The 115447-nt window shown below is 40.8% G+C and overlaps 1 protein-coding gene across 7 annotated transcripts; it reads left to right on the top strand.

Moving 5' to 3' along the window:
* Positions 1–20112: 20112 nt before the first annotated feature.
* Positions 20113–110984, top strand: emsy (EMSY transcriptional repressor, BRCA2 interacting). Of its 7 annotated transcripts, none has more exons than XM_087988424.1 (22): positions 20113–20352; positions 32406–32509; positions 32837–32936; positions 34575–34649; positions 36335–36510; positions 41579–41731; positions 43189–43448; positions 43581–43842; positions 45140–45340; positions 51133–51276; positions 52036–52212; positions 54949–55094; positions 63631–63804; positions 64618–64831; positions 66901–66951; positions 76469–76630; positions 85233–85388; positions 92799–92965; positions 97689–98126; positions 100685–101158; positions 107816–107843; positions 109034–109153. In XM_087988424.1, the coding sequence occupies exons 2-21, from the start codon at positions 32440–32442 to the stop codon at positions 107840–107842; spliced, it is 3627 nt and encodes a 1208-aa protein (XP_087844550.1). In that variant the 5' UTR covers positions 20113–20352; positions 32406–32439; the 3' UTR covers position 107843; positions 109034–109153. The 7 variants fall into 7 exon arrangements, with proteins under 7 accessions (XP_087844550.1, XP_087844553.1, XP_087844548.1 ...); XM_087988422.1 differs by lacking the exon at positions 107816–107843 and adding an exon at positions 28677–28759 and having other exon boundaries at positions 20114–20352; positions 109034–110984; XM_087988427.1 differs by lacking the exon at positions 100685–101158 and having other exon boundaries at positions 109034–109150.
* Positions 110985–115447: the final 4463 nt, after the last annotated feature.

The raw sequence follows: 115447 nt of genomic DNA, 5'->3' as shown, positions 1-115447 counted from the left end.
TGGGGTGGTAGGTGAGGACCAGTGGGGTTCTGTCCTGGTGGCGGTTGGAGGAGCGGGGCTCAAGGGCGGAGGAGCGGGAAGTGGAAGAGATGCGGTGGAGGGCATCGTCGACCACGTTGGGGGGGAAATTGCGGTCCTTGAAGAAGGAGGCCATCTGGGTTGTGCATTTTTGGAACTGGTCCTCCTGGGAGCAGATGCAGCGGAGTCGAAGGAATTGGGAGAATGGGATGGCATTTTTACAGGGGGCAGGATGGGAGGAGGTGTAGTCCAGGTAGCTATGGGAGTCGGTCGGTTTGTAGTAGATGTCCATGTTGATTCGGTCGCCTGAGATAGAAATAGAAAGGTCGAGGAAGGGGAGGGAGGAATCTGAGACTGTCCAGGTGAATTTGAGGTCGGGTTGGAAGGTGTTGGTGAAGTGGATGAACTGTTCAACCTCCTCGTGGGAGCACGAGGCGGCGCCGATACAGTCATCGATGTAGCGGAGGAAAAGGTGGGGGGGTGGGGCCAGTGTAGTTGCGGAAGATGGATTGTTCCACATATCCTACGAAGTGGCAGGCATAGCTGGGGCCCATGCGGGTGCCCATGGCTACTCCTTTTGTTTGGAGGAAGTGGGAGGATTGGAAAGAGAAGTTGTTCAGGGTGAGGACCAGTTCAGTCAGTCGAAGGAGGGTGTCAGTGGAAGGGTACTGGTCGGTACGGCGGGAAAGAAAGAAGCAGAGGGCTTTGAGTCCTTCGTGATGGGGGATGGAGGTGTACAGGGACTGGATGTCCATGGTGAAAATAAGGCGCTGGGGACCGGGGAAGCGAAAATCATGGAGCAGGTGGAGGGCATGGGTGGTGTCCCGAACGTAGGTGGGGAGTTCTTGGACTAAGGGGGACAGGACGGTGTCAAGGTATGCGGAGATGAGTTCGGTGGGGCAGGAGCAGGCGGAGACAATGGGTCGGCCGGGGCAGTCAGGTTTGTGGATTTTGGGCAGGAGGTAGAAGCGGGCGGTGCGGGGTTGTGGGACTATGAGGTTGGAGGCGGTGGATGGGAGATCCCCCGAGGTGATGAGGTTATGGACGGTCTGGGAGATGATGGTTTGGTGGTGGGGGGTGGGGTCATGGTCAAGGGGGCAGTAGGAGGAGGTATCTGCGAGCTGGCGTTTGGCCTCAGCGGTGTAGAGGTCGGTGCGCCAAACTACTACCGCGCCTCCCTTGTCTGCTGGTTTGATAGTAAGGTTGGGGTTGCAACGGAGTGAGTGGAGGGCTGCGCGTTCCGAGGGTGAGAGGTTGGAGTGGGTGAGAGGAATTCCATCACCGATACTCAACAGCAGCAGGATGTACTTTTTATAAGATGCACTGCAGAAATTCACCAAAGATCTTTAGACCGCAGCTTCCAAAGCCATGACTGCTCCCATCTGGAAGAATGCACACACATGGGAATATCTTCAAGGTATTCACCATCCTGACTTGGAAATATATGAACATTCCTTCATTGTTGTTGGGTCAAAATCCTGGAGTTCCTTCCCTACAGGCATTGTGCATCAACCTACAACATGTGGACTGCAGTGGTTCAAGAAGGCATTTCACCAACACCTTCTTAAGGGCAACTAGGAATGGGCAATAAATGCTGGCTAGCTGGCAATGCCCACATCCTATGAGTGAATAAAAAAAGTCAGCAGGTCTCACAGCATCTGTAGAGAGAAAGTAGAGTTAACATTTCAAGTTAATTGACCCTTCTTCAGAACATGTATCAGGACAGTTAGATAGTAGTGGTTAAGAAGGAATGTGGTATACTTGCTTTTATTATTCAAGACATTAAATGGTGAAGCACGAAGGTTGTGCTAAAATGTAAAAGATGTTGGTTAGGCCAATGAAAGATTATTGTATAGAGTTCTGGTATCCACATTATAGGAGGGATGTGATAACACTGGAGAGAGAGGGTGCAGAAGAGATTTACCAGGATGTTGCCTGGGCTGAAGATGTTTCAGTTATGAAGAGAGATTGGACATACTGAGGTTGTTTTGCTCAGAGCAGAGGAGATTGAGAGGAGCCATGATTGAGATGGATAAAATTGTAGGGGATAGGTAGGGTAAACAGGAAGAGACTTTTCCCTCTGTTGGAGAGATCAATGATTGGAGCATAGTTTCATGTAAGGAACAGCAGGTTTAGAGAAGATGTGAGGAAAACGTTTGGCATGCATAGATTGGTGTGAATCTGGTACTTACCGCCTGTAAGGGTGGTAGAGGTAGAAACCCCCATAATATTTAAGAATTATTTAGATGTGTACTCGCAATGCCAAGCTTGTAAGGCTATGGCCAAGGCTATGGAAAATAGGATTAGAATAGTTAGGTGGTTGTTTTAACTGATATGACTGTGTTATGGACGAGACCAGAGCATTCAAAACATTCTTAAGCAGGCAGCCCAGACTATAACTTTGCAATTTGTTTCAGTAAGTGGACAGTGAGAATTACATGGAATATTGCAGAGCCGTTGGCAATGATCTTTTCGTCTTCACTGTCAACAGGGGTGGTACCAGGGGACTGGAGAGTGGCGAATGTTGTGCCCCTGTTCCAAAAAGGGAATAGGGATAACCCCGGGAATTACAGGCCAGTTAGTCTTACTTCGGTGGTAAGCAAAGTAATGGAAAGGGTACTGAGGGATAGGATTTATGAATATCTGGAAAGACACTGCTTGATTAGGGACAGCCAGCACGGATTTGTGAAGGGTAGGTCTTGCCTTACAAGTCTTATTGAGTTCTTTGAGGAGGTGACCAAGCATGTGGATGAGGGTAGAGCAGTGGATGTCGTATACATGGATTTTAGTAAGGCATTTGATAAGGTTCCCCATGGTAGGCTTATGCGGAAAGTCAGGAGGCATGGGATAGTGGGAAATTTGGCCAGTTGGATAGAAAACTGGCTAACCGGTCGAAGTCAGAGAGTGGTGGTAGATGGTAAATAATCAGCCTGGAGCCCAGTTACAAGTGGAGTTCCGCAGGGATCAGTTCTGGGTCCTCTGCTGTTTGTAATTTTTATTAATGACTTGGAAGAGGGAGTCGAAGGGTGGGTCAGTAAATTTGCAGATGATACGAAGATTGGTGGAGTTGTGGATAGTGAGGAGGGCTGTTGTCGGCTGCAAAGGGACTTAGATATGATGCAGAGCTGGGCTGAGGAGTGGCAGATGGAGTTCAACCCTGTCAAGTGTGAGGTTGTCCATTTTGGAAGGACAAATAAGAATGCGGAATACAGGGTTAATGGTAGGGTTCTTAGTAAGGTGGAGGAGCAGAGGGATCTTGGGGTCTATGTTCATAGATCTTTGAAAGTTGCCACTCAGGTGGATAGAGCTTGTAAGAAGGCCTATGGTGTATTAGCGTTCATTAGCAGAGGGATTGAATTCAAGAGTCGTGAAGTGATGTTATAGCTGTACAGGACTTTGGTTAGGCCACATTTGGAGTACTGTGTGCAGTTCTGGTCGCCTCACTTTAGGAAAGATGTGGAAGCTTTGGAGAGGGTGCAGAGAAGATTTACCAGGATGTTGCCTGGAATGGAGAATAGGTCATACGAGGATAGGTTGAGTGTGCTAGGCCTTTTCTCATTGGAACGGAGAAGGATGAGGGGTGACTTGATAAAGATGTATAAGATGATCAGAGGAATAGATAGAGTAGACAATCAGAAACATTTTCCCCGGGTACAACAGAGTGTTACAAGGGGACATAGATTTAAGGTGAAGGGTGGAAGGTATAGGGGGGATGTCAGGGGTAGGTTCTTTACCCAGAGAGTGGTGGGGGCATGGAATGCGCTGCCTGTGGGAGTGGCAGAGTCAGAATCATTGGCGAACTTTAAGTGGCAATTGGATAGGTACATGGATGGGTGCTTAAGCTAGGACAAACGTTCGGCACAACATCATGGGCCGAAGGGCCTGTTCTGTGCTGTATTGTTCTATGTTCTATGTTCTATATCCTTGAGAAAAGGAACAGCTTTTAGAAAAAAAGGACCAGCTTTGTGACAGATGCAATAGGCCAAAGACCTTTCCAGTGCTGTATATCTCTATGACGCTATGATTCAAAACATTAACATGGCTTTCTCTCCAGAACTGTGAGTTTCTCCAGCAATTTCTGTTTTTGGTGAGAAAGTATCTATATTCAGGGCTGAGATAGATCAGATTTTAAGTAAGTGAAGGAATCAACGTTTATGGAGACAAGGAAGGAAAATGGAGTAGAGGATTATTGGATAAGCCATGATCTTATTGAATGGAGGAGCTGACTTGGGTCAAACTGCATACTCCTGCCCCTACATTTTATGATCATAGAGTCCACACCCACAAAATAAATACAGCCTTTGAACAGACCAGAATATATATAAGCACAAATCACTTGGATCTTCTGAATTACAACCACAGAGAACATTGGGGAAACTTAGCAGGTCTAGCAGCATCTGTGGAGAGATCATTATCCAATGCAGTTAAGCAGTTAATTGTGTTTTTTTATGAGTTGAATGAGGGAGCTTGTTGTGTTGAAACTGATGCTGTGTTTTCTGAAGCAGAATGCTCACTACAGCAATAACACTTTGTATTCTGGCAGTAGCTTTGTCGATTTTGTTCATTCATGGAATGTGGGCTCCATTGGCAGCATTAGTATTTATTGCGCATATCTAATTGCCCAGAGGGTATTTAAAAGTCTACCATATGCAGATTTCCAAAAGGACACTAGTGAACCAGTTGTGTTTTTATGACAATGGACAGTAGTTACATGTTTGCTATAAGACTAGATTTTAATTCCAGCTTTTTTTATTGAATTCAAATTTCACTATAGAACATTAGCCTGGGGTTCTGAATTACTAGTTCTCACTATGTCACCATTTTCCCAGAATGGGATAATCATTCCTTGTGGAAGTCTGTACAACTTGAGAGGAGTTGAGATGTTGCCCTTCCTCCTGTTGTTATGTCTCAATAGCATTTTATTAACATCTAGACCACATAACTCTTATCATGTTTTTTTTAAATCCTTTCATGACTGACAGGAACATATATTAAAATCATATACTGAGAACAATGGGCTGAACGGTCTCCTATGTTATAAGTTTCACTCTCCTTCACTGTGTGCTGAGCTTTACAGAAGTAGATTATTTTCCAGATGTTACATTCTTGTTACCTCACTCAAAATATGCTGACCAGCACACAGGAAGTTGTGGTGAATGTAATATGCATGTGTGTGCATTTAAAGAAAACAGTACATTTCACTGGAAATTATGACAATTGATGAAGTACATTTAGATTTGCCTTCCTAATTATGTGAATGAAAGAAACCTGAAAGAAGGTTTCTTAGTCAGTGATCTTTTAAAAAATAAATACAAGTTACAATAATCAAATTCAAAATTCTGTTCATTCACCTGGGATTTGGATATTTTGGCAAGGCCAACATTTATTGCCCATTCATAATTGGGCATCTAAGAATCAACAATTTTGCTGTGGGCCAGAAGTCATATGTAGGCCTGACAGGAAAAGATGGCAGATTTTCTTCCCCACGTGAACCAAAAAGATTTTTTTAACAACAATTAATATTGGTCACCATTAGACTAGCTTTTTATTGCAGACACTTTGACTTAATTCAAATTTCACTGGCTGCCATAAGTTTTGCTAGCCCTTCTGTGGGATCTGAATCATGCCCACAGAACATTGGTGTGTAATTCTGGATTAGTAGGCAAGTAACAATACCACGAAGCCACCACCTCCCCATAACGTGTCAAAACTTTGAAAGCAAAATCAAAAGCATAGCAGAAGTCCATTTGGCTCATTATGCCATTGCTGGACCTTTTGCAGTAGAGAACTCTACCATTAATGGCACTGCACTGTTCTTTACCCAACTGGACTGTAACCTAACTTGGAACAGATCCTTATTTTAGCTGCTGACTTCATTTTCTGATTTTCCTCTCTTTGCATGTCAGCCTGAATGGTAAATGATGGAGGACTGTGTCATTTCAGTCACAGCCAACACAAGGCTAGGCTGATCCTTTTATTGCCTGGCACCCATCCACACACGTGGATATGATGGCATAATGGTCATGTCATCGGACAAGTAATCCAGAGGCCCAGCATCAGCTCAAACATGAGCACAAAAGCCTCCTGGTGATTGCCAGCAACTTCAATTACCACCACCCCCACCCACCCCCCCACCCCCACCAAATCCTGAAGGTGTGAGATTTCAATGTCCACCACCAAGAGTGGCTTAGTAGCACCATTGCTGACAGAGCTGGACAAGCCCTACAAAACAGGGGTGAAAGATCGGGTTGCAACAGATGTTGAGGAAACCAGTAAGATAGAAAACCTAGCTGACTTCACCTTGGAGAAGTGTAGTACTGGAAAAGCACAGCCGGTCAGGCAGCATCCGAGAAGGAGGAGAGTCAACCTTTTGAGCACCAGCTCTTCATCACTCCTGCCCCTCAAAAGTCCTCACTTTCTCCTGATTTCATCCTGACCAATCTACTTGTCACAGATGCAATTTGCATTTAGAGTTGTAGAGATGTACAGTATGGAAACAGACCCTTCGGTCCAACCTGTCCATGCCAACCAGATATCCCAACCCAATCTAGTCCCACCTGCCAGCAACCGGCCTATATCCCTCCCAACCCTTCCTATTCATATACCCATCCAAATGTCTCTTAAATGTTGCAATTGTACCAGCTTCCACCACTTCCTCTGGCAGCTAATTCCATACACATACCACCCTCTGTGTGAAAAAGTTGCCCGTAGGTATCTTTTATATCTTTCCCCTCTCACCCTAAACCTGTGCCCTCTAGTTCTGAACTCCCCAACCCCAGGGAAAAGACTTTGCCTATTTACCCTATCCATGCCCCTCATAATTTTGTAAACCTCTATAAGGTCACCCCTCAGTCTCTGACGCTCCAGGGAAAACAACCCCAGCCTGTTCAGCCTCTCCCTATAGTTCAAATCCTCCAACCCTGGCAACATCCTTGTAAATCATTTCTGAACCCTTTCAGGTTTCACAACATCTTTCCGATAAGAAAGAGACCAGAATTGCACGCAATATTCCAACAGTAGCCTAACCAATGTCCTATACAGCCACAACATGACCTCCCAAATCCTGTACTCAATATTCTGACCAATAAAGGAAAGCATACCAAACGCCTTCTTCACTATCCTATCTACCTGCGACTCCACTTTCAAGGAGCTATGAATCTGCACTCCAAAGTCTCTTTGTTCAGCAACACTCCCTAGGACCTTACCATTAAGTGTATAAGTCCTGCTAAGATTTTCTTTCCCAAAATGCAGCATCTCGCATTTATCTGAATTAAACTCCATCTGCCACTTCTCAGCCCATTGGCCCATCTGGTCAAGATCCTGTTGTAATCTGGGGTAACCCTCTCTGCTGTCCACTAACACCTCCAATTTTGGTGTCGTCTGCAAACTTACTAACTGTACCCCTTATGCTCGCATCCAAATCATTTATGTAAATGACAAAAAGTAGAGGACCCAGCACCGATCCTTGTGGCACTCCACTGGTCACAGGCCTCCAGTCTGAAAAACAACTCTTCACCACCACCCTCTGTCTTCTACCTTTGAGCCAGTTCTCTATCCAAATGGCTAGTTTTAATTGCTAATTCAAGATGACAGTGGAGTAGGAGCATACCTGTGGGTTCCTGCCAGGAGCTCACCTGCTCCATCTGCTCGTCCGTTTTTTTCCTTCTTTCTCTGCTCTTTTTTTCTTGTGGATCAGTGGTGCTGGAAGAGCACAGCAATTCAGGCAGCATCCGAGGACAGGCCTGTCCTCGGATGCTGCCTGAATTGCTGTGCTCTTCCAGCACCACTGATCCAGAATCTGGTTTCCAGCATCTGCAGTCATTGTTTTTATCTCTTTTTTTCTTGTGTTAATCGACTTACCTTCTATAGAGAGCGGGTTTTTGCAAGGTGGAGGAGATCAAGCTAGCGTGGCAATGAGAGAGGTCCCCCAGCAACTGCAACTGCAGCGGTGGCGTGAGCAGGCAGCCCGAGGATTTCCAGCATCTTCAGCAACATCAAGCATGGCGGGGTCAGGATTGGGCCATTGCAGGGAGAGGGAGCCCATTGTGGTCAAGGAGCCATACAGTCATAGAGTCATAGAGATGTATAGCATGGAAACAGACCCTTCGGTCCAACCTGTCCATGCTGACCAGATATTCCAACCCAATCTAGTCCCACCTGCCAGCACCCGGCCCATATCCCTCCAAACCCTTCCTATTCATATACCCATCCAAATGCCTCTTAAATGTTGCAATTGTACCAGCCTCCACCACATCCTCTGGCAGCTCCCCAGCGTGCAGGAGATCGAGGCCTTGTGGAGATTGCGAGACCACATGGCCAAGCACTTAAGAAGAACTGTAATGTTGAACTTGGAACTTTATTTCCTTATTTTTGTACTTTGTACCTCAAATATTGTACCTAGGTTGGTGCCAGGAATGGCAACTTTGTAAACTTTTCATTGCAGTCACGTATCCCTGTACTTGTGTATACATGACAATAAACATAATTCTAATTCTAAGATGCACCTGTCCCTGACAGTATTGGCAGGAATGACAACTGCACAGTCCTTGTAGAGATGATATCCTATTTTCATGTTGAGGATATCCTTCATCATTCTGCTAAAAAGGATAGATTTCAAACATATTAGGCAATTCAATACTAAGCACTCAGGAAGCATGAGGGCCATCTGTATAATTGTATTCAAACTCAGTCTGTAACATAGGAACAGGTCATTCAGACCATAGAGCCTGTCCTATGATTCTAAAACATAGTTGATCATCACCTCAATGTCACTGTTCCACACTATCTCCATTTCCCATAATGTCATTGCTGTCTAGAAAACTATGGGTTTCTGTCTTGAAGTTGCTCAATGATTGAGCTACCACAGTCTTCTGGCGTAGAAGGGGATCAAGGGTTACAGGAAGAGAGCAGGAGACTAGGGTTGAGAAACTTATCAGCCATGACTGAGCTGATTTGATGGGCTGGATTGCCTAATTTCTGCTTATGGTCTTATAGAGAATGTAAAGAATCAACACTCTTGGACTGGTTAAATTCCTCTCATCTCAGTCTGTAATGGCCTGTCCCTTATTTATGCACTGGATTGGTTCTAGAGTCACCAGCTAGGGAAACATCCCATCTATACCCACCTTACATGCCATGTAAGAACTTTATGGGTTTTATAAGTTGAAGGTCTCGCATTCTTCCACTACTATTCATCCAGCAGAGCAGCATTATTTAAACAAAGACTGCAGGAGGGCTTCCAGGACCACCACCCCCTAACAATAGGAGAACAAGCCACTAAAATCCCCATTCACAATGACAGGGAAGCTCTGTACACCAATGCAAAAGACAAGGCTGAAGCATTTGCAACAATTTTCAACCAGAAATGCTGAATTGATGATCCAAATGGGCCTCCACCTGAGGTTCTGAGCAATACAGATGCCAGTCTTCAGCCAATTTAGTTCACTCTACATGATATCAAGAAATGGCTGAAGGTACTGGATACTGCAAAGTCTACAGACTTTGAAAATATTTGGGCAATAAGACTGAAGACTCATGCTTCAGAACTTGACATGCTCATAGCCAAGCTATTCCAGTACAACTGTAACACTGGCATCTCCCAGTAAACATTTACAATTACCTAGGTATGTCCTGTATAAAATAAGCAAGACACACCAACAAGGCCAGCAACTGCTCTGACTATCTACTCTTCATCATCAAGAGGGTGTCAGTGGCAATGCTATAAGACATTATTTAGTTTGCAATAACTTGCTTACTGTCTGCTCATCTCCTGACCTCAGTATAGCCTTCGTTCAAATATGGACAGAAAAAATTGAACTTCAGAGGTGTAGTGAGAGGGGACATCAATGTATCAGGAACTCCACCAAACTCTGGTCAATGAGAACCAAAAGGATAACTCTTTGCTGTTTGGAATGATTTACAATATATAGGAACACAGCTCAGGTTATGAGACGTCAATCATCTCAGTCTCTGGACAGCATTGCAGGGGTCCTTCAGGATAGACAGACATTGTCTAAGCAAACTGTTCAGAGATGTAATGCATACTTGGAACAGATGAACTTGATCCTGAGCCTCTTGGCTCAGAGGTAGGGACACTACCACTGTGCTTCAAGTGCCTGTTCCTCCCATGTTTTTTTTTGTTTAACCTACTTTTCTAATCAACCTGCTCAGCGATATTATTGCGTATCTCTGGAGCAGGTGAGACTTAAACCCAGTTCTCCCAGATAAGGTGTAAGGACACCATCTTTGCACCATAAGAGGGTCCCTCTTGTTCCTCAGGTGCCCTAGGTTTAACTGTCTTCAGCTGCTTCATCAATGATCTTTCCATCATCAGAAGTAGGGATATTCACTGATGATGCATAACCTTCAGCACCACTTACGACTCAAATATTCAAGCAGCCCAGGTCCATAGGCAGCAAGGCCTGGACAACGTTTTGGTGTCGGTTGATAAGTGATAAGCAAGATTCATACCATGCAAATGCAGGCAACGACCATCTCCAACAACTCTGTAATGTTCAATGGCATTACCATCACTGAAGCCCTGTCTATCAAAATTCAGGATTTATCGTTGACCAAACCTGAATTGCACCAGTCATAAATATTGTGCCTATAAAAGTAGATACTATGAAATAGACCATAAGACAGAGGAGTGGAAGTAGGCCATTTGGCCAATTGAGTCCACTCTGTTTTTCAATGAGATCAGGGCACATCTGATGATCCACTTTTCTGCCTTATCCCCATGACCCTCAATTCCATTACTGATTAGAAATGTATCTATGTCTGCTTTGAATATATTTAATGAGCCAAGTTCAACCATCCCCTGCAATAACAAATTTCACATATTCACTACCCTCTGAGAAAAAAAATAATTTCTGTCAATAAATGGGTAACTCCTTACTCTGAGATTATGTCCTCTGGTCCCACAAGGGGACTCAACCTCTCCACATCTACTTTGTCAAGTCCCCTACAAATCTTATATGTTTCAACAAAATTTCATCTCATTCACCTGAACTCCAACGAGTGCAATCCCAACCTCTGCTCATATGACAGTCTCTCCATGCATGCTGGAAAAGCGCAGCAGGCCAGGCAGCATCCGAGGAGCAGGAGAATCAACATTTCGGGCAACAGCCCTTCTTCAGGAATGAGGCTGGTGTGCCAAGCGGTTTGAGATAAAAGGTAGGTGGTTGGGGGGGAGGGGCGCTGGGAATATGATAGGTGGAAGGAGGTGAGGGTGAGGGTGATATGCCGGAGAGGGGGTGGAGGGGAGAGGTCAGGAAGAAGATTGCAGGTCAAGAGGGCAGTGCTGAATCCGGGGGTTGGGACTGAGATAAGGTGGGGGGAGGGGAAATGAGGAAGCTGGAGAAATCTACATTCATCCCTTGTGTTGGAGGGTTCCTAGGCAGAAGATGAGGCGCTCTTCCTTCAGGCGTCGTGTGGCCAGGGTCTGGCGATGGAGGAGGCCAAGGACCTGCAGATTTCTCCAGCTTCCTCATTTACCCTCCCCCCACCTTATCTCTGCCAAACCCTTGGATTCAGCACCACCCTCTTGACCTGCAATCTTCTTCCGGACCTCTCCGCCCCCACCCCCTCTCCGGCCTATCACCCTCACCCTCACCTCCTTCCACCTATCATATTCCCAGTGCCCCTCTCCCAAATTCCCCCCCCCCCCCCCCCCACACTTTTTATCTCAGCCCGCTCGGCACACCAGCCTCATTCCTGAAGAAGGGCTTATGCCCGAAACGTCGATTCTCCTGCTCCTTAGATGCTGCCTGGCCTGCTGCGCTTTTCCAGTACCACACTTTTCAACTCTGGTCTCCAGCATCTGCAGTCCTCACTTTCTCCTAGTCCCTCCATGCATGCCTGGTATCAACCTCATGAACATTCTTTGGACTGTCTTCTATGCCGGTATATCTTAGATAAAGGGCCTACAACTATTCACAGTATTTTGGCTATGGTCTGATTAGTACCTTGTTTAGTTTTGGTAAAAGCGGTCTACTTTCATATTCCATTCACCGTGAAATGAAGGCCATTGTACAATTTTCCTTCCCTATTACCCACTGATTCATGGTTGAGAATTTTAAATCCCTCTGTTCTGTCACTTTCTGCAGTTATTTGTCATTTAAATAATATTCAATCCTTTATTCTTCCTACATGGGTGAAGGGACAGCAAATAATTTTGAGGAAGCAGAAAGGCTGCAGAAGGACTTGGGAGTGTCTGCAAGGCTCCAAGAAGGGCAAAGAAGTTGCAGATGGAATACAACAGGGGAGAGTGAGGTTATGCACTTTGCAGAAAGAATACACGTGTAGACTATTTTATAAATTGGAAAAATCTTTAGAAATCTGAAGTACAAAATGACTTAGGAATCCTCATTTGGAAATCTCTTAAGGTTAACATGTAGGTTCAGTTGGCAGTTAGGAAGGCAAATGCAATGTCAACATTCATTTCAAGAGGGGTAGATTACAAGAGCAGAGATGCACTACTGAAGCTGCATAAAAGTCGAAAAGTGTGGCGCTGGAAAAACACAGCAGGTCAGGCAGCATCCAAGGAGCAGGAGAATCGACATTTCGGGCCTAAGCCATTCCTGATGAAGGGCTTAGGCCCAAAACTTCGACCCGCCTGCTCCTCCGATGCTGCCTCATCTGTTGTGCTTTTCCAGTGCCACACTTTTCGACTCTGATCGCCAGCATCTGCAGTCCTCTCTTTCTCCTGAGGCTGTATAAGACTCTGGTCAGACCACATTTGGAATATTGTGAGCAGTTTTGAGCCCCACATCTAAGGAAGGATGAGCTGGCCTCGGAAGGGGTCTAGAGGAGTTCACGATAATGATCCTGGGGATGATGAGCTCGTCATATGATGAATGGTTGAGAACTCTGGATCTGTCTTCGATGGAGTTTAAAAGTGTGAGCAGGCAATCTGATTGAAACTTACAGAATACTGAGAGGGCTGCGAACGTTGAGATGTTTCCACTAGTGGGAGAGACTAGGATCCAAGGGCACAGCCTCAGTGTGAAGGGATGACCCTTTAGAACTGAGATGAGGAGGAATTTCTTCAGCCAGAGGGTGGTGAATCTGGGGAACTCATTGCCTCATTGATTAGTAAGGGGATCAAGGGTTAAGAGGAGAAGGTAGGAGAAAGGGGTTAGGAAACATATCAACCAAGATAGAATGGCAGAGCAGGCTTGGTGGACTGAATGGCCTAATTCTGCTCCTATTTCTTATAGTCTTATAATGTCACATTTATATTCTCCCTAATAAGTTTTTGCCAATGCACGTACTTATTTGTATCCCTCTGCAAACTCTTTATGTCATTTAATAATTTTGGAATGCTATTAGTGTCTTTTACTATGAAGACTGATGGCACTTCTTTCGCCCCCATTATTATTTCCCCAGCCTCATCCTCGAAAGGACCTATGCTCATTTTAGCTTTTCTCTGCCTTTTGCTGTCTGGCTTGATATATTTGCAATTAGACCCGCAAGAGTTTATTTCTCCCTCTTGACTTTTTAAATGATCTTTTTCTGGTTAATAAAACTTTCTCAAACCTCTAGCTTACCATGAATCTTTGCCATATCCTAATTTTGTTATTTTAATCTGATGCCATCCTTAACTGAAATAAAATACAGAACTGAGGATCCTGTACAATCTGAAACAAAAAACAGAAATTGCTGGAGAAACCTGACAAATATGGTAGTATCCGTGGAGAGAAAGTAGAGTTAATGATTTGAGTCCAGTGACCCTGGATGTAGGTTTGCTCGCTGAGCTGTAATGTTCATTTCCAGACATTTCGTCATCCTACTAGGTAACATCTTCAGTGGGCCTCCGGGCGAAGCACTGCTGCTGATTCCTGCTTTCTAATTATATGTTTGCGTTTCTTTGAATTGGTGATGTCATTTCCTGTGGTGATGTCATTTCCTGTGCCTTTTCTCAGGCGATGGTAGATGGGGTCTAACTTGCTGTGTTTGTTGCTAGAATTACGGTTGGAATACCATGCTTCTAGGAATTCTCATGTGTGTCTTTGTTTGGCTTGTCCTAGGGTGGATGTGTTGTCCCAGTCAAAGTGATGTCCTTCCTTATCTGTATGTAAGGATCCTAGTGAGAGAGGGTCATTGTCGTACTGTGGCTAGTTGATGTGCATGTATCCTGGTGGCTAGTTTTCTGCCTGTTTGTCCAATGCAGTGTTTGTTACAGTCCTTGCAAGGTATTTTGTAAATGACATCAATTTTGATTGTTGTCTGTATAGGATCTTTCAAGTTCATTAGCTGCTGTTTTAGTGTGTTGGAGGGTTTGTGGGCTAACCTGATGCCAAGTGGTTGGAGTCGTCTGGCAGTTATTTCCGAGATATGTTTGATGAAGGGGAGAGTAGCGAGCGTTTCTGGGCATGTTTTGTCTGCTTGTTGGGGGTTGTTGCTGAGAAATCGGCAGACTGTATTCATTGGGTACCCATTCTTTTTGAACACACGGTATAGGTGATTTTCCTCTGCTCTGCATAGTTCCTCTGTGCCACAGTATGTAGTGGCTCATTGAAATAATGTTCTGATGCAGCTACGTTTGTGGGTGTTGGGATGATTTGCTTCTGTAGTTCAATATTTGGTCCATATGTATTGTTTTCCTGTAGACCTGATTTAAAGTTCCCCATTAGCTGTTCGCTCTACTGTGACATCTAGGAATGGCAGTTTGTTGTTGTTCTTTAGTGAATTTTGTGCCAGTAAGGGTATTATTGATGGTCTTGAATGTTTTCTCTAATTTGTTTCATTTAGTGCTGAAAAAGGTGTGATTCACATAGTGGACCCAAAGTTTGGGTTGGATGGTTGGCAGAGCTGTTTGTTCGAGTGTCTGCATTACTGTCTCTGCTAAGAACCCTGATATCGGAGATCCAATGGGTGTTCTGTTGGTTTGTCTGTAGGCTTTGTTGTTGAAGGTGCAATGTATGTTAAAGCATAGGTCCACTAGCTTGACAGCACTGTCCTTGCTGATGAAGTTAGTGGTGTTTGGTGTATGTGTCTTTGGATCTTGTAATAACATAGTCAGTGTTTCCTTGGCCAGGTTAATGTTGATTGATGTAAACAGGGCTGATACATCGAAGGAGACCGTTATTTCATCCTCTTCTATCTTGGTGTCTTTGATGGTCTTCAGGAATTCTTGGGTGAAGTGAATGGAGTGGTGTGAGTCTTCTACTAAGTGTTTTAGTCTTTGGTGTAGCTCCCTGGCCAATCTGTAAGTTGGTGTTCTGGGTAATGAGTCTATGGGGCTGGGGGGGGGTGCACCTGGTTTGTGAATTTTGGGCAATCCATAGAATGGTGGTGTGTTGGATCCATCTAGTTTCATTTTTTTGGAAGTCCATCTTATTTATTTCTCGAGATTTCTAAAGTTTTTGAGTAGGGCTGTGATTCGGTTCTCTAGTTGTGGGATTGTGTCTATTGCCACTTGTTGGTAAGTATTGGTATGTGTAAGTTGTGTGTTTGCTTTTTCAATGTAGTCTCTTCGATTTAGAATGACTATCAAGTGTTCTTTGTCTGCAGGTAGGATAACAAGGTTTTTATCTTTTTATTGGTCTTTCCAGTGCTTTCCTTTCTTGTGTATTGAGTGCGCTTCCTTCCTTTTTTTTTGCTTAATGTTTGTGTGACTGCCCTGTCTGAGATTTTGCTGGGTTTCTTCTGTGAGTTGGTTGTCTTTTAGTTTTATGTTGGATGCAGGTTTGCTCGCTGAGCTAAAAGGTTCATTTCCAGACGTTTTGTTACCCTACTAGGTAACATCTTCAGTGGGCCTCATGCAAGGCAATGCTGAAAATTCCTGCTTTCTATTTATATATTTGGGTTGGTGATGTCATTTCCTGTGGTGATGTTATTTCCTCTGGTGAAGTCACTTCCTGTTCCTTTTCTCAGGGAGTGGTAGATGGGGTCTAACCAGAACTCTATCAACAAACACATCGAGTTGGTATTCACCAACATTCACTACAACCTGAACAAAATGTTCGAACTCCTGTACTCAATGGTCTGAGCAATGAAGGCAAGCGTGCTTAACACCTTCTATACCATCCTGTCTACCTGTGATGCAATTTTAACAGAATTGTGTAATTGAACTCCTAGGTCTCTCTATTCTACAACAGTACCCAGGGCCCTACCTGTGGTTAGCACTGCTGCCTCACAGCACCAGGGTCCCAGGTTCGATTCCAGTCTTGGGCGACTGTCTGTGTGGAGTTTACACATTCTCCCCATGCCTCCGGGTGCTCCAGTTTCCTCCCACACTCCAAAGATGTGCAGGTTAAGTGAATTGGCCGTGCTAAATTGCCCGTAGTGTTAGGTCCATTAGTCAGGGGTAAATGTAGGGGAATGGATCTGGGTGGGTTGCTCTTCGGAGGATCAGTGTGGACTTGTTGGGCCAAAGGGTTTGCTTCCACACTGTAGGGGAATCTAATCTAATCATTAACTGCCCTTGTTTGTTTTACCAAGGTGTAATACCTTGCATGTATTCAAATTAAACTCCATCTGCCATCCCTTAGTCCATAGGGCCAATTAGAGTCTTTGAGTCTTAGAGATGCACAGCACAGAAACAGACCCTTTGGTCCAACTCGTTCATGCCGATCGTCCCCAGGACCTTACCATTATGTGTATAAATCCTGCCCTGATTTGCCTTTCTAAAATGCAGCACCTCACATTTATCTGAATTAAACTCATCTGCCACTCCTTGACCCACTGGCCCATCTGATCAAGATCCCATTGTACTCTGAGGTAACCTTCTTCTTAGTTGAAACTTTATTGCTGGAACAGCACAGCAGGTCAGGCAGCATCCAGGGAACAGGAGATTCGACGTTTCGGGCACAGGCCCTTCTTCAGGAAGGGCCTGAAGAAGGGCCTGTGCCCGAAACGTCGAATCTCCTGTTCCCTGGATGCTGCCTGACCTGCTGTGCTGTTCCAGCAATAAAGTTTCAACTTTGATCTCCAGCATCTGCAGACCTCACTTTCTCCTCGTAGCCTTCTTCTTAGTCCACTACACCTTCAATTGATCAAGATCCCTTTGTAATCTTAGATAACCTTCTTTACTGTCAACTTTCCTACCAATTTTGCTGTCATCTGCAAACTTACGCACCACGCCTCCTAAAGTCTCATCCAAATTGTTTATATAAATGACAAACAAAAGTGGACCTTGATCCCTGTGGAACGTCAGTGGTCACAGGCCTCCAGTCTGAAAAACAACCCTCCACCACTACCACCCTTTGTCTCCTACCATCAAGCCAATTTTGTATTGAATTGGCAAGTATACAAAAATTTACTGAGAGGACTGTGGGGACCAAGTTACTGGAAGTATTTAAAGAGAAGACAAATGGATTTATGAAATATTGGATAGTGGAGGGACAATAAACAATAGACAATAGGTGCAGGAGTAGGCCACTCAGCCTGTCGAGTCTGCACCACCATTCAACATGATCATGGCTGATCATTCCTAATCAGTATCCTGTTCCTGCCTTATCTCCATAACCCTTGATTCCACTATCCTTGAGAGCTCTATCCAACTCTTTCTTAAATGAATCCAGAGACTGGGCCTCCACTGCCCTCTGGGGCAGTGCATTCCACACAGCCACCACTCTCTGGATGAAGAAGTTTCTCCTCATCTCTGTCCTAAATGGTCTACCCTGTATTTTTAAGCTGTGTCCTCTGGTTCGGCACTCACCCATCAGCGGAAACATGTTTCCTGCTGCCAGAGTGTCCAATCCTTTTATAATCTTATACGTCTCAATCAGATCCCCTCTCAGTCTTCTAAACTCAAGGGTATATAAGCCCAGTTGCTTCAGTCTTTCAGTGTAAGGTAATCCGCCATTCCAGGAATTGACCTCGTGAACCTACGCTGCACTCCCTCAATAGCCAGAATGTCTTTCCTCAAATTTGGAGACCAGAACTGCATGCAGTACTCCAGATGTGGTCTCACCAGGGCCCTGTACAGCTGCAGAAGTACCTCTTTGCTTCTATACTCAATTCCTCTTGTTATGAAGGCCAGCATGCTATTAGCCTTTTTCACTACCTGCTGTACCTGCATGCTTGCCTTCATTGACTGGTGTACAAGAACACCCAGATCTTTCTGTACTGTCCCTTTACCTAAACTGATTCCGTTGAGATAGTAATCTGCCTTCCTGTTCTTGCCATCAAAGTGGATAACCATACATTTATCCACATTAAACTGCATCTGCCATGCATCTGCCCACTCACCTAACTTGTGCAGGTCACCCTGTAATCTCCTAACATCCTCATCACATTTCACCCTGCCACCCAGCTTTGTATCATCAGCAAATTTGCTAATGTTATTGCTGATACCATCTTCTATATCATTAACATATATTGTAAAAAGCTGCGGTCCCAGCACAGATCCCTGCGGACATATGAACTTTCATAAGATGAGATGAGGCCTGGAGCATATCAAACTCAGTTTTGTTGAATGGCAGAATAGACTTGAATTGAGTATTCCTGCTCCGGTTTATGTTCTTATTTTTACCCAGTCTGTCTTATATGTCCCACGCTACGTAATTGTCAACTGTTCTCTTAAACTGTCAGTCGCGTTAAGAACATAAGAAGGAAGGGACAGCATTGTCCATGCAATGTATCAGAGCTGCCCCACCATTTAATAAGATTATGGCTGATCTAATTCTGACTGTAACTTTGTTTTCTTGTCTGATTTTCTTCCCACAGATCCTGTCAGACCTGCTGTTTTTCACCAGTAATTTCTGTTTTTGCTTCTGGTCTCCAGCATCTGCAGTTTTTTTGTTGTATTTCAGGCCTCAAGTCTGCTCTGCCATTCAACAAGGTCAAGTTTGATCTGCTCCCAGCCTCAACTCCTCTTTGTTTAAGTACACAATTTATTTCTTTTTATTCACTCACAGGATGAAGGCATCGCTGGCTAAACCAGCATTTATTGCTCATCTCTAATTGTCCAGAGAATTGCTGTAGGTCTGGAATCACATGTAGGCTAGACCAGGTAAGGATGGCAAATTTCCTTCGGTAAAGGACATTAGTGAGGCAGATGGGCTTTTTCTGATAATTAGGTAATGGATTCATGGTCATCATTGGACTCATAATTGCGGAATTTCAAAACCTGAATTCAAATTCACCATCTGCCATGGCAAGATTCAGGTCCAGGTTTCCAGAATATTACTTGGGTCTCTGGATTAACACTCCAGTTTTAATGCCACTGACCATTGTCCCCGCTATTTCACTCATACAATCACACAGAAGAGGCACTTTAGCGCAGAGTCTGCACTGCTAAAAATATACTACTATCTACACTAGTCCCACTTTCCTGCACTAGGGCCATCGCCTTGAACTTTATGATACTTAACTGCTCATCCAAATACCTTTCCAAAGGTTGTGAGGTTTCCTGCCACAGGGGTGGCACAGTGGTTAGCACTGCTTCCTCATAACGCCAGGGACCCAGGTTTGATTCCAGCCTCAGGTGACTGTCTGCATGGTGTTTGCACATTCTCCCCTGTGTCTGCGTGGTTCCCCCTGGGTGCTCTGGTTTCCTCCCACAGTCAAAAGATGTGCAGGTCAGGTGAATTGGCCATGCTAAATTGCCCATGGTGTTACGTGCATTAGTCAGGGGGAAATGGGCCTGAATGGGTTACTCTTCAGAGGGTTGATTTGGACTTGTTGGGCCAAATGGCCTGTTTCCACACTGTAGGGATCCTAATCTAATACTCTCCCAGGCAATACATTCCAGATTTCTACCACCATCTGGTGTAAAAATAAAGGTTCCTCAAAACTTTTAAATCATGCACCCTTGTTATTAACATGTTGAACATGGGCATGAATGCTTGGCCAGCATTTATTGTCATCCCTAGTTGCCCTTGAGAAGATCACCGGTGGTGAGCTGCTTTCTTGAATGGCTGCAGTTCACATGCTGGAAGGTAGATCCACAATGCCCTGCACTACCCAATATTTCAATAATTTATCTACCTTCTCTTTAAATACCCCTTTACCCTCTCTTTGCAAAATACTGTGCCCTTCAGTATATGAGTTTAAATGGGAAGGGGGGGGGGAGGAGAAGGGCCGGCCCCGCCCCTTTGGGAGTAGGCGCGGTGCTGGTCGGGATACTGGAGGACCTGACCAGTTGTTGGCGGTCGTTGTTGGCAATGCCGGCCTTGAACCGGACCGTCGAAAGGTGGCGGTTCGGGCGCTTCGTGATTTGTTTTCAAATATAAATAGATTTTCTTTAAAAAAAAACCTACACTCTTCCTCCTGTATCCCCGGGGGGATAATCAAGGTGAAGAAGTGAAGGATGCCAAGTTTCGGCAGGACTGCGGAATCGCGGCGAGATCAGCGCCGAGCTCCGTTGCCCAGAGACGCCGAGAGGTGAGGCGGCTCTTTTTTTTTTGTGGTTTGCAGGTCTTTCTTTTCTCACAGGAGACTCTTCATAGAATGTTGTATACACTGAGAATATGACCACTGCTTCTCTTGGTGACAGATGGAAGCCGTTGTTAACATTTAACCGTCGCTCGGTCCTCGGGCCGCTCTGTGGAGGTAAACATTGGTTGCTGCGCATGCGCGTCACCCTTGGTGGTGGTGGGGGTGCACGGCAGCACCATTGAATGGAAATCCGCTTATTCTCAGTTTGCTCAGAGTCCACCGTATTGTATCATAGAATCCTTACAGTGTAGAAACAAGCCCTACAGCCCAACATGTCTACACTGAAACTCCGAACAGTAACCCACTCAGACCCACTCCCCTTCCCCATTTTCCTGTTGTGGTTCTGTTCGCCGAGTTGGAAATTTTTATTGCAAACGTTTCGTCCACTGTCTAGGTGACATCCTCAGTGCTTGGGAGCCTCCTGTGAAGCGCTTCTGTGGTGTTTCCTCCGGCATTTCCAGCTCGGCGAACAGAACCACAACAACGAGCACCCGAGCTACAAATCTTCTCCCAAACTTTGAACACCTATTATCCTCTATTTAGTCCTGAACAATGCACCTGACCTAGACATCCCTGAACACTATGGGCAATTTAGCAGAGACATTTACGATCTTTGGACTGAGGGAGGGAACCAGAGCACCCAGTGGAAAATCACACAGACATGGGGTGAACTGTGCAAACTCCACACAGCTCTAAATGAGCTCCCTTGGCTGGATGGCTAGTTTGCATTGTAATGATGCAGTGGGCTCAATACCCTCACCTCCTGGTTACCATCAAGGATGCTCCCTTTCAGCTTGTCCCTCCCCTGAGTCATAGTCACCCGCAGGTTAAACTGACACCAGTTGTACCTCTGATGGGAGAGCAAACCTGTGGTCTGGTAGACGTATGGTGACTTTACCTACTTAGGGAACCTGGAGAAGGTGGTGCTGTGCATTCTTGCATTTAGTCTAGGTGTTCCAAAGAAAGGTCATATTGGACTCAAGGTCCTCGATGTCGTTTGGGAGAGAGCTCCAGGCTGAGTCCAGGCAATAGTGAAGAAATGACAGTACGGTTCCTAGTCAGGATGGTGGTGATTGATCTAGTAGGACACGTTTGGGCAGTGGGAGTCCAGTATTTCTGCTGTCCTTCTCCACGTAGGTGCTAGAGGTTGTGGGTTTGCTGTTGAAGAATCTTTTGAGAATTTTCTTTTGATAATACATGCTATTGCTACTGTGAGCTTCAGGGGGAGGGTCTTAGCTACTGACCTCCTCTATAAATGTATAGCAACTTGATGATAGACCCAGGACATTGTTGGCATTAGGTAGAATTTAAACATTCAGAAAATAAAACAAAATTTAATAGATTTGTAGCCAGTCCATCCCCATTTACTAGTATTATATATTTTTAACTTTGGGCTTCTGTGCATTATGTCACAACTGGTTGTTAATTTTAATTCTATCATGGGATTTGGTGTTGCAGGCAAAACCACATTTGCCAATTTTTAATCGCTGTTGAACTAAGTGGCTTTCTATGCCATTTCAGATAGCCGAGCACATTGCTGTGTTCTCAGAGTATTAATGCTGGTACTCATACAATATCATTGCCACTTTTCTATTCCTATAGCTATTCCTATCTGTAATCTAATTGGCTTGACAGTAGGTGACAGAGAGTGGTGTTGACTGTGTGTTGCTGGAAAAGCACAGCAGGTCAGGCCGCATCCCAGAAGCAGAAAAATCGACATTTCGGGGTGGTAGAGGGTTGTTTTTCAGGCTGAAGTTCTGTGATTTGATTTGTTCTGTGGGAATCACTGCTGGGTCCACTGTTGTTTGTCATTTACATAAGCAATTTGGATGCGAATATAGGAAGCATGGTTAGTAAGTTTGCAGATGACAGCAAAATTGGTGGTACGGTAGACAGTGAGGAAAGTTATCGAAGATTACAAAGGGATCTTGATCAATTGGGCCTGTAGGTGAAGGAGTGACAGATGGAATTTAATTTAGATAAATGTGAAGGTGTTACGTTTTGGGAAGGTGAACAAGGGCAAGACTTACACAGTTAATGGTAGGGCCCCTGGGAAGTGTTGTAGAACAGAGTCTCAGGAGTTCAGGTACATAGTTCATTGAAAGTTGCATGACAGATAGACTAGATGATAAAGCATTTGAACCTTAGTTGCTCAGACCATTGAGTATAAGAGTTCGGACATCATGTTGCGGCTGTACAGGATGTTGGTGAGGCTACTTTTGGAGTATTGTGCACAATTTTGGTCACCCTGTTGTATGAAGGACATTATTAAATTGGAGAGGGTGTGGAAAAATCTTATAAAGATGTTGCTCAGACTGGAGAATTTTGAGTTATATTGAAAAGTAGGATAAACTGGCTTTTTTTTTTACACTAGAAAGGTGACCTTAGAAGTTTACAAAATCCTGGGCACAGATAGAGTGAATTGCAAATGTCTTTTCCCTAGTTGCGGAGCTCAAAACTAGAGAGCGTAATTTTAAGGTAAGAGAAAAAAGATTGAAAAGGGACGCGAGGAACAACTTTTTTTTTACACAGAGGGTGGGTCATGTATGGAAGGAACTGCCAGAGAAAGTGGTAAATGCAAGTACAGTTACAACATTTAAAAGTGATTTGGACAGGTATGTGAATAGGAAATGTCCAGAGGAATATGGGCCAAATGCATGCAAATGGGACTAGGTTGTTTTGGGAAACTTGGTTGACATGGACAAGTTGGACAGAACGATCTGTTTCCATACTGTATGACTCTGTGACTCTGAAGTAGCACTAATATTTGACAGTATCTACTGTACTGTTTAGAAATAATTACAATTTTGTGATTGGTTTGCATTTGGATTATTTATGGGGTAGACGTCTACCTCTTTTATGTTATTCGTGATATTTTTCTCCCAGCGATTTACCTGTGTCTAAAGATTTTAAATAGCTGAATAGTTGGAATGGAAATCTAGGTCAAAATTCAACACGTTTTAAGTTTTCTTTACCTTTGTGGGAAAGCATTAAGAAAATATCAAATCATTTTTCAGAGCCAAGTCTTTTCCTTCCTGTTTCTTCCCTTCCCTGTATGAAGGAAACAAAACTTTTCAGCGATACATAGACTCTAGATGTTCATTTTGAATCGTATTAGTGGATGTTGATAGGATATCCACCATTACAGTTATAACAGCAAAGGCTGATTGTAGCCATCATCTGCTATTGATGTGTCTATTTGGTAGGATTTTCTGCATAGTAATTAAGAATGAGAATCCAAATGCCCTACCTGGAATCCACAAACTGATCACTAATATCAAAAAATACCTCACAAAGGTATACTTAGTTCTTGCATGACTGCAAATATCTGAGACAATTATGACTGTTGAGATCAAAGTTGAAAACTAAATATTCAAGGTCATTTGACTTTTCAAAGAGATAGGTAGGAAGGAAGGAAGGAGTGGTGGGGTAGCTTTGGGAGTACCGGATGGATTAAGAACAATAGCAAGAAATGATCTTGAATCGGGAGATGTAGAATCCATACGTGTGGCAATAAGAAAACATTTGTCAGAGTCATCTGCAGATGTCTTAACAATAGCGATACATTGAACAGAGAATAGATCAAGACATAATGAGGGGATTTGAAAAAGGCAGGACATTAACCATGGATCATGTTAATCTTACGTAGATTGGGAAAGTCAAATTGACGGAACTAGCCATGAGGAAGAGTTCATAGTCTTTTTGGCTTCCTCGGACAATATTTGGAGATGCCGGTGTTGGACTGGGGTGTACAAAGTTAAAAATCACACAACACCAGGTTATAGTCCAACAGGTTTAATTGGAAGCACTAGCTTTTGGAGCGCCGCTCCTCTACCTGATGATTAAACCTGTAGGACAATATGTTGTGGATCCAACCAGGGATCAGGATATTTTGGATCTGATGATGTGTAATGTGGAAGGTTTTGGATTAGATTAGATTAGATTCCCTACAGTATGGAAACAGGCCCTTCCGCCCAACAAGTCCACACCAACCCTCCGAAGAGCAACCCACCCAGACTCATTCCTGTACATTACCTCTGACTAATGCACCTAACACTATGGGCAATTTAACATGGCCATTTTACCTGACCTGCGCATCTTTAGAAACCGGAGGAACCCCACGCAGGCATGGGGAGAGTGTGCAAACACCACACAGACAGTTGCCTGAGGCAAGAATTGAACCCAGGTCCCTGGCGCTGTGAGGCAGCAGTGCTAACCACTGTACCGCCCCCAAAATTTCTCCATCTGCTGTGGTGGAATTTGAATCACACCCCTCGAAGTTTGCTAACCCAGTGCTATTACCACTGTGTCACCCACCACCTCTCCAAATAATAAATAAACAAACATACAAAATAATAGACCCCTGAGAAAACAGTTCTCATAACATGATAGAATTTAGCATTCAGGTGTGAAAGGGAGCAACTTAGATTGAATGTAGCTCTGCTGCTCTCAAAGGGTTATTATGAAGAGGTGAGTGTAGCATGCTGGAATGGACTGGGAAAGGAGTTCAGCAGCAAAGATGTTCAAGAAAATAGTTTGTAACTCACACCAAAGATATATCCCAATGAAAGAGAATGATTCTTGGAAGGAGGTAACCATAGTTTACCATTGGAAAATAATATTAGCATCACGTTGAAAGAGAAAAAGCATACGTACAAAAAAATGAGCAAAAAAGGTAAATGGGAGAAGGTAAACTTACAAGGTAAGCACTTAAGTAATAGCAGTAGCCATCAATGAACTTATTTAAATATATAAAAATGAAGAGGAGTGCCAAAATGTACAGAGGCTTCTTAAAGAACAAGGCCCAGGAAGTAACAATGGGAAAAGTGGAAATGGCAGAGGAGTTGAATAAATATTTTGCAAGAGTTTTCAGAGTAAGGACTACAGCATTCTAAAAAATACTATATAATCAAGCAGGAAAAGGGAGAGAGGAAGTAAATGCAATATGCATCACTGCTCCAGTACTTGAATCTGATTGTTATATAGGGCAACATACCATTTGCTTTTTTTCATATTGATTCAGGGGATGTGGGCATGCTGGCTAGGGCAGCATTTATTGTTCAGAGGGTAATTAAGAATCAACCACGTTACTGTTGGTCTGGAGTCACATGTAGGCAAAATGAAGTAGGGATGGCAATTTCCTCAGCTTTATCCACTTTGTACTGCTTGTTCAAATCACACTGAAGCATCTCTGCATTCTCCCCACAGCTCACTCTCCCACCTACCCTTGTGTCACTTGCAGATTTGGAAATACTTTAGTTAGTTCCCTCACTCAAATCATTATATACGTATATTGTGAATAACTAAGATCCAAGAAGTGGAATTTGCACGTTCTCCCCAGGCCAAAGGGCCTGTTTCCACACTGTAGGGAATCTAATCTTTAAAAAAAAGTGATTACCTGTGATATACCACTAATCACTGCCTGCCATTTATAAAAAAATGTTTATTCTTACTGATTCCTGTCTACCAGTCAGTTTTCTATCCTCTACAATACGCTACCCAAATCCCATCTGCTTTCATTTTATACACTAATCTCTTGTGGGATGTTTTTGAAAGCATCTGAAAGTCCAAATAAACCACATTCGCTGGCTCTCCTTCATCAACTCTACTAGGTACATTCTCAAAGAATTCCAGTAGATTTGTTAAGCATGATTTCCCTTTCGTAAATTCATGCTGAGTGCATGTGATCCTGCCACCGTTTACCAAATGCTCAGCTGTTAATTCTTTTATGATGGGCACTAGCATTTTTCTGCACTAGCAATGTCAAGCTGACTGGTCTATAATTCCCAGTTTTCTCTCCGCTTCCCCTCTTAAATAGAAAGGTTATGTTAGCTATTCTTCAATCTGTGCAAACTGTTCCAAAGTCTTTAGGTTTTCGGATGATGTCCAGCAATGTAACCACTATTCTAGGGCCACTTCCTTAAGTACTCTGGGATGTTGATTAACAGGCCCTAGAGATTTATAAAAAGAGAAAACTTTCGCAGCGGGTCACATGGCGCTGCAGTTTAAGCCACCCCTTTTAATTGCATCAATTTCCCAAACATCATTTCCCTACTAATACTGATTTCCTTCCGTTGCTCACTCTCACTAAACCCAGTCTTTCCCCAATATTTCTGGTGCCTTATTTATGTCCTTCTTAGTGAATACAGAACCAAATTATGTAATGAATTGGAGAAACTGAGGACTGCAGACTCTGGAGATCAGCGTCGAGAGTGTGGTGCTGGTAAAGCACAGCAGGTCAGGCTAGCATCCAAGGAGCAGGAGAATCGACGTTTTGGGCAAAAGTCCTTCATCAGGAATGAAGCCCTTCAGCTTGTCTGTACAACCAAACGTTTTATCTTCGTAAAATGGTAGAAACCTTGACAGTCAGTTTTTATGTTCCCTGAAAGCTTGCTATTGTACTGAGATGTTGAAGGGTTAATTTGGGGGGAGTGGGGGGTGATATGTTTCTCTGTCTTACATAGCCATCTCTTGCAATTCAGAATCAATTTACACAGCCATCTCCTGCAGTTAAGAAAGAATAAGAACACTGAAGTTAAGAATCTAACCACACCCTGATGTTAAGAAATAATTTAAATCAGATCCTGCAGTTAAGGAATGATCCAATCACATTGTTTCTGGAAATAATCAAATCACTATATTGTGTTTTTGGCAGCATGGGAATACTGCTGGTAAGCCTTGTTTAAGTGATCAGGAAAGTAGATTACTCGAAATTAAACTTTATTACAGCTAAACATAAAGTCAGTAGTAACAGAAGTTAAAGAAAAAAGTTGGAAATCAGGAATTTCAACAAAGAAAAACATCTAAACAAAACTTGGTACTTCTTAAAGTTACCACCTTTATTCCCCACACCACCTCTTCGAAGTACTTTTAGGACAACATGGCGTTACCGGGAAAAGGGGGAGAAAGTGGATCCAGTCTGCTCAGATCCCAACAGTAAAGTACATTAACTACTAGGGAAACTTTGTCCACGATTTTGTTGTGAGCGTCTCAGTTTCTGAGCTGTAAACTTGACTCGGCAAATCTTTCTTCTGGCGAAAGGGGTGGCTTAAACTGCAGCGCCATGTGACCCGCTGCGAAAGTTTTCTCTTTTTATAAGTGTAATTTCATTGAGAGGATGCGACTGATCTTTCTTTCCTTTGCAGCCTTGTCTGGTGATGGAATAACATTCCTCACTCTGGTTTCCACCGAAGCGAAGATGTTTTAATAATCTGTGTGTGTGTGTGTGTGTGTGTGTGTGTGTGTGTGCGCGCGCGCGCGCCAGTCGCTGTAGGGTTCATAGAGCTTTAAGAATCTTGGACCAATGCTTATGTTTTTTCTGTGCCGTAATGGTTGATTAAGGATCTGTGGACGTGATTTGTTTTTATCCGACTCTGGTATAAATCTTTTGAAACGACCTCTTCCATCTTTTTGACTCCTCGATTTCCATTCATGGATCATCACTGAGTGAACTGAGGAAGGTCTCTAATGTGCCATGTTTCTTCCTGCCATATTAAAATGAGAAAAATTCTGACCAGAGGCTCTTCAAAAAAAAAAGAGAAATGCTGAAATTAAGGTTGTACAAATACTTGGATCAAGAAAGGAAGTTTCAGTATAAATTGTGCCATACTGAAAGTGTTTGATATTTAAATATTTTGGTTTTTAAAATACTGGTTCAGAAAATATCCAAGTAACTGCTTTAGTAACATTCTAAAGGAGAACTGTTAATATTTGCTTTGGTATAAAGAAGGTATCTTCTAAAGAAGTTTGCCAAGAGCTTTTGCTCTGGATCAGTTTCATGTGATCTGTTTTAATAATCTGTTGTAGATGGATGTGACAGGTACTCTTAGACATGACTGAAATGCCCTGTGTGGATGAGCATATTTTGATAAAGGTTAGGTTCTTTTTCTTGAGCTTCTTACACACTTGATGCAATTGCAATGCGCCAACTTCTGTGAACAGCCAAAATTTATGAAGCGAGTACAAGCTTGAGGAGGAACCCTTAACACTCTTCCGGGGCTTGCGGAGCCGTGTCAAGAGACCTCTCTGAACAAGGTAACAGTCCTCCTTTATACAGGATTTTACAGCACAGTCACATGCCACCAAAGACACAATGTAGTGATTTGATTAATTCCGGAAACAATGTGATTAGATCATTCCTTAACTACAAGATCTGATTTAAATTGTTTCTTAACTGCAGGGTGTGGTTTGATTCTTAACTGCAGGAGATGGCTGTATAAATTGATTCTGAATTCCAAGTGATGTCTATGTAAATTGATTCTGAATTGCAGGAGATGACTAGTAAATCTTTAAATTCTGCCTGCAAGACAGAGAAACACACCACCCTCCCCCCAGGACATCCAATTTCTTACAGGTCAGCAGAACAAATTAACCCTTTAACACCTCTGTACTTTACCTTCCCTTACTTAATCAATTCCTTTGTCCTCCTTTGCTAAATTCTAAGCCACTCCTCACGTTTTTTTTGGCCAATTTGTATGCATCTTGCTTGGATCTAATACTGTCGGTAATTTCCCTTGTAAACCACGGTTTGGCCACCTTTCTTGTTCTACTTTTGCATCGGGCAGGAATGAACAATTTTTGGAGTTTGCCCATGTGCTTTTTGAATGTTTCCCATTACCATTCCATTGTCATTTCTTTACGTGACGGTCTCCAATCTATTATGATCATCTCCCAGCTCATACCATCATATCTTCCTCTATTTAGATTCAGGACCCTGGTTGCAGAATCAACTACATCACCCTTCATCTTGATGAAGAATTCCATCATATTATGGTTGCTAACCCCCAGAGGGATTCCCGCAACTAGATCCATAAATTATTCCTTTCTCATTACATAATACCTAGTCTAGGATGGCCTGTTTTCTGATGGGATGCATCCTGGGGTATTAAAGAAGTAGCTATAGAGACAGACATTGTTAGTAATTTGCAAGATTTCTTTATATTCTAGAAAACTGCCAGTGTAACGCATTTATTTAGAAAGAGGAGGAGGCAAAACAAAGGTAACCGGATCAGTTAATGTAATGTGTGTTTTTGGTAAATTATTAGAAACTATCAATAAATGGTGTCATAGCAGCACATTTAAAAATACACAATACAATCAAACTGAGTCAGCATGGCTTCTTAAGATCATGTCTGTCAAATCTAGTCGAATTCTTTTGAGGAGAGGAGTAGACAGGACAGATAAAAACGAAGCAGTAGATGTATTTGGGCTTTTAGTGTTTGATGTCAGATGACTTAATAAAATGGTAGCATCAAGTTGAAAGAGCAAGCTTATAATGTGGCTGCCATATGTTAGGCTACTTAATACGATAAGAGTCCATGTTATTAATGAGAATGTGTTAACATGGGTAAAGGATTAGCTAACTAATAGAAAACAGAGTGGGATAAGGGGGTTATTTTCAGGATGGTGATCTGTAACTAGTGGAGTGCCACAGGGATCAGTACTGGGGCTGCAATTATTTAAAATATATATTAATGACTTGGATGAGGGAAGTGAAAATACTAATGCCAAGTTTACTGATGACACCAAAATAAATAAGAAGGCATATTGTGAGGATGACAGTGTCTACAGGGAAATAAGGGATTTGAATGAGAGGGCAAAACATGGCAGGTGGAATATAATGTAAGGATATGCACTTTGGCAGGAGGAAGAGAGGAGCTGACTATTATTTAAATGGAGAAAGACTACAGAAGGATAGAGTGCAGAGGGATTTGGGAGTCGTTGCACATAAGTCACAAAAAAGCTAGCATCCAAGTTCAGCAGGTAATAGAGATGGCAAATCGAATATTGTCCTTTATTCAAGTGAGAGGGATATAAATATACAGCAGTCTTGCTAAAACTATAGTCAGCTGAAATACAGTTTTGGGTCCCTTATCTAAGGAAAGATACTGGTATTGGAGGTGGTGCAGGGAAGGTTGACCCTGGATATGAAAGGACCTATGAGGAGAGGTTGAGCCAATATTCATTGGAGTTTAGAAGAATAATATACAACTTTATTGAATTATAAGTTTCATCGGGAATTTCACAGGGTAGATGCTTTCTTCTCTTAGAAGGCAGTGAATCTGTGGAATTCTTTACTGCAGAGTGTTGCAGAAGATGGGTCATTAAGGATATTCAAGAATGAGGTAGACAGACCTTTAAACAGGAAGGGCATTGAGGTTTATGGGGAAAAGGCAGGAAAGTGAAGTTGAGGATTATTAGATCAGCCATGATCTAATAGAGTACTGGAGCAGATCTGATGGGCTGAATGGCCTACTTCTGCTCCTAAGCCTATTACAATACTAGCAATGTTCTCTCACTCTCTCTGTCACTCACACGCGTGTGCGACACACACATATACACACACACACAGTTTAGGTATGTTTCTGGAAAGACTGACTAACATCTCTATGATGTAGTTGTTTTTAAATAAGGTCAACACCCATAAAAACCCAAACTCTATTAATCAGAATCCTTTCACTACACTGGTCTTCTGGAATTTGTACTGATACTGTTAAGTCAGAAGTGTCAGGATTATGGCCCAGACATGGAGAAGCATTAGTGGTATCAGATCCAGATCGTATTCCTATAACTTTGCTGCGTGTGTCATGGCCAAAATATTTTTTTTTGTCTGAATGGAGAAACCCAGGTAAAGAACTGGGACCTATGGAGCAAGAGATGGTGAGTAAATGCTGACCTAGCCAACTACACTCTTATCCCATGAATGATTTAAAAAATAACAATCAGACTTGAAATGTTCAATAAAGAAGTGGACAGTATCCACCTTGGGTTGAAAGCTCCCTTCCTCTTGGATAGTTTAGTTGACTTGGCAAATGGTACGACAATGTGTATTGAAATATTAATTTAAAATATATATTAATGACTTGGATGAGGGAAAAGTGAATATACTAATGCCAAGTTTACCAATGACACCAAACTAAATAAGAAGGCATATAGTTAATGTGCAGCACCATGTGGGATGGCGTTCTTGAAGCACAGTAGAGTTAGAGAAATATCAGAGCAGAAACAGCCACAAATATTGATTAAATTAAGCTAAAGTTTGTGCCAGAAGTGGATGTTAAAGGCTAGAGGTGTAGGGAGAACATCTCTGGAACTGAGCATTAAAGTGATCTAAAAAAGCCCAAGGATTCAAATGGTTGAATGGAGGAAGACAAAGAAGGAGAAAACATGGGAATATTTTGAACAAGGAGAAAGTATGCATTCCAAGACTATATACTCACTCCATTGATTTTGCAGTGAGGAATAAATCTCACCTATAAGTTTGATTCAAGTTTCAGGAATGGTGCTATAGGCATTGAAGTGACAAAATAAGACATGATTATCTCAGTGTTGCAGCCCTTGCATGATGTTGGAAAAGCTACAGTAATTCTGAAAAACAATTAAACATTTTTATAATTTTTGCAAATTTTCAAAGCACTCCTAAATAAATTTCAAACCTTTTGAAGTCTGACATTTTTGTACAGTTGTTAAACTGGCTTTTGAATGCATTGTTTATTTAGTAAATTTGCACTTTGAAGCACAGGAATGCTAGGTCTGGGTGGGTTGCTCTTCGGAGGGTCGGTGTGGACTTGTTGGGCCGAAGGGCCTGTTTCCCCACTGTAAGTAATCTAATCTAATCTAATTTTTGAGTGGCATTTCATCCTCGTTCAAACCTTTCTTGCTGCAACCCACATTGTATGAGGTAGTCTCTTGTTGCATTGCTGGTGATTTTATTCATCATTCTCCAGGCTTAGTGTGAAACGTCTACACATGCATTATTCATTTTTAGTGAGTTCTTGATAATACTGGATACAATTAAGTTTTGTTTTAAATGATTTGCAGTTTCTGCATCATTTGAAATATCGTTCAAAATAAACAGCCTTGTAACAGTTAAATTGGGACGATTTACAATTTTTTCATTGTTACAAAGTTATGCCACTTTTATTTCATTCATCAGTTAATTTTTTTAGATTGTTGCTTCTGACAGGAATTACATTTCATTTTTTACAATTTAATTGCAGGGTTAGGCTGACGCTGTAGGACATTGCCACCACTATGCCTGCTGTTTGGCCGAGTCTTCTGGATCTCAGCAGGGATGAATGCAAGAGAATACTTCGCAAACTTGGTAGAACACTGGTTTATATCCTCTTTTCCTGCTACAATAAGATACTGTTTTGTGAATTACTGACTTTTTTCCAGGTTTATTCTGTTCTAAGTTAATTGATCTTTATTGAGGGCATAGTGACAAATTGGGGTGATGTACCCAAAGTTTACAGTACTTTATTTGGGCACAAGTTGAGCAAATTCTTGTGAAAAAAAACAAAAATCCTTTTTCTAATTGGAAAATAAATGGATAAACAAACCTGAAGGAGTAAAATATTAATCTTTTCTTGGAACAATTTGGAAATGTGCAGGTTAGAAATGTATTTTACTTTTTTCTCTTGCTTCTTAGAACTTGAAGCTTATGCTGGTGCTATTAGTGCTCTTCGTGCACAAGGTGACCTTACAAAAGAAAAGAAAGACCTCCTGGGAGAATTGGCCAAGGTTCTTAGGTAAATCTTGTATGGAGATTAAAATCTGAATTGCTATGTTTTGGTTTCATGTGCATGATTTTTAATACATTATTCCATCCAACTCCAACTTTGTCTTTCCGATTGCAGTTTTGAAATGATTGGAGGATGTTGTTCTCAGTAATTTTCCAGTGACTGCCTTAATATTCATGTGATTTTTGTTTGCTTCATTTTCTCTGTGGAGAAGTCTTTAGCCCTTGGTTGTTATGCTCCTTATCTTGTAATTATGTTGCATCTATATCCTACGAAAATGCGCACACATAATTGTAAAATTGTAAAATATATTAAGTGAAGATTTCTCTAGTTCTGTCAAAAGGAAGAACATCAGTTGCACTGGAATGGATCCTCTCCGTGCTTTCTGGTAAATTGAAGCAAGAGTGACTTTTTGAGAGAATTGTTTGATGGGAGGTGGTCATTCTTTATGATTGTGCTTGAACTGAGTGGATTTCTAAGCCGTTTCGGAGGGCAGTAAAGAATCACTGACATTGTTGTGGATCTGGGAACATACGTAGGCCAGACTGGATAAGGAAGAGAACCATGTGGACTTTTGCAACAATTGACAATAGATTCGTGGTCACCGTTACTGAGATTATTTTTCAGTTTCAGATGATATTAATCAAACTTAAATTCCACAAGCTACTATGATGGGATTTGAGCCAAATTGTCCAGTGACATTACCACTACACCACCATCTCCTTCCATTAATATGCATGCCCTATACATGTTCCTGTGGCAAGGCTACTTGGAAGCAAATAGCACAAAGACAAGAACTATGCCTATATTTATGTTCATTGCCCTGAGCATAACATAGAGTCATAGAGATATGCAGCATGGAAACAGACCCTTTGGTCCAAGTTGTCCTTGCCGACCTGATATCCTAAATTAATCTAGTCTCATTTGCCTGCATTGGGCTCATATCCCCTAAACCCTTCCTGTTCATATACCCATCCAGTTGCCATTCAAATGTATTTATACCAGCCTCCACCTCTTCTCCAGGCAGCTCATTTCACACATTCACCACCCTCTGCATGTTGCTCCTTAAATCCCTTTTAAATATTTTCCAACATCCTAAATTATATTATGTCACAGTGTTATTAATCAAAAGTTTACACTGGGTCACAAATGGAGTTATGGAGTCAGGGGCCCAGAAGCTTCTCCCAAGTGGTAGATTTTAAGATTGTTATAAAACATGAGTATTTGTGTTGGAGTGGTTTGGGGTGAAAATTCCAGATTAGGCCCTCGGCAGCTGAAGGCATGGTAGCCAGTAGGGGAGCAGTTGATGAGGCGTAAATCGCCAGAATTAGAGATTTACAGAGATCTCAAATATTTGTTGAGCTTGAGAAGGGCTGAAATAAATAGGAAGACACAAGCCTCTGGCGGGATTTGGGAATGAAGACCAGAATTTTCAAATTAGACTTTGCATGGAACCCAGTGTAGTTCAGTGAGTGTGGGCATAATGACTGAACAGAATTTGGTGAGTTCAGATATGGGCAGCCGAGCTTTGAATGAGCACACGTTTATGAAGGGTGCAAAATGAGAGGCCAGGCTGAATAGCATTTATATAGGCAAAAACTGTATTGTAGATTAATATTTTGAAGATTTTCTTTTCTTCCATTATAGCATTTCAACAGAGCGACACCGTGCAGAGGTTCGTCGAGCAGTTAATGATGAAAGATTGATGACTATTGCACATCAGTAAGTTTCCTTGTGAGGGGTCAGTTTTTTTCTGACCAATTTTCTATTGAAGACTTTAAAAGCTGAAGTCACTTCTGCTGTTTAGCACAAATTAATAGCCTCCCTGCAGGATCTCAACTTGGTATTGGCATATGTACAACAAAATCAAATTATTCCTTAATTTCCAGTCCTCACTGTGCAGAAGTTGACATTTTCTTTATTCACATCAGTTACCAATTGATGTGAACTCATTAGATACCCAACTGAGACAGATGTTTTACATCCATATGTACATTTGGAGGCTGAGACTGAGGTACCTGCTGATCAACAGTAGGATGTTATTTTATAGAAACTGCATGCTGTCTGTGTTTCACTTAAGTGGTCTGCAGTACTACAGTGCACACAGACTTTGGAAGAATGCCAGCAGGATTGAAAAGGGTGGATATTCGAGGTGCAGAGACTAGTTGTAGTTCCTTATCACCAACTGAGATTACAGAGAGAGAATTTTTGTGTATGTACATAAAACTCTTTTTGTGGACCTCTGGATATTTCAAAGTATTTTGCAGCTAACTGATCTAGATCCATGGTAGTTGTCGTTGTAATGTAGGAAACATGATAATCAATATGCATGCATGAGGGATAAATATTTGCTGGAATACCACGAATTACTTCCCCACCTTCAGAATAATGCGATAGGACATTCTTTTACATCACCGTGCAAACACATGGTGCCTTGGTTTAACATCTCATCAAAAGATGACACCTCCAGCAGTGCATAAATCCCTTGGTACTGCACTGGAGTGTGAACCTTGGTTTGTGTGCTCAAGACTGAGTGTGCAACTTGAACCCTGAACATTGTGACTCAGAAACAAGATTTCTCCCAACTGAGCCAAGGTTGACATTAGTTAACTTCACAGACTGGGATTCAAATTTAGATACATTGGTCAGACATACTGAATTAAAAACTACCTATCGTTTGCACATTGTTTCCTTGCAGCATGCACTGCTTGGCTTGAAAAGAAAGTTACTGGGGTAATTTTAGAGTGTAACTAATGTTGTCATGTAAACAGGCAGGTGACTGAATCTTGCATAGTAATTTCTTGATGGGGTGTTATTAGGAAGAAGCGTCTTACATGTTATGATTGGGCAATAGTAAAATGAAAAAAAATGCAACTTTCAGCTCTTGAAGACAGAGGAAGAAGTAATTCACCAACGACCTAATTGGATTCCACTCCTGACAAATAAAAGTCTATAAGAGTGATGCATTTAGGGCGGCACAGTGGTTAGCACTGCTGCCTCACAGCGCCAGAGACCTGGGTTCAATTCCCGCCCCAGGCGACTGACTGTGTGGAGTTTGCACGTTCTCCCCGTGTCTGCGTGGGTTTCCTCCAGGTGCTCCGGTTTCCTCCCACAGTCCAAAGATGTGCAGGTTAGGTGAATTGGCCATGCTAAATTGCCCGTAGTGTTAGGTGAAGGGTTAAATGCAAGGGAATGGGTCTGGGTGGGTGGCGCTTCGGCGGGGCGGTGTGGACTTGTTGGGCCGAAGGGCCTGTTTCCACACTAAGTAATCTAATCTAATCTAATCTAATTTCATTTTCTAGAAGTTTGTAAAAAGATGCTAATTTAAATTTGTCCCTTTTGATGAGCAGTATAAACAATAAAGTAGCTTTGTGTTGAACAAATATATATTTTTCTGTTTTCTGCAGTATGTCTGGACCTAACAGCTCAGCTGAATGGTCCATTGAAGGTCGTCGGCTTGTCCCTCTCATGCCCAGACTAGTTCCTCAGACAGCATTCACAGTTACAGCGAATGCAGTAGCTAATGTAGCAGCTCTGCATAATGCCACTCTTCCTTCACCAGCTGAAACTGGTAACAAAGAAGGTGAGTTTTTTAAAAACCGTTTATCGAGGGCTAGTTTTCTTTCATACAATTTCTTGTTTTACAACCGAGAAGGTGTACACGATGTCTCGTTAGTTCTTTTGGTTCACAACATAAGTTTAAATGGTTTGCATTAATAACAAATTAAATAAATTATGTATATTTGAGTTAGAAAATGTTTTAAAACGTTTCTTTAATAAAGACAAGAATTATTAATTTAGTATGTAATGAAAATTCACTATACATACTATTTGGGGACTGGGGTTCTGAGGTGGGCAAAGCCATGTATAGATGAACCTCGGTTATCTGAATGTTGATTATCAGAATTTTGGATTATCTGAACAAGATCGCAAGGTCACGATACTTGGCTAAACTGTATTATCCGAGCTTTTGATTATCTGAACAAAATACTCCCTGCCCGTTTAGATTGGATAATTGAGGTTCCTCTGTGTAACTTTATGTAATACTTGTCTTTCTGTATTGTGTGCTCAGAAGAGGTGAGAGACTTTTAGGGTCATTATTCTGGTGTGTGTTGGTTTGTCTCAAAAATTGTTTACATGTGTTTAACTAAGCTTTTAAATCAAAGCTAGTTGAGTGCTTAAATATTGAAATAGTAGAAAAGAAATTGAAAGGGTTATTGCATAGTACCCTGTGACACTGCACGACAGAGACGTTCTTTGAGGAAGACCGAATCGTCTGGAGGTTTAGTCGAATGCAAGTTTCTTAGAGAGGGAGAGAGAGAGAGAGAGAGAAGCAGGTAACCTTGAGGGAAAAGGCCTATAATATAATATTCACCGTCTCCAAAACAACTGGGACAAAATGTCCTAAATAACATCAGGCATTAGGAAGAAAAAAGCTGCAGAGACAGCTTTAAGATGTCAGAAAGAAAGACAGCCTATAGGCTATTTAATGCATGAATTTAAGGAACACGTGTTAAGCTTTAAATGAGCTCTGTTAGTAGTTTTTATAATGGTCTTGTGAAGAGACAATGGATGGACAAGGTAGCCTCGAGTGAATACAGAAATTTACCACAAAGCAACCAAGCCATACCAACTAAACAGGATCTTTAAAACAGAAACACTGTGATCCACGGGAGGGGTCTCTCGGTTCCGTGATTGGTCAATAAACACTAGCAATTTGGTCTGGTTCTGTAAGATTTCTGTTATGTTTACTAAGGAAGTGGAATCCCTGGTCAAGAAGAAGAAGACTTATGTTAGGACAAAATGTGAAAACTCAGTTAGGGCGCTTGGGGGGTTACAAGGAAGTCAGGAAAGACCTAAAGAGAGAGCTCAGGAGAGCCAGGAGGGGACATGAGAAGGTGTTGGCGGATAGGATCAGGGTTAAGCCTAAGGCTTTCCATAGGTATGTCAGGAATAGGAAGAATGACGAGAGTTAAATTAGGGCCAATCAAGGATATTAGTGGGAAGTTGTGTGTGGAGTCAGAGGAGATAGGGGAAGCACTAAATAAATATTTTTCAATAGTGCTCACTATAGAAAATGAAAATGTTGGCGAGGAAGATACAGAGATACTTGCATCTAGACTAGAAGAGATTGAGGTTCACAAGGAAGAGGTATTAGAAATACTGCAGAGTGTGAAAATAGACAAGTCCCCTGGGCCGGATGGGATCTATCCTAGGATCCTCTGGGAAGCAAGGGAAGAGATTGCCGAGCCTTTGGCATTGATCTTCAAATCATCATTGTCTACAGGAATAGTGCCTGAGGACTGGAGGATAGCAAATGTGGTTCCCTTGTTCAAAAAGGGTAGTAGAGACAACCCTGGTAATTACAGACCAGTGAGTATCACTTCAGTTGTTGGTAAAGTGTTGGAAAAGGTTATAAGAGATAGGATTTATAACCATCTAGAAAAGAATAATCTGATCAGGGACAGTCAGCACGGTTTTGTGGAAGGTAGGTCGTGCCTAACGACTCTTATTGACTTTTTTGACAAAGTGACCAAACAGGTAGGTGAGAGTAAACTGGTTGATGTGTATATGGATTTCAGCAAGGCGTTCGATAAGGTTCCCCACAGTAGGCTATTATACAAAATGTGGAGGAATGGGATTGTGGGAGACATAGCAGTTTGGATCAATAATTGGCTTGCTGAAATAAAACAGAGGGTTGTAGTTGATGGAACATGTTCATCTTGGTGTCCAGTTACTAGCAGCGTACCGCAAGGGTCGGTGTTGGGTCCACTATTGTTCGTCATTTTTATAAATGACCTGGATGAGGGCTTAGAAGGGTGGGTTAGTAAATTTGCAGACAACACCTAAGGTTGGTGGAGTTGTGGATAGTAACAAAGGATGTAGTAGGTTGCAGAGAGACATAGATAGGATGCAGAGCTGGGCTGAGAGGTGGCAAATGGAGTTTAATGTGGACAAGTGTGAGGTGATACACTTTGGACGGAGTAATCGGAATGCAAAGTACTGGGCTAATGGTAGGATTCTTGGGAATGCAGATGAGCAGAGAGATCTTGTTGTCCATGTACACAGATCCCTGAAAGTTGCCACCCAGATTGACTGGGTTGTTAAGAAGGCATATACAGTGTTTTAGCTTTTATGAATACAGGGATCGAGTTCCAGAACCATGAGGTTATGCTGCAGCTGTACAAAACTCTGGTACGGCCACACTTGGAGTATTGTGTACAGTTCTGGTCACTACATTATAAGAAGGATGTGGAAGCTTTGGAAAGGGTGCAGAGGAGATTTACTAAGATGTTGCCTGGTATGGAGGGAAGGTCTTACGAGGAAAGGCTGAGGGCCTTGAGGCTGTTCTCATTAGAGAGAAGAAGGTTGAGAGGTGACTTAATACAGACATACAAGATAATCAGAGGGTTAGATAGGGTGGACAGAGAGAGCCTTTTTCCAAGTATGGAAACAGCAAACGCGAGGGGACACAACTTTAAAGTGAGGGGAGATAGGTATAAGACAGATGTCAGAGGTAGTTTCTTTACTCAGAGTAGTAAGGGTATGGGATGCTTTGCCTGCAACAGTAGTAGATTTGCCAAGTTTAAGTGCGTTTAAGTCATCATTGGACAGGCATATGAATGTACATGGAATAGTGTAGGTGGGATGGGCTTCAGATTAGTATGACAGGGCGGCGCAACATTGAGGGCCGAAGGGCCTGTACTGCGCTGTAATGTTCTATGTTCTAATTACAGCCGGTCACAGGTTGTCCAGCAACACAGAGGTTAAACACTTCTGTGTCCCTAGGAGAAGCTGTGCACATGGCTTAAGACAAAGACATTTTTATACATTTTTTGAGGGAAGTACAGGGCATCATTCCAGAGCACATTCAGACAATTACCAATCAATTATAATAAAATGACTATTGACAGCAACTTAGCCCAATGATATTTCCTGAGAACCAACCTTACTTTCGATATTCAAGCATTCTTATCTCGCGAAACTATCCTTTGAATCTGCACTTGCAAGGTCAATTAGGATGGCTAGTAATGTCTTATCTAGTCTGGTTATTTCTATACTATAAGGGAAGCATTGTCTGCTAATCTTTGTTGAGGCCCATTATGGTTAGTTCAGGAATGCAGTGTTTAGCAGCTTTTGAGCAGAATTGTCAATTTGCAGCCTAGAAGCCATTTTGTTACGTTATTTGTATTACGAAGACATTTTAGTTCTCCCCAGCCATTCTTCCTTGTGCAGACCGCATTTCACAACATCCTGATCTTTCGATATTTGCTTTTCTCAAGTTGATATTTTCAGCCCTCTACATCAAGATTTTCCAAATTGTCATGACTCTAAGATTTGGTAAAAATATGCAAGATTCCCCAACTTGCCTGTCTTTTTAGACTCAGTTTGATGGAAACGATGGACCAGATTTCTCTAAAAGAATTACTTGTTAGTACAAATGAATAGTTAGCTTCAGATAAAATATTTTGAATTGTCAATATATAAATCTACTAATTAAAACTCTGCCTACACACACGCACACATAATCACAGAATTGTTACAGTGCAGAAAGTGTCCATTCAGTTCATGATGTCTACTCAGGTTCTATTAACTACAGATAGACACAAAAAGAAAAACATGAGGAGGAAAGACTGGGAAGGCAATTCAATGAGTCCTGTGCACAGGGTTTGTTGAGAGTTTTCAAAAAAGTCCTTGACTTGTCAGGTCCTGCTGGTCCTCAACCTTGCTTCCTTGTAAGGGGACTGGTTCATACCAATAAAGTTTCTGATTTTTTAGTTTAAAAAAAACACAGCTTAATCGCAACTGATGAGGAGAAATAAATTATTTTTCTTCAAGCTGGATTTTTTTTGCTGCATTGAGAAAGATAGTTTCAGAGATCTAATAGCTGTGACCAAACAGTAAAACCCATCAGCTGTTCAGCAACCTGACAGTCACTCTCACAGCTAAAGACCCTTTGTCATTGAGAAGTGGCCACTTTTCCACAGACCAATCAAGTACATGTTGCTGGCTTAATTTCCCCCACTCTGCCACCTCCACCACACGTGTGGTAACACCCCTCACTGCCTGAACAAATAACAGTGGAAGCAACACTTCAAATGAATGCAGTAATCCTTGCTTTTTAAAACAGTCCTTTTCCCATTTCAGTCCTCAGTTAAATATACAGAAGAAAAAAGTACTGTTTTTACAAAATTACCCTAGTCTCTCCACTACCAAGTGAAGATTCACATCAGTTGGATGTTGTAATGGAAAGACAGTTGATTATTGTGGAAGAAAGTCGGTTTATGACCAAAGGGCAGTCACTAGTTATGGAACTTATTCAGACTCTGATTTACCTGTTACTGTTTTGGCTACAGATGAAAATCTGTATTATGGAAAATATTATGCTTTCTACTCTATTGATAATTAATTTGCATTGCCGGTCTTTTTCAGTGATTTGAGGCCCATGTGTTGCTAAATTGAATTTCGTTTTTATAACGTAGTAATGTGCTGGCCGCATTGCAAACGTCAACCACATGGTGGCAACAAATGAAAACCTTTACTCTGACAGACTTCACTAAAATTGACAAGATACAATTTTGTAATGGTTATGACTTCCAGCAAAGATTTTGTTTGAAATAAAAGAAAACGCATGATGTTTTTGTTTCTAGTGATCGTCTGTTACTCCTACACAAGTACCACTCCTACTCCAGCTTCAACCACAGTACCTGGTGGAAGTGTAGCAACGGTCAAATCTCCCAGACCTGCCAGTCCAGCTTCCAATGTAGTTGTACTGCCAAGTGGTAGCACGGTATATGTCAAAAGTAAGTGCCATTTGTTTTGTTCGAAGTTATTATATGAAACTAGTACTTGTGCTCATTTCTTAACTATTGTGTTCTGGGTTTGAGGTTGCACAATAGCAAGTGCTCTGTTCATGCTTGTTCTTTAGTTCCCTTGCTGTGAGAATTTGTTGCTTTCCATGCTGAAGGCAACAAATGCTGAAAAAGGCATGGGAACCCATTTCCCTCCAGGGAATGCTGAAGTAAAACTGTTTCCAGAAATACATGGGCAAACAAAAGGAAATTGACAGGCTTCTGCTTTGGGATAGAGCTCAATTCTTTATCAGTATCAGTAAAGTCCAGTTTGTTCAAACTTTGCAGAAATCGTGTGCACTTTGGTCACAATATCTGGAGAGTTACGTGATAGTCATATGTGCATTTATTTAATATGAGTTACATTACATACATGTAGTGTTTAAATTTGTATAATTAGTTTTCTTTCGTCATTGCTTATGGTAGTTTGGCTAGTGTAGTACTTTCAATGGCATCTAATGCTGTACTTTTTGCTGATAGGTTATATCTTTGCTTATCCAGACTAGTTTCTTCAAGATTGAAAAATCAAGTTGCTTCTGGAAGTTGTGCACACTTTATATCGCAGCCTGCATTTCTTTATATTTTTAATAATAAAATTATGGAGTCAGATATTTTGGCATTATGTCATCTTTGCTAGGGAGCTTTTCTGTACATTGCAGGTGACTATATTTTAAGGAGTGTGATATTGAAAGTTGAGTATAAGGAGTAAAAATCTCTGGCAATCCTTACCTAATAGCACTGTGGGAGTAGCTTCACCTCAAATTGCAGTAATTTAAGAAGTTCACATGTCCATACTCCTATTGGTGGGACTGTTGAATTGTTAAAGAAACATAATTTGGATGAAACATTAAGTGGCTGAGGTCCACTGCACTGTTCAAAACAAAGTCTACCAGATGTCCTGACTAGGTTTTGCTCATGGAGAATATGATTCAGTGGGATTAATGTATGGTAATTTCGCAATGAGGAAAACTTGGCTGAAGTTTTAGTGAATAAATGTGATGTGTGTTGTGGCAGACAGTGACACAGGTTTGATCCTTGAATTATGTTGAGGTTAGCTGATCTCCACTAGGCCATCTGTTTAAACAGCAGAATTAGCTTCAGTGGCTCATGACTAAAGCTTGGGAAGGGAAATGGGTTCCCAGTCCTTTCTCCTATTCATGGATATCTGCTTAGGAAGAAACTGTTGTTCGTGGATATTGGGTGAGAGCAGGATCACACCTGGAATTGAATGCTTTATGGTTGAAAGCTTTGTTGGCACTTGCCTATCAGGTTCTCAAATGAAGAAAACACATTCGCACAAAGAAGTGAGGGAAGTGATAGACATGGGATGGGTAAATGATTAAATCTTCCAATAAAAGTATATTGTTTCTTCTGCATCTCATTAATGATGACACTTCCTTTTAAACTAGGTGTTAGCTGTGCTGATGAAGATGACAAACCTCGCAAGCGCAGGCGTACAAATTCATCAAGTTCTTCCCCTGTGGTGCTTAAAGAAGTTCCCAAGGCAGTCACACCAGTTGCCAAGTCAATTGCAGTTCCTGTCGGCAGCAGCCCAAAAGTAAGCAACATCATGCAGAGCATCGCAAACTCCATTCCCTCACATATGTCACCAGTGAAAATTACTTTTACCAAGCCTACAACCCAAACAACAAACACAGCTACACAGAAGGTGAGTTAGGATGTGGTTTCTGTTGGCTGAATAAGTCCTATCTGATTATGAATTTTATTGCAGTGACATTGTTCTGACAGCAGTTGTGCTTAATCCTGTAAAGATTCTCATTTTGTGTTTATTCAAAAATAGGTGATAATAGTAACCACGTCACCAAGTTCAACGTTTGTACCTAATATTTTGTCCAAGTCTCACAATTACGCAGCTGTCACCAAGCTTGTGCCAACATCTGTCATCACCACTGCCACTCAGAGACAGCCAGTGGTCATTACTGCCACTCAGCCTCCTTTTACTGCTGGCAGTACCCCCTCCCCTTCATCCACGTCTACCACCGCTGCTGCCACATCAATGATTTCGTCAACATCTTCTGTTGTGATGTCAACAATAGCTCAAGGTAATGGAATAAATGCACTGGTTTAATAAATTTATGATCACCATGGTGTTTCCTTTCTAAAACAATTCACCCCATTTTTAGATCAAATATTGAAATATGTGAAGATTATATAAAGGAACTATAATACATTTTTTGAAGATGAAGTGATATCATGAAAATAAGAATAAAACTTGAGCTGTTTATTAAGATCCTGCAAGGGTCTGACTTGCCTGAGTGACACCTCTGTGTTCTAAGGTTTTGGATATGGATTTAACTGCAACTCTGGAAACTGTTTCCTTTTCTCAACAATTTAAATGTTATACAGTGCAACCTATTCTTTGCAAGATGTTAATGCTGTTCTATTTAGCTTTTCACAAGAGCACTGCCTTGGCTTGTGGTTAAGAATAGGCTCCCAAATTTAAATTGGTGTGACCTGAACTGACTGCACCTCATGATTTCAGTTCTAGTCCATCAGGCTTCTTTTTAACTGAAATTTATTGCCTGTTAGTATCCTGCAGGTCAGAAGAAAAAGCTTGCATTTTTAATGCATCTTTCCAATTGCAAGATTCCCCAGAGAACTTTCAGTCCATCTAATGCTTCTGAAATATCATTGTTCTTCCAAAGTTGAAACATTCAGCAGCCATTTTACACACAACAATGTCTCCGAAACAACATTGAGATAATGGGCAGAAAATTTGTCCTTGTCATTGAGAGAGAAATATAGGCCAGGGCATCAGGAGGAACTCGCATGTCCTTTAAAAGTCTCATAGGATAGGTCATGCTCATCTGAGAAGAACCTTTGCTTTAACGTTTCATCAGAAAGGCTGATGGTGCAGGAGCCCGTCAGTAATGTACAACCTGGACAAAGTGTTCAAATAGCTCGAGTAAATTTATACTACAAGTATTGTATTGCGAGTGAGGGTCTTGTGGCAGGGTGGTACTGTCCCTGTTTCTGAGCCAGAAGCTCTGGGTTCAAGTCCCACTTCAGGACTCAGTGGCCATGGAAGTTGTGTTCGTGACAGCATTGATTTGCACATTCTTCCAATAGGCCAACAGCAGGTGATAAGAGCAGCAGAGAATCCTGGATAGCCAGAATCATGGAATAGTAGTAGCACAACAGTTTCCTCACATTAAAAGATTCCACCTGAAAGGTCAAAGCCATTCTCGGCAGCAAGCAACCCCCAATGCTTCAAGGGACTGCCAGAAGAAGAGGAGGAAATTGTTGGTAATTTTAAGAAATCCTAAGTCAGGATGCCAGGCACAACTTTAGTCAAAGCACTTTATAAAACAAATGCTGATTGTTTTGTCTTTATGAAAGGTGCATCTGGTACTGCAGTTAAAGTTACCGCAGCCAGGCTTCAGTCCCCCAAAGCACTTATGGGCTCCCCAACTCAGATCTTGACGCAGTTTCCCAAACAGCAACAGCAGCAGCAAATGTCACAATCTCCACAGCAGCAGTCCCAACAGTCTCAAACATCATCTGGTGTCAAACCTACCATTCAGATCAAACAGGAGTCAGGTAAGTTGAAAATGCAGTGAAGATTTTATATACATGTTGTTTGTGAGGACGACATGAGATACCCAGCAGTGACAAAGTATGGATTTAAGTGCATGATTTTTCATTCAGTAGTTATCTGGAAATGGAGTCTGTTTGTTTTTTCCAGTTTGCTACTAAAATAATTCCCAATAGATTCTATGGTGTTTGCGTATATAACTACATATTGCAACTGCTTACAGCATGTTTCTGTCTCTCTGGGCTTCAGTCTTGACAAGCCTGAGTGAGGGTTTTTTTTTGTTAATTATTTCACTCTCTAACTTGTGTTGCATAATTCTAAGATTTAAAAAATATTTTTATTTGTACATGAGATGTGGGCATCACTGGCTAGGCCACTATTTATTTCCTATCCTGGATTGCTCTGGACAAAGTGATGGTGACCCATTGCAGTCCTTGGTGCAGGGTTAGCCATAGTGCTGTTAAGAAGAGAGTTCCAGATTTTTAAAATATTCATTTGCTGAATGTATGAATGATATAAAGGCAGTAAGAGATTAAGCTTAGCTTCTTCAACCATTCACCATTATATACCCTTCATCAATATCCAGATGGGCACCAGAGGTTAACTGTAGAGCTAGAAAGAATCCAACCATCACCCCCTGACATTGTGACATTACTATCGCTAAAACCACCAGTATTCTGGGGTTGACCAGAAATTGAATGGACCAACCATAAAAGTACTATGGTACAAGAGTAGGTCAGAGGCTAGGAATTCTGTTTTAAGAAACTGCCCTCCTGTGTCCCAGTGCCTGTCCACCATTTACAGCTACGGGTCAGGTATGATGGAATCCTTTCCACTTGTTGGAACTGTACCCATCCAGACAATACTTAAGAAGATGAACACGATCCAGGGCAAAGCAATCAGTTGATTGTAACTCATTTACCACTTAGACCATCAGCACGCAGTGCCATCTCCAAGATGTGCGACAGTAGCTCATGAACGTTCCTTCGATAGCATTTTGCAAACATATAGCTACCTTTAACTAGAAGGACAAGGTCAGCAGATACATCAGAGTATCACCACCTGCAAGTTCCCCTTCAAGTCACCTACTATCCTGACTTGGAGACATATGCTGCTCTTTTGTTTGTGCTGTGTCAAAATCCTGGAACTCCCTCCCTCACAGCATTGAGTGACCCGACACCACAAGGACTTCAGCAGTTAAAGAAACTCCCCACCAATTTCCCCAGGGCAATTAGCAATGGGCAATAAGTGCTGGTTGAAGCAGCAACATCCACATCATATGTACAGTGTAAAAAAAAAGAGAGTGAGACTGTTTGTTTATTTTGTATGTGATTTTTTTTTAAGTGCATAATTGTTGTGGGAAGTAGATTATAAAAGAGAGGAGACAACACTCTTTCAAAAGCCTGTGGAGCACCTTCCCATAGTTTTGGCATAAAAGCGCCTGTATCTATGAATACAAAGCTGAATGAGGCTTAGTTATAATTTGATGCAAGAATATTTAGATGGATATTGTGGGCCATAACATATCTTTAATTCCATGAATGTGCATCCATTCTAACCTGCTAGAACTAATACACCTAGTGTTGAAGTTTAGAATTTATTTACTGCTAAGTCAGCAACTGTAATAAACTGTAATAAACAGCCTGTAATAAACTGTCAGACCCATGAAATTCAGCTACAGGCTGTGAATAAGCAGTGCAACTTAAAAGGGCCAAAGTTGGTTGTGATTTGAAGGTTTTATTGCCAGGGTTTGAAAGCTGAATGTGCCTATGAGCTGTAATTTCTGCAGCTTGGCCTTGGTAGTTAAAATCATTCTTAAATGTACCAAATGATATACCATTGTTCTCGAGTCCAGGGATCAATCCTGCTTGAAATAAAAGTGCAGCAGGTTCATGTCAGGAGCCGCACCAGGCATATCTGAAAATGAGGTGTGAACTTGATAAAGCTACAAAACAGGGTTATTTGCAAACTGAACAACAAAGATGAAACACAGCTAAACAATCCCACAACCATTACATCAGATTTAAACTCTGTAGTTATGCCACATCCAGTTGTGAATGATGTAGACAATTAAACAACTTACTGGAGGAGGCTCCGCAAATGTATCCCAACTGGCAAGGACAGGAGAGCCCAGCACGTGAGTGCAAAAGATAAGACTGAATCATTCTCAGCAAGCTTCAACCAGAACTGATGAGTGGATGATCCACCTCCACCTCCTGCAAAAGTCCCCTGATGCCAGCCTTCAGCTAATTGAGTTCACTCAATATGATATCAAGAAATGGTTGGAGGCATTGGATACTTCAATGGCTACAAGGCTGTTCAACATTCCGGCTATAGTACTAAAGACTTGTGCTCAAAAGCTTGCCACACCCCGAGCAAAGCTTTCCAGTACCTCTACAGCATTGCCATTTACCTGACAATGCAGAAAATTTTCTGTTGCAAGACAAACCAATCCAGCCAGTTACTGCCCTCCTCCTCCCCATCAATTTACTCTCGATCATCAGTGAAGTGATGGAAGATGTCATCAACAACACTACCACACAGCACCTGCACAGCAATAATTTGCTCCCTGATGTCTAATTTAGGTTCTGCCAAGGCTGCTCAGTTCTTGATCTCATTCAAGTCAATGCAAATCAGATGGAAAACTCTCTGCTGGTTGGAGTCATCTCTGGTAAAAAGAATGATGTGGTTGTTGGAGGTCAGTCATCTCAGCTTCAAGATATCTGTGCAGGAGTTCCTCAAGATAGTGTACTATGTCCAACTCTCTTCAGTTGCTTCATCAGCAACCTTCCCTCAATTATTATGTCAGAAATGTAGATGTTTCCCATTGATTGCACAATGTTCACAATTTGTTATTCTTCAGATAGTGAAGCAGTTCATGCTCAAAAGCAACAAGACATGGGCAGTATCCAACCTTGTGCTAGGAAATGGCAAGTAACATGCATGCCAGTTAATGACCACTCCCAATAGAAGACAATCTAACTATCGGCCCTTGAAACTTAAATACATTACTGCAACTGAAATCCCCATTATCAACATTCTGTGGGTTACAATTGACCAGAAACTGAACTGGAAAAGCATTATAACTACAGTAGCTACAAGAACAGGCTATGAATCCTGCAGCAAGTAATTCACCTTCTGACTCCCCAAAACCTGATCACCGTCTGCAAGGCACAAGTCAGAAGTGTGATGGAATACTCCTCAATTGTTTGGATGGGTGAAGCTCCAACAACTGTCAAGGAAGTTCACACCATCAAAAACCAAGCAGTTGCTTAATTGGCACCATGTTGACAAATGTCCAGTCCCTGGACCAACATTCATTAGCAGCTGTGTGCACCATCTTTGAGATGCATTACAGAAATTCACCAAAGCTACTCTGGTAGCATTTTTCAACTCATACCTACTATCTAGAGAGATAAGGGCAACAGATTCATGGCAACACCATCACCAGAAGCAATTTTGACCTCCAATCCACTCACCATCCTGACTTGGAAACATTGCTGTTCCTTCAGTGTTGTTGGGTCAAAATCCTAGAATTCCCTCCCTCATGAAATTGTTGGTCAATGTACAGCGCGTTAACTGCAGGTTCAAAAACTTTTACCACCATATTCTCGAGCAACGAGGGATGGGCAGTAAATACTGGCTGGCCGGCCAGCCGTGAGAGAATTGAAAGAAAAGATAAAGACTGAACCTCTGAGCTCATCTTGGGCAGAGTAGCTGATTGACATTAGTTCTTTCTTTCCTCCTTGGTTTATTTACTTAGGGAACCTATTAGCACAGTTTGTGCTGTGCCCTGGATCCTAAAATAGTGCCGAAGGACATTGTTATTTTAGGTGTTCACCGTGCTATGGACTACCTTGAACAAGATCTCAGTTGCATGGATGCTATCCTCATGATGTTGAACAAAAAGCGTGACAAAAACCTTTCAATTTTGGATAGAATTTCGTAAGACGTGTTCTGTTTCTGGGGAGAAGATTTGCTTCTGAATTTGTGGGACATCAGTTCAGGTTCCAATCTAGGGACTTGAAGTCGAGGCTAGCACCCTCAGTACAGTACTGAGGGGATCTTACATTGTTGGAGATGCCATTTCTTGAATGTGATGTTGAACCATATCCTCTCAAATGGATATGAAAAGATTCCATGGCACTATTGCAAAGAAGAGCAAGGATGTCTCGTTGCTTTCCTCGTTAGTATTTATTGTTTAATCGCATGCTAAAACAAATTATTTGCCATTCATCTCCTTGTTTGTGATCCTGCTGTGTGCAAGTTGGCTGCTGACACTTATTGATCTTCAGGTTAGTCTTTTAAGGGATTGGAGTGATGGAATTCAGATGTAATTCAGTCCTCCATGTAAGGGTACATTCAGTCTTTCTTTTGATTTCCAAGACAAATTTCGTGCAGACTTGTTCATAACTGACAACCACCTGGTTCTTGATGACCCCTGCTTGAAGTATGGTAACATGGTTCTTGAGTGGGAAACAAGTAGAGCTGTGTAATCTGCGAACAGAATTATGGTCACAAATTGAGGTGAAGGCAATGAGGATTGCAAGATGAGAACTGATTACATTGATGCTGAAAAGATAGTTAACATTTTAAGTTCAGTGACCCTTTTGTTTCTTTCCAAGCTCCAGTATCTGCAATTCTTTATTTTATTTTATTGGTCAGCCAAGAGATTGTCATCGACATAGCCCCCAGGATATTGCCTGGGCCAGAGACTTTTAGTTATGAAGAGAGATTGGATCAACTGGGATTGTTTTCGTTGAAGAATAGGAGACTGGGGGGGGGGGGGTGAGGGGAACCATGATTGAGATGGATAAAATCATGAGGGAGCATAGACAATGTAGATTGGAAGAATCTTTTCTTGTTGAGGGATCAGTGAACGGGGGCATAGATGTAAGGTCAGAGACAGGGTGTTTAGAGGCGATGTGAGGAAATCTTTATTTTCACCCAAAGGGTGATAGGAATGTTGAACTCACTGTATGTAAGGGTGGGAGAAGCAGAAAGCCACATAACATTTAAGTAGTATTTTGATATGCACTAACAATGCCAAGGCCTACAAGGATATGGGCCAAGTGCTAGAAAATGGGATTAGAATAGTGAGGTGGTATTTTTTGACTGGTGAAGATTCAATGCTGTAGACCTCTATGACTCTACCAAAACAAGTCCTATAATTTTATTCCAATAGCACTGCTTTTTCGTTTTGCTGCTTACACTATTTTAAAAAAAAATGTATGGTGTCAGAATGAAGGAAGTTTCCCGATGATTACAGTTAGCAGCTTCTCTTTTAGGTGCATATGTTCTGCATTCAAATGCAGTGCCATGTTGACTACTTGTCTGCCATCAGCTGGAAACTGTCTTCAGGTTCAACTTGTCTGAGAGTGCAGAATGCCAGCACTTTATACCAAATACTCATTAAATTTAAAGCACCAGTGCATGGGGAGAAAACAACCTATTGTAGGCAAAGCATTCCTTTGTTGTGAGTGTATTGGTCATTTGTCCTGTGATTTTTGCCGTATCTTATTTCCAGTTGGTTAACCATCCAATTTACAGTGTAGATAATAACCGTTCTGTCTTCTTCCTGTGGTCTCTTTGTCAGACGATGTTTGAAATACACTTTGTTCCTTGTGGTGTAGTGCTCTTCACCAGAAATCAGTTGCATCTCTGGTTCAAGCTTTTGATTGTGATATAAGCTAGTCATTACTGTTAAATCTGTTCTTTGGAATGGGAGAAGGTGTCATATTAAACCATATTATTAGGTCTGTCGCTGACTACCTTCATTGTAGCTTGTTTTTGACAGGTGTCAAGATTATAACCCAACAGATGCAACCAAGCAAAATCCTGCCAAAACCAGCTACAATGCCTAGTACTAGCACTTCGCCTATCATGGTGGTTAGCAGCAATGGTGCCATTATGACAACAAAGTTGGTTACTACACCAACAGGTAAGACTTGAAGTACAGAACATTGAAGAAGCATGTGAGTAGGTTATTTCATTTGTTGTTCCATTCTTGTGATTTGTGTCATAGAGTTGTACAGCACAGAAACAGGCCCTTCCATCCAACCTGTCCATGCCGACCAGATACCCCAACCTAATCTAGTCCCACTTACCAGCACCTGGCCCATATCCCTCCAAACCCTTCCTATTCATATACCCATCTAGATGTCTTTTAAATGTTACAATTGTTCTAGCCTCCACCACTTCCTCTGGCAGCTCATTCCATACACGCATCACTGTGTGCGTGCAAAAGTTGCCCCTTAGGTCTCTTTTATATCTTTTCCCCTCTCACCCCAGACCTATGCCTTCTCTAGTTCTAGACTCCCCCACCCCAGGGAAAAGACCTTGTCTCTTTACCCTATCCATGCCCTTCATGATTTTATAAACTTCTATAAGGTCACCTCTCAGCTTCCAATGATCCAGGGAAAAAAGCTCTAGCCTGTTCAGCCTCTCCCAAAGCTCAAATCCTCCAACCCTGGCAACATCCTTGTAAATCTTTTCTGAACCCTTTCAAGTTTCACAACATCCTTCTGACAGGAAGGAGACCAGAATTGCATGCAATATTCCAAAAAATGGCCTAACTGTCTTGTTTGTGAGGGATTGATGCTTCTGTTTAAATAATTATTGTAGTTATTTTCAATTTAAATGGTAATGGAATTCAGAAAATCATTTTTTTTTTAAACAATATATTTTTCTTGTGATACAGGTACCCAAACTACCTACACACGCCCTACATTGAATCCCACTATCAGTGCTCGTATGGCAGCATCTACAGGATCTACAACCTACATGAAAACTACCAGTGGGAGCATCATCACTGTAGTACCCAAGTCACTAGCTACATCCCTTGGAGGAAAAATTATCAGCAGCAGTATAATGTCTGGTTAGTGTATACCAGTACAACTGTTAACAATGAAAATTTCTTAAAGATCAGACTTGCCTAATGTTTGGAAATATGCAATAAGAACATGTGCTGTTTTCCTATTTCGGCAGGTCTGGCAGCATCTGTGAAGAAAGAAATAGAGTTGACATTTTTCTATTATCCAGCTCACATTATCATGAGACGAAGTTAGATTCCAAACTAAAATCTGGCTTTATAGATTTTTAAAAAAATTTTAACAATGTGGTATCTCACTGAAACATACTCATGCAATCTTGCAGAATTGATTTTAACAATAAATTTGAACTTATTATGCAAAATAAAAGAAGATAAAATAGAATAAACCAAAATATTTACAGCCATGTTTAATGATTTTTAAACATGGTGAAAGTATGATCCCAATAAACCCTAAAACAATCTTTAAATATCAGGGAGGATTCCTTTCTTTATCACTCCTGTAGAGCTTACTTTAACTGTGGCTTCAATTCTCAGTCTTGAGAACCTGATAGCCTGTTTCTGGAACTTTCAGAGAACTGGGCTTTATCTTTCTCAAAGAGCTGCTTAGGGTTTAACCAAACCCTTCTGCTGTACAACTTGTCCAAAATTCCTTATACAGAGGTTAACCTATTTTTAACAATTCTAAACTATTTTCTTCCTTCCTCAGGAACAACTGCTTTACCTATCCAGCTCAGCCTTGACATTTATAGAATTGCCTACCTTAAAATTTAAAAAAAAAATTATTCCCCAAGTATTGGAGTTTCCCCAATCCAAAAAAAAATCCCAATTGGAAATTAATGAACAACGATTGCCTTGTTTTTTTGTAAAATTTTTCCAATAGAAACAAAAACCCATTACTGTCCAGAAATTTAAAATAAATTTTAAAACAAATTACCAAAGCTATAGAAGTACTTACAAATTCCAGATTTAAACCTCTTCATACCCACATGTGTTTGTTACTAGTTACACTTCAACAATCCATAATCAAATAGATGTTATTAAAATATTTATAATTAGGACACGTCACATCTTTCAACTCAACAAAGTAATTTTGTTCTTGTGATATGAGATGGATTAATGTTTCTGTTAAATTTTTGTTAGTAATTCCAAAGAAGAGTCATACTGGACTTGAAACGTTAACTCTGTTTTCCTCTCTCGACAGATAGTGGTAAACACGCTGAGTTTATCCAGTACTTCGCATTTTGATTCAGAGCTCTGGTATTCACAATATTTTGCTTTTGTTTTGGAAGTACACAGTTTTGATACATCTTGCAGCTCTGCAGTGCTGGAATGTTCTAAGCATGATATTTGAATCCCAAGGAATTACTTTTTCTGGGCATCTTTTCTTGTTTTTGTAGATAACCTGTTCTAATTGATTAATGTGGAAAACATTAGTTCATTTGTTGAAATTATTGACTTAAACTATACAACTACAACTGTGTCAAGGGTACATCTTCTTACCCTTTGCACAGTTTCTTTTAAACAATTTTCTTCTAAAAGTGCTTTCTACTGCTGTTGTTTTCAGATTAATGTTCACTCCGTGTCTAGTTCATATACTTATACTAGTCTTTCCCTTTGTGGTTTGCTGGAACTTGACAGAGGGAAGGAAGTTAAATTTAGTTGAGTGAAGACTGAGGAAATTTATCAAACCATAACTGACTTTCTTTCTCTCTGTATGTCAGTAATTTGTCTTTTTTAAAACTGAAGAAAAAGTACATGTTACATGAAGTTTATAGTGCAGGTCATCACTGAACTTGTAAAAGTTTAGGAGTTAAAATGCAATTAATAGTGAACTGCTTACCGTTAAATTAATCAGGTGGGGCAATAGATCTTTTCCTGCTAGTCTACTTTGAGCAGACTAGAAGCTGAGTAAAGGATATGATCCATGATCATTGTTCAACTCAAGGAGCAAAAAACAGTACGGCACAAGAATGGACCCTTCGGCCCACCAAGACTGCGCTGATGTGTGATGCCTTTCTACACTAAGTCTGCATTGCTCTATTCCTGCCCTCTATTCATATATCTGTCAAGATGTCTTTTAACCATTGCTATTGAATCTGCCTAACCACTGCATTTGGTAGCACATTCCAGGTACTTATCACCCTCTGTTTAAAACAAAAACTTGCCTCTCAGATCTCTTTTAAACTTGCACCTTTTTAGCTTAAACCTAAAATCTTAGTCAGATTCCTAATACATTATTTACAGCATAATGACAGACCATCCTCTGTACTTACAGTGCATCATTCCTTGCCTTGTTTAGTTATTTTTATTATTGATTTGACTGTAAATATCCAGAAGGGGAATTCTCTGTCTTTTTTTTGCTCTCTACCTTCATCTAAAGAATTAAGTGATTAATTGAGTTATGAACTAAGGCATGGACTTTTTTTCTCCAAAGAAATAAATGGAGAAACTGTTCATGGGGAAAAGTTGTAAAATATCTTTTTACTGCTATTTAGACCGAGGTAATAATTTTCTGACTTGCTTTTTATCCCATTTTCTCTTATCTTTGTTCTTATTCTTCTTCATCTTAAGCTATATGGCTGATAGCTATTAGCTTGGATTGGTGTGATTATATCTTGTTTTATAATTTTTTATTCTCAATCTTTTGCTTTCTGTGCTTCAAGTTTCCTTTCTTACTGTGGCAAATCTTGGAACAAATGCATACTTTATTATTGATAGCTCATATGTCAGCCAGCCCAGTAGCAATTATATATAACATCCTTTGTAATGCATTTGCACTAGGAACAACAACAAAAATAACTACTATTCCAATGACTTCGATGACGTCGAAGCCAAATGTCATTGTTGTACAGAAGACTGCAGGGAAAGGAACAACCATCCAGGGTATTCCAGGAAAAAATGTGGTCACAACGTTGTTGAATGCTGGGGTAAGTTCGTAATTATCTATTGTACATTACATACAAAGTTCATGATCCATAGTGGTTTCATTTATTGCTGCCTCATTCCTTAATGGAGGTCACTGAAAAATTTCGAGTATCACAAAATTAGGAGGCAAGCAAGAGTGGAACACCAGTATATGTAGTTAATATTTGGAGAAAATGGTTAGATAGGGATGTGCATTGATAATTTTGCAGCATCACTGGCCTCCCAGCCTTCATCTTGAGAAAAAGTATCAGTAGGCAAAATAAGTAGGAAAGTGGTAACAGTTCATAACAGCTAGTGCTGTGGCAAATTTCAAAGATATAGGAAAGAGCAGCAGAAGATGGCCAGGTTGAATGAATGAGCCTGTTCCACCCATTAATTAGATCATGGCTAATCATCCATCTTTATGCTACCTTTTTAACCCTACTATCCAAAAAACAATTGATTTCTGCTTTGAGCATGATCAATAATTGAGCTTCCTCAGACTCTGGGTAAGCATATTCTAAAGATTTGCCACCCTCTGAAGATGTTCCTTCTCTTTTTAGTTTGAAATGGAATAACCCTCGTTCTAAGACCGTCCCTTGATTCTAGACTCACCAACCATTTGCTTAGAAACTGAACTTCATGGACTAACCATATCTCATTTCTAGAGAAGTGATACAGTTAACAACAGCAAATTGTATTTTACAAAACACAGAGATTGCTGGAAAAACTCAACAGGTCTGGCAACATCTGTGGAGAGAACGCAGAGTTAACTTTTCAGGCCCACTGACCCTTTTTCAGACCTCCTGAGTTTCTTCAACAATTTCTCTGCCAGGTTTTTGCTGTTTTTGTTCTGGATTTCCAGCATCTATAGTTCTTCATTTTAACTTCGATTTATATACTGTCTTTAATATAACAAAACTTACCAATGACCTTCTCAGAGACATTAGAAAATCCTGAGATGCTACCAAACCACATAAGATGCTATTGGGTTGATAACCAAAAGCTTTGTCAAAGAGGGAGGTTTTAAGGAGCTTCCAAAAGGAACAAAGTGAGATAGAGAAACATAGAGAATAAAAGAGAATTCTAGTGCATATGGCTGAGAAAATTGAAAGCACGTGTTATGATCCCGTTTGATAGTAATGCTGAAGAAATCACATCTGAGAATGAAATCTGGGCTTGATGGATTATATTTATTTTTGCAATTGGATACCAGTTGCTAAACATTCACATGAGAATACTGAGATTTCTTAACATAAAAATTGTTTACAAAAGAATCAAGCTGCTAAGTATTAATATGTAATCCAATTTGAATAAAGCATTACATAAACACATAAAGATTCAACTGTTTTTGCAGCAATATCCCTTTCAGATATTCAAACCTAGAGAAAATCACTCCTTTCTTACTTAACTGATGCTTTCCAGCTTTTCTCCTTGGACTGCTTAAGCAGTTTTAAGAGTCCTTCCTAGATTACCTAAATGTCCATTGAGTTCAGACAGCTTTGCAAGCTCCTATTGCTTTGAGACTTCACAAACTACCCTTCTATGAGAGTGAAATTGATCTCCTGAGCTGAAAGTTTTATTCTTCAGTGTCGATGAAACTGAAACCTGATTCTTCCAAACTGAACTCAAACCGAACTACCAGTGAACCTGATTATTTGGTTTTCTGTATGTCATAACCTCAGCAGTGTAAATATTTAATCAGCTAATGCCGCAGATATCTAGTTAGACAGTTACTAAGCAATGAAATTGTATATTTAGGTCACTTTTCCAAATGATTTTCTGACTTTTTGAAAAAATAGTTACCATCACAGAACTGAAACCAATTCATCAGCCTCTCTTTTGACCGTTCAAATTCCAAAATAATGAAAGCACATTATTCAACTTTATCACAACAGCAACCAGAATTGGAGAAGTCTTAAGATCTCTAATGGTTGCAGGGCTGGAAAATGTTACAGAAGTAGAGAAGCAGGAAGCTATTAAGAAATTTGAAAGCATAATATTACTTAAACAGCAGCAGGTCAGCAAACATTAATGATGGATGAATTGACACATTGTGCAGAAGGGCATGTGGAGTAGAGGTTTGGGTGATATCCAAGATCATAGGAGCCATTGAAGAGTGTTTTAGATTCGCCAAGCCTTTGGGTGGCAAACAGAGATGAAATCTTCAGCAGAAAATGGGCTGAAGCAGAATTGGAGTCTGGAAATGTTCTGAATTCTTGGTGATGTTAAGAATGTGGCCAGGAAATCATCTCAGGACAAAAGTGCTACCAAGTTGTAGAGTCATGGAGCACAGAAGAAGCCCTTTGGTTCATCAAGTTGCACTGATCTAGCTACACAAATCCCACTTTCCAGCATTTGGCTCATAGCCTTGAATGTTATGACGTTTCAAGTGTTCATCCATGTACTTATTAACAGTTGAGGTTTCCTGTGTCTACTCCTATGCCAGGCAGTGCATTCCAGAATCTCACCATCTTCTGGATGAAAAGACTTTTGTCAGATACCCTCGAAAGCTCCAGTCCTTCATCTTAAAATGTTGTCTTCTTGTTATTGATGTTTCAACTAAGGGAACGGTTGCTTCCTATTCACCATGTCCATGCCCTCACAATCTTATACGCCTCAATCTGTTTCCCTTCTCGAGAGAAAATTAGAGTTTTGAGTGTGGTGCTGGAAAAACGCAGCAGGTCAGGCAGCATCCAGGGAGCAGGAGAGTCAACATTTCAGGCATAAGCCCCGAAACATCGATTCTCCTGCTCCACAATGCTGCCTGATCTGCTGTGCTTTTCCAGCACCACACTCTCGACTCTGATCTCCAGCATCTGCGGTCCTCACTTTCCTCTAGAGAAAACTACTCCAGCATTTCCAGCATCTTTTTACAGCTAAAATATTCCAACCAGGCAACATCCTAGTGAATCTCTTCTGCATTCCCTCCAGGGTAATCACATCCTTGTAGTGTGGCAACCAGAACTGCACAAGCACTGCAGCTATCGTTTAAGCAAAATTTGTGTGCAGCTGCAATATAACCTCGCTGCTCTTGTAATAAAAGAAAGTGTCCTATGTGCCTTCTTAACCCCCTTCTCCATTAACCTCTCCTACCAGCTTCAGGGATTTAGAGTCATAGAGTCGTAGCAATGTACAATGTGGAAATAGGCTCTTCGGTCCACCTTGTCCATTCCGACCAGATATCCCAACCCAATCTAGTCCCATCTGCCAGCACCCAGCCCATATCCCTCTAAACCCCCCTCATTCATATACCCATCCAGATGCCTTTTAAATATTGCAATTGTATTAACCTCCACCACTTCCTCTAGCAGCTCATTCCACACACGCACCACCCTCTGCGATAGAACGTTGCCCCTTAGGTCTCTTTTAAGTCCTTCCCATCTCACCCAAAACCTCTGCTCTCTAGTTCTGGACTCCCCACCCAGGTTCAAATTTACTGTATTCATGCCCCTCATGATTTTATAAACCTGTATAAGGTCACCCCTCAGCCTCTGACACTCCACGGAAAATAGCCCTAGCCTATTCTACCTCTCCCTATAGTTCAATCCTCCAACCCTGGCAACATCCTTGTAAATCTTTTCTGAACCCTTTCAAATTTCACAACATCCTTCTGATAGGAAGGAGACCAGAATTGCATGCAATATTCCAACAGTGGCCTAACCAATGTCTTGTACAGCTGCAGCATGACCTCCCAACTCCTGTACTCTATTCTCTGGCCAATAAAGGAAAGCATACCAAATGCCTCCTTCACTATCCTATCTACCTGCGACTCCACTTTCAAGGAGCGATGAACCTGTATTCCAAGATCTCTTTGTTCAGCAACACTCCCTAGGACCTTACCATTAAGTGTATAAGTCCTGCTAAGATTTGCTTTCCCAAAATGCAGCACCTCGCATTTATCTAAATTAAACTCCATCAGCCTCTTCTCAGCCAATTGACTCATCTGATCAATATCCCATTGTAATCTGTCCACTACACCTCCAATTTTGTTGTCATCTGCAAACTTACTAACTATACGTCTTATGCTAACATCCAGATAATTTATGTTTGTGGATAAGCACCCCACAATCCCCCCCTTTCTCTGAGCTTCCTAGTATCCTGCCATTCATAGAGTACTTCCTTGTCCTGTTAGTTCTTCCAAGTGCATCAGCTAACCTTTTACAGGGTTAATTTCTGTCTGTCACAGATTTGCCCATCTGACCAACCTGTCTATATTGCCCTGCAAACTGAGACCTTCTTCCTCACTATTAACCACCTGGCCAATCTTTGTGTCATCTACAAACCTACTTATTATCACCCCCACTTTCTCATCTGTATATTTTACAGGTATAAGTAGAATAAAGGACCCAGAACTGATCCCTGTGTTATGCCACTTGACACCATCCTCCAGACACACACAGCCTTCTCCATTGCCCTATGTCTTTTATTTGTGAGACATGGGTGTCGCTGGCTGAGCCAGTATTTATTGCTCTTAAGGAGGTGGTGGTGAACTGCGTTCTTGACCAACTGCAGTCTATGTGCTACACATTGACCTATATTGCCATTAAGCACAGAATTCCAAGATTTTGACCGAGTGACAGTGAAGGAATGGTGATATATTTCCATTTCTGAATGGTGAGTGGCTTGGAGGGGAACTTGCAGATGGTGGTGTTCCCGTGTATCTGCTGTCCTTCTCTTTCTAGATGGAAGTGATTATGGGTTTGTGAGGTGTTGTTTAAGGATCTTTGGTGAATTTCTGCACTGCATCTTGTTATAGCACAAACTGCTGCTCCTGCGTATTGGTGGTGGAGACGTTTGTGGATGTGGTGTCAATCAAGTGGGCTGTTTTGTCCTGGAAGGTGTCGGGTTTCTTGAATATTGTTGAAGCTGCACCCATTCAGGCAAGTGGGGAGTATTCTATCACATTCCTGACTTGTGCCTTGATGATGATGGAAAGACTTTGGGCAGTCAGGTGGTGAGTTACTCCCTGCAGTATTCTAGCCTCTGTTACAGCTGCTGTGCTTATGTGGCAAATCCAGTTGAGTTTCTTGTCAATGGTAACCCCTGGGATGTTGATAGTGAGGGATTTAGTGATTGTAACATTATTGAACATAGAGGGCCAACGGATAGATCGTCTGTTATGGGAGATGGTCACTGCCTGGCATTTTTGTGGCATGAATGTTAGTTGTCGCATTGTAAGGCCAAGCTCAGAAATTTCCAGATCTTGTTGTATTTGAACATGGACTGCTTCAGTATCTGAGGAGTCATGAATGGTGCTGAGCATTGGCGAACATTCCCACTTCTGACCTTTATGATGGAGTGAAGGTCATTGATGAAGCAGTGGAAGATGGTTTGGCCTAGAAGGCTGTCCAGAGGAACTCATGCGAGATGACCTGAAGCTCAACAATAACAGCTATCTTCTCTGTCAGATATGACTCCAACCAGCAGAGAGCTTGCTGCATTGATTCCAGATTTGATAGGACTCATTGATGCCATGCCTGGTTGAATATCTTCTTGATGTCAAGGGCTGCCACTCTTATCTCACCTCTGGAATTCAGCTCTTTTATCCATGTTTGAACCAAGGTTGCAATGAGGACAGGAGCAGAGTGGCCCAGGCGAACTCAAACTGGGTATTGCTGAGCAGGTGCTGTTGGATAGCACTTGATGACACCGTCCAACATTTGACTGATGCATTTTACTGATGCTCAAGAGTAGCCTATCGGGGAGTTCATTGGTTGGGTTGGATTGGATTTGTCCTGCTTTTTGTGAACATGCCTGGGCAATTTTCCACGTTGTCGGGTAGATATCAGTGTTGTAGCTATACTAGAGCAGCTTGGTAAGTTCTGGAGCTCAAGCCTTTGGTACTGTTGCCGGAATGTTATCAGGGCCCATAGTCATGCAGTATCCAGTGCCTCCAACAATTGCTTGAAATCAAGTGGAGTAAATTGAATTGATTGAAGATTGGTTTGTGTGATGCTGGGAAGCCCAGGAGGAGGCTGAGATCCACTCAGAAATTCTGGTTGAAGATCGCTGCAAATGCTTCAACACTGATATGTTGGGCTCTTCCACCGTTTGAAGATGGGAATATTTGTAGAGCCACCACCTCCAGTGAATTGTTTAATTGCCTACTGCCAATCATGACTGGATGTGGCAGAATTGCAGAGTGTAGATCTGATCCATTGGTTGTGGGATCACTTAGCTCTGTCTTGTTACTTGCTGCTTAGGTTGTTTGGCATGCAAATAGTCCTGTTTGGCAGCTTCACCAGGATGACACCTCATTTTTAGATTTCCTGGTGCTGCTCCTGGCATGCCCTAATGCACTGTCCATTGAACCAGGGTTGATGGTATTGATTGAGTGGTGGATATGAGGCTGCAAGTTGTGCTAGAGTACAATTCTGCTGCTTTTTTTTTGGTTAGAGTGGTGCTGGAAAAGGAATCCTGATGAAGGGCTTTTGCCCAAAACGTCGATTTTCCTGCTCCTCGGATGCTGCCTGACCTGCTGTGCTTTTCCAGCACCATTCTAATCTAAACTCTGGTTTCCAGCATCTGCAGTCCTCACTTTTGCCTACAATTCTGCTGCTATTGATGGCCCACAGCACCTTGTGCATGCCCAGTGTTGAGATGCTAGATCTATTCGAAGTGCCATTCAACACATTGGAGGGTATTCTCAATGTGGGAATCGGTTTAGTCAATGTTGAGACTCCCAGAGCAACACCTTCCTGTCTGTGTACCACTGTGCCATCACCTCTGCCACGTTTGTCCTGCCAATGGGACAAGACATATCCAGGAATGGTGGTGATGGTGCCTGGGACATTTTCTATAATGTGTAATTCTGTGAATATGACTATTTCAGGCTGTTGCTTAACAGCTGTGAGACAGCTCTCCCAGTTTTGGCACTAGCTCCATATGCAAATCAGGAGAACGTTGCAGGGTTGACAGGGCTGTTTCTGCCATTGTCTTTTCCGATGGTTAGGTTGATGCCAGTTTAATTTCTTTGTTGAGATATGTAGTGACTGATACAACTGAGTGGCTTACTAGATCATTTCAGAGGGCAGTTGAGAGTCAGTCACATTGCTTTGGATCTGGAATCACATGTAGGCCAGACCAGAAGAGGGTGGCAGTTTTCTTCCCAAAAGAGCAATAGTGAACCAGATGAGTTTTTCCGATAATGAACAAGTTTTCATGGTCAACAGTAGATTCTTAATTCCAGATTTTTATTTATTGCCTTGCCCTGGCAGGATTTGAACTAGGTCCCCAGAACATTAGCTGGGTGTCTGGATTAATAGCCTAGCAAAAATACCACTCGGCCATCGCCTCCCTTTCGTAGTCTCCTGCGCCCCCAAGCTAATTTTGGGTGCATCTTACCAAGTTGCACTGGATCCAATGTGCTTTTACCTTTTTTTATCAGTTTCCCATATGGGACCTCGTCAAAGATTTTACTAAAATCCATATAAACTACTTTAATTGCACGGCCCTCATCAACACAGCTGATTTACCTCAAAAACCTTAAAGGTATGACCACTTTTTGATGAAGCCATTGCTTGACTATCCCATGCTTCTCCAAGCAGAAATTATTAGTTTTCTCCTTTAGAATTTTTTCCAACAGTTTCCATATATCTGTTGTGAGACCTACTGGCCCGTATTCCCTGATTTATCCCACCACCATTCTTGGAAGGTGGTACCACATTAGTTCTCCTTCATTCTTCTGGCACCTCCCCTGTGGCCAGAGATGAATCACAAATTTGGGTTAGAGGACCTGAAATCCTTCCTTCACCTCCAACATAGCCTGGGATGTAACTCATTGGACCTGGGGATTTGTCGACCTTTAAGCCTACAAAACTGCCAATATCTCCTCACTCCCTATGTCAATCTGCTCAAGAACATCTCAGTCCCTCCCAAAAATTCTGTACTGAAATATTCTTCTCCTGAGTAAACACAGATGTGACACCCTGCCAAAGTCTACTGGCTCCACATGTAGTTTGCCCTTAGGTCATTAATAGGCCCACTTCTTTCCTTGGTTATCTGCTTCCCCTTAATATATTTCTTGCCTATCTTCTGATTCTCCCTAATCTTACACACCTGTGTTTCTTCATGCCCCCTCTTCGCTTTCCTAATTGTTTTTAAGTTTCTCTCCACCCCTTCTATCGTCGACAAGGGCCCCTGCCTCCTTATTGCTCCTTATCAAGTCCTGCATGTTCCTACGAATGCAAGATGCTCTGTGCATATTGCTGCTACATGTCTCAAGGCAACTTGTTGAACCCGCACTCTCCCCATTTCTATTTTGAACTCCCACCCCCACAGTTCTACTGTAGCAGAAGTTGTAAAATTGTTTTGTTACATTTGACTAAGACTGGGTTGAATGTGCGTTAAGCAAGTAATTTAAGTGCCAAGATAATTTTGCAAGCTTTAAATGTATAGCTGAGTCTGTTCTATATTAATTATCAAGTTAATTTTTTAAGGGCAAAGAATTTTTGTGCCTGTTTGTGTACTGAATTTGACTTGAAAAATTGTGCTTTAGCTCTCAGAGCATTTACTTGTATATTTTTCCCCACTTCTCTCTTTAAATCTGTCTGCTAGGGTGAAAAGACCATTCAGGCAGTACCTGCAGGGACAAAACCAGCAATTATCACTGCAACAAGACCCATTACTAAAATGATTGTGGCTCAACCAAAAGGGGTGGGTTCGTCAGTACAACCCACCACAAAAATCATCCCCACCAAAATTCTCTACGGACAGCAAGGGAAAACGCAGGTGAGTGAGTTCTAAAGCTGAAGAAATAAAAACCAGAAAATGCTGGTGGTTGAAGGGTGATGCCTTCTGAAGTCTTTAATTTGCTCTCTTAGTCTGGTCTTTCTTAGGTTCTATTTGATTTATCTGATTTGAACACTACCACTATTTCTGTCTCTCTCATTTTCACAGATTTACTTTTTACTCCTCGGGGTATTAATATGTGTATGTATAAGCATTTTATTTTGTTTAACTGTGGCATTTTTGCTATGTTTGTCACACCCAGATTGTCATTTACTATTGTTCATCACTGAAGAAACACAACTTGACTTTTTACTTAGTCATAAAACAGATCCTTCAGTCCAACTTATCCATGCCAACGAGTTGGGTTAAATAAACACAACCTTAGTGTCGGGATCATATTAGCAAGGAGAAAGCTACTATCTTGGTCAAATATATCTGAGCCTGGTATTGAGATTGGAGGAGGGTTGTTTACCCCATTTTGGAACTGTCCCATATATGGAAAAGCAAATCATTGGAGACATGGTGCTTTTTCATCTTGAATCAAATGTGGGAAACTATTTGGAATGTTGAGTGGACATGTAAAAGTTTGTTTGCTTTGTGTTTCAATGTATAAAATTATACACAATGTATTCTGATGTAAACCAACTATTGAAACCCTGTTTGAAGATTAAATTCGAGTATCTGAAGACAGGTGATCAGCCAGGACTTGAGTTTAAAATCCTCCTTCACCTTCCATATCTTCCTGTTAATTGCTAAGTTTTAATGGTCTGTGACAACTGTAATAACAAAGAATACTTTTCACTCGCAATACAGGTTCTGATTAAACCAAAGCCTGTGGCTTTCCAGGCCACAATGGTGAGTGAACAGACTCGACAGCTGGTGAGTGAAACTCTGCAGCAGGTCTCAAGGGTCACGGAGGGAAGCAGCTTATCTGGACAAGAAGGCAGTCTGAAGGACGATGCACAATCCTTTGCTGAGGGCAGCAGTGGGAGTGGTTCCTCGAGTGACTCCGTACAAATCTCTCATGGTACAAACTCTCAAAATGCTTGCATCTTTTATGTTTTTTCAAATTTGCAGGGTGAGGGATTGAATATAGTTTCAAATGCTTGAGTATGCATCTAATAAGTTATGCAAGGAAGGAACATTAAACTTCAGAAGAATTGGAGCTGAAATATGAACAACAGACTTAATATCTTTTGTCATTTTCAAAAAAAATACAGTGGTAGTACTTAAATGTGTGTCTTCCCATTCTAGTACTCTTCTCTCTCAAATGAAGCTGGGTACAAAATCCCAAGGCAGGAACATAGGGTGTGCATGAACCTTGAGTTATTGAAAGGGAAAGCAAAGGACAATATGTTTATTCCAGTTGGCATCAGTTGTATTTTTATAACTTAAAATGCAGTCTTGTTAGTGTCTGTTTGAATTAAATCATGCATAAGGAAATGGCTGCTATGCTACTCAACTCTTTCTCATTGGATAAGTTGTGGTTGGTGATGGCTGCATGCAGGGAATCATCAAAATGCCAACAGAAATCAGGGATACATCACTAAGATAATTTGATTATTCAACTTCTGTAACTCTCAGCCAATTCTTCTTATTCAGTGAATCTTTTATTCAGTCAGTTCAACCCTTTTTCTGACTGGGAATAGGTGATTTCATTTTCTCTCAGTTCACAGACCACACATTCACTATTTCTTGAAAATAGAATAATGTGTAGCATTTTCCTACAAATTTCTTGTGTTCCTTGTTTCTGCCCTGCCTCAGATTAGGTATTTGTCTGTGTTTTAATTAACACTTAGCCTAACAATAAAACTGCGTGTAGTCACTTTTTCTAATCAAAGACACAAGTAACTGGAATTTCTGTTGTCGGATATAAAAGCAAATATTTTGGAAATCTGAAATAGGTATTCAGGCTATTCAGTACCTGTGGTGAAGAATAGAGTTTATCTTTCTGTTCGACCTTTTATCAGAACACATGCATGAAGTGTTCTGTCTCCACTGACGCTGCCTAACCTGATGAGTATTTCGAGCCTTTTCTGTCCATTTTGTTATCAGGCCATGATTGTTTAGTCTTTTTTACCCTATTTATCTAGATGGAAAATGTCCACGTCTTGTTTTGAATGTGCCAGTGTGTGCGTGTGAGCAACAAGCTGAACTCCATAATGTGTTAAATTTACAGATTGCGAAAAAAGTCTCAACCAATAGATAAATCAACATGCTTAAACTAAATGCAGATGATAAAAAGTCCAAACTTGATTTTGTGATCTAGCTGGATGTTGATTTGGAGATTTGGTCATCAAGTTCCTGCTTTTATTATAGTGTCTTTCATTTTAGAAATTGTTATCCACTTTTCTCCTGATAATTTTTTGTGTACGTTTTCTAGGAGAGAAAGGCTGATTTCTTTTTGCACATAGTCAAGAGTATTTCTCACATTGTATCTTGTACGAACTTGTTTCACCCAATATTTATCATTATTGTTTGGTGCATTAGTATATCAACAAGTCGTGTTGCAGAGTGGTTGTCAATGGCATACCTGAGTATTTCTCCGTCCCTACCTTGCCATTGTGAAAGATGCTGAATGGAGCCATGACATTTTGTTTGCTCTGTGTGACCACCTCTCTCCTGGATTATTAGCACTAGGTGAAGGCTTCTAGGATGCAAAATTAGTGCAAGTAATACTGTGTATATCCCTATACACCTCCCAGTGGTAGGTGACAACAGAATTGGCAAAGGTTGTCTCCTCTCTCATCTCAGAATTCCTCAAGTTTACAAGGTCATGTGAAAGGCAGGCATTGTTTTAAGAAGTTAACGGGGTGTTTTTGTAGCTAAATGAAGGATTGTGCAAGGCTAGACTCAACATATGATCCAGTGGAACAGAGTGCACTGTTGTTTGATGTGTGACAAGCTGTCTTTGTTCATGTTGCAGAACCGTTTTCAGTATTGATCAGGATATTTAGCTTTATAATCATTGAATAAAGTAAAGGTTGAGTGCATTATAGATTTGAAATATACTTTGTTGAGGTGCCATTTTTAAATGCAAAGCTTTGTGGTCTTCCTTAACCCCTGCTTGTTGTTTTGTCTTAATTGTCACACTAGGCAAAAGCAGATCGTACATCGAGATACAGAAAACCCGAAATAATTATTTGAGTAAGTCCAGATATTGTGCCGTCCCTGTTGCATTTTTAAAACTGACCACTTGTAAGTCTACATGGGATGTCATTCACAACATTTTGTATTTTGTATCTGCTCCCTCCTTTTAGTTTTATCTTTTGAGTATAAGGTATCATCCATTTCACTTCATCCTATGGAATTATTTTTAATTGAAAGGACTATTGCAGTATTCCTATACCATTTCCTTGTTTTCCATGTTTTCATACCTTACTCCCCTTCCAATGAAATTGTTTTGATTAAATTGATGCAGTTCAATGTTCTCGCAATGCTGAAAACAGTAACTCTATGTGCACATACATGTGTATTAAACTTTTCTGACAGGATGAGTTCATATAAATGAGAACAGCTTTTAAAGAGCAAAGTTTTTTGATTAATTTAGAATGATACAGTGAAGCTTTATTCTGAATATTAATCACTGGAGTGAGTAAAGCATTTCAATCCGATCAGTCATACATGATATCTGTGAGTTGTTAGTGACTTGTTGAAATTTAGTTTACATTATTTTTGTGCCAGATAGTCTGTATTATTCTTAAATGGAGTGCTGGCTTTCAAGAGGACAGGCATGTTCTGTCCCTGCACTTAACCTTCTCTGCAGTGCCTCGGGTCCCTTTTAGTTATTGTTAAGTTTTAAGAATTTTTTGCTAATGTGAGGCAATAGATTAGTGGTATTATTAAAAGTCTATTCATGCAGAGACCCTGTTAATATTCTGTGGGCCCAACTTCAAATATGGTGGAAGTTGGAATTTGAATTCAGTAAAAATTTGGAATTAAGACTCTAATGATAGTCATGAAATTGTTGTCAGGAAAAACTCATTTGGTTCACTGATGTCTATTAGGGAAGGAAATCTGTTTTCTGTAACTAGTCAAACCAACGTGAGACTCCAGGCCTACAGCAAAGTGGTCGACTGTTAACTGCCTTATGGACAATAAATGTTGTGATGCCTACCACATCCTGTGAATGAATAGATAAACCTTTAATATGGAATTTGCAGATATAGTAGGCCAATATAATCCACTATAAGCTCATTTATTATTGCAGGGTAGACTCATTATTATAAGGTATCAGAAATGTAGTAGGTGTGCCTCCAGAGCCAGGTCTTGATCTTCATCCAAGAGGCAGGTTGACTAATTACATCTGTGGAGTAGAATCCCTTTGTGATTGCTGAGCTGAAACTTATCAATGTCTCAGAGAGGATTGGTTTTAATACTTAAATTAGAATCCTAAAGGATCAAACTTTCTTTGTCACTTTAATTTAGGTGGCAGCAATTCCAGTAATTGGAAGAGATGAGCTGAGAGTGCTAAGTAACTTGTTCCTTTATCTTAGAAAGGGGCATCAAAGGATTTTGATGGAGAAAACAATTTTTTAATCTGCTGATGCGTGAAGAAAAATATTTAAACGTTTTCAAAAGGGTTGTTCTTCTCCATACATCTATCCTTCCATCACTAGAGGGGTTTCTTCCCAGTTATCTTCACTCATCCTCAGAAGACATTGACGCATGATTAAATTGTTGCCCTGCAGCAGAAGTTTCCTATGTGCTGGACCCATACCACAAGTCTTCACATCTGACTGAGGGGAAAAATCATAGTCAACCTGGATTTAGCAGAAAGGCACTACTGCCATGCAGTCTTGAACATGGTAGTTGTTCTCAGTTATGTTATTAATCACAGATTGGATTGAGGAGTTGACTTTTTGGGGGGACATAGATAGGCAGGTTTTGTACGCAATAAAGGAAAGCAATTTAACTATTTTGTAATAACTTCTTGGAATTCATTTTGGATGTCTCTGTCTGGGTCAACATTTATTACCTATCTCTAGTTGGCCCTTGAGAAGGTTGTGAGCTGCCACATTGAACTGCTGCAGCCCATTTGGACTAAGCAGTCTGACAATGCCATTATCGAGGGAGTTCTAGGATTCTGAAATAGTGACACTGAAAGGATGGTAATAAATTTCCAAGTCAGGGTGATGAGTGGCTTGGCTGTCATGGCACAGATCTCCGAAGTTTCATAGTTATGACACAGAGTTTGAGAGTTCAGTCTCTATTCATGAGACCTCTAGCCTATTTTGATGTTTTAGTGTGGTACTGGAGGTGTCATTCTTAACATTAAACCAGGCTTCTGACTCCCTCTCAAATGAATGAAAAAACAGCAATGTTCTCTCTTCAATGCAGATGAATATTTATCCCTCAGTCGACATCACTGAAATAAATTGTCTTATTGCTGTTTGCTAGCTTTGCCGTGTGCATATTTGCTTTGCTTCCCTACGTTATGACAATGAATGACTCATTGTGGATAGTGCAGAGGGTTGTCAAAGGATACAGCAGGATAAAGAGTAGTTGCAGATATAGGTGTAGAAATGGCAAATGGAGTTTTATCCAGGTAAGTGTGAGGTGTTGTACTTTGGGAGGTCAAATGTAAAGGAAAAGTATGTAGTTAATGGCAGAACCCTGAATGGCATTGATGTACAGAGAGATCTTGGGGTTCATGTCGATAGCTCCTTGAAAGTGGCCATGCAAGTAGATAGGGTGGTAAGGAAGGCGTATGGCATGTCTGCCTTTTATTGGTCAGAGAATTGAGTACAAGAGTCAGGATGTCCTGTCGCAGCTTAATAAGACTTTGGTTAGGCCACACTTAAGAGTATTGCGTTCAATTCTGGTTGCCACATTATAGGAAGGATGTGGTGCTTTGGACAGGGTGCAGGAGAGGTTTACCAGGATGCTGCCTGGATAGAAGGGTACGAGCTGTGTAAGGAGAGGCTGGAAAAAGTCGGTGTTTTCACTGGAGGGGAGACTTGATAGAAGTCTATAAAATTATGAGATGCATAGATAGGGTTGATGATCAGAATCTTTTTCCCAGTGTTGAAATGTCTGAAACCAGGGTGCATGCATTTAAGGTGAGAGGGGGAAAGTTCAAAGGAGATCTGAGGGGAAAATCTTTTAGAGTGATAGGAGTTTGGAATACGTTACCAGGGTTGGAGACAGATACGATAGGGGCATTTAAGAGACTTTAGATAAGCACGGAATGGAGGGTTATGGACCAAGGGCAGGCAGAAGGGATTAGTGTTTAATTTTGAAATCATGTTTGGCACAACTTCATGGGCAAAGGGCTCATTCCTGTGCTCTATTGTTCTATGTTCTTAATTGTTAAGAGTCTAGGGTATTTTGAAGAGTGCAAGGTATAATATTCATGTTTTGTGTGGTGAGGTCAGAGTACCTAGTTGAACTATTGTATTGAAAGATGTTAGAAATTTCATCAGGAAATGAAACTAGGATGATTTTAATAATAGTTATTAAAATTAGGATTTGGGGATTCACTTTAGTTAGAACTAAAATAATTATAGGTATTCTTAATCAATCTGCAGATATGTGGTGAGATTCAAACTTGTGGGGTGGCATGGTGGCTCAGTGGTTAGCATTTGCCACACAGCACGAGGGACCAGGGTTCGAGTCAATTCTCTGATGACTGTCCGGTTGGTGTTTGCACATTCTCCATGTGTCTGTGTGGGATTCCTCCAGGTGCTCCGACTGTCTCTCACTGTCTAAAGATGTGCAGGTTAGCTGAATTGGTCATGCTAAATTGTCCATAGTGCCCACGTGTGTGCAGGCTAGGTCAATCTGCCTTCGGAAATGCAAAGTTACAAGGATGGGGTGGGTCTGGCTGGGATGCTCTTCGGAGAGTTGGTGTGACTCAATGAGCCAAATGAGATTGTATGATCAGGCATGCTGGCTCAGAGGCAGGGACATTCCACTACAAGAGTCCCTCTGTTATAGTTATAGACTGAGTTTGAGCGAGTCAATCTAAAAGTTTGAGTCCTAATTCATTACAAGACACATTCCAGGTACTTGTTTTCATAGGTTTTGCAGGACTTATTAATTGTATCAAAACAAGTATCAAAGCTTTGGTACTTAATTAAAACGTGTTTTTCAGTCAACCCATTTCAAGATGCTGTTTGCAACACAGATTGATTGTGCACATGTCTTGTTTGATTTATTTATTTTGTTCTGTCGACTGAAGTTTTCCTTCAGTCTTCCTTCCTTGTGCAGCCAACCATGAAGAATCACTGCAGATTAACCCTTGCTAGTCACTACCCTTGAGCAGAGACATTCTGAACTCATTGGCTTACGAATGCATGGTCAGCACAAGATTAATCTGAGTTGGCTACGTAATGTGTGCCTAATGCTTATTTGGTTTCTTTAAAAGTAACAACCATTTTAGTGACATCTCTTCCTACTGTCTTCTGATTTACTCTTTCACATGCTAATCATTTTGTAAGATCAACCATTTTATAGCATCTTAACGTAATGATTTTATAGATCTTTACCAAGGTCAGGTGGCACCGATCAATAATTTGTATATCTGCTTGGAGAATGTAGTATCACCCCCAGTAATTAATGTCATCCCAAATGTTCCTACTGGTACATCTCAGTATTCTCCAAAACCTATCAATATCTTTTAGATCAAAAAGACATGCGTAACGCCATTGTAGTTGTTGATGTCTAAAACAGATTTAAAGCTCAAAGTAACGATAAAAACTAATATGCATAGATGTTAGCTGAAGTTTACATTAACTTGAGCCTTAAAAGCAGCCATAAATCTATGTCGTTGCTTTTGTCTTGGTTTATATGACTTCCTCCTTTTATAAAAAGTGTTTAACAAAAAAAAAACTCAAGCAGAATATTATTTGATTCCTCATTTCCTTAATCAAATCATAAGTTGGTGAAAAATAATTCAGCCCTATAGTTGTATTGTGCCAAAATTTTTTATGGCCTTACAAAGTACTTGTATGTCTCTCAGAATCCGTGCTTTTTTTAGTGGGCCATTGAACATTGTGATCACTTGTTATTGCAGACTACTTCTGTTTAGTGAACATAAAGGAATCAAAAAGATGAATCGAATATTAGATTTCGATGATACTGAATGCAAAGGATCGGAAGTAGTTATATAGAGCTGTGTTTAGACCCAGTCTCGTCTGCTGCATTCAGTTTTGGTCATGCAATTCTCGAAGGATGTATTGACCTTGGAACAGATGCAGCATAAACTACCATGATTATGTCATGGCTTAAATGGCTTATTACATAAGAAATGCAATGCATGCATTGCGTAGCTGAATTTGACAACAAGAAAGGGGGCCTAAACACGATTAACAAAATAATTTAAGGATGGTATTAGATCCAAAGACGAATACAGCGAAGTTACACAAAACAGTAGCAAATCTGAGGACCTGGAACAGTTTAGAATTCAGCAAAGGACAACCAAGGGAAAATTATGTATTCCAACAAACTTGCAAGGAATGTTAAAAGTGGACGTTAAGAGCTTCATAATTATATAAAAAGAGAGAGATTAGTGATTCATCCTAGAGCCTGAAATTGGATAAATGATAATGGGGAACAAGGAAATGGCATAACAATTAATTGATTACTTTTGTTCTGTGCTCACAGATGAAGACACGCAAAACTTTCCAGAAATGCTAGGGAAGTAAGGAGCTGATAGGAAAGAAGAATTGAAGGATTTTAGTGAATAAAAGTAGTGCTGGAGAAATTATTGGGACAGGGCTTGATAATCTACATCCCAGGATGTTAAAGGAGGTAGCCATGGAAATAGTTCTATAGATTCTGGAATTGTCCTGGCAGATTGGAGAGGGACCAGTGTAAGCTCACTGTTTAAAAAAGGAGGTAGGGAGAAAACCTGGAATTATAGACCAGTTTTCCTACTGTTAGTACTAGAGAAAATCTGGAGTCTGTTATGGAGATGTGATAACAAGAGACTTAAAGTATCAGCTATATTACTTAAAGTCACTATGGATTTATGAGAGGCGAAATCTGGTATTTTGTGGTTCTAACTAGAGGAATACATGATGGAGAATAAGACATGTGATTTGTTTAGATTTTCGGACCTTTTTGATAAGATCTCACATCAGAGTTTAATGTATAAAATCGAAGCAAATGGGATTTATGATAATATACTAGCGTAGATTGAGAATTGGTTAGCACACAGAAAATAGAGTCTGAATAAGTGGGCCATCTTCAGTTGAAAGTAGTGACAAATACAGTACCTCAGGGATCAGTGCTTGCATCCTAGCTATTCACTACATATAAATGATTGGATGAGGGTATAGTGTAACATTTAAAGTTTGGGAGCAAAAAACAAGGTTTGAGTGAGAGTCATGAATAGGATGTAAAGTGGCTTCAGGATTGTTCAGATGAACAGATAAATATGTGATGGATACAACGTAACGTGGATAAGTAAAGGTTTTGCTTCAGTAGGTTAAAAAAATCTACTCCATTTAAATGGAGTAGATTTATGAACAGAAGGACCTGGGTATTCTTGTATGCTTAAAAATGTGTTGCTGGAAAAGCGCAGCAGGTCAGGCAGCATCCAAGGAGAAGGAGAATCAATGTTTCGGGCATAAGCCCTTCTTCAGGAATGAGGAGGGTGTGCCAAGCAGGCTAAGATAAAAGGTAGGGAGGAGGGGCGTTGGGAATGCGATAGGTGGAAGGAGGTTAAGGTGAGGGTGATAGGCCGGAGAGGGGGTGGGGGTGGAGAGGTCGGGAAGAAGATTGCAGGTCAAGAAGGCGGTGCTGAGTCTGAGGGCTGGGACTGAGAAAAGGTGGGGGGCAAGAAGCAAGCAGGTGTAGCAATAGACAATAGGTGCAGGAGTAGGCCATTCGGCCCTTTGAGCCAGCACCACCATTCATTATGATCATGGCTGTATCCTGTTCCTGCCTTATCCCCATAACCCTCGATTCCACTATCTTTAAGAGCTCTATCCATCTTTTTCTTGAAAGTATCCATAGACTTGGCCTCCACCGCCAATTGGGGCAGTCCATTCCATATATGCATATATTCGTAGCAGGTAATTACGAAGCCAAATGTTATGTTTGCCTTCATTGCAAGAATGTTTGAGATTGGGAGCAAGGAAGTCTTACTATAGTTGTACAGGGCATTGGTGAGATCACACCTGGAGTATTGTGTGTAGATTTGGTCTCCTAAGAAAGGTGATCCAGACAAACGGTTAGTTTCAGACTGCCATGAGGAGAAATTATTTCACTTGGTGGTGAACCTGTGGAACAGCAGGCTGTGGAGATGATCTGACTGAGTACTTTTGAGAAAGAAGTAGCTCTTTTAGAAGCTGAAAGTGTCAAGGTCTAGGGAGAGAGAGCAGAAGTATTGTGTTTTCAACTTGGTCATCTTGAATAGTGAGTCAGTTGAAAGGAATCAATATTTTCTAATCTGTCTATTCAGAGATGTTATTACAAATTTCAAGCAGGTAAAACTTGAATCAGACCTCCAGGCCCAGAGGTAGGGACACTACCACTATTCCACAAGACCCCCCTGCTTTTAAAGGATTAGGTTACAAGGTTAAAACTACTTTTTATTTTATTCCCCTAATTTTTGAAGTTTAAAGGGTAAACGTTAACTGCTCCCTACCATTTTTATAATGGAAAATAGGGTTGGGCAACGAATGTTTTGTCAGCACTGCACAGATTCCATTAAAGAATGGTTTTAAAAATCCATATCTGATAATTACAATAATATTTTTTAGAGTGGGAATTACGAAACCACGGTAAATTCAGAAAATGGTTTATTCTTAAAGTGAGAACCTAGCCATTATGGTTGAAATTAAGAAGCTGGTCAAGTTAGAGAAATGGAGATTTGTCAATATAGATCAGCCATGAACTGATATAAGTGGCGAGTTTTAAGAAGATTTGTAGCACCGTTTGAGATTCTGAATGTAAGTTTGCTCACTGAGCTGGCAGGTTTGTTTTCAGACATTTTGTCACCATACTAGATAATATCATCAGTGAGCCTCCAGTAAAACATTAGTGGTATAGCCTGCTTTTTATTTATGTGTTTAGGTTTCCTTGGGCTGGCGATGTCATTTCCTGTTCTTTTTCTCAGGGGGTGGTAAAGGGGTCCAATTCAATGTGTTTGTTGATAGAGTTCCTGTTGGAATGCCATGCTTCTAGGAATCCTCGTCTATCTCTCTGTTGGCTTGTCCTAGGATGGATGTGTTGTCTAAGTCGAAGTTGTATTCTTCCTCATCTGTATGTAAAGATACTAGTGAGAGTTGGTCATGTCTTTTTTTTGTGGCTAGTTTTCTGCCTGTTTGTCCAATGTAGTATTTGTTACTGTTCTTACTTGTCTGTGTATGGTCTTTCAATTCATTAGCTGCTGTTTTAGTGTGTTGGTGGGTTCTTGGGCTACCATGGTGCCAAGGGGTCTGAGGAGTCTGGCAGTCATTTCTGAGATGCCTTTGATATAGAGGAGACTGGCTAGGCTTTCTGGATGTGTTTTATCTGCTTGTTTAGGTTTGTTGCTGAGAAATCGGCAGACTGTGTTCATTGAGTACCCATTCTTTTTGAATACACTGTATTGGTGATTTTCCTCTGTTCTTCATAGTTCCTCTGTGCTGCAGTGTGTGGTAGCTCGTCAGAATAATGTTCTAATACAGGCCCGTTTGTGGGTGTTGGGACGGTTGCTTCTGTAGTTCAGTATTTGGTCCGTGTGTGTTGTTTTCCTGTAGATGCTGGTTTGAAATTCCCCATTTGCTGTTCGCTCTACTGTGACATCTAGGAATGGCAATTTGTTGTTATTTTCCTCCTCTTTAGTGAATTTTATGCCAGTAAGGGATTAGCACTTAAGTGAAAAGCAGGCAATACCGCCAGTGCTTCACTGGAGGCTCGCTAATGATGTTACCTAGTATGATGACGAAACATCTGAAAACGAACCTTCCAGCTCAGCGAGCAAACTTACATCCGGAACTCATATAAGTAGATGTGGAATAGGCTTAGGAACAGTGACATTTATTGCTCCTCTGAGAGTCAAAATGAGTTTTAATGTGATATATGATCAAAAGGATAATTAAATCCCTGTCCTCAAATGACAGATCTTGAACAGAAACCTAACGGATTCTTTTGGTGTAGTGGTGACGTCCCTACCTCTGAGTCAGGAGGCCTGGTTTTAAGTCCCACCTCCTCCAGAGGTGTGTCATAATGTACCTAAATCAAAGATTGATTCAGAAAATTTGTAATCCAACTCTATAGAACACTAGAATTTTAAAAATTGAACAGGAACCTGGCTGACTTTCTTCTGAATGCTGAAGCAATTACTCTAGTTGAAATTAATGAACTCAACACAAGCTTGGAATTGTCTGCACAGTTTACTTACCTGCTATTGTTAACAACTGAACAGTCAGGAGAACTGACTGTACATAGATGTATCTGTATGTATGCGTGAATATATTTTGTGGGGGGGGGGTGCATGTGTATCTACGTGAGAATGAGTGTGTGTTTCTGTATCGATGCAAATGGGAATGTGGGGTGTGTATGCACAAGCATATGTAGATGTTTATAGCTGTATGTGTGAAGAGAAAAGTGGAAGCTTTCAGTGTACCAGTTACATCATAATGTTCTAAATGTGACTTCTTGTTTCGCAAAGTAGAAGTTCAGATTTGAGGTACTGCAACTTTAATAAAATTTGTGCTTTTAATTGCAGACTCTCAGCAAGTAGTCCATGTTATTTCATCAAGGAGCCAGGATTGGGCAGAACATGAAGTTGCCATGGACACCAGCCCTACAATCATCTACCAGGATGTTTCTGGAGAACCCCAATCAGCCACTTCCACCATTAAAGCACTGCTGGAACTCCAGCAGACAGGTGTGCATTTTATTAAACTGCTGGCTTAATGTGGGGAGAAGTATTGTGATGGTGGAGAAGTGGACTAATGCTTCCATTCTAAAAAATTGACAGGCTTAAGGAAACTGAATTTCCCTTCAGCCATCCAAATTTTTACTTTGTGCAGAGGGAGGTTGAAGCAAACATTAGCAAACAATATTTTATATTTTTATATTACTTTTGATGAAACATTGCATGACCTGTCACAAAGGACATTATATAGGTGACACTGAGCCACCTAAAGGAGATGTGAGGTCAGATAACCAAAATGTTTGATGTGAAATGATAGGTTTTAAGGAATGACTTGAGAGGAAAGCAAGATATAAAGATAGATGGAGAGTATTCCAGAGTTTAGGACTGAGGCAGCCATTAGTGGTAGAACAGCTAAAATCAGGGATGCAGTTTGAATTAGAGGAGTGCAGATGTGTCAAAGGGTATGGGACTGCAAGAATTGAGTTAGAGGTATAATGCCATGGGAGTATTTGATGGCATGAGAAATTTAAAATCACTGTTGCTTCCAGTGTAGGTAAGTGAGCACAGAATGGAACATTTGTTTCAAGTTAAGGCATAGGCAGTGCACTTTTGGATGGCCTTCAAGGTTACAGAGGGTAGAATTTGGTATGCCAGCCAAGAGTGTGACAAGTCTAAATGTAACAAATGTATGAATCATGGTTTGAGCTGAGACAGAGGCTTGTTCGAGCAAGTTTGTGGAGGTGAAAATAGACAATGTCAGTGATGGCACAAGTACAAGATCTGAAGATCACCTTGTTAAATGTGACTGAGAAATAGGAAGGGGCCAAGGACATATCCTTTGTGGGACAGGAACATCAGTAAATGATGCTCTGAGTTTTCTTGAAAAGGTAGCATTGGGATTAGTTGAGTATAATCCCACCCAGTTGGTTGACAGCGGAGAGGAGTTTAAATAGGATGTGGTGGTCAATATGCAAAGGCTGCAGACAGATCAGGAGTGACAGGGAAGGAATGTCTACCTTTGTCACAGTCACGTAGAATATCATTTGTGACCTTAAGAGTAGTTTTAATACTATGCTGGGACATCTAATTGGCTGGCTCAAAATTGGTGACAAAGAAACCATTTGCACATAATTTCAAAGGTAAGAGTGGATGGGAGAGCAATTTGAGAAGGTCTGCAATAAAAAAGGAATCTTAGTGTTTTCTTAGGATGTTGCCAGGACTAGAGGTCTCCAGTTATAAGGAGAGGCTGGATAGGCCTCTATGCTCTTTCACTAGAGCATAGGAGATTGAAGGGTGACCTTATAGAGGTTAATAAAATCATGAGAGGCACAGGTAAGACGAATTGCAAAGGTCTTTTCTGTAGGGTGTGGGACGTTCAAAACTAATGGGTGTATTTTTAAAGTGAGTGGAGAAAGATTTAAAAGGGACTCTAGGTGGAACTATTTCACGCAGAAGGTGGTTTTTGTGGAATGAACTGCCAGTTTTAAGTGGTGATACGGGTACAGTTACAACATTTAAAAGACATTTGGTCAAGTATGTGAATAGGAAAGGTTTAGAGGGATGTGGGCCAAATGCAGGCAAGTTGGTCTCATTTATTTTGGAAAACTTGGTCGGCATGGGCGAGTTGGACCGAAGGATCTGGTTTGTGCTGTATGACTATGATTCTATGAAATAATGATCAAGTTTAGCGGATGATAGCAGGATATAACCAATGGTCTATCCAGACCAGGTGATGGCTAATCCCGCTGTCCACCATATCCTTTTTGGAATGTGCATTCCTCAGCCTTAAAGGATCAGTGATGAGGGCAGTACTGGGGGAACAGCCTGGGTGAGAGAAATCAGTGCTTTTGTTTGGGGCTAGGAATGAAAGCTGAGATTGAGCAAAGCAGTAGCTACTGATATATTGTGCCGATGGAGGGTTTAAGGCTAGAGAGTTGGGATTTTGAAGGTACACCAGCGAGTGAATTGGGAAGTCATTTCTTTCCAGACAGGGATACAAAAGGATATAGTTTTGGGGCACAGAAGGCACATGAAAGTGGGAACAATGCAAGGAACTTACCAGAGATAAACCTATCTGTGCAATTGGATTAGCAAGTCCATGTGGAATGTCAAGATGAAAGGAATGAAAATGGTATGTTTACACAAAAGCAAGGTTTGGGGATAATAAGAGAGCAATGAACTCATGGGAGAGCAAACATGATGATTTGGAATAGAAGTTAAAATCCGTTGATGATGAGAAGTTACTCTATGCAATGACTCTGGGAGTAAAACTGTGGCGCTTATCTCATTGATTAAAAAATGTATTTTTATCATACTTGGGATGTGGTAGACAATGACAGTTTTGAAATTGGTATTATTATGGAATTCTTTGAAAAGGTAACATGCATGGTCAGAGGAACAATAGATGTAATATATTTGGATTTCGAAAGGTGTCTGGTAAGTACCACACAAGGCTACTTAATAGAAATGGAATTAGCTTTATTGTCACGTGCTCAAATGAATACAGTGAAAAGTTTACAAATCACCACTTAAGGCACCATTTAATGTACCTAGATACAGATTCTTAAGTATAAGTTCTTTGGGAATAATATTTAGAAAAATAAAGAAGAATAAAGTCCAGCATTACAGATCATATGAATAGAGTCATAGAGATATACTGCATGGAACATATTTTAGTAAAATAAAGAAGTAAAAAGGTAAGAATAACAGTCTTCCCAACCCAGTCCACGCTGGCACCTTGCCTCCAATCTGTGACGGGTCTTGACTCTGCGAGACCAGGAGACTGCTCTGGAATCATTTCAAGACCAGAAGTGCATGCTGAGGACAAGTAGGACTGCCGAGAGACAGCAACGCTGGGCCTGTGCTGACACCGGGAGTTCAGGACATCACCTAGAAGAAAGAAGGAAAAAGAAACACGAAAGAGAAATAAAGAAATAAAAGAAAATAAACGGTCGGAGCAACATGCTCTGACTGAGGATTCCTACTCTGCCTCAATCTTGGAATTGCTTAAGAGCCAGTGGTGCTAACAATGGTCTGTTAGAATGGGTAAAGAATTGGCTAACCATAGGAGACAGTTGGATTAAAGCAGACATTTTCAATCTATGTTAATTACTTCGATGAGAGAAGTGAAGGTGCTATTGCTCAGTTTTCAGATGGCACAAAAGCTTGTTGAGAATTCAAGATACGAAGATGACACAATCTACAGAGAGATATAGACAGGTTGAGTGAGTAGTCAAGAACTTGACATTTTGAATATAATGTGGGAAAGTACAAAGTTTTGCACTTTTCCAGTTATTTAAATCGAGAAAGCTGCAGCACAGAGGAATTTGGGAATCTTTGTCCGTGAATGTCAAAAAGAACTGTTTCCTAAGGTCAGTGAGGAAGAGAGAAGACATATGGAATGTAGGCCTTTATTTCAAAGGGAATGGAGTATAAAAATACTGCTAAGTCTTGCTAAAACTATAGAAGGCACTAGTCAGACCATAGCTTGGATGTTGTGACTAGTTTTGGGCTCCTTATCTTAGGTAATATGTACTGACATTGGAGGCGATCCAAAGAAGGTTCACAAGGTTGCTGCAGGGTATGGAGGGACTGTCAGTGAAAGTGGTAAGTTGAGTTGTACTCATTTGAAGGATGACATGAGACTGAACTGAAACATTTAAGATTCAGAAGGGACTTGACCGGGTTAATGGGAAGAGGTTGTTTCTTCTTGTAGGAAAGTCTATGACCAAAGGGTGTAATCTGAGAGTGAGCGGTCACCCACTTAAATTTTCTTCTTAGAGGATAGTGAATCTAGAATTAATTAGAGGGTTGTCGAGGCTTCAAAGCCTTATGGTAGGAGACTTAGAACAAAATAAATGAGAAATTGCAAGAGGAATGAGGAATTAGACAAAATGTGATCAAAACAACTTTCATCAGCTAAGGTTCCATTAACATATCCTGAATGTTGGGCTATTATGTCCTGGATAACTGAAACTCCAGAGTTCCATGGTCACAATAATTAACCCACAAATTCCCAACCACTTCAACTGGTCTTGTGACCAACAAGCCTGCATTTGTCATTTTAAAAAAAAGCTGTGCCTTAAAGTGCTGGAGATGTGTCACTCTAGGCATATTTTCTATTTGCTTTTGAGGGTATCACTGGCTAGGTTGGCATTTGTTGCCATCTGTAATTGCCAGAGAGCAGTTAAGAGTTAACCACATTGCTGTGATTCTAGAGTCGCATGTAAGCCAGATGAGACAAGAACAGCAGATCTTCTTTCCAAAGGGACATTTCCGAACCTTTTTACAACAATCAATATGGATTATATAGCCACCAGTAGGCCAACTCTTTATTCCCAGATCTTTAGTGAATTCAAATTTCACCAGCTGATATTGTAGGACTTGATCCTATGTCCACAGAACATTGGCCTGGACTTCTGGATTACTAATCCAGTGACATTTAACAGTCTGCCACCAACACCCTTTTCTGACCATGAAGGAAATTACCATACATTGTTGAATGCAATACTATATCCAGGCTCTGGCACTTTAATAAATTTTAATTTGAACTTGTATTTGCTAGATTTATTTTATTCTGGGATCAGGGTCTCACTGTGTTAGCATTCATTGCCTATACCTAATTGCACTTGAGAAAGTGATAGTGCAGTGTTTTCTTGAACTGCTGCAGTCCATTTGCTGTAGGTGTTGTTAGGGAGGGAGTTTTAGGATTTTGACTCAATTGCAGTGAAGGAATTGTGATCTGTTTCCAAGTTAGGATGGTAGGTAGCTTGGAGGGGAACTTGTAGGTGGTGGTGTTTACATGTATCGGTTGCTTTTGTCTTTCTAAATGGTAGAAGCTGTGTGTTTGGCGTGTGCTGTCTAAGGAGCATTGTTGAATTTCTGTGCTGCATCTGTAGATGGTGACACTGCTGCTACTCTTTAATAAAGGGAGAGAATGTTTGCGAATTTGATGTCAGTCATCGGCTCCTTTATGCTGAACTATGGAGATCCAGGCGATAAATTACTCGCTGCAGGGCTCCTAGTGTCTGGCCTGCACAGTATTTGAGGCACAGTATTTATGCGATTGCAAATACAATGCTGGAGAATCTCAGCTGATCTGTGAGCATCTGTGGAGAGAGAGAAACACTTAGTGTTTTGAGTCAGGTGTAATTCTTCTATTAAAACTCCTAATTCTTGTGGTGGCCTTTATGTGGTTAGTCCGGTTCAATTTCTGGTCAGTGGTAACCATCCAGGATGTTGACTGTAGGGAGTTCATTGAATGTCAAGAGACGATGGTTGTAATCTCTCTCGTTCGAAATGCTCATTGCCTGGTGCTTGTGTGCTGTGAATGTTACTTGCCATTTGTCAGCCCATGTCTCTTGCATTGTTTGGGTCTTAACTGCATTTTTACATTGACTGCATCAGTGTCTGAGATGTTTCGAATGATGCTGAATGTTGTACAATCATCAGTGAACATCTCAATTTCTGACCACAAGAAAGGTAATTAATGAAGCAGCTGAAGATTATCAGATCTAGAATGGTATCCCAAGTAACTCCTTTTAGAGATGTCCTGGAGCTGAGATAACTGACCTCCAACAACTATTAACTGTCTTCTCTGTGCCAGATATTATTCAAACCTGTGGAGAATTTTCACTATTGAGTCTAGGTTTGCTAGGTTTGTTGCCACACTCTCTCAAATATGGCCTGATGTCAAGGGCAGTCACTCTCATCTCACCTTTGGAATTCAACTCTTTTGTCCATGTTCCTAGTGTCTGTGCCTTTCCTTCCTCATTCCTTTAACTCTATCATATTGTTTTGCACTTTTCCCAAGGAAATAGCAGGTTGACAATGTGTTCAAAGACTCCCACCCATCACACTGACTGCCATGTGTAAAAGTTCTAGGTAGATTTGGTTGATCAGCAGCTTTTGCTTTGCTTGCCCTCGCATACAGAATAAAGTAAGAACAAAGAAACATACAGCACAGGAACAGGCCCTTCGGCTCACCAAGCCCACACTGACACAAGACGCCTTTCTAAATTAAAACCCTTTAGCCTCCTATTCCCCTCTTTGTTGCCTACTTGTGAATCTGTTAAGATTTTTTTTAAGGTTTCAGTTGTATCTGATTCTGCCACCTCTTCTGGAAATGCAATCCAAGCTCATGTGTTTCTTTTAAAAAAAAGCCTTGCCTCTCACATCTCCTTTTAAACTTTCCCCCCTTTACCTTAAAGCTATTTCCTATAGTAATTGGTATACAATCCATACCTCTCAACAATATGTAAACTTCTATCAAGTTGTCCCTCAGCCTCTGATGTTGAAGTGAAAACAAACCAAGTTCGTCAATTCTTTCCTCATAGCTAATACCCGCCAAACCATGCAACAACCTAGTAAATCATTTCTGTACCCTCTCCAAAACTTCCACAATCTTTTGGTCGCATAGTGACCAGAACTGTGCATGATATTCCAATTGTGGCCCAACTGAACTTCTATACAGCTGCAACGTAACTTGCCAATTTTTATACACTATGCTCCAACCAATCGAGAAAAGCATACTGTATGTCTCTTTGACTACCTTATTTATCTACTTGTGTTGTCACTTACAGGGAACTGTGGACATGTATGCCTAGGTCCCTCTGTAATTCCTCAGGGTTCTGCTATTTACTGTGTACTTCCCTCCTGCATTACACTGTACAAAATGTATCCCCTTATGTTTGCCTGAATTAAATTCCATCTACCATTGCTCCATTGAAGTCTCCAGCCTACTTATATCTTGTTGTATCCTCTGGCACTCCACTCTCAGCAGCTCCCCCAATCTTGTGTCATCCACAGACTTACTAATCAGACCAGCTGCATTCTTTTCCAGATCATTTATATAAATTACAGAAAACAGGGGTCCCAGCACTGATCCCTGCAGAACACCCCTGGTTCCAGATCTCCAGTCAGAAAAGCACTCTTCCACTGATACTCTTGTCTTCTTTGACCAAGATATTCTGTATCCATCTTAACAGACTCACTGTGAATCCCATGTGACTTCACCTTCTGTAGCATCCTTCCATTTGGGGCTTTGCTAAAGTCCCTGTAGGCAACATCCACCACCCTGCTCTCATCAGTCATCTTTGTCACTTCTTCAAAAAAAACTCAATCAAGGTTGTGAGGAAAGACTTCCCCCTGCAGAAAGATATGGTGCCTATCGCTAATAAGTCCATATTTTTCCAAATGTGAGTAAATCCTATTCCTAAGAATCTTTTTCCAAGAATTTGCCTGCTACTTATGTAAGACTTACTGGCCTGTAATTTTTCAGATTATCCCTGTTGTCCTCCTTAAACAAAGGAACAACTTTGGTTATTCTCAGATACAAAGATTTCATACAAGGCCTGAGCAATTTCCTCCCTTCCGCATCCCCCCCCACCCTCAACCCAGTGTTCTGGGATAGATTCCATCAGGTCTTGGGAACTTGTCTACCTTAGTGCTTTTCAAAACAGCCAACACCCCCTACCAATGGTTGTATGGTAAGGTGAGAGCTAAAAGAGCTGATAACTTTTACATTGTCTGAAAGGAGTTACCTAAAGATGGTGCTTTAGTTAGGTATAACTGAGTGCTGATTGCCAAAAAACTGTTACAATTACCTGTAACACTTTATTCTGTGAAGGAATTGTTTTGTTTTGAAGCAAAAGAGGACACAATTTCTGTTCTGTTCTGTTTCAATTGTAGCCTGTAGCCTACTCTTCATTGCAGTGATTGTAGACCTGACTGGTGACAAATTTGTTGAAGCATCTCCATTATGTTTTTAGCACGGGTCATTAATCCATTGTGTATACACCAGTTCTTGGTGCAGTAAATTCAAAACTAACTTTGCTGCCGTCCTCACTTTGCTTTCATAGCTTTGCTTTTTGGTTTGCAAAACATTTATTCTGTTTGTTTCTCAAGGATGCAGGGTTTCTTATAACAAAGCAATTAGTGCTCTGTGCAAAACAATGTCTCCTGTGCCTCTCATTTTGGGCTTGAGTTAAATTGATGATCCCTTGTATCAACTTCCCAAACAGAGGAGCAAGCCTCTCCTCACTCACCATACTAAAAACCTTCCTAATTTGAAAAACTTTATAATTTCTTCTCTTGACCTTCTTTGCTCCAGTGAACATTGTCCCAGTGTCTCAAATCCATCCGTATTAATTATAGTTTCCCATTATTAGCATAGTCATGACTAGTCTCTGCCCTGCAATCTCTATGGTTTGAATTTCCTTGTCAAAGATCGTACAGTACCAGCTATCACTTGCCCATTACTTTACTTTATTCAAATTTGCTATTGTATATTTACTCTATCCCCATGACTTCAGCTCATTGTATTTTCATTAGTTGTTTAATCACACCCATGTTGCGGACTTATACATGACAGTGAATGGATAACCATATTTACTGTTCTTTGGTCTGCACTGACTCAGCTGATCTTGTCTGATGTGAGAAAAATCAGTCAGTGTTCATGCTAGGGAGTAGCATTAATTCCTGTCGAAATGTTTATGCTTACAGGTGTTGTTCAAGTGCAGACAAGTTCTGAGCAGTGTTTTTGACTCTATTTTGGTGAGGAGCAATTTGGTCTAAGGAAAATGATTTGGACATTTCTCTGTATTTGGTGTAGGTAAAGAAAAATCGGAGTCTAAATCTCGGCAGCCAACTATTGACCTCAGTCAGATGGCAGTCCCAATCCAAATGACACAGGAAAAGAGGTTGTCACCAGAAAGCCCTGCCATCACTGCTCTTGATTCGGAGCTAGCTTCAGAGTACTTCAACTCTGGTAAGTGCCCCCTACTTGAAGTCAAAAGAGAAGTTTCTGAAAATGACAATATGTTTAGATGCATGGTAAATAAATATCAGTTAATTTCCAGACTTTAATAAAGGAATAGCAGTGCAAATAGTTTTCTTTTTTAGTCACCTTTTTTAGCTTTGTGCCAGAAGTTGACTGAGCCTGAGAACCTGACGTTTATTATCATCAATGTCAAAAAGTGCAGCGCTGGAAAAGCACAGCAGATCAGGCATAATCCGAGAAGCAGGAGAGTCGACGTTTCGAGCATAAGTTCTTCATCAGGAATACTAATGCTCGAAACGTTGACTGTCCTAATCCTTGGTTGCTGCCTGACCGGCTGTGCTTTTCCAGCACTGCACTTTTTGACTCTGGTCTCCAGCATCTGCAGTTCTCACTTTCTCCTATTATCACTAAACTATTAATCCAGAGACTCTGGTAATGTTCTGGGGATCAGGGTTCAAATTTGAGTTCGTTATCAAAAACACCTGGAATTAAGAGTCTGATGATGGTCATGAAACTGTTGTCAATCGTTACAAAAGCTCGCATGGTTCACTCATATCCTTTTAGAGTCATAGAGATGTACAGCCCAGAAATAGACCCATCAGTCCAACTCGTCCTTGCCAACCAGATATCTTAACCTAATCTAGTCCCATTTGCCAGCACTTGGTCCATATCCCTCTGAACCCTTCCTATTCATATACCCATCCAGATGCCTCTTAAATGTTGTAATTGTACCAGCCTCCACTACTTCCTCTAGCAGTGCATTCTATACATGCCCCATCCTCTGTGTGAAAAGGTTGCCCCTTAGGTCCCTTTATTATATCTTGCTCCTCTCGCCCTAAACCTGTGCCCTCTAGTTCTGGACTCCCCCCTCCCCAGGGAAAAGACTTTGTCTATTTATCCTATCCATGCCCCTCATGATTTTATAAACCTCTAAGGGAAGGAAATCTGAAATCCATACCTGGTCTGGTCTACATGTGAATCCAGATCCACAATAATGTGGTTGAGTCTTAACTGCCCTCCTAGCAATTTGGTTAGGCAATAATTGCTGATCTAGCCAGTGATACCCACATTCGGTTATGAATTAAAGAAAAACTTTGAAATCTAATCTAGTACCAATTTATATTGGAATAGTTGCAAAGCTGATGATGAAGACACTTGTATTTGTTCTTCTTCAGTTTTAGGCTATTTATACCATATTTTAAGTTGATTGGATGAGCTTTCTATAATTATTCTCAGCTTCTTTAGGTTGAGGAACAATAACGAGAAAGAGAGAGATTCTGTCAGGGATTCTGTCCACTGAGTGAAATCAGATGATATTTTATTACAATAAAAAAGCATTTGCTGAAAGAAGTAGCTTTCATCTGTGAAGGCTTTAATCACTAGAACCTGCAAATACTAGCTGTTTAAAGTCATCAGTAACAAAAGCGAATGCTGACCTTGTCATAATACAAGGCATACCATTGCCTTCAGGAGAAAAACACTGTGGGGTGAGAACAAATGGAAAAAAAAATTTCCAAACTCAGCTTATTTATATTTATTGACATGTATATGCACTTGCATTGTGACACCATGATCCATGGCACTACCAGCTTGAGACTCTCTCTCTCTCTCATGAAGCGTTGCAACACTAAATTCTCATAGATTTTGATATTTCTGCCAAAGGAACGTTCCTTGCAAGTAGTTCCTTGCAAGTAGGATTGATGCTTAAACCCTTTATGAATTGGCGTAATGTCGGCTATCCAAGGTGATGGGTTTCTTAAAAAGGGCATTGGATGTTTTTAATGATAAATACGTTTTTATATGGCCAGTTTATTGTCCATTTCTAATAGCCTTCAAACTGAGTGGCTTGTGAGGACCATTTTGATAGGCATTTAAGAGTGAATCATATTGCTGTGAATCTGGAATCACATGTAGACTAGACCAGGTAAGGACAGCAGATTTCTTTCCCTAAAGACATTAGTGAACTGGATTGATTTTTTAAAAAATTCATTGGTACTATGTGGGCATTGCTGACTGGTCTAGTCATTTATTGCTCATCCCTACTCAAACCCTAGAGAAGATGATTGTGAGCTGCTGCCTTAAACAGCTGAAATCCATTTGGTTTAGGTAGATCCACAATGTCATTAGGGAGGAAGTTCCAGAACTTTGACTCAGCGACAATGAAGGAAAGATCATATATTTCAAAGTCAGGATGGTGGTATTCCCACATATCTGCTGCTCTTGTCCTCCTTTATGGTAATGGTTGTGGGTCTCTAAGGGGTTTGATGAATTTCTGCATTGCATCTTGGAGATGATAGACTTCTTGCTACAACTGAGCATGGTGGAGGGGGTGGATATTTACAGGGTGGTACCAATCAAGTGGGCTGCTTTGTCCTGGATGGTGTCCAGCTTCTCGAGTACTATTGATGCTCCACTCACCTAGGCAAGTGGGAAGTATTCCAATACATTCCTCACTTTTGCCTTGCAGATGGTGGACAGTCTCTGGAGAGTTGAGAGGTGAGTTACTTGCTGTAGGATTCCTAGCATCTGACCTGATATTGTAGTCCTCGTATTTATATGTTAAATCCAGTTCAAATTCTGTTTCCAGTTTATGGAAATTGACAATGTTTACATGGACATTATGCTAGCTTTTAAATCCAGATTTTCATTGAACTCAAATTTCACCATCAGTTGTGGTGACTATTAGACTGGAATTCTGGATTACTAATCCAGTGAGATTATCACTATGCCACTCCTTCTAAACACAAGCACCCCCACCTCCAATAGTTCTAAGGAAGGTCACTGGACCTGAAATGTTAATTCTGATTTCTCTCTACAGATACTACCAGACCTGTTGAGCTTTTCCAGTAATTTCTGTTTTTGTTTCTGATTTCCAGCATCTGCAGTTCTTTAGGTTTCTTCCCTGCCCCCTGCTAGTTTCTGCAATAGTTGTTAGCAGCAACTATAGATGTGAGAAATGTTCTACATCAAGATAAGGTTGGAAAGTGCACTCACCACCTAGCTAGAAGCAGGTTGTTTCTAATTTCTAGTAAAAGAAAGCAAACTAATTCTGATGCCTTTAGCCTTGTACTTCCAAACATTCTTTACTTCTCTCTTTTATTACTTGCTGCATTTGGTCCTTATTGGATAAATTCCTCTGGGGAAGCAGTCTTTGGTGAGTGAAATCAGACAAGATGTACAATATGTTCTTTTTTGAAAATCCCATCAGATTAAATTAAAATATATATTTCTACACAGTGGGTAGTAAAGTGAATGGGGCATTATTTTTTTTAAAAGACGTGGAACAGACTGAGTGCATTAATGAGGAAGATATATGAATGCCCAAGAAGAATGCTGGGAAACAAACAGGGTAAAGGTAAATGGTAAACTCAGAAACAGAGAGGTGGACGCTGCAATACCGCTGGTAAATATAGGTAGGTGGTGAATGGTAGACATTGATTCAATGAACCTGAATGACAGTGAGAAACAGATAATTACAGGAAGAACAATCAAACTCTTATGTTCATGCATCTCAGTAACTTGTCTGTAAATTCAGAATATGATTTTTGCAGTCAGTGTTTCTAAATCCACCAGGTGGCAGCATTTTGGTAGTTCTAGACATGGCTCTTAAATTGCTGATGTACAAAAATCCAGCTCTCATGTGTCTGTGTGTATGGAGGAGCCACTGGAAAATACTTCCACAGCAAGTGTAGACAACTTAATGAGGCTGGGTCATTATATAATTGCTTTGCATAATCTGTATTGACTGGAATCTTTGGCCTTTATTTCAAAGGGAGTGGAGTATAAAAGTAGTGAGATTTTGCTCGAACTATACAAAGCAGTAGTCAGAACACAGCTGGACTACAGTGAATAGTTTTCTGCTACATATCTCAGGAAAGATACACTGACACTGGAGGCAGTGTAGAGAAGGTTCACTAGGCTGATACCAGTATGGCAGAACTGACTTATAAGGAGAGGTTGGGTCGATTTGGTCTATATTCTTTGGAATATCAAAAAGTGAGGTGTGATCTCAATAAAACATTCAAGATTCTTAAGGGACTTGACAGGGTAGTTTTTACTGCAGAGGACTGTTGATTGTGCTTTGATTATGTGAATCAGTCATTTCAAGGCTGTCATAAATTAATTAATAAAGGGATTGAGAAGTATGGGGAAAATGCAAGAAAGTGGATTCGAGGAATTATTATCAGATCACTCATGAGTAGCAGAACAAACTAGATATGGACTGATTCTGCACCGACATCTTATGGTCTTTGCATGTATATAAAAAGGAAAACTGACACAGTCTGCAAGTGATCTTAAATTGTGTGCCTTGAATTTTCGTTTGTTATCATCGGATGTTTGCAATTTTTGTTGAATAATCCCTTTGGCACTGCCTAACCACCTCACCTAAACAAACTGATAATGTATGTTTGATCTGGACTTTAAACACTTGAAGGATTTATTTCCACTATTTGAGTGATCAGGAACTAAGGCCAACAATTTATTCACTCGCTCAGTGATTTTGGCAATTTGCCTTTTGCCTGCTCAAAATGGTCTGCTAAATCAATGTTACCATGTATCAATGGAAAGAAAACCGCTAGACAAGATTCAGCATCTTGAAACTTCTGTTGTAACAAACCAAGTAAAATCAACATAATTCAAACATTAGCAGTTGAAGGATGTTGTAGACCAAATATTAAATTATACTTTAAATAGTCAGTACATCAAAGATATGTCCTTTGTAGTTATAAACTTTTGCATGACTTCCTGCACAATTTAAGCAGAGTATGCAACCCTATAGTCTTCCAACTCAGCGTTTCTTGCTTTTTTAAAATCTTTTTTGCGTTTTGTTCAAACATTTTAAGACCTTTTGAGTTGCATTTGCTTGCAGCTATAGACACTCTAACTACTGTCACTTGGGTGGTGATAGTACTGAAAGCATGGAGTCCCCCAGGAACTCCTTTCTTCAATACCTTTAAACAATATGGTGGGCTCTGATAATACCAGGAAATAACATGGAGGGTCTGGGGGAGTTCAGAGGCTTGAGGAGTGGGGAGTTTGGAGGAGCAGAAAATAGGTTAGAGATTCTGGATATAGGTTTGCTCACTGAGCTGGAAGGTTTGTTTTCATGAGGAATGTGGAGTTTGGGGGAGTGGAGAGAGGCAGGAACTGTGGGGAGGGAGGAGAGAGGTTGCAGTGGTGAGTTTGGGATAGGAGAGAGGCTGGATGAATAGGGAGTCTCTTGGAGGGAGGGGCAAGAGGCTGGTGAAATGGGGAGTCTGGGGGTGGGGAGAAGATGGAAGACTTGAGGGTGACTAATGTGCCATTATTTAAGAAGGGCTGCAAGGAAAAGCTAGGGAACTACAGAGCAGTGAGCCTAACATCAGTGCTGGTTAATTATTGGAGGGGATGCTGAGAGACAGGATCTATATGCATTTGGAAAGAGCGAGTCTGATTAGGGATTGTCAGCATGGCATTGTGCCTGGGAAATGGTCTGTCAAATCTAGTTAAGTTTTTTGTTGAAGATGTGGCCAAGAAGATTGATGAGGGCAATGCAGTGCGGTAGGTGTTGCCCACGTGGACATTAAAATGGTCTTCGACAAGATACCACATGGTAGATTGGTGAATAAGGTTAGATCACGTGGGATCCAGGAAGAACTAGCAAATTGAATACAAAATTGGCTTGATAGTAAGAGACGGTGTTGTTATTTGGACTGGAGACCTATGACCAGCAATGTGCTGTAAGGCTCTGTGCTGGATCCACTGTTGCTCATCATTTATATAAACAATTTATTTGAGAATATAGGAGGAGTGGTTAGTGAGTTTGCAGATGACGCCAAAATTGGTGGGACAGTGAAGAAAGTTATCGAAGAGTACAACAGGAAGGTCTGTGGGCTAAGGAATGGCAGATGGAATTTAGTTCAGATAAATGCTGAGGTATTACATTTGGGTAAGACACACCAGGGCAGGACTTACACAGTTGATGGTAAGTCTCTAGGCAGTGTTATTGAACAGAGACATCCATGGGTGCAGGTACATAGTTCCTGAATGTGGCATCACAGTTAGACAAGATGGTGAAGAAAGCATTTGGCAGGCTTGCCTTCATCAGTCAGAACATTGAGTACAGGAGTTGGGACTTCGTGACATGTCTTTACAAGACATTGCATACAATTCTGGCCACCCTGTTATAGCAGGGATGTTATTAAAGTGGAAAGGGTGCAAAATAGTTTTACAAGGGTGTTAATGAGACTGAAAGGTTTGAGTTTTAGGCAAGGCTGGATAGGCTGAGACTTTTTTCCCTGGAATGTAAGAGACTAAGGGGTGACCTTAAAGAAGTTTATAAAATCATGAGAGGCACAAATAAAGTGAATAGCCAAGGTCTTTTTCTAAGAGTTGGAGAGTCCAAAACTAGAGGTCACAGGTTTAAGGTGAGAAGGGAAAGATTTAAGAGTTCTGAGGGCATCATTTTCACAAAGGGTGGTACGTATATGGAACAAGCAGCCAGAGGAAATGGTAGAGCGAGTACAATTACAACATTTACAAGACATTTGGATAGACATATGGATAGAAAAGATCTACAGGGAAATGGGAAAAATGCTGGGAAATGGGATTAATTTGGTTTAAGAAATCTATTGGCATGGATGACCAAAGGGGCTGTTTCCATCTTGTATACCCCTATGACTCTGTCTTTTCCAAATCTCAGTCCCTTGCTCTTCCTGTGCATTTCTTTGTCCTTTCTAAATCTATAACAGCCAGAGCAACTCAGATTCTGATTTAATCTGAGTCCTGCCTGTTTTTTTTCAGTTCAAAACCAGATAGTGATTTCAAATGCCCAGTGTCACCTTATGCTGTAGTTAACAACCATTTCTGTACTAAATTCCTATAAATTACCACTTGAATTATGAGTCACTAAAAGTGCAAATTCTGAGGTATAGAGGTTTGAGTTGGAAACCTGCAAGATATATTTGTCTGAAAAGCCGACTGAAGAAAGGTAGAAACCAAACAATACTACTCTGAAACCTGCTTTGAAGCCATATCATTGGTACTAACGTTGGAAATCATGCTAGGAATGGCAATTGTATATTGGTCCATTAGCTTTTGGAACTTTTATCATTTTTGCCAACTCAATTTACAAGCGAATGGAAGCTAATGATTTATTTTTAATTAAATAATAAAGTAGAAGCAAACTGAAAGCTCTTCTGACCCCTTATCCATTTTCAAATTTGACCTGTCAGCGATGTCCTGTTGCTAAGGGGGTTGTCTCCTCCGCTCAAAAAGAGAAGGAAAGATGCTGTGAACTGAAAGTGCTAATCTTGTTTTAGTACTAGGACTTTCACTTTCTGACAGCTCTACTTGCACTATATAATTTTATTGTTCAACTCTTGTGTATCTTTCTATTAATGATCCTTTTTAATGTAGGGAAAAGTATCAAACCAGCAGTTTCTGGTTCAAGTGTCTGTTCTGCTGAAGTAGCACTGACATCATTATTACCAAGTGGCCCACAGCAGCAGTCAGCACAGCCTCCTGCAGCGATGAAATCAGTTCCAGTTTCCTCAGCAATTGCAGTCACACACGTTCTTCAGCAGGTAATCACTTGGCTATGCACAATCCTTTTTACAAATAGTACTGCCAATGGGATTGCCTAGAAAGTTATGCTATTATATAGGGAACTTGTTAGCTATAATAGAGATTACTTTTTTATGTGGAGAATAAACGTTTGTAAATAATGAAGTACCATAATGGCACTGGTGTTTGCTATTCTGCTTCTGCCCCCTCTACCAGTACTATTGACACCCCTCCTGGAGCAAGAAGAATTAACTGATGCCTGAACTGCTGAATTGTTGACTCTCCGCTTTCTGCACCTGTCCGAGGCTTCAAGGAGTTGAAGGAAAATGGCTGCCAGATACAAATGTGGGCAGTCCACCTGAAGAATTGAACACTTGGGTCATTGCACAATCTGCTCCAATGATCTGTTTGTAGCTCTAGTGATTGGAACAAAGATCAAATTGAATGAGATTCTTGGTTGAGGATCCCTGGTTGACTGATATAACTAGGAATATCCACTTTGAGCTGTTCAGGGAGAGGTGGGCACCACAGGGAGTGGAGTGTATTATTTCCCCTTCCAACTCTATTTTGATTTAATCCCCTGCCGTCCCCTCACTATTTAATCACACAGCATTGCCCTCTGAGAAAAGCATTACTTGTCACTGGCCACTTGGGTGTATCCTTTCTTCTTGGTGGTGAAAATTGAATAAAGATTTGTACACCTGTTGTCTTTCATTGTGTCTCACATCTGCGCGCACACAACATGGGTGCTGGGGAAAATTATAAGCTCTGCTGCAGTTAGGCAGTAGTGTTTAAAACAAAAAGGGGAAAAAAACCAGGAATGTCAGGGAGTGCCTTTATTCTAGGGACTGGCTCTGAACTGGCTGGTCAGAACCCATGTACTGTGCACCTGTAAATAAAGGGTGACTTGGTGATAGGGTACCATCCTCTGTGTAGTTATTTTATCCTCTACAGCAATTGGTACATGGGTGTTGTTGGCTTTCAAGATGTGAGGCAGTTAATTGCTAAAAGTTTTCCTATTAGAGAGGGGTAACTAAGCTAGGATTTCCACTTTTAATTGCTGGCCAACATGGTTGTCAGGTGAGAACAAGATTGGGTGTGCCTCCCCTCGTGAAAGACCTGATCACACTGTTCAACCTAAGGCAGGAAAATTGACTGCTTGGGCGAAGCGTCAGAAGATAACTAGTATATCTATGTGCTTGTCCAGGAGGATAGGAGAAAATTGATTAGAAAATCCATAACCACAATAAAGTGGTTATCCACTTTAGTAAAGGGACAGTTGAGCCAATTGATTCAAAGCACTCACCCAGACTTCCAGTGCCATTACAAATGATTTGGAAAATATAGTTCAATTTTCTTGCAAAGGATTATCTGTTAAATTAGTTGATTGGTTTGATTTTTCCAGACTTATGGAACTTGCTTAATCAAGGCTACACAGAATTCAGACAGAATTTCCCAGGGTTTTTCCTGAAATTGATCACAGGATTTTTCCCTTGTCTTGGTTAATTTACAGAGGGTGTTGAATGAGACCGTATAAGGAATTGAATGCACATTGAGAGGTTGCTTGACTCTACTTGCCATTTATATATGCTTGTTTGCACAGGTTAGAGTGCACAGGCATTGGTCTACATTTTGAGAGATGTTGTTTGCAATGCAGGACTGTGAATGTACATGAAAAGGTAGTCCATATCCACATTTGCTCACAGCGTAACTGATTTGAGCTAATGGTTTGCTTGATTTGTATGGTGTGAATCTTCTCTCAAACATCAATAAAACTTTGAGGCAGCCATTGTACACGCAGTATAATTTAATAAACAGCAACCAAACAGTAACTAGTTAGCCTGTTTAAAAGAGCTGCTATTTTGAAATTATTAAGAAACCACTTTGAAAATCTCAAGTAATTATCTTTGTGGGTACTCCATTCAACGCTGTCACATCAAAAATGCTTATTTTGCTTTATTTCCTTCCCCCAGTTTTCCCTTCCTTTAGTTTTATTGCTGTAAACTTGCTCCATATGTTGGGTGATACTGCAAGTAGCACATTGTGTGAAGATCATTTTCATTGAACTTTGCATCTCCAGTGGGACAGAGCCTGTGATCTGAAATTTTGTTAGTGAAAATCACAGGCATTATCCCTCTCCTTTACCCCATTCCACCTGCTCACAATGTGCTCAGATCACCCTGATTGGTCACCACTTCTACCATGGCAAGTTATAAAATTCAATTTATGGACTGTGCCAGGTCAAAGAACCATGAATATTGCTGGAGGTCTATTGGTTCACTGATGCCCTTCTGCGAAGGGAACCTGTCATGTTATGCAGAAAAGGTTTACAAGAATGGGCCCATGTAAGAGGAACTTTAGTTACAAAATTAGATTGGAGAAATTAGGACTTTTTTTTTTAATTTGGGGAGAGGGAAATGGCTGAACAAAGATTTGCTTGAGGTGCTCAAAATCAAGAGGCCTGACAGAATCAATAGGGAGAAACTGTTCCCAGTTTCTGGGAACTGAATCAGAAACTTGAGGGTGCAAGTTTAAATAAAAGTGATATAAAAAAAAACATTTTTGTTCAGTGAGAAATTAAGTCTGGAAGTCGTGAAGTCTGCCGAAGCATTAGTAGATAATTAGATGATTATCTGGAAAGGAAGAATATGTAGGGTTAATAGGGAGAAGGCAGACAAATAGCACTAAAAGGATTCTTAATTTGAGATTTTTTGCAGCATGACAGGCTGAGTGGCATCATTGGTGCTGTAACTAGTATAAGGCAATTTAAAATTGCCATTTCATTAATGCTTATTAGCCATGTACTTGGCAGTAATATAAAGGTTAAATTTAAACTAAACATTTGAGACAATTGATTTAAGTAATTCATATTTCGTAAGGATTAAAATTGATGTCTGTTTCACTTAAAAGTCTGAAACTAATCATAACTTTATTTTTAGAAGATGACTTGGTGCTTTTTTATATCCCAGAAATACCAGTGCTTCACATGCAAATAGAACTCTTTGAAATGTTGTAACTTGTCGTGTGTGAAATGCCAAGTTCATTTTGCAAAGGACCTGACAAATGACCATAATGTGTTGAGTGAGGAAGATGTACTTTCAAAAAATTAGTCAAGCTTGAAGGTTATGCTGAAACAGTATAAAATGTTGGTTAGGCCACAGCTAGAATATAATTTGCAGTCTTGGAATCCACATTATAGGAGGGATGTGACAGCACTGGAGAGGGTGCAAAGACAATTTACCAAGATGTTGCTTGGGCTGGAGATTATCAGTTATGAAGAGAGATCGGACAGACTGGGATTGTTTTCCTTCAAACAGAGGAGATTAAAGGTGGGATATATAAAATTGAGGGGCATAGATAGGGTATATAAGCAGAGACTTTTCCTCTTGATAGAGGGATCAGTGACCAGTGGCATAGTTTTATGGATTAGAGATGCTGGAAAAGCACAGCAGTTCAGGCAGCATCCGAGGAGCACCTCGGATGCTGCCTGAACTGCTGTGCTTTTCCATAACCTCTAATCCAGAATCTGGTTTCCAGCATCTGCAGTCATTGTTTTTACCTTTTGCATAGTTTTAAGGTAAGGGGCAGGAAGTTTAGAGGAGATGTGGGGAAAACCTTTGTCACCTATAGATTGGTGTGAATCTGGGCCCCTCTGCCTGTAAAGGTGGTAGAGGTAAAAACCTTCATAATATTGAAGAAGTATTTAGATGTGACTTGTGATTCGAAGATATGTGAAGCTGTGGGCAAAGTGCTGAAAAATTGGATTAGAATAGTTAGGTCTGAAAATGTGTTGCTGGAAAAGCGCAGCAGGTCAGGCAGCATCCAGGGAACAGGAGAATCGACGTTTCGGGCATAAGCCCTTCTTCAGGAATGAGGAAAGTTTGTCCAGCAGGCTAAGATAAAAGGTAGGGAGGAGGGACTTGGGGGAGGGGTGTCGGAAATGTGATAGGTGGAAAGAGGTCAAGGTGAGGGTGATAGGTCAGACTGGGGTGGGGGCGGAGAGGTCGGGAAGAAGATTGCAGGTTAGGAAGGCGGTGCTGAATTCGATGGATTAGACTGAGACAAGGTGGGGGGAGGGGAAATGAGGAAACTGGTGAAATCCGAGTTCATCCCTTGTGGTTGGAGGGTTCCTAGGCGGAAGATGAGGCGCTGTTCCCCCAACCGTCGTTTTGTTGTGGTCTGGCGATGGAGGAGTCCAAAGACCTGCATATCCTTATTCTCCTGTTCCCTGGATGCTGCCTGACCTGCTGCGCTTTTCCAGCAACACATTTTCAGCTCTGATCTCCAGCATCTGCAGACCTCACTTTCTCCTCCTTAGAATAGTTAGGTGGCTGTTTTGACCGACACAGACACGATGGGCCGAAGAGTCTTCTTTGTGCTGTAGATCTCTGTGACACTATGCTTCAAATACTGTTATAGGATCTCTAGGATCAACCCAACCCTTTGGAGCAGTCATGGCTTTATTTAAATGTCTTGCTTGAAGGATGGCACACCTTCAACTTGTAGCTGTCCTCAGTACTCCAATGCTATGGGTTCGTCTAGATCATGTACTTACTTCCTGGAGTGGGGCTTGAACCTATACTGAGTTCAGAGATTTCAATGTGGTTGGAATTTTTATTATCACACCAAACATTTTATGCATGGTACCTTCTTTACAATGCAATCTGGTTTGCCTCAGAAAATTGTTACGTTTAAGTATGTCTTACATTAATTTTCTGCTTGATTCCTAACATCTGCATCTAGATCCCGATAAAGGTACAAGCAGCCACTGGTCAGGGTGTAGTAGCCAAGCAAGATGATTCTGAAGCTGAAGAAAGTGAAGTAGAGGAAGGGGACACATTGGATCCACAAACAGGCCTCTTCTACAGATCCAGCACCTCGATACCATCATCCTCATCCTCATCCCAGCATCAACAAAAACAATTACAACAATCTCACGAGGTGACACAGACTAAATCTCCAACACTGCAGCAAGTTGCTGCAGCAACAACCCAGACACAACCAACCATGCTGCAGGTGATCGCAGTAAAAGCACAACAGCCGCAATTTCCAAAACTACTGCACCAAGCACAACAGACGCCGCAGTTACCACCGCCAACACATCTGCAGCATCACCCAGATAAGACCCAGCTAATCATAAAACAGCAGCCTGCCTCATCAGAACAACCACTTCCTGGCCAGGTAACAATATTGCATAATAGCTGGGAACATATAATACCTGTCAGCAGTTTCAACAGGTTTTTTTCTGATTACCATATACTAAAGGTAGGTTAGCAAGAGTAATAGTCAATATGCTGCAGTCAATTGATCATTAAGATTCAAATTAAAGAATAGTGATGTGTTCACTGGAATTCTTGAAGTGATCTGAATTTGATTGCCATAAATGCTTGTAATATATATTTGTCTCTTTTCTCACCCAACTGTTTATGCCCCTTCTTTCCTCTTGTGGGTAATGATCAGTGGCTGGAAACTTTACTGATCTCCCAATTCCCACTCCAAATCAGGAGTCTGAGGCCAAGTGTAGCAAACCTACTGAAATTACTAACTTGCTAGCAACAGAATTGGACTTGTATAAGTTCAGTTACAGATTATAGTTCTTCAGTTTATACATTTAAAATGCTTCATTAGTTCTTCAAGTAACTTGATTACATGTTTTTATGTAAAGAATTTTTTGGTAAGAAAGTTTTAGCAGATGGAATGAGTAGGGCTGCGCTGCCCTACTCATTAGAAATTAGAATGAGTTGAGGAGGTTAGAGTATTGATTGCCAGAAGTCATCACAAGTAACTTGCCGTCTGTACTGTCTACTAATCCCATAACATCAATATGTTGATCCCTTCTCAAAACTATTCGTATGACAGTGAGTTTACTCTATCACTTAGTTGGCCAGAGATGAAACTTACCTTTTTATTCTATACTCCTTGATTTTATCTCCATGTTCCATAGTACCTCTCTTTCCTAGTGACTGTCTTTTGTGAAATTGTATTTGCAACCATTTGTTTTGAAGAAGATTTTTCCTGGATTTGCCATTTGCTATCTTAGTTTTAATTTTAAATTTTGTCACTCTGTTTCCTCTCAGAAAATCTGTGGCTGATGAATGCACCTGGTCTTTCCATGTTGCATTAATTAGCTTAGCATTCTATCCCTCATTCTAGTTTAAAACTCACTAGAATGCTTATTAATTTCAGTTGCAGCATTAGAATTGCAGAACCCGCTTGGGTAAGGTTGTGATGTCAACAGTAGATGAGGTGAGCCTGCTCACTTGGAATTGTATTATCCTTCAATGTGCAATAACTTGGAGACAAAACTAATACCATCATCTTTAAATAAATTAAGAGCTCCGATGTCATATGCAAAATATAGATTGAATGGAGTGTTTGCATCTAGAGATCCTCAGTAGGTAAATGTCGTTGCTATATTTAAGGAGAAGCTGGATGAGAAGGGAAGGAGTAGAAGCATAAGCTGGTCAGATTAGTTGGAAAGTGGTGTGGGAAGGCTCATATGGAACAGAAAAGAACTAACATAGACTCATTCAGCTGCCCCTTGATTTTGCCCCTTCACCTGCAAGTTGTTGCAGTTTATGGATTCTAGTCTGCTTTAAACTTCTGCCTTGACAGATGTTTCAGAAAGATGTCTCACGTTATACCAGTGTGAATATTTCCCTTTTCTTGGGCCAACCATTCTGTGGCTTTGGCAATTGGGATTGTCAGCACAGTGTCAACACAGGAGAAGCTTGGTGCAGTGAGTGACGCTCACCAAGAGAATTAAAACAACTAATTTTGCAGTGAACAGGCAGGCAGACTTTGATCTTGTCAGTTTGAAGCAATTTTATGTTTTTCTAGAATTTTTGCATCATGGAATCAACCTGTATTTTAGCCACCATAGTTGACTGAATAGGTCAAATTTATGAATTATTTTTAATACTTCCAGAAGGTTAAGTATCAAGTAATGTTTCTATTTTAGCCAGCCCAGGGGGTTGAAAGTATTATAATTTTACAGTTTTACTTGAGAAGCACTGTAATGTTTTTTTCTCTCACTTCTTCTGTAGCTTTCTTTTCCCGCACTCTATGCTGAACTACAGTTTCATGAATTCTGACTACCCTGTTGTGTCTTGCAAAGTGACCAGTCTTCATGTGTCAGCTTAGATAGAATGTTGAAAAGCTGCTTGAATGTGGATAGCACCACAGTCAAGCTTAATCCTGTATTCACTGACTACCTGTGCACATGATGTTTTCAGGAGCAGTTATTGGTATAGCAGTAAGGAATGAAGGGCATTTCTAAAACTCTCTGTAGTACCCACAGTACTGGGGCAAACCTCAGACTGTCTACTGCTAATCTGTTCAAAGATCCATTAGGTCAGTATATAAAGGAAACAAAGCTAGAAATTTCCTGTTCCGTATGATTCAGTTTGATGCTGGACAGTGGATTTAGAAATGATCCATGAGTGGAAGACTGAGGTTTTTGGGATGGAGGGCACAATCCCTACATCACCCTACTGTGACATTCCAAATATTCTCTGATTTAGAGATGCAGAGCAATCGCTAAATTTCAAATGCTGGAAACTGAAATAAAACCAGAAGATTCTGGAATTCAGCAACCTCCAGAGAAAAGATGAAATTTCTTTTTTAGTTGTAAACTCTCATCAGATTCAGAATAACGTTTAAATCCATCCCAAAATGTTCTACTCTGTTCTCCCATTGTCGTTTAATGGTTACTGTAGGGCTTCTGTTAACATTTGCAGGCACAGCCGCCCATCAAAACGCAAGGAACAACAGTCACCAAAATAACCTTTGGAAATTACCAAGCCACTACCATCACGAAAATGGCCAGTGGCAGCTCAAAGAGTTCAGTCATGGCGGCAAACTATTATACGGTACAATCTTCCAAAAAGTCAATGGAAACAGACTTTTTAAAGATTTCCATCATGGAGGCCCAGATCGGAATGAATGAGGAAGCCTCCAGTGTAGACGCTAGCAAAGAGAGGAAGCCCACAGCACAGAAAGTAAGCTCACCACAGTCAGACCCTTCAAATCAGTTCCAGAAACCTGCTGTGGCCCCTGTGCTAAAAGAACAACAAACCAAACAGCCCCCAGAGAAGATGCTTCCACCTAGGGAAGCCGAGGGATCTGGAAAGGCTGTTCAAAGCCACTTTCTTCAAATTCAGAATTTAACACAAGAGAAGTCCAGTGAAATATCTGCAGATATTCTTATTCAGGTAAGCAGGCATATCTATTTAAAATCTTAATGCAGCCTGGCAATATGTGCAACACACAGGCACTTTGTCCTGGAATGTGTCAACTGCACCAAAAAAAAATCCAAGACAAATCAAACCATCGTTTTGCTAAAACAATGCCAGAGAGAAATTTCAATCCAGATGCAGTTGTAAATGCTTGTACTTTTTCCCCAGTTGAACATTGAGCTTAGGTTACAATGGTAAACAATTTTGCTTTTCTGTAATCTGCGTCCGACAAAATAATCATGATTTTTTAAAAAAGGTTGTAATGCATTTTGATGTGTGGCCTCACTGGTGTCACAGATGAGTTTATTCATCTGACTGTCCTTAGACGCGGGGGAGGGGGGGGGCGGTGCTGCCAGTGTTTGCTAATCCTTGTTGTCTCATCTTAATTTTACATTTAACTGTTAACACAATCCATTATGCACCTACATCTATCTATTTTCCCAAGTCTGGACAAGAAAATAAATTTCTGCCAATTAAAATTAAACGTTTGTGAACGATGCTCCTACTTTTAAAATGGACATCAGATGGCCAGAATACAGCAGGATAACAAAAAGCCCCAAATTATATTTTTTAATGGATAGGGAGAGCATTGCAATAGCACCTTGCACCTCAAACTTTGCCTCCAACCAAGATTAATCAAACCACTTAGTGAGCCAGGTTTGATGGTTGTTTGATGAGAAGTTAACTGCCCATAAAATGGAAAAGGAAATCTGCTTGCCCCTTCCTGATGGCTAAACAGCAACTCCCACAGGATATGCACGTGAAAGAGTGGCAACTGGGGACAAGATTAAGCTTGGTTCTGATGCATTGATTGGTTGAATCACAGAATTGTCGCAGTGCAGAAGAGGCCAATTTGCCAATCGTGTCTGCACCATCTCTTCATGTGAGCAATTTATTTAGTGCCATGCTCCGATCTACTCCCTGTAACCTTAAACATTCTTCCTTTTTAGTTAGGTCGAAAATGAAGAAAACACTCAGGCATTACATTCCAGACTTTAATTGCTTGCTGCATGAAAATGTCACTTTGCTTCTTTTGCCAATGATTATCATATCTATGCTTCTTTTCCTCAATCTTTTCACGTGTGGGAGCAGATTCTCCGTTTTTATCAAACAAAAAACCAAAGGACTCTGGATGTTGGAAATCAGAAACAAAATCACAGATTCCAGGTCTGGCAGCATCTGTGGAGACAAAGCAGAGTTAATGTTTCAGGTCCAGTGACACTTCTTTAGAATTAACAGGACCCAAAATGCTGCCAGACCTGCTGAGTTTTTCCAGCAATGTGTGATTTTGTTTCTCCGTGTCTACTCTGTCCTACTCTTCATGATTTTGAGTGACTCTGTCAAATCTTCTCTCAGCCTTCTTTTCTCCAGGGGTAACAGTGACAACTGCACCAATCAATCTTGTTAACTTTGGCTTCAGAACTGAGGAATCTTGTGAATAGACTACTGATATTCAGTGATATATGATTTAAGTCCAGGAATAAAGAAGTATTTATACTAGAGGGAATTTCTAACTAATGTTATTTCTTGTTTTATCATCTATGTGAGTTCATTACATGCTAATCAAGGTGAACATTCCGTTGTACTGTTGGAAGGTGAAGCGTTGGTGTTTGGTTAATTAATTCAAATAACTTTTACAATAGTTAATTGTCTTTGCTAGGAAAACTATTTTCAAAAATTGACTGGAAGACACTATGTTTTTCCTACAATGTCTGGTGTTACTAAATTGTCAGGTATTACTTTAACTACGAACTGTGATGCAGAGGTAGAAACCATCATTGGAGCGTACTTGTAATGTTAATTTAGAAATGAAATAATCTGTGAAACCAAACTAATTGATGAGAGAAGGTAGAACTCGTCAGCCCTACAAGATGTTTGTTGAACTAATCACCCAAAAGTGCAGTTTGTAACATTGATTCATTTATTGTCACCTGGACCTAAATGCAGTGAAGATTAGATTAGATTAGATTAGATTACATTACAGTGTGGAAACAGGCCCTTCGGCCCAACAAGTCCACACCGACCCGCCGAAGCAAAACCCATCGAAACCCCTACATTTACCCCTTACCTAGCACTACGGGCAATTTAGTATGGCCAATTCACCTGACCCTGCACATCTTTGGACTGTGGGAGGAAACCGGAGCACCCGGAGGAAACCCACGCAGACACGGGGAGAACGTGCAAACTCCACACAGTCAGTCGCCTGAGTCGGGAATTGAACCCGGGTCTCAGGCGCTGTGAGGCAGCAGTGCTAACCACTGTGCCACCGTGCCGCCCACTAATTTGTTTACGAACAACACAGGCAGATCATAGTAAACAAGGAACATACAGATCATAGGGTGGAAAGAAACTTGGACAGAGGCACACAAGGCATGTGCTAGGCAAGATGAACATTGACAAGTTCACCTTATTTGAAGTTTTAAGACAAAATTTGTAGAATGATTATAAGAAATATTAAAGTGAGATATGCTCTCGGGTGCTCACAACAAGTCGCTTGGTGTTGGCGCCATCTTGGAGTATGGTATTGAAATAAAGACTTATTGTATAAATAAATCAGACTGACCGAAAATAGAAAATATTGAAAATGCCCATGAGGTCAAACAGCATCTGGAGTGAGAGAAACAGTTAACATTTCAGATCAATGATTTTTCATCAGCAGTTGCTTTGACTGGTATTTTCTAAGAATCTGAAATTGGAGGATGCTTCCCTCTCCTTTTTTAATGCAGTGTGAAACCCAGGTGTAGTCTTATGTAACCAGTTCTTTATATACATTCCTTTCTATTATTCTATTTTCTAAACTTTTGATTTCTAGCATTATAATCCTTGTTCTTCATTGAATGGCTTCATTTCAAGTACTGCAATGCATTTTGATATAGTTTGTTTTTTTAAATCATTTTGCTTAGTAATTAGAGGCTATCGCTGATGTTAGTTGTAGCTTTCCAAAGATCAGAACAGATGGTTTAATTGTGAGGAATGATGATTTTTATATACATTATATTAATTATAGACGGCTGCTTTTTTTTTTAATATACGGTATCACAGATTTGATTCCAGTTAATACCTGAGCGTTGTGTACTTGAAAAATTCAACAGAATGATTCCAAAAACCAAACCAAAAAAAGCTACAAGAAGCCGTTTGAACATTTGGAACCTTTTTTAGAGCAATGAGCATTAATGGTTTTGAAAGTCATGAAATCTGGAAGGGTAGGTGATGAAAGCTATTCACTGGTTGATCAATAATTTACAAGTAAGCATGCATCAGCACTGACTCAGAAGTAGCATACTTGTCCCTTGAATCAGAAGACTGTGGAGATTTAAACCCGACTCCAGATGCTTTGGCACACAGTTTCACGTTGCTGTGACGTTGAGGGAGTGTTTCATTGTATCTTTCAGTTAAAACATTGAACCAGAGCCTTATCTGCCCTCTCAGGTGAATGCATAAACATCCCACAACAACTATTTGAAGGAGAACAGAGAAGTACTTTCTGACTAATACTCATTCCTTAATCAATAAAGGAGATTATCTCATTATGTATTTGATTACATTTCCTGTAACGCTGCTGTATTGTCCAGATTGACTGCTCATTTCCCCACTTTTCAGTTGCAACTAACCTTAAAGCAACTGTAAAATGCATTGGTTTGCCTTGAGGTCATGAAAGATGTTACATAAGAAATACAAGCAGGAGTGATCTCATCAGTCTGTTCCACAATTCAATAACATAATCGCTAATCTACTTCAACTTCATTTTCCTGAACTAACGTGTATCCTGTTAATAATTTTGATATTTAAAAATCTGGGGCGGCACTGTGGCTCAGTGGTTAGCACTGCTGCCTCACAGCACCAGGGTCACAGGTTCATTTCCAACCTCGGGCGATTGTGTGGAGTTTGCACATTCTCCCCGTGTCTGCGTGGGTTTGCTCCGGGTGCTCTGGTTTCCTCCCACAGTCCAAAGATGTGCAGGTTAGGTGGATTGGCCATGCTAAATTGCCCATAGTGTTAGGTACATTTGTCAGAGGGAAATGGGTCTGGGTGGGTTACTCTTCGGAGGGTCTATGTGGACTTGTTGGGCCGAAGGGCCTATTTCCACACTGTAAGAGATCTAATCTATCAGTCTCTGTCTTGATCATACCCAGTGAATATGCCTCCACAGCCCTTTTGGACCAAGGAATTGCAAATATTCGCAACTCTGGGTGAAGAAACTTATCCTTCACCTTGGTCTGAAATAGAATGCTATGTAACCTGGTTCTTTACCTTCAAATTAGGAAGAATATCCTTCTTGCATCTACGCTGTCAAATCTCTAAGAATTGTGAATATTTTGAGATCCCATTCAGACATCTCTTGGTCTTCTGAATAAGAGAAGATAATGGCCCAGTTAAATCTTTCTTGACCGGGCAATCTGTTTATTCCAGGAGTTAGTTGGTGAACCTTCATTGAACTTCCTCAATGACCAGTATTTCTTTCCTTGGGTAAAGCGACCAATACTATATGTGGTCTCACCAAGGCTCTTAATTGACATAAGACAGCTTTACTCTGATACTCAAATTGTCTAGTCATAAACACAGCATAATATTTGCTGTCTTAACTGCTTACTGGACTTGCATATTTACTTAAAGTGATTTATGTACAAGGACACACAAGCCCTTTACCAGCTTCTCACTGTTAATACCCCCTAGTCACAATCTGCCAACCAGATAATTGCTTACTTATTCTTATCTTTGTTTTCTATTCATTAATCTGAATCCAAGCTATTACATTCCTCTCAATCCCATTTGCTGTAATTTGTTTTCTTTTTTACTAACCTTTTGTGTGGAGCTTGATCAAAAGCTTGCTGAAAGTCTAACCATACAAAAATGTAACCTTATTCCCTTCACTTCTGATGGTTACATCCTAAAGAAACTCAAACAGGTTTATTAAACATAATTTCCCTCTCATAGCTCCATATTGGCTCTTCCAAATCTTACTGTTATTTTCTAAGTGTCCTGTTATCACATTCTTTATTTTAGATTTCAGCATTTCTCAAATGATCAAAAAGATGCTAGGCGAGCAGACCTGCAGTTACCCCTTTTCTCTCCATCCTTTTCTAAAGTTTTTTTAAAAATCATTCATTTTTGTGGGATGTGAGCATTTTTGGCTGGCCAGCATTTATTGCCTGTCCCTAGTTGCTCTTGAGAAGATGGTAATGTGCTGTCGCCTTGTACCGCTGCAAGCCACTTGCTGAAGGTTAACCCACAATGCCATTAGGGAGAGAATTCCAGGATTTGACTCCGTGACAGTGAAGGAACAGTGATATATTTCCAAGTCAGGATGTTGAGTGATTTGGAGGGGAACTTGAATGTGATGGTGTTCCCATGTTTCTGCTGCCAGTGTTCTTCTGGATGGAAGTGGTCATGGGTTTGGAAGATGCTGACTGAGGATCTTTGGTGAATTTCTGTCTTGCATCTTGTAGATAGTACACACTGCTGCCACTGAGCATTGGTGGTGGAGGGAGTGGATATTTGAGAATGTGGTCGCAGTCAAGCAGCCTGCTTTGTCCTGGATAGTGTCAAGCTTCTTGAGTGTTGTTGGGCCTGCACTTATCCAAGTAAGTGGGGAGTATTCCATCACACTCCTGACTTGTACTTTGTAGATGGTGGACAGGCTTTGAGGAGTCAGGAGGTGAGTTACTTGCTGTGGTGTTCCTTGCCTCTGACCTGCTGTTGTAGCCACTGCACTAATGACGTGAGTCCAGTTGAGTTTCTGATCAATGATAGCTCCCAGATTGTTGATAATAACACCATTGATTGCCAAGGGTTGGTGGTTAGATTGTCTCTTACTGGTGATGGTCATAGCCTGGCATTTGTGTGGCGTGAATGTTACTTGTCAGCCCAAGCCTGGATATTGTCCAGATCTTGTTGCATTTGGATATGACTCCTCAGACACTGAAGCAGTCCGTGAATGGTGCTGAACGTTTGTGCAATCATTGACTAACATTCCCACTTATAGCCTTATAATGGAGGGAAAGTCATTGATGCAGCAGCTGAAGATGGTTGGGCCTAGGACACTGTCCTGAGGAACTCCTGCAGAGTTGTACTGAAGCTGAGATAACTGACCTCTTCCTGTGTGTTAGGTATGACTAACCACCAGACAGTTTGCCCCTGATGTCCACTGATTCCAGTTTTGCTAGGGCTCCTTGATGCCACACTTGGTCGAATGCCATCTTTATGTCAAGGGCTGTCACTCTCACTTTGCCTCTGCAATTCAATTCTTTTGTCCATGTTTGAACCAAGGTTGTAATGAGGTCAGGAGGTGAGTGGCCCTGGCAGAACTGAAACTGAGTGCCACTGAGCAGGTTATTGTTGAGCAGGTGCTGCTTGATGGCACTATTGATGACACCTCCAATCACTTTACTGATGATTGAGAGTAGCCTGATGGGATAGTAATTGGCTAGGTTGACTTTGTCCTGCTTTTTACGTACAGGATATCCATCATCCAATCAGCAGGAACCATTCCAGAATCTGTAGAATTTTGAAAGGTGACAACTAATGCATCTTTTGTCTCTAAATCTGCTTGAATTTCTCTGGTACTTTGTTTTTAAAATGGTAGTATCTTGAAGTCCCTTGTTTCCATTAATCCCAGATTCTCCATTATTTCAGGGAAGTTTTTTGAATTCTCATCCATGATGTGAGTATTTATTTACTTTATTACTTCATGAGATTTGGGCATCACAAGCAAGGCAGACATTTGTTGTCTATCTGTCATTGAACCAAGTAACTTACTAACGCATTTTTAGATAGCAGTCAAAAGTCAGCAATGTTACTGTGGACCTTGAGTCACGTAGGCCCGATTAGGTAAGGATTGCAGATTTGTTTCCCTAATTAGTGAACCAGATAGTTTTTAACAACAGTTGGCTATAGTTTCACAGTCATCGTCACTAGGACTAACTTTAAATTCTAAAGTCAATCATTTGAATTTAGATTCTGCATCTGCCATAATAGAATTTGAAATCATGTTTCTCGAGCATTGGCCTGAACTTCTGGATCACTAACCCACTGACTATACCTCAATGCCATCAACTCCCAGAGGTTCTCTGCTATTTGCTTAGTCCCTATTATAAATTCATCTGACACTGCCTGTAATGAACCCATTTTTTGCTTTTCTAATCACTTCCTTTTTATATATCTTTTAAAGCCTCTTTTTATGTCTGTTGCTAATGTACTTTCATATCCTGTTTTCCCATTTTTATTCTTTTGCAAAATTCTGAATGGCTCCCAATCATCAAGCCTGGCATTGTTTGATCACACTAGATAACCCTTTCTTTGATCAAACTCAATTCCCAATTTTTTTTTAAATTTGCCAGGGTTGGAACATTTTCTTTGCAGGGTTTTTGTACCTTAGAAGAATGGGTTTTGTTTTAGACTATGTATTAATTCTTTCAAATGTTAGTCATTGCTTGTCAGCTATTATAACGTACATTGTAGCTTTCACAAACATGATCGCTGATATGCCCCTCATATCTTCACAGTTTCCCTTAAATTTTAGGTGCTAGTTTCTGATAGAACTACATCATTTTCAGAATTAATGTAAAAAGTCTGTCATAACGTGAGCATGATATAAATGCAAATTATTTCCTTATAGATTTATGGTTAACTTTAGAAGAATGAAGAAGCAAGTTCTAAAATATTTTTTCTATTTTCTGCACAGGCTCATTAGAGCATTTGGCTGTTTTGTGTAATGTTATTTGTGAAAGTTCAATAGGTTAACTTGCATAATTCAATTTGGAATGACAGCACCTACGTAGCCAGAATGGGTGAATTGGCCACCTTCCGGGTTGCAATATCTGTGATTCTGTGACTACTTTCTTTCTTTCCTAGTCTATACCTCAGTATTCCATACCCAGTCAGTCCAGCTCAAATGTAGTGGTCGAACCCAGTGGTCTCTTGGACATCACAAACTTTACCAGCCAGCGAATCGCAGATGAGGAGTCTGTACAGTATTCAGCCATGGAACATGATGTGGACAGTAGCAACGAAGAGGGTACAGAGCCTAATTCAACAGGAAGCACCACAGGACAGTCACATTGAAAGAATAAAGGACAAAAGTAAAACGTATCCCAAGGCATTCTTCAGAATCTGGAGAGATTTATCCACAAGGAGTCTGAACATGTGTTTTTTAAAAATATTGTACATAGAGACTTTTTTAAAGGACGAAAATGTAAAGTGTTCTGTATACATTTAGACTTTTAAAAGTGAATCTTGTGTAAGAAGTTCTTTTTTTTTGTAAAAAAAAACTTCTCTATGATTTAGAGAAGGTCCCAATATTTCCACCTTTACGAATGTGTGAAAATTGGCCAAGTCACAAAGAATCTTCTGCTCAGCATTCCCAGAAGGAACACTAGGAATCTGGGCATATTATTGTGAGCCTTCCAGCTGCTTTGAGAAATCACGCACTGTTGTGATAGCTGCAGCTGTGAATTTGAGGTGCGATTTTCCTTGGGGTAAGGGGGCATGTTTGGAAATGTGTACCATTATTAATAAAGAAAAACATTTCTGCAGTTCACCCCATTGAAGTGAGTTATCTGAAAATCTCAGACTTCTAGATCTACCTATTGATCGAGTTTTGCATGATCTAATTTTGTCAGGAGGATGTTAACTTTCAAGATTATTTTCCCAATTGTCCAGCAGTATTAATTTTATAATTTGTTACGAAAATCCTATGAGGTTATTGATTATCCAGCATGAAAATGTTGAAGTTTATGGGTAACTACTTTGCATGAAATAGTTAACATTCCTACTTAAACAGAAATAATTCTAGAGGGAAGACCTGTATGTTGAAATGTCATCATGTCTCCACTAGAATTTTGGGTAAGAAATTAAAGAAAAACTTGTAGGATAAAAATGCAGATCCGGTGACATCTGAAAGTAAAGAGGCAGGTTAACATTTCTGGTGGAAGCATTTCATAACCCATAACAGGGTTCTGATTATTGAAACAATTCTACTTTCCCTGTGAACACCGCAGATTGCTGTAATGCTTGTAAATCACAGTAACGAATTGCTGGTTACAGAGGTACTGGACACAAAATCGACATTCTCTAATAGAAAGCAAATGCTAATCTGCCACAGTTTATACTGATGTGCTTTTAATAGTACCTGTAATGCAGGTAGTATACAATATTTATTAGTTTTGTTTCAGGTGATCTTCTGCCCAATCATTCTTGGCACTCCAGAAGTGCATAAAGTGGGTGTAATTGCATGGTTATCACATTACATGGAAACAGTTTGAGAAAAAAAAAATCTGTGACATGAGAATTATGCCTTTCCCCAACTAAACAAATTAGCATAAGTATGCACGTGTGTGTACACATGTATCAATGCATGTGTGTTCCCTGGTGTATTTATTTTAATTTAAAAGGTCTAGTCACCTAAATTTCTTTGTTTTTAGATGCATTTTAAGTTTGGCATATGTCAGGCTTGCTGTGACATCAGGGACATTTTCCAGAATTACTTCTCATAGACATAATACGTGGGTTAAAATTCCTTAGTTTGTAATTATTCCGTGGAGGGGAAATTCCAGCATCTGGGAGGAGAGTAGAAACTTTGAACGGGTTTGGTTATCATTAGGAACAGCAGACAAGGGCGGCTACTAGATCAGAGAAGTGTTTTGCTGATCGTCTCTCTTCCAGCAAAAACCACAATTAAGAAATGTAGTTTTCATGTAAAGAATACCATGTCTGGTGAAAGAGGCTGGAGGAGAGGGTAAAGGTGTACTGATTCCACTCTCGTCCTGCTATTCTACTGCTGATAAAAAAGTTAAGTTTAACCAGGGTGATGACAGCTGATTTGTTTGGGTTTTATTTTGTGTCTACTTTATTATATGAAATGATTCAGCCAGGTTTCTTAAGTCAACACAAATAACTAAGTTATTACAAATAAAACTTGAACTAGTATGAAAAAATTATGGACCAAACCAAAAGCTTGGATTGTGCAAGGGTTTCTATGACTTGTGTTCTAACACTGCAAGCTTAACATAAGGACATAGTTAACAGACAAACTATGGACAAACACTTCTCAGAATGCCTTGAACAAAAATTGTAGTTGAGACATATCTCAAGGAATTCTTAGCAATCCTACCTATCCCCAGCACAAATGTAAATGACATTATTTCACAATACTTCATTAAGGATTCAGAATTTTCTCTTCTGGCAACCTTGCCTTGAACCTCCAACAAAAGTCCCTTCATCAGAGAACAGGAACAGGCCCTTCACCTCATCATGTCCGTGCCAACCATGTTTCCATTCTAAACTAATCCCGTCTACCTGCACATAGCTCGTATTCTTCTATTCCCTGCCTCTATTTATGTGTCTGCCTAAATGCCTCTTTAAATGTTCCCATCATATCTGCTTCTACCACCTCTCCAGGCAGCGAGTTCTAGGCACCTACCCCCCTCTGCATGAAAAACTTACCTCGCACATCTGCAAATTTCCCCCTCTCACTTTAAGTCTAGCATTTGACATTTGCGACCTGGGAAAAAGCTCCCTATTATCTACCCTATCCATGCATCTCATAACTTTGTTAGCTTCTAGCAGATCACCCGTCAGCCTCTAACACTCTAGCGAAAACAATCCAAATTTGTTCAACCTCTCCTGATAGCCAGAATGCTCTAATCCAGGTAGCATCTTTTTTGCACCCTTCACAAAGCCTCCACGTCCTTCCTATATTGTGGCAACCAGAACTGTACATAACACTCCAAATGTGGCCTAAATAAGTTTTGAGTAACTGCAACATGATTTATAAAAGTTAGCGTCATTGACTGCATTAATGGCTGCTCATGTTCTGACATTTTATCTTACTTTCCTGGATCCAGGAAACTGCACTCTAGAACTTTTATGTGCTAACATTGCCCAGCATTTGACCCATATCCCTTTGAGCCATTCCTATTCATATACCCATTCAGATGCCTTTTAAATGTTGTTATTGTACTAGCGTCCACACTTCTAGGAAAAACAGGAAAAAGACCTTGGCTATTCACCATATCCATCCCCCCTCACGATTTTATAAACCATTATGAGGTCGCCCCTCAGCCTCTGACGCTCCAGGGAAAATTGTCACAGCCTGTTTAGTTTCTCCCTATAGCTCAAACCCTCCAGTCCTGGCAACATCCTTGTAAATCTTTTCTGAGAGCTTTCAAATTTACAACATCCTTCCTATAGCAGGGAGACCAGAATTGAATGCAGTATTCTAAATGACGTGGGGTCACTGTAATTGACAGGGATAAATTCCTTGCTGCCCCTTTAAGTGTTGAGGTGGAAAACATCACCATCTTAGAAATCTTTACCCTGGTCTCTGTCCTAAACCCTTCCTAGACATCTGAACTGCATCCACAAAGCACTTTGCAGCAAATTCTGTTCCAGTTAATTCTTGAGGGTATTGTCTCATCAAGCATCAGGATCTTTACCTCTTCTGTTAATTAAAGAAATGTCATGTGACAATTTGGGTTTCAATGTAAAACAGGAAGAGAAATGATAAAATTGATTTATCTTGATGCTTTTATTGAGCTTACAGGCAGTCCCTGAATCGTGAACGGGTTTTCGAATCAATTCTCAAGTTGGTTTGTATGCAGGTCGGAACACAATGCAAAGCAGTATAAAGTAGCTGCTTGTAAGTACAGGAAAGGTTCATTTGACCAATATTTAAAATTAAACCCCTTTATGGGATCGTATGTGTAAGTCAGGTGTTTATAACTGGGGGCATACTGTGCATATAATCAATCAATATTGATAAAGATTTCCTCATTAATCATGCAGTGCATGTGTAATGTCTCCTGTTCTTGGGCCTGTCCACCAGAAAAAAGCCCAGATCAATACCTCCATACCCAAGAAAACCCAGCAACACAAGAAATTGAACCAGGAATTTTATGACCCCCTCGAGCTTGTTCCACCATATACCGAAATCGTTGATGATCTCTGATTTCAGTTCCATTTCCTGACCGTGTACATATCCATAAGTCTTCCTCAAAGTTAAAATATCTACCTCTCTCGCCTTGAACATATTTAATAATTGAGCATCCACAGTTTTTTGAGGTAGATAATCCTGTTGACACCTGGAGGCTGTGCCTTTATACTCTCTAGACTGGGAAGTTGCTCATTTGGTATTTCTCCAGTTGAACCCTTGTAGAATTACCTCCCGTTCTTCTACATTTACACAAATATAAATCAAATCCGTATTAAGATGGTTAACTGGGATGTGTGTAAATCTGTTGTTACACAAAGCCTTGTTCTTTGCAGACAAATGAGGAAAAGTACACACATTGCTCTTGTTTCAACTTAACAAAATGACAGCCATTTGTGCTGGAAAAGCACAGCAGGTCAGGCAGCATCCGAGGAGCAGGAGGATCGACGTTACAGGCATAAGCCCTTCACCAGGAATGCCCGTAACGTCAATACTGCTGCTCTCCAGATGCTGCCTGACCTGCTGTGCTTTTCCAGCATCACACACTCTACTCTGGCATCCAGTTATTTGCAGTCCTCACTTTTGCAGTCAACTGAAAACAAAATACTGGAAATCTGGAACAAATACCGAGAATGCTGAAGAAATGCAGCTGGTCTGGCAGAATCTGTGGAGAGGGAGAAACAGAGTTAATGTTTTTAGTCAAATTTGACTTTTGCAGAAGTGGAGTCTCCATAGTATTGCCTCTACCAATCTCAGCCCATTTGCTAGCTAATTAGCATACTGTTCTCATTGAATATGAAAATGATAGAATCCCTACAGTATGGAAGCAGGCCATTTGGCCCATTGAGTCCACACTGACCCAAAAGAGTACCCCACCTCCTTTCCTCTAACCCTACAATCCCCATGGCTAACTCACCTTGCTTGTGGATCCCAGCACATTGTGGGCAATGTAGCATGGCCAATCCACCTAACCTGCGCACCTGAGGACTATGGGAGGAAACCCACGCAGACAGGGGAGAACGTGCACATTCCACACAGCCGAGTCTCGAATGGAACCCGGGTTCCTGCGCTGTGTGACAGCAGTGCTAACCACTGTACTCAAGTTTGCATTTTATTAACAGTGACAGTTGTACACTTTGTTCTAAAATGTAATTAATCAGTAGTAAATAGCAACTTAGGAATTGGTTTTAGGAGCAGGTAAAATGAGGCTAGATAGCTTTTATTTGTAATTTCACTTTTGAGAATGCTAGATTATGGCCTGCAGATTTGAAGTGTAAAATTCCCAAATAAGTTAGGATAGAGTGATACACCTGTAGATACATACAGTCATACAGCACAGAAACAGACCCTTTGGTCTGACCAGTTCATGCTGCCCTTAAACCCAAACTAAACTAGTCCCATCTGCCTGTGCTTGGCTCATATCCCTAAACACATTTCTTACAAATGTAAGTATCCAAATGTCTTTCAAACATTGTAACTGTACCCACATCCACCATTTCCTCTGGAATCCATTCCACACACAAACCACTCTCTATGTAAAAGAACTGCCCCTCATGTTTTTTTTAACAATTATTCTCCTCATAAAAATACGCCACCAGTCTTGAAATTCCCCACGCGAGGGAAAAGACACATTCTGTGCACCTTAATTACATCCCTCATGATTTTATAACCCTCTATAAGGTCACCTCTCAACCTCCTATGCTCCAGTGGAAAACGTCCCAGCCTATCCAGCCTCTCCTTATAACTCAAACCTTCCATTCCCAGCAACATCCTGGTAAATCTTTTCTGGACCCCGTCAAAATACAAGTGTGACTTTGTATGCGCAGTGCTTTGGAATATTGGTACAAAGCTCTGTAACAAATTCAAACAATGTCCTTTGTCTTGAAGGGTTTTTTAGTGAGTGGATTAATTCAGTCTTGATCCTTTTGACAACACAGTTTTCTGGGTGAATAATTTGGACAATTGGAACAACATCAATTAAAACACTTTGTGGAGAATAATTGGCAGCCACGAACCGAACTGACAATGTTTGTACTTTACAGCTTTGGAATTTCCTGTAAGAAAGTTGGCCCAGGTCCTCATAGTAACATCATGAACTAACTTAAGATTGAAACCATTAGTTAAGCTTGCTGGCTGCCAATGAGTGCTACAGTTTAAAATCTACTGGTAATCAAACATTTATAGTCTGATAGCTCTCTTAGTATACCTGAAAATGCATGGCAGTGTCTGTGACTTCTATAAGGGATAATAGATGGTGTACTTTTATATAATTTATTTATTTTAATGTTCAGTCGCTGCGTCGCAAATCTTATTTTGCCAAACCTGGCAAGGCTACAGTT

Source organism: Chiloscyllium plagiosum, unplaced genomic scaffold, assembly GCF_037043375.1.
Source record: "Chiloscyllium plagiosum isolate Xiang-an unplaced genomic scaffold, Cpla_swu_hap1 HiC_scaffold_6, whole genome shotgun sequence".
Lineage (NCBI taxonomy): Eukaryota > Metazoa > Chordata > Chondrichthyes > Orectolobiformes > Hemiscylliidae > Chiloscyllium > Chiloscyllium plagiosum.
The sequence above is the reverse complement of the archived record's forward strand: the minus strand, read 5'-3'. Positions and strand labels throughout refer to the sequence as shown.

Coding starts and splice junctions, on each gene's coding strand:
- emsy (XM_043692459.2), top strand. CDS start 32,440: ATGCCTGCTGTTTGGCCGAGTCTTCTGGATCTCAGCAGGGATGAATGC. Junction 55,095..63,630: donor CAACGTTGTTGAATGCTGGG/GTAAGTTCGTAA, acceptor TCTGTCTGCTAG/GGTGAAAAGACCATTCAGGC. Junction 63,805..64,617: donor GACAGCAAGGGAAAACGCAG/GTGAGTGAGTTC, acceptor CTCGCAATACAG/GTTCTGATTAAACCAAAGCC.